This window comes from Fistularia commersonii, chromosome 35, assembly GCF_037954325.1.
Source record: "Fistularia commersonii isolate RoL2024-O1a breed Wild chromosome 35, RoL_Fcom_v1.0, whole genome shotgun sequence".
In the NCBI taxonomy this organism is placed as follows: Eukaryota; Metazoa; Chordata; class Actinopteri; order Syngnathiformes; family Fistulariidae; genus Fistularia; species Fistularia commersonii.
In genome coordinates this window covers 2,190,371-2,325,787 of record NC_141318.1, presented here as the reverse complement: position 1 = coordinate 2,325,787, position 135,417 = coordinate 2,190,371, and the positions used below count along the sequence as shown (strand labels likewise).

At 47.6% G+C, this 135,417-nt stretch overlaps 13 protein-coding genes and 2 long non-coding RNA genes across 32 annotated transcripts in view; 9 read left to right on the top strand and 6 right to left on the bottom strand.

The window, feature by feature from the left end:
- The window catches only part of LOC147213762 (neuroligin-3-like), a 22,769-nt gene extending 20,705 nt beyond the window's left edge, over window positions 1–2,064 (top strand). For all 4 annotated transcript variants that reach the window (XM_086142499.1, XM_086142498.1, XM_086142501.1 and 1 more), the window contains one exon: window positions 1–2,064. This exon is cut by the window's left edge and continues 44 nt beyond it. In XM_086142499.1, coding sequence (XP_085998625.1) covers window positions 1–755 — 755 coding nt within the window. In that variant the 3' untranslated portion in view covers window positions 756–2,064.
- Window positions 2,065–9,439: 7,375 nt separating this feature from the next.
- plp1b (proteolipid protein 1b) lies at window positions 9,440–16,796 on the top strand. Of its 2 annotated transcripts, none has more exons than XM_086142511.1 (7): window positions 9,440–9,625; window positions 11,744–11,930; window positions 12,008–12,164; window positions 13,660–13,837; window positions 13,970–14,043; window positions 14,124–14,189; window positions 15,824–16,796. In XM_086142511.1, the coding sequence occupies exons 1-7, from the start codon at window positions 9,622–9,624 to the stop codon at window positions 15,893–15,895; spliced, it is 738 nt and encodes a 245-aa protein (XP_085998637.1). In that variant the 5' UTR covers window positions 9,440–9,621; the 3' UTR covers window positions 15,896–16,796. The 2 variants fall into 2 exon arrangements, with proteins under 2 accessions (XP_085998637.1, XP_085998636.1); XM_086142510.1 differs by lacking the exon at window positions 9,440–9,625 and adding an exon at window positions 11,460–11,606.
- A 3-nt stretch (window positions 16,797–16,799) lies between these two features.
- LOC147213759 (uncharacterized) lies at window positions 16,800–27,361 on the bottom strand. The gene is made up of 7 exons (XM_086142503.1): window positions 27,068–27,361; window positions 26,888–26,978; window positions 26,131–26,223; window positions 19,500–20,387; window positions 19,367–19,420; window positions 17,290–17,392; window positions 16,800–17,196 (listed from the first exon to the last, which is right to left on the bottom strand). The coding sequence occupies exons 1-7, from the start codon at window positions 27,075–27,077 to the stop codon at window positions 17,092–17,094; spliced, it is 1,344 nt and encodes a 447-aa protein (XP_085998629.1). The 5' UTR covers window positions 27,078–27,361; the 3' UTR covers window positions 16,800–17,091.
- LOC147213760 (uncharacterized) lies at window positions 21,121–25,486 on the top strand. Of its 2 annotated transcripts, XM_086142505.1 has the most exons (3): window positions 21,121–21,261; window positions 21,421–21,456; window positions 22,097–25,486. In XM_086142505.1, exon 3 carries the CDS (start codon window positions 22,104–22,106, stop codon window positions 23,376–23,378), a length of 1,275 nt encoding a protein of 424 aa, XP_085998631.1. In that variant the 5' UTR covers window positions 21,121–21,261; window positions 21,421–21,456; window positions 22,097–22,103; the 3' UTR covers window positions 23,379–25,486. The 2 variants fall into 2 exon arrangements, with proteins under 2 accessions (XP_085998631.1, XP_085998630.1); XM_086142504.1 differs by lacking the exon at window positions 21,121–21,261 and having other exon boundaries at window positions 21,317–21,456.
- A 6,277-nt stretch (window positions 27,362–33,638) lies between the features above and the next one.
- On the top strand, window positions 33,639–36,610 carry cwc15 (CWC15 spliceosome associated protein). Of its 2 annotated transcripts, none has more exons than XM_086142555.1 (7): window positions 33,639–33,669; window positions 34,283–34,424; window positions 34,533–34,645; window positions 34,873–34,973; window positions 35,052–35,162; window positions 35,246–35,388; window positions 36,286–36,610. In XM_086142555.1, exons 2-7 carry the CDS (start codon window positions 34,294–34,296, stop codon window positions 36,413–36,415), a joined length of 729 nt encoding a protein of 242 aa, XP_085998681.1. In that variant the 5' UTR covers window positions 33,639–33,669; window positions 34,283–34,293; the 3' UTR covers window positions 36,416–36,610. The 2 variants fall into 2 exon arrangements, with proteins under 2 accessions (XP_085998681.1, XP_085998682.1); XM_086142556.1 differs by lacking the exon at window positions 33,639–33,669 and adding an exon at window positions 33,737–33,876.
- A 1,214-nt stretch (window positions 36,611–37,824) lies between these two features.
- mtmr2 (myotubularin related protein 2) lies at window positions 37,825–45,329 on the top strand. 2 transcript variants are annotated; one of them, XM_086142590.1, is made up of 16 exons: window positions 37,825–38,086; window positions 39,445–39,553; window positions 39,631–39,654; window positions 39,756–39,819; window positions 39,980–40,074; window positions 40,166–40,270; window positions 40,849–40,953; window positions 41,040–41,123; window positions 41,195–41,344; window positions 41,454–41,642; window positions 41,824–42,009; window positions 42,084–42,290; window positions 42,459–42,551; window positions 42,683–42,796; window positions 42,915–43,091; window positions 43,249–45,329. In XM_086142590.1, the coding sequence occupies exons 1-16, from the start codon at window positions 38,007–38,009 to the stop codon at window positions 43,411–43,413; spliced, it is 1,947 nt and encodes a 648-aa protein (XP_085998716.1). In that variant the 5' UTR covers window positions 37,825–38,006; the 3' UTR covers window positions 43,414–45,329. The 2 variants fall into 2 exon arrangements, with proteins under 2 accessions (XP_085998716.1, XP_085998717.1); XM_086142591.1 differs by having other exon boundaries at window positions 37,831–38,086; window positions 39,448–39,553.
- A 601-nt stretch (window positions 45,330–45,930) lies between these two features.
- dnah12 (dynein, axonemal, heavy chain 12) lies at window positions 45,931–67,844 on the bottom strand. Its single transcript, XM_086142188.1, has 71 exons — window positions 67,825–67,844; window positions 67,055–67,133; window positions 66,933–66,959; window positions 66,671–66,860; window positions 66,199–66,260; window positions 65,952–66,136; window positions 65,677–65,872; window positions 64,962–65,150; window positions 64,730–64,883; window positions 64,565–64,656; window positions 64,312–64,490; window positions 64,095–64,230; window positions 63,885–64,010; window positions 63,678–63,812; window positions 63,384–63,577; window positions 63,098–63,308; window positions 62,824–63,009; window positions 62,332–62,532; window positions 61,876–62,070; window positions 61,673–61,794; window positions 61,465–61,600; window positions 61,230–61,376; window positions 61,031–61,150; window positions 60,746–60,902; window positions 60,489–60,661; window positions 60,243–60,395; window positions 59,667–60,152; window positions 59,441–59,560; window positions 59,232–59,341; window positions 58,962–59,145; window positions 58,745–58,885; window positions 58,570–58,653; window positions 57,917–58,105; window positions 57,628–57,747; window positions 57,370–57,558; window positions 57,144–57,295; window positions 56,849–56,987; window positions 56,592–56,758; window positions 56,194–56,449; window positions 55,820–56,116; window positions 55,566–55,744; window positions 55,212–55,404; window positions 54,955–55,116; window positions 54,683–54,877; window positions 53,911–54,207; window positions 53,704–53,784; window positions 53,445–53,621; window positions 53,230–53,361; window positions 53,054–53,143; window positions 52,826–52,966; window positions 52,496–52,737; window positions 52,275–52,422; window positions 52,044–52,189; window positions 51,533–51,747; window positions 51,256–51,448; window positions 50,990–51,182; window positions 50,737–50,909; window positions 50,431–50,571; window positions 50,164–50,322; window positions 49,793–50,088; window positions 49,463–49,716; window positions 49,240–49,380; window positions 49,026–49,163; window positions 48,535–48,768; window positions 48,244–48,435; window positions 47,737–47,840; window positions 47,447–47,651; window positions 47,219–47,356; window positions 47,045–47,136; window positions 46,885–46,952; window positions 45,931–46,571 (listed from the first exon to the last, which is right to left on the bottom strand). The coding sequence occupies exons 1-71, from the start codon at window positions 67,842–67,844 to the stop codon at window positions 46,375–46,377; spliced, it is 11,715 nt and encodes a 3,904-aa protein (XP_085998314.1). The 3' UTR covers window positions 45,931–46,374.
- A 4,306-nt stretch (window positions 67,845–72,150) lies between these two features.
- On the top strand, window positions 72,151–77,580 carry fam76b (family with sequence similarity 76 member B). 3 transcript variants are annotated; one of them, XM_086142509.1, is made up of 10 exons: window positions 72,151–72,753; window positions 73,579–73,643; window positions 73,727–73,781; window positions 74,750–74,905; window positions 74,976–75,160; window positions 75,246–75,296; window positions 75,389–75,466; window positions 75,539–75,671; window positions 75,753–75,854; window positions 76,184–77,580. In XM_086142509.1, the coding sequence occupies exons 1-10, from the start codon at window positions 72,667–72,669 to the stop codon at window positions 76,271–76,273; spliced, it is 1,002 nt and encodes a 333-aa protein (XP_085998635.1). In that variant the 5' UTR covers window positions 72,151–72,666; the 3' UTR covers window positions 76,274–77,580. The 3 variants fall into 3 exon arrangements, with proteins under 3 accessions (XP_085998635.1, XP_085998634.1, XP_085998632.1); XM_086142508.1 differs by having other exon boundaries at window positions 72,152–72,753; window positions 75,536–75,671; XM_086142506.1 differs by having other exon boundaries at window positions 72,152–72,753; window positions 75,389–75,671; window positions 76,184–76,820.
- Window positions 77,581–79,129: 1,549 nt separating this feature from the next.
- Window positions 79,130–103,056, top strand: taf1 (TAF1 RNA polymerase II, TATA box binding protein (TBP)-associated factor). 9 transcript variants are annotated; one of them, XM_086142492.1, is made up of 41 exons: window positions 79,130–79,269; window positions 80,939–81,053; window positions 81,232–81,355; window positions 81,437–81,553; window positions 82,341–82,463; window positions 82,555–82,796; window positions 83,848–84,063; window positions 84,180–84,422; window positions 84,506–84,737; window positions 85,619–85,726; window positions 85,799–85,966; window positions 88,441–88,568; window positions 89,429–89,536; window positions 89,623–89,796; window positions 89,905–90,078; window positions 91,929–92,033; window positions 92,120–92,320; window positions 92,397–92,538; window positions 92,872–93,002; window positions 93,078–93,158; window positions 94,268–94,417; window positions 94,501–94,620; window positions 94,694–94,869; window positions 94,943–95,175; window positions 95,246–95,453; window positions 95,521–95,686; window positions 95,791–96,002; window positions 96,094–96,202; window positions 96,307–96,405; window positions 96,489–96,666; window positions 97,833–97,900; window positions 98,049–98,171; window positions 98,293–98,385; window positions 98,473–98,557; window positions 98,639–98,706; window positions 98,956–99,072; window positions 99,351–99,458; window positions 99,618–99,713; window positions 101,040–101,256; window positions 101,328–101,502; window positions 102,618–103,056. In XM_086142492.1, exons 2-41 carry the CDS (start codon window positions 80,940–80,942, stop codon window positions 102,835–102,837), a joined length of 5,952 nt encoding a protein of 1,983 aa, XP_085998618.1. In that variant the 5' UTR covers window positions 79,130–79,269; window position 80,939; the 3' UTR covers window positions 102,838–103,056. The 9 variants fall into 9 exon arrangements, with proteins under 9 accessions (XP_085998618.1, XP_085998617.1, XP_085998615.1 ...); XM_086142491.1 differs by having other exon boundaries at window positions 96,304–96,405; XM_086142489.1 differs by having other exon boundaries at window positions 95,521–95,692.
- An 867-nt stretch (window positions 103,057–103,923) lies between these two features.
- Window positions 103,924–108,167, bottom strand: LOC147213753 (uncharacterized). The gene is made up of 8 exons (XM_086142502.1): window positions 107,614–108,167; window positions 107,003–107,139; window positions 106,839–106,931; window positions 106,614–106,700; window positions 106,473–106,537; window positions 106,304–106,397; window positions 105,892–106,050; window positions 103,924–104,262 (listed from the first exon to the last, which is right to left on the bottom strand). The coding sequence occupies exons 1-8, from the start codon at window positions 108,141–108,143 to the stop codon at window positions 104,060–104,062; spliced, it is 1,368 nt and encodes a 455-aa protein (XP_085998628.1). The 5' UTR covers window positions 108,144–108,167; the 3' UTR covers window positions 103,924–104,059.
- A 1,254-nt stretch (window positions 108,168–109,421) lies between these two features.
- Window positions 109,422–119,505, top strand: slc6a7 (solute carrier family 6 member 7). The gene is made up of 14 exons (XM_086142733.1): window positions 109,422–109,503; window positions 111,452–111,677; window positions 112,182–112,313; window positions 113,894–114,104; window positions 114,682–114,820; window positions 114,903–115,037; window positions 115,132–115,235; window positions 115,309–115,433; window positions 115,517–115,629; window positions 115,701–115,838; window positions 115,941–116,040; window positions 116,480–116,598; window positions 117,937–118,110; window positions 118,191–119,505. The coding sequence occupies exons 1-14, from the start codon at window positions 109,438–109,440 to the stop codon at window positions 118,347–118,349; spliced, it is 1,941 nt and encodes a 646-aa protein (XP_085998859.1). The 5' UTR covers window positions 109,422–109,437; the 3' UTR covers window positions 118,350–119,505.
- On the bottom strand, window positions 112,652–114,062 carry LOC147213752 (uncharacterized). The gene is made up of 3 exons (XR_015104465.1): window positions 113,974–114,062; window positions 113,764–113,823; window positions 112,652–112,775 (listed from the first exon to the last, which is right to left on the bottom strand). It is a non-coding gene; the product is annotated as an uncharacterized LOC147213752 (long non-coding RNA).
- LOC147213751 (uncharacterized) lies at window positions 114,063–116,490 on the bottom strand. The gene is made up of 3 exons (XR_015104464.1): window positions 115,911–116,490; window positions 114,206–114,258; window positions 114,063–114,093 (listed from the first exon to the last, which is right to left on the bottom strand). It is a non-coding gene; the product is annotated as an uncharacterized LOC147213751 (long non-coding RNA).
- Window positions 119,506–120,381: 876 nt separating the features above from the next.
- rb1 (retinoblastoma 1) overlaps window positions 120,382–135,417 on the top strand; it is a 16,412-nt gene continuing 1,376 nt past the window's right edge. Inside the window, exons 1-23 of the mRNA XM_086142140.1 lie at window positions 120,382–120,664; window positions 120,928–121,036; window positions 123,012–123,112; window positions 123,244–123,378; window positions 123,453–123,491; window positions 123,580–123,629; window positions 123,721–123,831; window positions 123,910–124,055; window positions 124,790–124,864; window positions 124,979–125,094; window positions 125,167–125,247; window positions 125,328–125,415; window positions 125,533–125,649; window positions 125,733–125,789; window positions 127,865–127,896; window positions 127,971–128,047; window positions 128,121–128,338; window positions 134,051–134,166; window positions 134,292–134,452; window positions 134,591–134,736; window positions 134,817–134,921; window positions 134,999–135,112; window positions 135,192–135,340. Coding sequence (XP_085998266.1) covers window positions 120,561–120,664; window positions 120,928–121,036; window positions 123,012–123,112; window positions 123,244–123,378; window positions 123,453–123,491; window positions 123,580–123,629; window positions 123,721–123,831; window positions 123,910–124,055; window positions 124,790–124,864; window positions 124,979–125,094; window positions 125,167–125,247; window positions 125,328–125,415; window positions 125,533–125,649; window positions 125,733–125,789; window positions 127,865–127,896; window positions 127,971–128,047; window positions 128,121–128,338; window positions 134,051–134,166; window positions 134,292–134,452; window positions 134,591–134,736; window positions 134,817–134,921; window positions 134,999–135,112; window positions 135,192–135,340 — 2,447 coding nt within the window. The 5' untranslated portion in view covers window positions 120,382–120,560. The remainder of the gene's footprint in view (window positions 120,665–120,927; window positions 121,037–123,011; window positions 123,113–123,243; window positions 123,379–123,452; window positions 123,492–123,579; window positions 123,630–123,720; window positions 123,832–123,909; window positions 124,056–124,789; window positions 124,865–124,978; window positions 125,095–125,166; window positions 125,248–125,327; window positions 125,416–125,532; window positions 125,650–125,732; window positions 125,790–127,864; window positions 127,897–127,970; window positions 128,048–128,120; window positions 128,339–134,050; window positions 134,167–134,291; window positions 134,453–134,590; window positions 134,737–134,816; window positions 134,922–134,998; window positions 135,113–135,191; window positions 135,341–135,417) is intronic.
- On the bottom strand, window positions 130,684–132,066 carry LOC147213749 (lysophosphatidic acid receptor 6-like). The gene has a single exon (XM_086142141.1). The coding sequence runs from the start codon at window positions 131,947–131,949 to the stop codon at window positions 130,828–130,830; it is 1,122 nt and encodes a 373-aa protein (XP_085998267.1). The 5' UTR covers window positions 131,950–132,066; the 3' UTR covers window positions 130,684–130,827.

Below are 135,417 nucleotides of genomic sequence, written 5' to 3'. Positions count from 1 at the left end.
CCAAGGCCAACCGCTTCGAGGAGGTTGCCTGGTCCAAGTACGACCCTTACGATCAGCTCTACCTGCACATCGGCCTGAAGCCCCGTATCCGCGACCATTACCGCGCCACCAAGGTGGCCTTCTGGAAGCACCTGGTGCCTCACCTCTACAACCTCCACGACATGTTCCACTACTCCTCCACCACCACCAAGGTCACGCCGCTGGATCCGACCCAATCCAGCGGCAAGAGGTCGGGCAGCACCGGGCGGCCCCACGTCTCCACGGCCCACGGCGAGGGCGACGCCGGGAGGGAGATGGGTCCCCTAATCATGCCCAACCCGAGGGACTACTCCACGGAGCTCAGCGTCACCATCGCCGTGGGGGCTTCCCTGCTCTTCCTCAACGTGCTAGCCTTCGCCGCGCTGTACTACCGCAAGGACAAGCGTAGCCGCCAGGACACGTCGCAGCAGCCGAGCCCCCAGCGCGACGGCAAGGGCAACAACTCCGGCCACGCCGCCACCGTGGACGAAACCCTGTCGTCGCAGCAGAGGAACCAGTGCGAGGCCCTCCACAACCCGCTCCACGTCTCCCCGAGCTTGGACTACACGCTCAGCCAGCGCCGCTCCCCGGACGACATCCCCCTGATGACGCCCAACAACATCACCATGATCCCCAACTCCCTGATGGGGCTCTCCAACATGAGCCCTTACAGCACCTTCCCGGCAGGCTACAGCTCCGCCGGCCTGCCCAGCACCCACTCCACAACACGGGTATAGCTCGGTATGGAGGGGCAAAAGGGGTAAAAATAGTTGGGAGGGGCGTAAAATAATGTAAAGCTGTATTTAGGATGTGTAGGTTTAAAAAAAAAAAGTCCGTTCCGTCTTTTTTTTTTGGTTTTCCCCCCTGAAGGATGTTTTCCGGCATCCCGCCTTCGCTGTGGAACTCCCCCCCCCCCCCCTCCTCCAAAAGAGAAAAGTAAGCAGAGAAAAGAAAAAGATCGGTTTTTTTTTTGTTTTTTTTTTTTTTGGTTCGTTTTCTTTTTTTCGGAACTTTACCGAGCAAGAACTATAACGTTTCTACGGTCGGATTTGTATGGGCAGCCTTTTCTTACTCTGTGATATCTATTTTGAACCAGTGAGGAACAAAAAAAACAACAAAAAGAGCGAGTCGGGGAGGGGCGGAAACGCAGTACTACTATTACTACTATTAAGCTATTTTATACATATTTCTCATGGTACATTGCTTATTATGGAAATGTATTTTTACCGTAAGTACTTTTAAGACGCCTGGGACGTGCCGACGTCGCACGAGAAAAGCCGCCCCGGCGAGATGTAAATTAGGCGAGTTTACCTTTGAGTTTTTTCTTTGCATATGCAGTGTTGTGTAATTTATGGTAGTCTATTTGAGTATCCTCGCTCGGCCTGATGACTTTCTTTTGTCTCTCTCTTTTTTTATTTCGATTTCTTCGAGGGCGGCGGGGCGGGAGGGTTGGGATATTCACTCCCGCGTACTTAGAAGACCTTCGGCTCCGGATGTGTTTTTGTACTCCCCAACCGATCCGTTGGGTTTGTTTTTTTTTCTCCCCTCTGCTTGGCTTGTTTGTACAGAAATAAAACCTAGACCGACGTTACGCGCGACGACTGTAGTTGCTACCGTGATTGTGCGTTCGCCAACGCCGCCGAGTCAAGAGCGGTTTCTGGAAACCCGCTACTTGCCGACCCTCCGTTCGCTCGATGGACCCAACGGACTTCGAGATCGGGATTTTGTCGAGCGACTCCTGGGTGGGCGCGTTCCTCGCCCGGCAATAAACGGAGTCTCTCCGACGGACGGCGACGGGTCGGTCGGGGTTCAGCCGCTAAGCTTTCTGATTTTCTTTCCCGACGTTTACCGTTAAGTTCCTCCTCAACGCCCGCCATCTTTACCGGACGACCTCCACCGGACGCAGGCAGAAACTACAGAAACCACTGCTCTCAATAGGAGGCGGAGCTACAGGTACATGAAACATGTTGTATCTCATGCAGCCGATACGGCGTCCGTGCACTATCAAGATTGTTTTGCAATAAAAGCAACCGTTACTATTCATGACGAAGGCTCCCGCTGACTGTTCTTTGCTCGTAGCTCCTCGGATCTGGGTCGACGCCGCCCCTCCAAGTCCGGCTCCAGAGCCCGAAATACACCCCGGGACAGAATGATAGAGCGGGTGGCGACGCACCGTCGGCTGGGCGGAACGAGCGAAGCCATAAATAGCGTCCCCGCGGTCCACCTGGGAAATATCTAACGGGAGGGGGCGGCTTATTGCGGTGCCATAACAACATTATGCGGAGTTTGTCGCCGCGGAGAAACGGCGAGATCAGGGGTTGCAAACGTACGGCCCGCGGGCTGGTACCGGCCCGCCGGGGGGATCAGATGCGGCCCGTGACGAAAATCTACAATTTAAAAATTGTCTCCAAAAAAATTACATAAAAATCGTGACCGATTTTTTCGAAATAAAAATGCAGCTCTTATATCGTCTGCTAGGGGAGCGCCGTTTTGGTCGGTGTTAGCAACTCGGGTCTGTAAATAGCATTTTTACTTATTGTCGGAAATGTACCTAATTTTCCGTTGCCAGAGAGAAATGGACATGGAGTGCAGGGTTTTCCAAGACCCCTTCTTATTTGTTGGTTGAGGTTAATAAGAAACCTGTATGCTCGCCGTGGATGCGACAAATTTGGCAAAAAAATATAATAAAATACACGGTGAACTAAGGAGACGGAACGGAGGCACAGCGTCGGTGAAATTGCACTTACTTTTCTTAATCTCAGGTGGTTCGTTATGTATTTCTTAAAGGAACAGTTCATTACATGGAAAGAATTTTGTGATTTATTTGTTCTCCTTTACACTAAAACAAAGACAAAATTTGGACTTTGTGTTACTTCTAGGTAATTACTGGACTTGAATTTCTTCATTTTAAAGGTTTCAGCCGTCATCCGGGATGCATCTTCAATTCTAATGACCTGTGGGGAGTTTCACAATAAACCCGGTTGATCTGCAGAAACGAGGTGTAATGGGGTTGTTATGCTAATGCGGCTAATCTAAGTAATTCCAAAAAACCGCTCTTTCGTTCCAATAGACGACAACCCTCTCACGCTCATCTGCAGACTGATTATTTGTTAGCGACGCCCAATGAGCCATTTTCGATTGGCCTCTTTCAAGTGACAGTGGACCTCAGCTGCTGCAACCGTTTTAGCTCCAACAAAGTCCAAAATATTGAGCTCTTCTGGCCTGTTACGTCACAGGGGGGGTTCGGAGGGGTTGTGGGGAGGCTCCTGCCTCCAGAAGTTTAGTTCCCCAAAAGTAATCCCCAAAAATTACTCCTTTGTCCTTAGCAAACGACACCCCCATTAGCATCACAACCTTCTTCGACCTAGTTTCTGCCACCGCAGCCATGGCAGTTAACTCCCCACGGGTCAACTGAACCGAAGAAATTCAAGTCCAGTTGCCGCAACAAGCAGATTTCAACAGGAATCTTGCTATTTTTGGTGGTTTGTTTTGGCACCTAAGGTGCTTGTTGCACCAACCACGCTCTCTTCCCACCTATGCTAATGCAGAGCTAGCAACTTCCCCTGCTGCAGAAACAGTACACAAACTCCGGGGTTCTCCAAATTGAGTTCTTGAAGAGTCCTTTAAGCCACCTTGGGGAACTCTCCACAGGTCATTAGAGCTGAAGAGGCCTCTGGGTTTTGGGCTGAAACGTCTTGAAGTGAAGAAACTCAAGTCCAGTTGCCAAGACAAGAAGATCTTAACAAGAATCACCGTGACCCGGATGACCGAGAACCTCCACAGACATAGTCTAGATGTTCCTTCAAGGTGACAAATGTTGCATAACAGTATTGTTCTGCAAAGAGCCGGCATGCAGGTGTAATAACCAGGTCAAAGAGCGGTTGTTATGCTAATGGAGGCGTCGTTAGCTGGGGACAACGGAGCAACTTTTGGGGAACCAAACTTCTGGAGGTGGAAGCCTCCGTGAAGTGTTTCTATCTTCTACCTGCATTGCTTTGCCATGTGAAGAACCCCCGTCGTTAGCTAGATCAGCACTTATTTTGACCAAAGAAGACAAGAAGATTTCAACAACGACATCTGGACTAGTTTTGGTTAGCCAAAAAAAAAAATCTAAATCCTCCCAGGGCCATGTCTTGTACTTCCTTTTTTTTTTTTTTTTTTTTTTTTTTATTTCCACAGCTTTTTGCTGACTTGCTCAACGGATATGCATGACTTGCGAGTCATGCGAGTCAGCAGAAACTTGGAAAATGTGCAATAATTACAAATGAGCGTTCGGGCCGTAGGAAACGGATTAAAATAAAAAAAATATCGCAATGAAAACAATGATTAAAACAGCAATAATAATCAATAAATAATATCAATAAAGGATTTAACCCGTGCTTTTATGAGTCCAGCTTTCTCCCGAAAACACAGATGACAGTGAACGCCGCACGGGCCTGCAGCGCTTAGAAGCGTCCCGCCCCGAACCTCCCGGTGTTCCTCCACCGCCGTCAGCCATGATGTAATGCGGCGTTCTGTGCTCCCTCTGTCCTCGGGGCCTCCTGGGGCCGCCGCCAACCCCCCCATCCTCCCTCCGGCTCCTCGCCTGGCAAAATAATCACCGCTTAAACGCCGAGCATCAGACAAAAACACGTGGTAGCCGAAGGGATGCGGATCCTCTGCTCGACACAGGAGGCCGCTCCAACTCGCTTTCGTTTCATTTATTAATTTTTTTAATGCACATATCTATTTTTAAAATTTTATTGACGTATCTGTTTATATTTTTAAATTCAATATGTGTTTCATATATTTATCTAAAATTATTTTTTATATATGAGCCAACAGGAGGTGCAGAGAAGTATGTTAGACCGGTGCAGGACATGTATGCTCGCTGTGAGAAAGCGGTGCGGTGTGCTGTGGGAGTAACAGAGAAGTTCAAGGTGGAGGTGGGACTCCAGCAGAGATCAGCTTTGAGCTCCTTCTTGTTCACAGTGGAGATGGACAGGTTGACGGATGAGGTTAGACGGGAATCTCCATGGACCATGATGTTTGCAGATGACATTGTGATGTGTAGTGAGAGCAGAGAACAGGTTTCGGGGAAGTTTTGCTTGAAAGTATGGGAGTAAGTAAGAATGAGAGGAACTCGGGTGGAACGGTGAGGCTACAGGTAGCGCAGATCAAGAAGTTGGGAGATTTAAAGTTCTTAGGGTCAACAGTCCAGTGACCGTGCTGAAGCTAACGCCTCAAAAAACAAATAGTTTGGTACAACTCGTGCAACATCACACACACACACACTGCCATCCATGGTGCTTAACGCCATCAAATCATGCATTTCAGTCCAACTATGTCCCTTTTGGCCGAGCTCAGATGGCGCTTAAGGACAATCCGAAGCCTCCGTCCCCTTTGAATGAAGTTTCTTCAGAGTACGTTCCCTCCGTGTCACCGAGCGCCGCTCCTCTGATCATCATCGTTATTGCCTATTCATCCCGCGGCGCCGGCGGCCATTACACACACTCTCATACGGCGCTTCGGGTTAATTAACGCTCCTCATCTTCCTCGCCCGGCGTCTCTCCTTTTCGTCTTTGGAGATCTCAAAAGGCGTCATCCCTCTCCGATCCCTCGCCTCCGGCTCAACAATGCCGCCGCCGTTAATCCCTTCCAAAACAGCAATTACCTGATACGCCGTCGCTCAACAACAGCAACAACAACAACAACGGACTATGAATTCGTGAGTGGGCGAATTCACATCTCCAAACTGTCGCGTGCATTTATTTATTTCTCCGCTGTTTAATTCATTTGCAGCGCAATTGATTCCCGCGAGGATTCTTCATAGTGTAATGTAACGGTGTACTTTATTGCTAATTTGCACTCGATTATTATTATTTTGTTCGTTTCATGTCGACGTGGGATTGTGAGAAACGTCTCGTCCATGCGGAGAAATTGACGATAAGGCTGATTTTGATGCAAGTAGCATCGGGGAACTGCGCTCGAGGTACAAACTAGCGGTTGCGTTCACACGTAGCAAGAAAAAAAAAGAAGCTAGAGGTACGACTTTGAAATGCCGTTAAATATGTAAAAATGACCGTTCGGCTGGCGAGCTAACCTTCGGTGGAAGCGTCTCCCCGAAGAAGGCGCCCTCTCTTTGTTTGAGAACAGACCGAAAGCTGCTTTGAGAAGCTAATAGTTAGCGCTAGCCTATAGTAACGCAGCCCTAGGCTTTCTTCATCGATGCTAATAGTAACCTCGGACCTGCAAGCATCAACCATTACCGTCATTTCCAGATTATTGAGCTCATCAGAATATTAGCCGCATTGGCTACAAATAACAAAACGACATATATGTACATATAAAATACTGAAAATGTACTGGAAGTGAACAGTGGCTGTAGCACGGCTGATGAAAAAGATGAATAATAAATAACACAAGGAAAAGTCCATCCATTTTCTATCCCCGCTTTGTCCCACTCCAGCTGATCTCTATCTCGGCCGTCCTCCGGCGCGCTAAAACCGTTGATATCGTCTTTTTGGCGGGCGCAGAATTTCACGGTCATTTTGTCGATCCGATGTGAGCTTGTTAGCTCAAACTAGCCTCATCGTTGTTTAAGCCGCAGCGTTCAAACCATGTGGAAAAAGTAGCGGCTAATAGTCCGGGAATGACGGTATTTCCTCTATGAATATCATAGCTATTAGCGCATCATGTCAGCTATTAGCATGTAGCTGTTAGCGCTAGTGTTATTATCCTGTGTGTCCGCCCCTCCCATCTCAGTCTCAGTCCCGCTCGAGGCAGAAGGCCGCCCACGAGGTTGCTTCCTTGCCGAGCTTTCGCTCCCCGGGAAGGGACGTCGGGTCAAACGGTCAAATATTTCCGTCCGAAAAACGACGCGCTAAGCGCCAACGCATCGGGGATACCGCCGAGCACTTTGCGCCGGAGGTCCACCTCTGTTTGTCGGGAGCGAAGGTGCTGCCGCTGCTCCCACACTGGCTCCTTTGTCCCGGCCCCGGCTTTGACATCAACTGGGTCAACCGTCGGGAGGAGGAGGAGGAGAAGGAGCAGCTGGACCCGGACCTCAATGTCACCCTTGTTAGTCAATTTCATCCACGTCCGTCACTGCCAGGTCGATTTATATCAGCCTTTTCTCTGCACGTAGGTCGGTATCGGGGGGTTTATTTTTTAATGCCAGGGCGGCAGGCGCCGGCGCGGTGAAAGCTAATGAGACCCCCCGCGCTATCCGCGCTATCCGCCGCCGCCGCCGCCGCGCTCAAAAGACGGGTCAAATGAGCAGCGCGGCAACACGTTCGGAGGGAACGTTAATTGGTTTGAATGTAAAGGAGTGCGTTTTCCCAGCGAAGCCTTTCCCATGGAGCACCGGGCCAAGAGCTACATCAGCAATGGGGGGGATTGAGGTGGTCTTACCTGTGCACAGATGCTAATTAGCGCACCAGGAAGCGGGAAGACAGCGGCAATGCGGCACGGGGAGGGGTCCGGGCCAGGTCAAGGGCAGGGTGGAGGTTCTCCGAGGAACACGAGGTTTGTTCTGAGGGAGTCTAAATGCAGGAGGTCGGTTGACGAGCGATGGGGAACAGCTGAGCACCAGCACACCTGTGGTACCTTATTAGCACACCTGTGGTACCATTCCCTTCTTGCGTGGAGGCTCCAGGTTTTCTCCGTGGGGTTCCTCAGAGTTCTCCGTGTTCCTCACACAGTCCAAACACATGCAGGAGGTTCAATGGAGACCCTGAACTGCCCGCACTTGTGAATGAATGAGTGGATAGTTGTATGCCTCTACGGCACATGTGGCAAACTCGAGGCCCGCGGGCCAAATGTGGCCCGGCACCTCATTTTACGCGGCCCACGAGATTCATCGCAGTCGGCACCGACCTGGAAGGACGAGAAGAAGGTCAGATCCCGGGCTAAAGGTATTATCGCCGGTGTTAGCATGTAGCTGTTAGCGCAGACGGAAAACGTTTCTGTAGAGAGAGTGGTCCAGACCTTCATCGCCTTCTTTCTGGACCCGACAAGGGAGCTTATCAGCCGGGACGATATCAATATCACAGCTCCAAAAAACCTTCTTGATGTTATCTGTGAACACCTTTTCTTTCATTCTTTAGCTTCAACCGTTCACCCTCTCACACTCTCCTCCCCTTCTGCGTGACAAAATCAAGGCCCGCGGGCCAAATGTGGCCCGCCAAGTCATTTTATGCGAACCCGCGAGGGGAGTTAGCAACACTTTAACTGGCCAGGAGGAAATTAACAAAAGAATAAGAGAGTGGTATCAACACTAAATAACAATAAACTAAATAACAAATAACAATAAATAAACATTGAATGACATAGTGCCGTCATTTCCGGGCTATTGAGCACCTGAATGTGAGCCGCACCGGCTGCAAATAAAAGAAATAAATCAAAAATAATATAATAATAATACTAATAATACTAATAATACTACTACTACTACTACTACTACTACTACTAATAATAATAATAATAATAATGATAATAATAATAATAATAATAATAATAATAATAGTAATAATAATAACAATAATAATTGTACGAAAAAGAAGAAGAAGAAAAATGACAAAAATAAAAAAAAACAATAATTCATATAATAATAAATAATAAATAATAAAAATGATATAATATCATATAATATATATGCAGGTCGCACTCCTGAAGGAGGAGCACAGGAACCGATTTTATGTGTCCCATGAGAACTTAGTATTAATAAGTCAATACCATAGACTACAATTGGAAATGGAATTGAGGAACACAAATGATCCCTAAATGTCCAGGAAGAGAAAAGCTGATGCAGATGGGAGGCTGTTTCAAGAAAGATGGGAAGGTTGTTACATGTTTGTGCTTCAAGGAGAAAAGACGGTATGTCTTTTGTGAGTACAATCTACGTCCAAATATGTATGCTAAAGTTAGCCTTCCAGAAAAATAACAAATTGTCCAAGAATTAAAAGCCAAAATTGCTTATTACTGCGTATTCTCACAGCGAGCATACATGTCCTGCACCACTTACATTTAACATTTTGGATTTTTGGAGTTATCTGACAGTAAGGAGTAGTTATATTTATTTGACATTACATTTCGGTACATGTGGCCTTTTGAGGGCGACCATTATGCTGACTGTGAAAATGACTTTTGATCCACGAGAGAGTGAACGGTTGCGTTTTGACATGAATGAAAGGGTGAATGGACCAAATATTCCAGGTCAGACGAGGGCGGCCGGGAAAAAAACGACCTCGAATCGGGAACAAGAACAAAAAGATCAAGAAGCGACCTCAGAAAGCTTATGGAAAATCCCAAAATAACGATCTCATCCGCTAATCGGTTATTGGCTCCCGTCGCCGAGACAGGTAAACAAACCGGGAGGCCCGTCCCCCCTCCTCCGGCCGCTCTATAAATAATGACTGGCAGCTGAAATGGGACTTTGTGACTTTAAGATGCGACCCGGGCAGACGTGGTCTATCTATTGTTGATGAAACAAAAGCGCGAGTCAGATTCATATATAGGAGCGGCGGGGAATTACTTCTCATATCCTCATATCGGAGTCCCAAAGCCTGCCGGGCCGCCCGCCACCGCTCTCAGAACGCCAAAACCTGCGCCTCTTCTCCGGACATGGGTGAGCGCGCCGACTTTTCCAACAACTCTTATCCTCCATTATTGACGCGTTTTCGGAATTTCGATAAGCGAAGGACGCGAGGAATCGCCTTTTAGAGTGTATCGGGGAAAACAAAGATGGAGGGGAAGTTCGGAAAGCGCGACCACGGCGGAGGCGGGTCTGGGAAACGGCGAAAAATTGAAATGGATGCGGTAACGGACGGTTTTATCGCTCCATCGCCGCGAGCAGCTGAGGCGTGGGCGTCTGCAGGCGCTCGCTTTCGGGTCTCGCCGCGTCTTTTTCGCCCGCGACTATTTATACTCCAGCGGCGGGTTGTGTAACTCAGACGCCTCCCGCCAACACCGCCGCCGCCGCCAAACTCGCATTATCTGTCAAACTACCAAGCGGCTGAGGATCTTCACGTCTCTGCATTTTTAAGCGACGCGTCGGGTTCCTGCCCCCGCTTGACCTCCGACCTCCGCCCCTCCCGGAGGAACGTACCGTACGACGGCGAACGTTATGTGGCGTGAATGAGAGAGTGAATATCGTAAAGCGGGTGAACGGTTGTGTTTCTGCAGGATATGAATGAACGGATGAATGTTTTTATTTGTTGTTTGGACGAGAGGCGGAATATTTGCGTCATTATTTATGACGTATGAATGAGAAGATGAAACGACGAATGAATCGTACGTCGATTTTTAGAGTGAATGAAAGGGTGAACGGTCGTATCTCTCTTAAGGACATTGTCAGATGTTTCTATATGACGTAAATTAATATATGACGTTTTTTTGCATTTTTATCCGATATTTATTTTATATTTATTTTAACAAATAATTTTAATCAATATTAAATATAGATTTATTTATTTATTTGTTTATTTTCTTTTTTTTTTCGCCCGGTATATTTATGTTAACCAAACTATTTTCTTTAATATTTTAACAAATATTTTCAATCAATATTAAATATAGATTTTTTTTTTCAATTATTTTTTTTGTATCCTTTAAAATTTTTGTTCCTTTCTTTTTTTTTTTGCCTGGTACATTTATGTTCTCCAAACTATTTTCTTTAATATTTTAACAAATATTTCAAATCAATATTTAATATAGATTTTTTTTTTTTTATCCTTTAAATTTTTTTTCCTTTCTTTGTTTTTTTTTCACCTGGTACATTTATGTTATTCAAACTATTTTCTTTAATATTTTAACAAATATTTTCCATCAATATTAAATATAGGTTTTTTTGTTTTTTTTATCCTTTAAATTTTTTTTCCTTTCTTTTCTTTTCGCCTGGTACATTTATGTTATCCAAACTATTTTCTTTGATATTTTAACAAATATTTTCAATCAATATTAAATATAGTTTTTTTTTGTTTTTTTTTAATCCTTTAAATTTTTTTTGCCTTTCTTTTTTTTTCACCCTGTACATTTATATTATTATTAATGATTTTAAAATCAAAATAAAATGCCCCAAAAAATTTAAAATATTTACATTGCAATTTCAATTTTGTTCACCTCGTTGGCATAAAAAAATAAAATCAGATCGAGACGATCCGTGAATGAGAGGGCGACTGTTTGGCGGCGGGTCAGCCGGGGTAAAAGCGTGTGTGTGTGACCCCAAACCGGGCGCTGACCCCCGCGACCCCGCTCGCTGTGTGTGTGTTATTTGTTTACCGCCACCCCACCCCCCCACCCGCGCTGTAAACAAAGGATTCACTATCACAAAAAAAAAAAAAAAAAAAAAAACAAGCCGTCCCTTCAAGCCGCCCTCTGACGCCACGCATCCCGGCCCGCCCGACGGCGGCGGCGGCGGCGGCGGCGGCGGCTGGCACAGCGTCTCAGAGCTCCTCTCCCAGCAGCAGCAGCAGCAGAAACAGCAGCAGCAGAAACAGAAACAGCATCTTTTGCAAGCGGACCGCCGCTCCGTCAGCGCGAGGACGTTCAGGGGAGGGATCCGAGGCGGCAGATGTTCCCGGTCAAGCAGCCTTGGCTTTGCAAAGCCCTAGGTGCTTCCCTCGCTGCCGCAAAAGGACGCTTCTTTTTCCGTCTTTTTCTTTTTCCACCTCCTCATGGGCGTAGATGTGCTGTGTGGTTTTGTGCGCCCTGTGCGTGGCTTGTGTGTTGATCTATCGTGCCCCCGCAGGTTGCTATGATTGCTGCGTGCGGTGCATGGGGGCGGTGCCCTACGCCTCCCTGGTGGCCACCTTGCTGTGCTACGCCGGCGTGGCCTTGTTTTGCGGCTGCGGGCACGAAGCCCTGGCCCAGACCCAGGTCCTGGTGGAGACTTACTTCGCCCGCAACGCTCAGGACTTCGTGATCCTGGCCTCCTTGTGAGTGCGACCCCCCCCGCCGCCGCCGCCGCCGCCGACGTTTTACTTTCCGTTTGACCCCGGCTTCTCCGCCGCAGCGTCAAGTACTTCCAGTACGTGATCTACGGCCTGGCGTCCTTCTTCTTCCTCTACGGCATCCTGCTGCTGGCGGAGGGGTTCTACACCACCAGCGCCGTCAAGCAGACCTTCGGAGAGTTCAGGAGCACCCGATGCGGACGATGCCTCAGCCTGACGGTGAGACGCCCAGGAGATAAGATAAGATAAGATAAGATAAGATAAGATACGAAAAAAGATACAAAACGAAAAAAAGATACCATATGATACGGTAAGAAATAAAAAGATAAGATAAGATAAGATAAGATAAGATAAGATAAGATAAGATAAGATACGAAAAAAGATACAAAACAAAAAAAGATACCATATGATACGGTAAGAAATAAAAAGATAAGATAAGATAGGTTACGAAAAAAGATAAGATAAGATAAGATACGAAAAAAGATACAAAACGAAAAAAGATACCATATGATACAGTGAGAAATAAAAAGATAAGATAAGATAAGATAAGGTAAGATAAGATAAGATAAGATAAGATAAGATAAGATAAGATAAGATAAGATAAGATACGAAAAAAGATACAAAACGAAAAAAGATACCATATGATACGGTAAGAAATAAAAAGATAAGATAAGATAAGATAAGATAAGATAAGATAAGATAAGATAAGATAAGATAAAATAAGATAAGATAAGATAAGATAAGATAAGATAAGATAAAATAAGATAAGATAAGATAAGATAAGATAAGATAAGATAAGGAAAAAAAGATAAGATAAGATAAAATAAAATAAGGCACGGTACCATACCTTACCATACGATACAATACAATAAGATAAGATAAGACAAGATATTCATATTTATTTTATCTATTTCATTTTTGACATTATAACTGTGACGCGAAGGAATTTCAATAAAAATTGATCGTATCGTATCGTATCGTATCGTATCGTATCGTATCATAGCTTTTTTTGTATCTTACCTTATCTTATATTATTGTATCATATCATATTGTATCGTATCTTATCTTTTTTCGTATCATATCTTATCATATTGTATCTTATCTTATCTTATCATATCTTATCATATTGTATCTTATCTTATCTTGAATTCTTCTGTCCCAGCAGTGTAACAGTTCAAGTGTCAATAAACATGAATATAAATACACAGCTCAAAGAAATAAAGGGAACCCTTAAACAACACAATGTAACTCCAAGTCCATCACACTTGTGTGAAATCAAAGTTTCCGCTTGTTTTAAGGCTGTTACATCAACCTGTCGGGTGTTTTTCCACTTTCATTTTGGAATCCAGACCTCCGCGGGTTCATACATTTGATTTCCATTGATTATTTATACATTCAACTATGTAAAGAACAAAGTATTTAATAAAACATTCAGATCTAGGCTGCGTTACTTTAGCGTTCCCTTTATTTTTTTTGCGCGGCGTATCAATCGAGAGACATTTATAAGATAACAAAAGACATTCCACAAATAAATAAACAGCAGAGAGAACGATAAGAATGGACAACAGAATGAAAAACAAACAGAAAAAAAAAAAAAGGACAGTAAGGGTGAAAATAGCGACATAAAATAAATCAATAAAAATCACAAGTCGAGCTAGCGAGGTCGACTCGCCGCGCTTTTTTTTTTTTTTGTGTTTTTCTTCTTTTCTTCCAGTTCATCATCGTGACGTACGCGCTCGCCTTCGTGTGGCTGCTGGTGTTCGTCCTCAGCGCCGTCCCGGTTTTCTTCTTGTTCAACATGGAGCAAACCTGCCACAACGTCAACCTCCTGGCCGAAACCACCCCGAGCATTAATCAGCACAGTTGGATCTGCATGGACGCCCGGCAGTACGGTGCGTGTCTCGGGGCGACCGCACGACCCCCTGACCGGCATCACAATAACCGGGTCATGAATTATTAATCATGGCGGCGTCAAATAATCACCATGACTTCCCGCTCCTTCTCATTTACATTTCCTTCCGAAGGGCTGCTGCCGTGGAACGCCATGCCGGGGAAGGCCTGCGGGATGACCTTGGCGTCCATTTGCAAAGCCAGCGAAGTGAGTAGGCCGCCCCGTCTTCTTCTGGACACCAAATGTGCGGAAGCTAACTCGCGTCCGAACCCCTTTTTTCAACCCAGTTCTACGTCACCTACGACTTGTACATCGCCACCTTCGCGGGAGCCGGGGTCACCCTCTTAGCGCTGGTGAGGAGACGTCGTGCACCGTTCAATATAAAAAAGTCGGATTACCGTCATTTCCTGACCTGAATATAAGCCGAAGCGGCTAAAAATAACTAAATAAAGATATGCGTACATATAAAGGCCGCACTTGTTTATAAGCCGCAGGTGTCCAAACTGCGATATCGAAGTTTTCTTAGTGGTAAAATCATTAAAACATGTATTTACACAAAAAGGCCGGCCATTCTCTTGAAGTTTTGCCATTTTTACTTTCTCTGCAAACTGATCGAGCTCCAAAAAGAGTTGGTTGCCGTTTGAGCAAATAACCAAGGAATGATCGTCATTTCCTGACTATTGGGCGCGCCTGAATATAAGCCGCACCGGCTGAAAATAACTAAATAAATATATGTACATGTAAAGGCTACACTTGTCTATGTGATGTTAACTTTTGATAAATACATACCGCTAACATCCACAAATAGTCCTGCTCCATCATATCATCGCACCCATGTGACCAGGCTAAATGTTTTGGCCCCAAAAAATACATAAATTAGCCGTATCGTTGTTTAAGCCGCACTGTGAAAAAAGTAGCGGCTTATAGTCCGGAAATGACGGTAACTGTCAACTTCTCTGCACGTCCTGGATTGAACAAAATAATAATAATAATAATAGTTACATTGAACTATGAGGTATGAAGTATGAAGTGCATGCAGATATTTGACGGTAGCAGCAAATGTTTTTTTTGTTTTTGTACAGTTATACCAGAATAATCCTGATTTGGGTATGTCCAAAATACCCACCGCGTAGGCTAACGCTAACCGTGATACCGACCAATCATATTCAGAATGTGATGGGAGTCATTCCCGCTATTGGACTAGCATTAGCACGTTGCGCTAGCTCCAAGCTAGCTACAACTAGATTTTTCCCCTGTGTTTTCACCGGGTCTTTGCAGATCCTCCACCGTTTCACGCCATCCCTTTCCCTTGCCGTTCGCTCGTGATACGTCGGAGAGTCGACATCGTCCGAGTCGGGCTGTGAGGGGACCGAGTCGTGGATCGGGAAATTCAAACCGCCATTTTTTTTGGCGTACCTCCCCTCTCAAGTACTTTTACGTCATTTTCATACCGACACAAAAGCTACCAAAGCAGGCCTAGATTTTAATAAACCCAGCGACCCCTTGAGATACGAATCACTCGATGGATGATTTCTATTAAGATACGAAGCGCGATTCGAGCTAATTTTTGTGTCTGAAATAGCTATTTCATGCTATCGCTTTACATCCACTCTGCCTGATTGTTTGTCTACCAGGTTTCCTTTTTTTTCCAGTTCAGTCAGACAAATCGATCGGACGCCGATCGCGTTACATCACCGTCACGACCGAAAGACCGATAACACCGTAGATGTTTACGCGTCCGAAACGAGCTAAAACGTCTCAGATGAGCGCCTTAGCCTTAGCTTCTTCCCGGCTTTCGGTTTTAAACCTCAACATCGAGGCCCGGGAGCGTTTTGGCCGGCTATCAACCCGACTATTACGGTTATCAGGCGGAGCTGTCGGCGATATCGACGCGGAGGAGTCCGTTGATTGTCCGATCCGTCAAAGAGCGATAGAATCTGGGCCTCCGCCGTTCCCTGTTCATCTTCCCTCCATCTGTTTTTCGCAGATCCTCTATTTGGTCGCCACCACCTACAACTACGCCGTCTTGCGGTTCCTCGGCAGGAAGGGGATCCGCTAGGCGACCACGACGGAGCGGGAGGAGGGGGGAAGAAAATAAAAACCCGCACCTGGATTTTCCTGTCAAAGTTCCCCCTCCAGAGACGTGACCCGCTTTTTTTTTTTTTTGTTTTTTTTTTTTTGTTCTTTTTGTTTTGTTTTTTTTCTCCGTGTTGAAAAAAAAAAAAAAAATCCAGCATCTCCCGCTCGTCTCTCCGTCCGCGAGGCTTCGCCGCCGCCGCCGCTGTCAGATCGCAGCGTCGGGCGTCTCATACATAATGAAGCGCGACGACAGCTTCCTTCTGCCATTGTAACCGTGCACGCACACACACACACACACACACACACACACACACACATACGCGCGCATGCACGTAGTTGGGTGTTTACCCATGCATGTACGCGGTTGCGGCGAATGAGAACGCCGCCCACTTGTCGCCACGACCCAACGTTTCCGCTCACGTGCGCACGTACATGACCGTCTCAGAAAATTAGAATATTGTGATAAAGTTCTTTATCTTCTGTAATGCAATTACAAAAACAAAAATGTCATACATTCTGGATTCATTACAAATCAACTGAAATATTGCAAGAATTATTTTAATATTGCTTATTATGGATTACATCTTAAGAAAACTCAAATATCCTATTTCAAAATATTAGAATATCATGAAAAAGGAATTTTTTTTTTTTTTTTTTTTGCATTACAGAAGATAAAGAATTTTATCACAATATACTAATTTTGGCTAATTCGCCGCTTCCGGTTCGTAACCTTCTCCGCTAACCCTCGACGCCGGGCGTGCGCGCGGATGCTAGCTCATTTCAAAATAAAAACAAGAAGCTATTAACCCGTCGCACGTTAACGGGCCTGTTTGCAAATAAAATAAATTAAAATCAAAAAAAAAAAAAAAAAAAAAAAAAAACACTTTAACCATGTCTGGCTGATTTATTCGGCGTTTTTCGGAAAAACGGCAAAATAGGATGAATTATATATATATATATATATATATATGGGGAAAATAAATGGCATGAAACAAACAAGGGTGATTTTGTTTCCAGAGGCGAGGACGGGGATTCATTTTAACCACGTCTTACCCTGCCAAAACACTTCACATTAAAAAATTTGTTATTCCCGACAAGACGCGGCGGTCGTCCGAACGCATCCATCACCGGACGCCCGGAGACTTCCTCCGCGACGCGTCCGTCCCGGTCAGGCCTTCAGGTCCGAAGGGCTTCGGCGAAACATCCGTCACAGTTGATGCTGCGTCCGTGCAGGAACATGGTCGTCGTCAAGTCTCCCAGACCTTTATCGCACACGGCGCACTGGATAGGAACGAACGCAAAAATGTATTATTTTTAAATAAAAACGCGTTATTACCGTGAACCGGGTGGGGGTTTTTCTGGGACGGCACCGACCCTCAGACAGTCGGGGTGGCAGATCACGGCGGGTTCGCTGATTCTTATCTTGACATTTCCATCAATCGCTCGCTGGCAGAACGAGCAGACGGACCCGCCGTCCCTGAAGGAGGAGAAAATGGGTTTAAAAGATCACCGTTTGTCTGTGAACTTTAGGTGCAAACAATAGTTATAATAGATAGTGTTGTGCCGCTATTGATTTTTCTTTTTTTTTTTGTTTTCCAGGGTGGGGAGGGTTTAGCGGAGAGAATATTGCAAGTTGGAGTCGCCGCAGGAAGGGGGAGGTGTTATAAAAATACACTTTTTTTATTCGGGTTTTTTTTTTTTTTTTTTTTTTTTTGTTAAGCCCTGAATTTGTGTTCTCCGCTCGGAAAAGAAAAAAAGGCTTTTAAACAGGATTCGTACGGCACCGCCCGAAACACCATCTTTGTTCTGTACACGTCGGACATTACGTCGTAATTCTTTCATTCGTTTCTTTATTGCACCAGAGACGAGGTGCAACCTGGACCACATACAATATTCGCTCTCTCATTCAAATGTTAAATAGAAAAACAAATATGAGAGCGAGCAGCTTTCGGACGTCACGGAGATGAGGTGGAAAAAGCGCCCCCTAGAGGCACACGGCGGTACTGCACCCTTAAGAACCGTCATAATAAGTCATCGTCATCAAATATTACAATTTCATTAAATACATCATTGGCAGATATAGTTTTATTTTATTATGTGTAAGAAAGGGTTTGTGGGACATATAGTATTTTTAACGTATAATAAATTAAATATGTCTTGCTTTTAATGCGGCCTCTGGTGCCACATGGATTTGCTGGAAGCGCCGCTTTATATTTGACCGTTTCATCGATGCGATTTTATCATTGCGTATTAGACGTACCGCAGATCTAAATGCGAATTCCTCTGTCCACGCAGCCCAGAATACGCGGAAATCATCGTCTTTTTTTTCTTTTTTTTCTTTTCTTTTCTTTTGGCAATCTGATAAAATTAATTTCTTCATCTTTACAACGACCCGGACACATCGGAAGCCGTTGGTTCCCGACCCGACCGACGGGTGACCCGTGAAATTTATCTTCAAAACTAATTTCTGTTTACTTTAAAATGACACAGTATGATGAAGAAATATCACAAGTATTTTAAAATCAGTTCCAAACTGATTTTTTTCTTTTTCAACTCAAAAGTGTCTGGGAGCCATACGCCGCCATCGGAAGAGCCATAAATGGCTCGCGAGCCATAGGTTCCTGACCGTTGTCTTCGAGGTTTTGGAGAGAAGGTCAGAGACGGTTGGATCATGTACAGAGGAGGGAGGATATGAAGTTAGTTGGTGTGAGAGAGGAGGATACAGAGAATAGGGTTAGATGGAGAAGGTCGATTTCCTCCGGCAACCCCTGAAGGGAAAAGCCCAAAGGAATAGAAGACTTTGTCACAGGGGTGCAGGACATGTATGACCAAGACAAAGTGATGACTGACACAGTTTGGAGATGAACACTACTCTGTTCAAGTCCAAACCATATTGAAGATCTGGGTAGAAGGTTGCTAAAGGTGGAGTTGCCAGGCAGGAGGTCTGGAGAAAGACCAAAGAGAAGATGTATGGATGTAGTGAGAGAAGATACAATGTTAGTTGGTGTGAGAGAGAAGCATACAGAGAATAGGGTTAGATGGAGATGGTTGATTCCCTGTAGAAACCCCTGAAGGGAAAAGCCCAAAGGAGAAGAAGAAGAAGAGTTTGAACATTATATGAAGTACCATATAGAGACATACAAGTAGGTTTGGACTGTGTGAAGAACCCTAAGGAACCCCATTAAGACCTCAAACAGCAGAGCTCCCCATCAGCCGAAATTGAACCGCGGACCTTCTTGCTGCAATGCGGAAACACTCGCCGCTGCCCCCTCCATCATCCACCACCTCCATACATCATCCCGGCACCCAGAAGAAGAAACCCAGGCGGTTTCAGAGAATAATTCGGGGGATTTAATGAAAGCTTTCCCAGCGTTTGCTTTTAAGAAGAAACAATTCCGACATAAAGCCTCCTTCCTCTTTGCTCCTGTAAGGTGAGAAGAGTCAAACCCACCTGGTCGCAGGCGGAGCTGCTGCGGTGCCTGCAGGCTCCCGAAGGATCGCGCCGCTACAAATAGAAGCGTAAACTTTAATGAGGAGTCGCTGTGCGGTGAAAGCGGAAGATGATTTTTGACGATTTCGCTCACCTGCTCGTATCTTCTCCTGTATGTATCTCCTCTTTCGGATCCGCTTCCGCTTCGGCGGCGACGTCCTTCACGTCCGTCGCTTCTGTTGCCGCTTCTGCCGAACTCTCCTCGATAGCCTCGACCACCGAGGCTTCCTCGGGCTCCGGGGCGTCTTCGACATCTGGCTCAGCCGCCTGGTCCTCTACAGTTTCCAGCGCTGCCTCGACGTCGTTCTCCGAGGCCTCACACTCAGGTTCCTCTTCAAGTGCGGAGTCGAGAACCAGCTCGGGAGCCTCGGACGAGACTTCAGACTCCGCGGGCTGGACATCGACCTCAACGTCGGCCGGCAGATCAAGAACGGCTTCTTGGGTATTTTCCAGAGCTTCCTCCTCTGCGGGAGCTTCAGGCGAGGACTGGACCGCAGACTGAGCTGCCGCCTGCTCCGGAGGACCTTCCTCCGTTGGATCTGCAGCCGGTTCCACCTCTGAATTCACCACGTCGGTCACACCCTCCAACTCTGGCTCAGACAACTGTTCAACTTCAGATGTCGATGGAACCGTTATCTCCGAAGGTACAACTTCTGCACCTGTAGTCTCCTCTGTCTTCACTTCAGCTAAGGTACCCTCTTCGGGCTGAGGATCTGCAATGGCCCCTTCGCTCACCTCCACAAGTGACTGCTCAGCTGTCACGCCGCCGTGCTCTTCTTGCTCTTCCGCCGGTATGTTTGTTTGCTCAGTTGCCTCTTGGGTTTCTTCTGGGACCAGTAGTTGTATGCTTTCCGTCGCAGCAACCGCAGAAGCCTCTTCACGGTCTTCCACAGCTTCATCCACATTTTCAGCCTTGTTCTCTGCAGGCTCAGATGGTTCTAGCTGGGTCTTAACACTCACGACGTCTGAGGGAAGTTGAGATCTGCGATACAAGAAGCTCATTATGCCCAACAATTCAAGAAGTTTGAAAGTACACAGATACGAATGCATCTACATGTTACGCGATGCATAATTTCACTTTTCTTATCCAGACGTGGATCCTTGTTTTCGAAAAAGACGGGGATTCCAGTCGGTTTGTCATCTCTTTTAGATCTCGTCACTTTCGCTTGTCTTCGCTTAGTCATGGGAAAATGCCGTGAGCGAACAGGCGATGAGCGACTTTTAAATGTCAGTGAAACATTACTTGGAAAAAAAAAAAAAAAACAACAAATGGATACATCTAAAAATAATTATCTGAGAATAACTTTTCCCCCCAGCCTTTTTTAGCCCCCCCAGCCTAAAACCAACAAGAAAGAAAAACCAAAACTCTGCATAAACAAGAAATCAGGAAATCACGAGGTTCTTGACACTAAGTAAAGAATGTGCAATGAGTGCCTTGAAAATGCACCAAAATAAGATAAAAAGGTTTCATTGAAAGCTAAGTTTCTAATAGATATGTATTTACATCCTTCTCTGATTTTTGTGTTGTTTTATCCTATTTTATTTTTTAGAAATAAACCGGAAGTAGAAAGCTTTTATACTGAAAGGGTTTGACTCGACTTCCGGGTTACTTAGACACTTAGCATTGTCATGCTAGGATGCTACCGAGCGCTAGTTTCAACTTTCCGTGTCCGACCGGCGCTCAATGCCCTCCGCCACAAAAACGAATGACATTTGGTGTCTTTTCCGAGCATAAATTACATCGTAAAATATATATTCGCGACATTTTGAAAGCGTATACGGCGTCAACTTTCCAACATTTTAGGAGTTTGTTTTCCTCCTGTCTTTCTCCGGACTCCCGACAGAGCAGTACTACTGTAAGTCCGTTGAATGTAACTGTAACTCTTATGCTAAAAATCAATTCACATGACTAGCTTGCAAAAAGTGTGACGCATTTTTAATTAAAAACGTTAAACTGAACTAAATGAAGATTTTAAATGAAGACGAAAACTTATTTGTCTTCTTTCCGAATCAAGTGGGACGGTGAAGTAATCCTGGACAAGGTCAACACAGTAAGTCTATATATTTCTCTATGTTTGTCTCTCTTTCCTTAATATATTGAATATAAGGATAATAGACGCAATATCTAAGTGAATTTAAAACAATAAATAAGCGTAATATGCATTTAAAGAACGGTTTTGGCACTGCTGAAGATAAAGCAGCTAAATAGCTACTGTGTTATTTAAAGTGAAAAATCACTTTTAAGACTTTCAAAGAGACCAAATAATGATCTGAAATCACCCAGTCGTCCTATATATATGTTTTTTTTTTTGTTTAATTTCCACCTGTGAATATCCTATTCTTTTCCATTGGGCTGTTTCCTTCAGAGGTTGCCACGGTGAATATCTGCATTTAAAAAGCAGCCAGACTCTCACTTATTTTTTTAGCGTGACTATAAAATAAGTAAAACAAAAAACAAGGCGTCTCGATGACGTGTGCTAGCAGGTCGTCAGGCGATAAAAGAGTATCTGCACGAAATAAAAGGTCAGGTGTAGGAGATGGCATAGAGTCGAGGGACGTCTGGTTGAGGAGCTGAGGAAGGTAGATGGTTGGAGAGAAGACCTCTGACCCCTGAAGGAAATGTCCGGGAAGAAAAGAGGGATGCGATAATGATGAAACAAATCCTTTAGCTTCGTTCTGTTGCCGTTTTAGAAGAAACATGCCGTCGAGAAATCATCTTGACAAAATAGGGAGGAAGAAGAAGAAGAAATGGACGGAGGAGGCCATGGAACGCGCCCTGGTGGAGGTGAAGTCCGGGAGGTGTACGGTGCGACAGGCCGCCAAGGAGTTCGGGGTCCCCAAGTCGTCTCTGGGGGACCGGGTGAGCGGACGGGTGACGCCGGGGAGCCGCAGCGGGCCGGCGCAGCTCATCACGTCCGCCGACGAGGAGCTGCTGGTGGAATTCTCCTCCTACATGTCCAAGCACGGGTTCCCGCTCACCAAGCAGCAGCTGGTGTCCTTCGCCTCCTCCATCTACAAGCGGCAGCACCGGAGGGTGGCGTTCTCCAAACTGGGCCAGACGTGGTGGCTCAACTTCAGGAAGCGGCAGGAAAAGAACATCAGCATCCAGCCGGCGGACGGCGTTGTCCGCGGGAGGACGATATGCGTGCGGCAGGAGGCGGTGGATCAGTTCTTCCTCCTGCTGAGCTCCGTCATGGACGCGCACGGCTTGAGGGACAAGCCTCGGCAGATCCTAAACTGCAACGAGACGGCCTTCCACCTTGGAAGGAAGCGGGTGATCGGACCCAAATCCGCCGCTCCCGGCTGCAAGGCCACGAGCTTCAAGGACAACATCTCCGTCCTGGTTTGTTTCAGCGCGGCCGGAGAGGACGTCCCCCCGTTTATCATCTACTCCAAAGCCTATCCGGGGGGGGTTTGCTACAAGACTCGAGGGCCCGCCGACGCCCTCTACGGATGGTCGGACTCCGGCTTCCTCACCGCGGACCTCTTCAAGAAGTGGTTCCTCAGACACTTCCTGGTGTACGCGCCCAAAGAGCGTCCGCTGCTGCTGATTTTTGACGGACACAAGTCTCCAGTCAACCTGGAGGTGGTGGAAGCGGCTCGCAAGCAGGACGTCGTTCTGCTTTGCCTGCCGCCACACTGCTCGCAAATCCTGCAGCCGCTCAACATGGGTCTCTTCGCGCTCCTGAAGCAGCGTTTTGCGGCGCTGGTTGGCGACGGCCGCGCCAACGACGCCGCTCACTTCGCCGTCAGTAAGAAGGAGTTTTCGGGTGCGTTTAAAAGGACGTATCAGGCGGCCAAGGAGGAAGAAGGCGTGGGGATCGTCAAGGAGAGTTTCAGGAAATGCGGCATCTTCCCCCTCAACCGCTGCGCCGTCAACGGGACCCATTTGATGCCGTCGCGGAACGTGGATCCGGCATCCGGACCCGCCGGGCCCACGTCAGACCCCTCGGACGCAGGACCCTCGTCCTGACTCCTAATCTCACGTCTCTGAGACGTTATTGAGCGAATATCTGGAAAAGGACATCTAACGTTGAAATTGCCACGGACTAATTCCAGCCAACACTCAAATGCTGATGTTGTTTGTTTTTTGCTAATTTCTTTTTTGTACCTCATTAAATTAATTTGATTATCACGACTATTGACAACCAGTCACCTTTTAAGATTACCCCAAAAGTCCTAATGACTCTGCGTAAAAATTAAAAAAAAAAAGGATATTAGCCCAACTCTGGTAAGAAACATAATCATTCTGCGTTAAAATAGCAAAAAGGAAAAAAGAAATAATCAGAAAGTAACTGAAGGCCAGCCATTGCAAGACTAACCTAATAATAGCTTTACATTTGGGGAGAAATCACTGGAAAATATACCGTAAGTCGCCTTTAGAATCAGCAAAAAAGCCCAAAAATTCACAGAAATCAGACAAATCTTGGATTGGAGACGGGGAAAAAAAAAAAATGCCTTTACTTTATGTATCCGAAAATCTTGATTTATGGATGAGAAGTTAAAATATGGCGTTACTTCCTGTATCGGTATTTGTACAGCCTCCGGCGTTAGCATGCTATTCGGACGTCTGATGGAAAGCACACCAGCTCAACAAAACAGTCTGCGTCATTTGAAAGCGAGTGTTGTTTTGGTTGTTGATGTTTTGCGCGGCGCTCCTCCTCCTCCTCCTCCTCCCTCGCCGCCCCTCCGCTTGTCAGCTTGCCGCGAGAAGGTGGCGTTTGACGTTAATAACTTGCCAACATCGCGCCGGGAAGTTAGCGAGGATTTACAGTCCCGGGTCTGAATACCGCCGCAGCTTGTTTGTTTACCGGCCCGCAGGAGTCCCGACCATAAATCTTACGGGGTCAAGGAAAGGGGGGGGGGATTCTCGGTTTAGTCACTGATTGTTGCGCTTTTCTTCTTAAATCACAGGAAAAATGCAACTAAATGCCTCTTTTGTCTTCAACGGCCGCGAGGAACGTCTGAATATCAAAAGGCCTTTCTGAATTATTGATGTGTCCTGTGTCGGAGTGTTTGCTCCGGGCTTGAAAACCACGCGTAAGATGCTACGCCGCCACCAGGAACGGCCGCGGCGTGTTTGCGGATTCGTCGTCGTCTTCAAGATTTACTGATTGTCGGACGTTTTCCACCTTTTCCAACGCCAGCTATCTACAAATACGGCATTTACGCGTTTTGCCCGAACGACCTCCAGCAACCTTGACTATCTAGTTGGTAAAAGTGTGATTGTTTTTTTTCTTTTTATTATTTCTTTGTAAGGAACACAGAACCATCTGGAGACAACGCAAAACCTCCAGGTTTCCACGGCGACGTGATTCAAAACTATGGCAAACTATTAAAACAGCCGGTGAGGAGCGATTGTTTACATAACATATCAAAATATCGGTACGTTCCAAGATGGACGCTCATGCAGAGGAAATCCCACGGCACCAGCGGTTTTCCAAAATGAAGGCTCCACGCGACGTGTTTCCAAAACCTCGGCAAACTATTAAAAACGCTAGTGAGGGGCGGTTGTTTACATACCAAGTCCAGAAAATGGTACTTTCCAAGATGGCCGCTCATGCAGAGGAAATCCCACAGCAGTTTTCTCAGAATGAACGCATTTCCCTGACAACCGTGTGATTTATTTGTTTTCCTTTTTTTTTTTAAAGGAAACAAAATATACCCGCCTGGAAGCATTCTAGTCAAACGCCGTGGAAGCGGCGTGGTTTCCACGGCGACGTCATCACAAGGGACGACCAGTATGGAGAGTTGGTACGTTCCAAGATGGCCGCCCACACAAGCGGTGGGAAATCACGTGTCAAGACACGCGATTCAAGTCGTTAGCGAGGTTTAAATAAACAACCCCCGGCGTTACGCTAAGAATTAAAAACGCTCAAATATTTTTGTTCCAAATGTGTGTGTGTGTGTGTGTGTGACAGTGTCTTTTCCAGGAAAGAGCAGTGACTTCGGCAGTGAAATAGACGCCCTCTAATCGCAGCCGATTGATTTTCTGTTTATGTGAAGGACCTCGTTTGAGGAGGAGGACGAGCGGCGGGTCGTCCGTCCGGCCTACGCCTGTCGGAGAGCCGAAAAAAAAAAAAAAAACCTCTTTCGGGTTTGTTTTCGCTTATTTTCACAGCACCGGCGTGTCCCTTAAAGACCCCTCTAAAGGATCCGTTGTTGTCATCTTCCTCCTCCTTGTTTCTTTTTTTCTTGTTTTTTTTTTTCCCTCCCTCTGAAGCGAGGTGATGTAACGCCGAAGCAAGACGGCACAGCAGGCGGGAAACGCCGCCGTATAATTATAATACCTGTATAAACCGTCGCTGAATATTTCAGCGGGTACCTCCGGTGTGTTTACGACACGCCGCCGAATGCGTTTAATCATTGAACGCCGCACTCTACATCTGCCCCCACCCTCCCCTCCGAACGCAGCCTGGTGAAATATTTAAAGGACTCAAATTGGCTTTTTGAACAATATTTTAACTGAGGCCGCGCGAGAGAACCCCGGGCCTCGTGGGGAACGCATGCAGATGTTGACGGACCGCCTCCACCTGTCCGCGGGGGAAGTCCTCGTTAGCGAATGATTACGTATGCTAATGTCACAGATGGCGATTTGCGCCTTAAGCCCACCCATACACTTATATATTTTTTTTTTTTTACTTTTATGTCAAGCAACGACATCCCATTTTTGAACTTCCTGTTTTGTTTTGTTTTTTTGGCTAAATATTTCAGGAGTTACTTACTCGAACTGCTTGGCGGCGGCGAGGACGTAGGAGGTCCGTCGGGCGGGGGCGGCCTCCGTTTTGGTCTCTGGCGATGCTGACGACGCATCCTGGCTGCGGGGACGGGAAGCATAACGTGGATCGGTCACAGGGGACGTCGCGGAAAGAACAAGAGCGACGGGTTGTCGCTTTTTGAACGGGGGACGAAACGATTTCACCGATAGTTTGAGGGAAACGCGACGAGTTAGCTTAGGGCGCTAACAGAACCGAAGCTTGGAGGAAGATGGGAGAGTGACAAAAACGGCGTGACAGAAACGACCAAAAGTCTCAAAAGTACAAGCTAGACCAAAAAAAAAAAACATGGTGTGTTTATTGTAAAATAGAGTTAGCATTAGCATTAGCATTAGCACGACACGTTTTTATTCGTCCCTTCAAGTGATTACGAAAACTAGCAAATAGCCGCGGCTCTATTTAGCACTGTAGCATTTAAATCGACCCATAGCGGCTTCCCGTTTGCACCTGACACAACGGACCAACCCTGCGCCAGGCCGACCATGTGACAACAAGGTGTACTTTCCAAGCTACGTCGTCGACCCGTCAACTGTAAACCCCCGGATTCCTCCCGCTTTTTCTCAAAACGACCTCTGCGGCATTGAATCGCGGCCTTTAAGGGGCTCCAATCAAATTGGCCGTTTCAAAGAAGGCTAATGAACGCTAATGGTTTTTTTTTTGAGTATGTTTGGTTGTTTTGGTTTTTTTTTTTAGCGAGTAGCCTCACCTCTCCTCCGTCACTCTGCGGATCCAGCTAACGTCGTCCTTCAGCAGGGTTCGGACCTTGGTGGACCGGAACACGCTGTCTCGGTTGGCTTCTTCACACACACACACACACACACACACACAGTCAGGTGACTGATGAGAGCAGCTAACGGCCCGCAGCTTAGCGCGCCGGCTGACTCACGTGAGGACATGACGCCGCCGCTCCTTCGGGTTTCTGGCAAACGGACGAGTTTCCAAAAGCCACGGCTGCGTCAGCTGCAATCAGAGCTCTCCTCACCTGTGCGGCCGAGGTGAGAGAGGAGCTTTTAAAAACCCCACACACACACCCCTTTTCCCCCCCCCCACCAACGCCGCCGCCGCCGCCCGTCAGGTCAGATTCCACCCCCTGCTCCTCGGAGACGTCGCGCCGGGTCGCTGGGGGCGACGAGTTTTTTTTCACAGGATGTGCAAAAAAAAAAAAAAAAAAAAAAAAAACCTCAGAGGGGTCATCGTTCGTCAATACCACGGTGTGTTTTAATTATTTTATATAAATATGTGATTAAAAAAGTCAAGTTGCAGGTTGAGAATAGAGCAGCAGCGTGCTGAGGTACTCCATTGAAGATGAAAGTAATGTGATTACAGGAATGCATTACTGTGTAATCTGTTCCAACCAAATGAATGCACACACACACACACACACACACACACGCATTTGTACATACTGTACAAAATGTGAGAAGACAATAGAAATGAAATATATGTCATATATATATATATATATCTAGTTCCCCTGGATATGTGATTAGAAAAGCTGCTGCCTACAGTGTTTTCTTATAAAAAGTAAAAGGAAAAATATATAAAGTATGGGAAAATACACAAAAAGATGATTAATATAAGTTTGCCAAAAAAAATTACATTTATTTGTATAAATGATTTATATTTATACAGTATATGTGATTAGAAACATACGCTGCCTACAGTGTTTTTCAGATAAAGTAAAAAAAAAAGAAAGAAAATATGTAAAGAGTGTGAATAGACACAAAAATATAATTTGATTTAATTTTCAAAATTAATTTATATATATGGATATATTTCTGCAGTATATATATTGGATTAGAAATGCATGCTGCCTCCAGTGTTTTCTTATATAAAGTAAAAAAGAAAACTTGTTAAGGAATGTGAAAATACACAAAAAATATAATTTAATATAATATTGCCAAAATTAATTTATATATTTATATAGTATATGTGCTAAGTGATGCTTGCTGCCTACAGTGCTTTTCAGATAAAGTAAGAAAATATGTAAAGAGTGTGAAAAAGAAAAAATATAATTTGATTTAATTTTCAAAATTCATTTACATATATATATTTATGAAGTATATATATATATATATATATATATATATATATATATGTGTGTGTGTGATTAGAAACACATGCTGCCGGCAGTGTTTTCTAATATCATTTAAAAAGGAAATTATAAAATTATCTAAAAAATACACAAAAAATATAATTCAATATAATTTTGTCAAAATTAACTTATATATTTATGCAATGTATGTAATTAGAAAAGTATGCTGCCTACAGTGTTTTTCAGATCAAAGAAGAAATATATAAAGAATATGAAGAGACACAAAAACATGATTAAATATTGAACCTAACAATTACTTTATAGTTACATACATGCTCTATATTTATATATATATTTGGTTACAATAGCATGCTGCTTACAGTGTTTCATATATAAAGTAAAAAAGAAGAAATATATAAAGAATATGAAGAGACACAAAAACATGATTAAATGTTGAACCTAATAATTAATTTATATTTACATACATGCTCTATATTTATATATATGGTAAGAAAAGCATGCTGCTTACAGTGTTTCATATATAAAGTAAAAAGAGAAAACTATATAAAGAACGTGAAGAGGGATAAACTTATGTTTTAATATTCAACCAAACATCCCTCCATTGCCATGTTATTTGTCACTGCCAATGTAAACACGCACACACACACATACACACACACACACACACACACTTTTGAGTAAACTCAAAGGGGGGGCGAAGGTGGAAGAATGCAAGAAACAATAAAACAAACACAATCGACACTCGACTTAAAATTCCTTAAAGGCGAATCACACTCGGGCTGGATATCGCGTGTGTGTACGCACGTGTGTGTGTGTGTGTGTGTGTGTGTGTGCATACATTGGACAACAGCGCTTCTCGTGAGTGTGTGTGACACTATTAAAAGTAAGACTGCGGCGTGTGAACCAACATGATTGTTTTATTAGGCTGTAAATGTTGCCCCATGACACCAGGCGTGTTTGACCCGTCGGTGTTGTTTCCATCCGAAGCTTCTCTTCCTGCGACGGCGGACGCCACGCCGCCACGCCGACACGCAGGTTTTTGGAATTTTATCTGTTTGCGTAATCTCTGCCTTCGGATTGAGGCTGTTGGGATTTTTTTTTGTTTTGTTTTGTTGTGTCAAGTCGAAGCGAAATTGGAACTCACTTTGGTAAATGAGTAAAGTGGAGGCGACGTTTGGATGCTCAGAGAACATTAACCCCCGTGACCCCACACACACACACACACACACACACACACACTGTGAGACTCCTGTTTTTTTTTTTTTTACTGCAGAACGTTCCCCGTTTGCGCGACGACGGCCTGCCGGCGTGTTTACCTGCTTGCAGCGCCTTCAAAATTGCTTTGGTTCTCCGCCAGAGCCGCCTCTCGGGCCAATTTGCGCTGAATTATCGGTGAAACGGCCGCCCGGTCTCAGGTGGCTCGGTCGTGACCTCCTGTTTTGCAGCCAAGACTGTAAAAAAAATTTTTATGTAAATATGCATTGATCAGTGTTAAGGGTTTATTTGCCGGCATTTAATAGCAGGGCCGTAAAAAGAACATAATAATAATAATAACAATAATAAATAAACACTGTGTAGCACGTGCTAATTCTGCAGTGTCAGCATGCTGCAGACCCTGAGCCCCCATTTCCAGGACCTTTTTATTGTTTTGGTTTTTTTTTTGCACAACACGCAGCGATTCCTGCAGCCGAAACCCGACCCATAAATGAAGGGCCTCCGTAATCGACTTTGGAACGCGATGTACCGCTCAGCCGGAGGAACATTTGTACCTGACAAAGATAAACATGAAGGAACATCTACTCCCCCGATGCAATATCAGAATGTCGTCTGGAATCCGGCCGCTCCTGTTCGGCCCCCCCCTTTCGTCCCTTCCGAGTACGAATTCCTGCCATTGTTCGGCGCGGCGAAGCCTCGAGTGACATGTTCTCGTCCGACTGTTCCTCATTCAGTTATGTCTATAAAAGAAAAACAAAGATGGACTTGTTTTGGAAATGTTATCTGTGCTTTTGGAACGTCGCAGGTTGTCCTTTCGTGTCTGCCAAGCGTTTGTGCAACTCGTGTTCCAGCGTTTTCTCAGGTTCCCCCTGCCAAAAGATTTTATAAATACGAGATTAATTACATAAATGTGTCTAAATGAAATACACCTGATACTTTGTTTGTTGTTGTTTCATTAAAAAAATATTTTTTTCTCAATATTTTTTTCTATCTTGCAGGTAAACTATTATTATCATTTTTATCACTATTTTTATTATTACTATTTGTAGTAGTAGTTTCAGCATTTTTATTATCATTATTATTGTAAGAAATAATAATAGTGGTATTATATTTGTTGATTATATTGTTTTTATCATGATTGTTGTTATCGTATTTATTATTATTAGAATTATCATCATCAGTAGTAGAAGTAGTAGTTTTTCTCATCATCACTTATTATTGTTATGATTATTATTACTACATTATGATGACGATTATTATTATTTTTCTAAGTAGACGTTGTAGTAGTATCATCATCATTGTTGATATAATTGTTATTCTAAGTGGCAGTAATTGTGTTAGTATCATTTTTATTTTTATTATCAACATATCATAATAATGATGATCATTATTATTCAAAGTAGAATTTGTAGTATCATCTTTGTTTTTTAGATTATAATTGTATTATATTATTGTATTGTATTATATTATAATTGTTATTATTAGTAGTAGTATTCTCATCACCATTGTTATTATTATTATGACCATTAATACATGATGATGATTCTAAGAAATAGTTGTAGCAGTATCATCACCATTTTCTGTTTTTATTATTGCTATGGTAAGTAGTAGTTGTTGTGCATCATTTCTATTATTATTATTAATACATTTTGATGATGATGATGATGATTATTGTTGTTGTTGTTATTGTTTCTAGTAATAGTTACTGATCAGGTCTTGCTGCAGGTAGAAATGGTCATTCTGCAGGGACACAAGTAAAATATCACGTGGGCGTCCGTTTTCAGCGATTTGTGAATGACACAAGGACACAAAATGAAGAAAAATCTGCTCATGCTAACATCGTAGCATGTGCAGCGCCTCCGGGTTGACAGTCCTGCAGGAATGGCGGGGCCGCTGTTGTGTCACCCCCTTGAGAAAAGAAGCCGTCGCCCCGAGCTGTATCGGTCCAACCTCCCTGCAAGTTGGAGGTTGGTTTTATCCGTGCACGCCGTGAGGTGTTACAATGTTTTGTTTTAGCGTGCATTTTAAATATGGCCACTAGGGGGCGCCGGTGAGCGGTCGGCCTCGACGTAAACGGCCCGATCGTGATAACGCGCCAGCGAACCGTGGTGAAAAAAGCAGCTCACCGGGGGAAAACAGTCGCAGATTAACATCGATCGCCCTTCTTGGTGCAGGAATCAGACACGCCTGAACCAAAGTCCCGTCTCCGGGCGTTACGTCTCCATTTTCGAAACCGAGCTGTTTCAAACAGAGATAAATCCTTAACTGATTCCGCGGTCTCTTTTAGCTCCTATAAACAGAGCAGAGGGACTAATCTTTTTGGGTTATTTTTAACCTTCCTTTATTTTGCGATGAACTTTCATCGGCAAGCGGCGGCTGCTTATGAATCGGTTTTCCTCCCCAGATACGGGAGTCTCCGTCGGGGAGGTGCTTCCATATCCCGCGGCGCGCAGATGGAGTACATTTGAATCGAGGCACAACAACCTTGTTTACCTTCTTAATGGATTGACTTCGTCTGGAGCAAACAAACACGCTTCCTTTTTTTTTTTTTTCTTTCTAATCTCCGACGCCGATTGTCACGCTGTGCAGATTCCGCCGCGCAATGCAGATGTCTCCGTTTAGCTTAAAGCTAAAAAAACAAACGCTCACGTGGAGAACGCGCGCAGCGGGAAGAACGTCGTTTCTGGCAGGTGACTGAATCGGAGACGTCGGCCTACGAGATCAAACGAGAGATTTAGTCTTGCCGGCTCAGCGGTAGAGACGGCGGACCCTGTTCAGTCCCCGGCCCTTCAAACTGTCAGATCAGACACCGATTTTTAATTAAGCTGCAGCTCCGGCTGATTGCTAGATGTTAAAAAAAAAAAAAAAAAAAAAAAAAGGAAGGGAAGGGGGATTATATTAATCTGAACTGTTACGTGTTTATTTTTTTTTTCTGGAATACCTGTGAAATGGGTTAATGGAAGTTCACCAGAGGAGATTTAAAAAAAAAAAAAATTAAATACAAGAGGATGGATGGAAAATGTCCGACAGCGACGCTCTTTGAACGACTTGTTGCCGCTCGCCTCAAAAGCGTTCAATTTACTACGTGAGCGGCGATGGAGCCTCTCCTCGGCTTTTTAACACATGAAAGCAAAAAGTACCGCGGCATCAAACGGCCGCGTTGCTCCCAGCATTTTCCGCTAACCTCACACACACACACACACACACACACGCCAAATATCTTCCCCTTCATGCGAGAGGTTTTTGGCCACTTTTCCGTCACATTCAACCAACGTTGAAAACTCACACTCGCGGGAGGTCAAAGGCTTCTCTGCAGCGACGTCACAACATAGTGAATTTTGTTTTTAACCTTTGGCAATGAGATTGTTGGTAAATCAAGGATGGATCGAGGATTGGTCGATCATTTTCATCGGCAGGCTGAACCGCACCTGAATACTTTCCTTTATGAAGTGCATCATAAATTCACAGCTTGAACTTGTTTCTCTTTTCAGGACAGTAGCAGAACAACCTGAAACTGCGTGGGGTGAAAAGAAAAGTGAAGGTGGGTGGTGAATATACTGTGGAGGAGGTTGAAAAAAAAGAGTTTGGGGTTCATTTTTCATACCCCTTATGCTCTTTTATGTTAAATTTATTAGGCGATGTTTCTATCCACCTACCCGCTGTTCCATCTTATTTAGTCGCATCCCGCTGTACATATTACATGCTCCATGCCATTCACCAATGGTGTTTTCAGACTGCTTTATGGTCAAACACTATTCTATTTTCACGGCTTTTTTTGCATAAATAGATTAATAAACACATGCAAACATACGAATAAAGATGTATAAATAAAGACAGAGCACTTTTGGTGCATCACCTGCCTCCTATGGTCCAAACTGCAATACTACATCCTGGTGAAGCCTCTTCACTTGCCAATCTCCATAGTTGGATAACGAAACTTCTGCTCTGCATCCAGCCTCCAATTTCTCTATCACTCTCTTTTTCAGAAACTTTTGATAGTAAAGCTACACTATTTACGTTTATCGCTTCCTTCGCCACACATAGGCTCAATAAAGTATCAAATTGTCCGTGTATTCGCGATAAACGTTTAGCCGCGGCGGTGCTAGTTGTCTACATTCCGACGGTCAGCGAATGCATCTTCCCCCTGTGGGTGATTTAGCGGAAGTGACGTCACAAACCCGGGCAGGTCTTCCGGTCTGTTGTGTGGGAGCCGCTCCGTAAGTGTTATTATTCCCTCGTCATGTGCTTAGATGTCAATGTTTAAATGCTCTCAGCCGTACATTTAGCGTCACAATCTTTTGTGATTTATTTTTTATTTCATATTATAGGTCAAACGGTCGTATTACATTCTAAAACTTCGCTGGCTGATATCGTAATTTTCCAAGCAACTTAGTAGCGCTAACAGCTAGCAGTTGCCAAAGAAGGTAGTGTCCACTTTCGCATTGTTTTAATTTGCAATTAACTTTTACAAATCTCTCTGAAAGTATAATATAACAGTGCTTTTGTGTGTGCTACATTTTCTTATTGTAGACTACCACTAGATGGGAGGTTTTAGCGTCACATTATATGACGCAAGGAAGAAACCCAGTCAATAGCATTAATGTAACTGCCAAGAAAATATTGTTTTTAATTTGTAGGTTTGATAAATATAATAGCTTTGCTATACGGTTCCGATGCGTTCTTTCTTTATCAAATACAGACTACATTTCTGTGTGTTTCTGTATATATTTTTCACATTTGTAATTTTACATCGTTGCTAATGTGTGCTATTTGTCGGTGTTTGAGGTACAATTTAATGCTGTGTCTCCTCTTTCATGTTTGAAAAACCAGAGCCGCCCAAGATGACCACAGCTGCAAGACCCACGTTTGAGCCGGCCCGGGGAGGCCGTGGGAAAGGAGAGGGGGATCTGAGCGCGCTGTCAAAGCAGTATTCAAGTCGGGATCTTCCCGGACACACAAAGATCAAATATAGGTCAGAAGATGTGTAGGAGCCGGGATTTGGGCTTATGTGGAATACGTAGTGTTATTTTCTGCAGTTTGATGTTTATAATCTCTCTCTTTTTTTATTAATCGTTCTCAGACAGCCAACCCAGGATGCCCCCGAGGAGGTGCGTGCCCGTGACTTCCGCAGGGAGCTGGAGGAGAGGGAACGTGTAGCTGCACGTGAAAAGACAAGAGAGAGGGGGCCGAGAGGTTTGTCTATGCAGAGATTAAACTTCACGTTGACAAAATTAAACTGAAATCAGAGCTGCCTTTTGTTTATATACTCAACTGCGCATCAGGTAACTTCACTCTTTCAAACATTAAGTACACTTTAATGCTGTGCTTAGCTGGATAATATTAAAATAAGAAATATTACAGTCAGTTTACCCCCACGCATTGGTTATGTCTCCACCAATAGAATATATTTGACTTTCCAGACCACACCACATCATCCTCCTCCTCTTCATCCTCCTCAAAGAGGCCCAGACTGGATCAGATCCCAGCAGCCAACCTGGATGCAGACGATCCTCTCACGGATGTAAGTGCCCTCGCCACGAGACTTCCAGAAGTGTTTCCTCGAGCTCCGTCACGAGCCGAGTCTGTTGAATGTGACCAGGATGACGAGGATGAGGACTCTGAGGAGGAGAGCGATGACGACGACACCGCGGCTCTCCTGGCCGAGCTGGAGAAGATCAAGAAGGAGCGGGCCGAAGAGCAAGAACGCAAAGTAAACCGTCGCTACTGCCTGCGCCTTCTGTTTGTAAGCGTAAAGGAAAGACGTTAACGCCTCTGCTTCTTCTCCCGTCTCAGGAGCGCGAGCAGAAAGCAGAGGAGGAGAGGATCCGCATGGAGAATATCCTGAGCGGCAATCCATTGATTAATTTGGCAGGACAGCAGCAGCAGCAGCAGCAGCAGGCGATCCAGAACCAGGCTACGTTCAGGGTCAAGAGAAGGTACCTGAAATCCTTCCACAAACACACACACACACTAACCCTGTTGTTGAACAGTATATCGATGTATATGTCTTCAAACTCTGATATTGTAGTTTTATTAGTCTTAAAAATCATGAAACATGTATTTACACACAAAGGCCAGCCATCCTTGCTGTGTTTCAACTTTCTACATTCGAACTATGTTCTTGGCACTAACAAATAACCAAGTAATATCTGACTATTGAGCGAGCCTGAATATAAGCCACAACAGCTAAAAATAGCTAAATAAATTTATGTTTACATAAAAAGGCCGTACTTGTCTTTAAGCCGCAGGTGTCCACGTGAGATATTTACACACTGACTTTATTTTTAAACTATTAATTACATACATTAACCATTTTTTTCTTTGTTTTTTTTTTGTTTTGTTTTTTTTACTGTTTTTACAATTTTCTACTATTATTTATTATTGTTATGTTTTACTTGTAACTCTGGCACAACAATTTCCTTCAGGATAAATAAAGTTGTTCTTATTCTTAACATCCACAAATACGTACCGGACAGGCTTTTTTTTCCCGAACACAGCTGATAAAAAAGATTAATAATAAATAACACAAAGAAAAGTCCATCCATCCATCCAATTTCTATCTACTTCTCCAGCTGATCACTATCTTGGTCTTCCTCCTGCTCACTAAAACCAGTAGTCGTCTTCTTCGGTGTCGGAATTGAACGGCCTCAGAATTTCACTGTCATTTCATCGGTCCCATGTGACCAGGCTAAATGTTTTGGCAACGCAAAGCTTGTCAGCCCCCCAAAAATCCATATATTAGCCGCATCATTATTTAAGCCGCAGTGCTCAAAGCGTAGAGAAAAAAAGTAGAGGCTTTGCTGACCATCATCCCCGTGTCTCCACCTCCCCAGGTGGGACGATGACGTGGTGTTCAAGAACTGCGCAAAAGGAGTGGACAAAGCTCGCAAGGAGAAACTCTTCGTCAACGATACGCTGCGCTCCGAGTTCCACAAGAAATTCATGGAAAAGTATGTCAAGTAGATTCAGTGTCCGCACATTTATTTTATTTGAATCTTTAAGTTTCCTGATCTGCTGCCATCGGTGTCCGGTCCTTTCCATGAATTACTTTTTTTTTTTAACGAGAATCAGTTTTCAACCGCGTCTTTGTTTGTTGTATATAAGCGTCATCTTTTGAATAGACCTCATGAGAAGTTGAATAAAAGTGTGAAAACTCGTCTTTCTGTTTGACTTGTCGACTCAAAAAAAAAAAAGTTTGATAGAAACAGAGGCTGCCTTTCTTTCTGTGTGGGTTTCCTCCGGGTTCTCCGATTTTCTCTCACAGTCTAAAAACATGCAGCAGGTTCATGGAGACTCTTAATTTCAAAACGTATGAATGAGGAAGGCAATGCTTGTATGTCCCTGCAGAACGTGAATGGTTCTCAAACATTATCACTAAGAAATATCATATAAAGAAGTGTTAAAAAAATGAGCAGGACTTGTTTGGGATGTATTTGTATGTCAAGGTTTTGAAAGTACATCATTACCTTCATAAATTCTTTTTTTTTTCGGCTGCTCCCTTCAGGGGTCTAGTCCACCTTCCTGGCTGATATTCTTCGGTGCTTAAAATCCTCCACCTTCTTTTTCTCATTTTTCTACTCGGATTCCTCTCATCCACACAAATATATTCTGTCACAAGCCCTTTCTTACACATCATTACATTACATTACATTGCATTTGGCAGACGCTTTTATCCAAAGCGACTTACAATAGAGGACATAGGGACTGCAAATACACGATGCACAGGAAATATACAGAACAGTAAGCTTGGGTTAGTGAGGGTTTTTTTTTTTTTCCACAGAGACACACAAACGTACACACACACACACTGCATAGCCTAACTTGCTGCCAACCTGATCTGGGGCATCAGCGCAGTAGAAAGTCCTGAAAGAGAAACGTTTTTACCTGTTTCTTGAAGGTTGAGAGAGATGATGCTAGTCTTGTTGCTTCTGGGAGTTTGTTCCACCACTGAGGTAGTAGAACTGAGAACAGTTTTGCCTGAGATCGCCTAGAGCGAGCAAAAGGTACTGCTAATAGGTTTGAATTAGAGGAATCCTCATTTAATAAACCTATGTGTGCCAATGATATCTTAAGAATAAGAACAACTTTATTCATCCCGAAGGAAATTGTTGTGCCAGAGTTTCAAGAAAAGCATAACAATAATAAATAATAGTAGGAAATTGTATTAACAGTATAAAAAAGGGGGGAGAATAAGAAATACAAATAAAACTATAAATTGTCAAAGTACTGGAATTAAATGGTATGAGTTTATTGTTTTTTTTAATTATTATTACTAAAAGTGGTATTATTAAAGTAATATTACTAAAGATGCAATACACATACTGGCCGATAGGGGGCGCTGGTTCTACAATTCGCTTCCCAGTGCCCGTGACGGGGCATCGGAAGGCTGCTCGGGAAAGATGGCAGCTTCCTTTTGTTTGTGTGGATCCACCGAACTCCGAGGGGTTATTTAAAAGACACTCCGCCCGGGGTGGTCAGGGGGGTTAACTGAACCTCCGCAGGCCACCGGGGCCTTCATAACGTCGGTTGAAGTCGCACTCCGGGGCGGAGAAACATGGAGAAAACCGGGAGCGTCGACAGTTTGGGCTCGAAACGCTCCTCTTCCCGGCAGCCAAGTGTTGATTCATTATCCAGGTAACTGTTAGCTTGGCCGAGTAAGCTAGCTAAAAGTTTCCGAGACGAGACAGTTTTTCATTTTAAATTGTACAAATAACTGGAAGTATTATACCAGGTGTTACATTTTCAAGTAATGACTGATAAACCACCGAATTTTCGCGTTTGTGGCTCATTTTCAGGTAATTTTTCCTCTCCGACCTTTAGCTTATTCCTAGTTAATTTTCAAGCTAATTTCTCAGTGACGTCAGATTTATCGGTGATTTTTTTTTTTAACCTATCCATATATTTAGAAATTATTCTAAAATCTTTCCAACAACCTTTCAAATGAGATGTAGCTAAGGTTATTCATTTTGCAGATTTTTTTAAAGTCAAAGGGGATAAACACCCATCTGTTTTCATGATTTCAAGTGGATTATTAACCGATAAGGGAGATTGGATAACTGGAATTATAGCATCCCTAAAGAATTAATAAACAAACATACTAAAGAGATGCTTTATTAAAATCAACACATTTTGACTGTTATTTGGTAATTTTCTTAAATAAATCTAGTTCATGGTTGTCTTTATGTAGTGTCTTCCAGATTCATCAACTAAACAAGAGAGAATTAGTAGTTTAGAGCGGCATGGTATAGGGTTTGGTGTCCCTGTAAAAGAACATGATTTATTGCTGCGGTCTGAAATTACACAAACAGAAGATAATAAAGGATGGTATTTCACTAAACAATGACATTATATGAATCATACAACAAACAAATCCCTCACAAGGGCCTCGTGGACAGCATGCCGTCTACTTATTAGCTAAACAACAGTAGAATTAGTATCAGCTCATGCATGGATAAGTGATACAAATTAATATAATGTTAGCATTCAACTTTGACATTAAACGTAATTAAACTCATCGTCCGTCATTCACACTCAGAAAAAAACAGGTGACCATGAAGAAAGGTGAACAATCCATTTGAAAGGGGAAAAAAATGGTTTCCAACGCATCCCACACAGGTGTGATAAGTTGGAATAACCGGTGCATTTAGGAGTTCAAGATCTATGAGAAGTTACCGATAAACACCAAACGAACGGTATCATCTCAATAACAGTTAAATACACAGAAATAAGGTGAACTTTCTAATATCATCAGTCTGATATTGACAATTGTTAACATAATAAGCACCTGACCAAGTTGTTGTTGCACACACGTCATTCTACATGCTATTTATTTAATCAAACAATGATAAAATGCCATCTTACAGATTATGTTTAATCAGAAAATGGTTTCAAAATAACTGCTGTGGTCAAAAATGGAGAGAAATCGAAAACAAGACAAATTGTAGAACCGCAACCTAATGGATTTCCTTTCATTGTGTCACGTTATCTCCCAGCAGCACATCCACTTCTCGTTCTGACCGGTCTGCTCAGGCCAAGCCTCCCTCCGCCATGTCCTCCGACTCTCTGACCGCCGCCACCAATGACTTTTCCCCGGAGCTCAGGGTTCGTAGCCCGCCGTAGTTCGCCGTGGTGTCTCATGCATCCTCACTCTGGACTGAAATCTCTTCTCCTCCTTTTAGGTCAAGCCCAAATCTCAAGCTAAGGTAACTTCCAGCCGACAGCCCAACACATTCTCATTAGTTTTTCCTCGTGGGTGTTTGATGCATCCGCCCTTAGGTCTGATAATCTCTGGTTTTCCCGTCAGGCGCTGAGAGATGCAGACAAAGGGGAACCGCAGTTACTTCCAAATGAAACTATGCAGGACTCAGGTAGGTTGGAAATCAGAACTGCATTCAAAAACTAATAAATAACTTCAAATGTTGTTGTTTTTTTTTTAACTGATGAAAACCATACCAAATAGCCTGGTATAAAATATGCTTCTCTTGGCAGGTGAATCAATAAATCATTTAACGTTTATTTATTAAATAGCTCAAGACATCACCTACTTCTGTCCTTTCACTGGAGCTCTGAGGGGATCAGTGACTGTCACCAACTACAGACTTTTCTTCAAATGCATCGACAGGGTACGCCAAAATACCTTCTTTTTTTTTTTTTTAATTTTTATTTAAAGGATAACTTAGTCCTTTTTTTTTTTAATCTTTTGTTGATTTTTAGGAGCCTGCATTTGTGCTGGATGTGCCTCTCGGGGTGGTGAGTCGCGTGGAGAAGATCGGCAGCGCGTCAAACCGCGGCGACGTATCCTACGGCCTCGTTTGCAAGGTGACAAAGACGCTCTCCAATGTTCCGACGTAGAAGATCCACTGCTTTGAAAAAAGAACAGCTTTTCTAAAAACACACATTGTGGACAAACAGAAATTGATATTAGCCTGTAATCCTGCTGTATCAGATAGAAATCATGTGATCCTAATCTGACCTGAGTCCAGATTTTCATTTTGGACTAAAATCTTAAAGGCCCTGATAATCTGATCTTCGGTGACTGCATTGCACTTTTTGTACGTCGCTTTGGATAAAACCATCTGCCAAATGACTAATATAATAATCTAGCTCTGTTTACTAGCTGTCAACAATTAAGCAAGAAGTTACCAAAGAATTTGACAGGAGTTATTTATATCGTACTTTTTGTCACATATGTTGAAGTGAGAATCTTCCCACATTTAATTTACTGAAGTTGATACTTGAAGAATGTTTTCTAATCCTGTGCGTCTTTTTCGGTGTTGTTGGTGAACGTGGTGAATGCATAGATGTTTGTGTGAACCTGTTCATTTCTCCAGAATAGCAGTGTATAAACAAACACCAGACTGGGAGCTAGATCCTGACCCGTGGCTCTGCCTCCACAGGATATGAGAAATCTGCGATTTGCACACAAGCTAATGGACGACACACTCAGGAAGTCCATTTTTGAGGTGGTGATGAAATTTGCGTTTCCTGTCTCCAACGGATTGGTGAGTGATGACATTTTTGTTTTCCCCGTTCTCATGGTCTTCGTTCTGGACACCAGCTCAAACTCTCCCCCCTCCTGTTCTCACAGCAAATCTTTGCCTTCGAATACGGACAAGTCTTCCCCGAGAATGGATGGAAAGTGTATGACGCGGTCTCTGAATGCAAGAGACAGGTATTTAGCCGTGACACCGCGCCACCGCTGAGCTAAACTAGCATGATAACAATTTGTGTGTTTCTTGTAAGGGTATTCCCAACGAAAGCTGGCGAATTACGAAAGTGAACGACCACTACGAGCTGTGTGACACCTACCCGTCGACGCTGGCAGTGCCGGTCAACATCCCCGATGAAGAGCTGAAGAGAGTTTCTGCCTTCCGGGCCAAGGGAAGGATACCAGTCAGTAGCCATTCCCTTCCCTGCCTGTGCAGTTGTTGTTTTGACACCACTTTTTCCCCATACTTACAGTACATGTGTGTTTTGTTTGTGTGTGTGTGTGTGTGTCCAGGTGCTGTCGTGGATCCACCCAGAGAGCCAGGCCACGGTGACGCGCTGCAGTCAGCCCATGGTCGGGGTGAACGGGAAGCGTAGCAAAGAGGACGAGAAGTATCTCCAAGCTATTATGGATGCTAACGCCCAGTCCCATAAACTCTTCATTTTTGATGCCCGGCCCAGTGTCAACGCCGCAGCCAACAAGGTACCTGTCACTGTTTACACTGATTTCATTCCTAAACATTTTTTTAGTCAAGTGTCGGTCAGCTAGTTCGAAATCGCCCTCGGTGATTCTTGGTTTCGAGACGTCGGTGCTTGCTAACTGATGCTAACAGATGCTAACGGCGTCAGCTGTCTTTCTAACCGCCCGGCCGTGACCCCTTCAGATGAAAGGAGGTGGTTTCGAAAGCGAGGACGCTTATCAGAACGCGGAGCTGGTGTTCTTGGACATTCACAACATCCACGTGATGAGGGAGTCGCTCCGCAAGCTGAAGGAAATCGTGTATCCCAACATCGAGGACTCCCGCTGGCTCTCCCACCTGGAGTCCACCCACTGGCTTGAGCACATCAAGGTGAGCCCGGCCGCATTGAGGTGCTCGGGTGATGAAGACCAAGCCAGTTTGACACTTTTTGACCGCCCGCACAGCTGATCCTGGCCGGGGCGCTGCGGATCGCAGACAAGGTGGAGTCGGGGAAGACGTCGGTGGTGGTTCACTGCAGCGACGGCTGGGACCGCACGGCGCAGCTCACCTCCCTCGCCATGCTCATGCTGGACAGCCACTACCGCACCATCCGCGGCTTCGAGGTGCTGCTGGAAAAAGAGTGGCTGAGCTTCGGCCACCGCTTCCAGCTGGTAAAAGCGCTTGTCTTCCATTTTCAATTCTGACCTTGATATTTTATCAATTTTCTCACTGGCCAGTTCTGTTACTGGGATGTCCTTTTATGAAGGTTTCCATAATTATCTAGCAATTTCAACTCACGTGACTTTTGTCTTATTTTTCTGTTCCATCCACCTCTCCAGCGTATCGGCCACGGCGATAAAAACCACACCGACGCCGACCGCTCGCCCGTTTTCATTCAATTTATCGACTGCGTCTGGCAGTTGACTCGCCAGGTAGGCAAGACGAATGACAGGCATATTCCCCAGATAGTGAGCTCAGCATGGATTGAAACATCTCACAATTTCAGTATCAAGTGTTAGAAGAAATATACACAGATGCTAACAAAAATGTCTTCCCTCCTCAGTTTCCTGCAGCCTTCGAGTTTAACGAGTACTTCCTGGTCACCATCCTGGACCACCTGTACAGCTGCCTGTTCGGGACCTTTTTGTGTAACAGCGAACAGCAGAGGTTGAAGGAGGTAAATAAGAACCAGGGTGAATGTGAGTCCACCTCAGGTGGGGGAGGACGACGGAGGAGAACCCTAAGAGGAAGGTTCTCATGTGCAACAAGTTATCGTGTCTTCATCTGTCCGACAGGAGATCCCAAAGAGGACGGTGTCCCTGTGGTCTTACATAAACAGCCAGCTGGAGGAGTTCACCAATCCCTTGTACGTCAACTTCCCCAATCACGTGCTCTTCCCCGTGGTCAGCTTACGCCACCTGGAGCTTTGGGTCGGTTACTACATACGCTGGAACCCTCGTATGAGACCCCAGGTGAGTCTGTCACTCGAATCCGAGTATGTAAGGAGAGTCCATAGCACCGCCCAACTCAGGGTGTCTCCACATTGGATCGGTTGCCGAAGAGTCTTCTATGTTGTCGGATTTTTTTTTTCCTCTTTTATTTACGTCTATTTATTCTCTTTCTTGTCAGGAACCCGTTCACCAGCGATACAAGGAACTGTTGGCGAAGCGAGCGGAGCTGCAGAAACGAGTGGACGACCTGCAGCGCGAGGTGACAAACCGCTCCGCCTCCTCTTCCTCGGAGCGAGCAGGTTCCCCGACGCGCTCCATCACCCCCGTGCAGACCTTCGTTTGACCCCCGCAGCGGGCGCTCCCTGTAGAGAGTTGCCGAGTCATCAGTTGGACGCCGCGCGCCATCAGGGTCTTTACTGCCTCGTCAGGTGACACTGCAGTTGAGAGGAAAAAGGAAACCGTAGAAGATGCGGCGTCACAGATCACACGACTACAGCCATATTATATTACCAGGTTTGGGAGGTTTCATAACCAGATTAGCAAGCACTGTTTAGCATTTAGCAGTTAACCTGAAAATGTTAAGAGTTTTGTCGACTGATGCCTTACACACTTATCCTGAGAAGAGAAATACACTCCCGCTGTGTGGCGCACCGATGAAGATGCACTGTTAAAAAAAGCTGTCACTTCAAGGTCACGACTGAAGGTGGCCAAGGACCTTTTGGTATGGAATCCGAAGATTGTCGAGCTGAAGGTGCAGGTCGCCCCTGAAACAGAAAGCATTTTTCCATCGTTCTCCTCCGGGTTTCTAAAAAATCCAAAGATGATGTTGTGAAGGGTTTTATCAATGTGGCTTGGAATGCAGTGGATTTACTTTTGTCCACCAAACACCTCACCTCACCTCCATTGTACAAACATCTGGCACAAATAGGGTTTTTTCCAGAAAAACGAATGTGCAATCTAAAAGCCCCTCCGATTCAAATTGACAAAAATGATAAATCTAAGATCTGGGAACTTCAGCGAGTCCAAGACTTGAACCATCCAGCTGAGATCCCCTCGGGCCCGACGGAATATTCGCTTTTGAATTTGGGGTGAATCGTCCCTTTCAGCTTCTTGTAACACTAACAAAGTCCTCATTGAGGTCGTCGGCGCTTTGAACATGGCTGCGACCAAACACATGACGTGTGATTCCTCCCTTTGAGTGGAGTCTGATCACGTTCGCTCATTTATTTATTCTCTTTTTAGGCCAGGCTTGGGTTTGCAAGTCTCACGCAGTCTGTCATGAGAACAACAGGACGAGGTGGGGTTGTTTCCAAATTGGTCAACATCGGTTTCTGTCAGTTAACTTTAATAGGAAGTTCTTTCCTGTTCAGTTGATCAGCATGAAAGACGGAGACGCAGTAAAGAGAGGTTTCCAGTACCGTTTACCTCCGCTAACATTCTTTTAAGGACTGGGGGAGCGCTGTCTGCAAAAAGCACCCACACAAATATTCACCGTGCGCAAAGTTCTCAGCAGTGTTTAATCGATTTAAGATATTTGCGATTGTACCGATATTCATGCGGTTTACCAGCTTAGCATTAACATATATTGTAGCACACCTCTCCACTACTTTAGATTTAAAATGTGGATGTGGGATTTCCAAATCGCCCGACCGGTCCCGTTGCGTGATTTTAAAAATAGGCAGATGGATGCATCAGTCGGGCTGCGGTGGAGAGACGCCCCCGTTCCGTGTGTGAGGAAGACGAGGGAGTCGTGTTGCCCGGGGCGACCACATTAGCCTCCGGTCCTCCTCCGGCGTTGGACCGCGACACATCCACGTGGTAGCGAAAAGCATTAATAATCTTAGATTATGACGCCGCCGTGCTATAATAGTGCCTTTTAATAGAAGCGAGTGAATCTAACAGCTGTTTTCTTAATCCGCAGTGCGACAGTGTCACAGAAACTGTATTTCTCAGAGTAGATTTGCAAATCTGTTTTATTCACGTGAGCGTAGGATTAAAACACGGCGAGGCGTCTGACGCGCAGTGACGGCCTTCCTTCCTTCCTTCCCGAGTCACTGTCCTCACTGACTGTCACTAAAGATTCATTTACTGATGCCTTCGATTGTTAAAGCTCTTTAGATTTTTAAATTCCAAGAGGGGGCGGGGAAAATCATCTGCAAAGCTGTAAGCACTTCATTGCAATCAGTGTCCTGCAGGCGACAGCCCTGTCAATCCCTCATATGTATTAGAATTATTAATAAAAACGCTGATACTGTGTAGTCAATGTTTTTAGACATAATGTTGCTTTTATATTCTATAAAATTGACACCCTAGGGTATCTTGTCTTATCTATAACTGCCTTTTTGTTTGTTTGTTTTTATTTCTCCATGAAGGCTTCTCTCTGTTTAAGTCTTTCAAAGTGTCAGAATGCAAAACGTTGATGCGGAATGCAAAAAAAATAGGGGTTGCAACGGAGCCTCTGCAGACTCTCCGGAATTACTTAATCGATATGCCTCTTGATTTCCTTGCGAGAAATATATTTAGCTTTTCAAAATAACGTACAATAGTAGAAGCCATTCAATGTTGCTGTAGTAAAGAGGCAACTGATCTGGCGGCTTGTCCTGGCCCGAGGGGCTATTGAGTATTATTCGCTGTGTAGTTAGTTCATTCATTTATTATCTGCATTGCTTATTCCGCACTCAGGGTTCGCAGGCGGCTGGAGCCTATCCCGCCAATCGCTTGGCAAGAGACTGGGTTCACCCTGGACCGGTCACCAGGGGTAATGAACAAAACAAAAGAAAACACATGATCGCAGTTTATTTAAGTCAAAATGTGATTTATCAAGTAAGCAGGATTTATCCACACGTTATTTATACCGCCGTAGTACTGTTTGGTTTCTGCAGTGCAGCAGGAAAACAGCCTAGAACGTTAAATATCCTGGGGCGGATATGAACACATGATGAGCGACAAGGACGAGCAGGTCACAAAAGTTAGAAAATAAAGAGTGAAAAGTAAAACTGCATTTTAGCTGTTTGCCTTTGACATCTGTGCAAAGTCCTTGGTGACCCTAATTGTCTTTTCTGGCAAGGTCATAGTGACCTTGACCCCTGGGAGTTGGACCAACCTGAGGTCACTGGAACCGTCCAGCTCACTGTGCACTGAAGCTACTCCATCTACGCGTCCAACTTCGACCTTTGACCCCGTTGAGCTCCGTACTCGTAAGAACGGCTCAGCCTTTCTGTCGCCACGGTCTAATATCTTCTTCTCTTCTTCTGAGGGTGGACCAGCCTGGCGGCTACCTGCCGCCGCGCTGAGCCGCCCCCGCTCAGTCGTCCAGCTGGCAGAGCAAGGCCACGCCACGCTTGATCCAGTGGGCGGGCGAGTCCTTGCCGGGGAGGAGCGTCATCGCAATGATGAAGTTGGTGGAGTGGCCCGTGGTGGACAGGGTGCCCCTGCGCTCGCTGGTCTTGTAGAGCGGGCAGATGTACATCTTCTGAGGTTGACTTGAACCGTCTTTTTGAGCTGGGGGAGGGAGAACATAGGAGATGCATTTGTTTAAATGTTTGGATATAGTTGCATTACTACTGTACAGAAATAATTGTTTCCCATGAGACACGCCTTGCTCCGTCTGCGCAGTTAAGAAACCTCATACATGATAGTTAGCTTAGCTTGGTTTATCACAAGCTCCATCTGTAGCCGTTGATAACACAAACCCGCAAAGTACCAGTCTTTGTGCTAAGCTAACTAGCAGTAAATGGGTGTAACAGACCCTGCTGGGGTTTTTCATTTTTCTTTCTGATTCAAAGTTGCCTTGTTCTGTTGAAGGGACGCTTACTGGGTGTAATCCAGATGATGGGCATCTGGTCAAACAGGACTTTGGGCTGCTGCTCCCCCAGAGTTCCACTGACGACGAGAGACGAAGGATGAGGTCGATCAATCGTTCATCATCAGATTATTCCACTAGTTTCAAAATAAGATCCGTATTACAGCAGTACCTCTCTCTGTCCCATCGAGCCCCATCGACAAACAGCCCGTTGATGTAAACACCGTCTTCGGGCGAAGTATCAGACTCATCGAAAGGAAGAACCTGGAAGGCAACAAACACATCTTCGGTCAGCGAAGCTGTCGGACGCGAAGGAGGAGAGATTTGCAAAGAAAAGATAGACCACCTCAAAACTGAAGCCCAGCAGGTCGATCGGGATGCGGTATTTCCTGGCGTAGTTCTGCGTTGCCCCGGTGAGGAAGGCCTGCGGGAAGAAGAACCCGGACAGCCAAAAGACGTTGGGCTTGTTGGTTTCGTACCAAACCTGCAGGGGTCGAAGGGGAAACAGGAGATGAGTATCAGCACAGCAACGCTCCTGGTGTCATATCCAGCCAAGAATAATAGCTTGTCTCACCTGCAAGAACTTGAGCCTGGAGAGCAGGTCAGTAACGTAGCTTCCCAGGGGTTTGAGGCTGGGGTAGGAACGCTTTGCCCATTTTTCCGGGACCTTGCCCACACTCAGGCTGCCCGCGATGGCCTCCAACTCGGCGTCCATCACCACCAGACCCTTGATGGCCTTCAGCAGGTTCTGCAGACTCACACGGAGGGTCGCAGACAGCCTGCCAGAGGAGAAGAAGGAGCTGAGCGCAAGAGAAGACAGCTGTTGGTGTGCGTCATTTGCACCGAGCTTGTTCTGCTCCATACGTGTTGTAGCGCTCCATCTCTTGGACGAGCACGGTGTTCATGCTCTCCTCGTAGCGTACCGGGAACTTCAAGAGAGCCGCCTCTGTGTCGAAGCTGGGCGGAAGCTGGAGATGTGAGCAGGCCACAGAGGTAAACTGTCACTCTCTCAGGGCGTCAGCTTGGTTATGCAACCAAGAGCATTGAAAACATGGTGTGCCAAAAGGGTTTGGCTACCCATGGGTACTAGCTGCTAGAATACATGTCCAGAGCTCTGCAGAGCATTAGCTCTTGAGTACCATATTTCTCTTTGACCAAAGTTACTTCCTTTCAAAAAATGCGTATACCCAAACTGCATATACTCATACCACGCCCCTAGTAATCACAGACGAAGACTCCTACATTGGCTATCAAGGGTAGTCTTATGTACAAGTACCTCATTCCCTTTCAGATCACTCATGACAACTGTTCCTCCAGGCAAATGTATCTCTTTCAGCCTTAAACCCAACGGGATGAAGAATGCGAACGCACCTTGGTCAGGATGTCGTTGGCAATGTCATACAGGGTGTTGTCACTCCCGGAGCTGGCCCCTCCCTTGCCGCCACCGCCGCCTTGGGTGAGCAACAGTGAATCGAACAGCAGCTTGGTCTGCTGCAGGTCCTTAGAGATGTCGACGTTTTCGTGCATGCCGAATACCTCCGGATGCTGCCGCAAAGGAAGCGCCTGCGGCAAAGAAAAGGCATGGAGGTCGGCTTCAGAGGGAACCGCTTCCCCGGAGTAGAGAAACACCTGCCGGTGATTATGTTTCTCAATCAGCTTCACCTTGATGAATTCAATGTAGTCATCATAGGTGGACTTTGGAGGGGCGTAGTAGTCGCCACTTGGGGAGAAGGGGAAGCGGTACTTCTCAATAACGTCCTTGTTGTAGAAGTCAGCCAACATGGTCAACAGGAGCCGCCTGTCCCAGTCGTCCGTCACGCGCCCGCCGTAGTTGCACTCACCGGTCAGGTAAGTTATGGTCTCGAAGGGCACCTGGGCGTAGTTGTTCACAAATATCTGCAGGCGGGCAAGAAGACCCAAGCAACATCTTAGCGGAGCAGGTACTCGGAAACACCACCTATCCTTGTTTAAATCAAGGGAGGCAGTTAGGGGGCAGCATCCGGCACTGCTGGGGATCATGTCAATGGATGTTAGCATCTCTACCTAGCTGCATTTGCTACAACTGTAAAGTATTCGGAAAGTGGACGGGCTTAATTGCAGGCTACATTTGGGGTCAAGTGTAGGCGCAAGTATGCCCCTGGTTGAACGAGTACCTGTAGCTGCCTCATGCTTATTCGCAGGTCAGATTCGTTGAAGCCATAGGGAATATTCCAGCCCAGTGGGCCGTACCGCTTCCTCTCCTGAACCAGAGCGTGGAAGAAGCACAAGCCGTACAGGAGCTTCTCCCAGATCTGATGGGGAAATCCGGGAATCAGTCTGATCTCAAATGAACACAGTGTTCGATCAACCCCGGCCCCCTCGACTAACCAGCTCCTTCTTCGGGCAGTTATTGAAGAACTCCGCCTCGGAAATAGGATCCGTCTGGTAAGACTGCAGGACGTTGAGTCGAAGTCCCGTCGGAGGCTCGTTTGTCATTTTCACCCCGTTTTGCAATATCGACACTGGAAACTGAAATCATAGATGGGTGACAGGTCTGCGTCTTTACACAGGAGGGAAGGGGTGGCCTATAATCGAAGGGGGCGCGCTTTACCTCGGGCGAGGGGTAGCTGGTGAGCCAGAGGCGAAAGTCCGTGTGACACGTGGCGGGGGTGAAGTCCTCGCAGGTTTTCTCTAGCGTGGGCATCCAGGAAATAGCCAGGTGACAGTTCTGCAAACACACCCATGTCCCCTCCGCCATAGCCGCCGATATCATTCTGGCTGCGATGGGCCCCTGGCCCTGCCCCAGGGAGATGGACTGGAACTTGGGACCACCCATTTCCTTGTCGTTAGCAAACTTCAGCAAGCCTGAGGAGGGATATAGTTTTTAGCGGCTTCTAGGGATTTGCTAGCAACGTTTCCGACGGTGAACGCCACCACTCACTGGCCATGGGGTCGGCCCCCGGAGACAACACGAACACCAGCGGGACGGTGGAGTTGGAGTCTAGGTAGCTCTTGCTCAAGTCGAACGGCGGGGGCTGCACGAATTTCTTCCCCAGCTGACTGGTTACGTACTGAGTGATCGCCGGCACCATCTTGTCGGGCCTGAGGCAGCGGACGATGATCATCTTCTGCAGTTCGTTAAGCTTGTCGCACCAGGGAGCGGGAAGGGGAACGGTGGACGGCTCTTTGCTGTCGTAAATGGGTTTGAAGTCTCCCGGTGTCTCCATGAAGGCCTCTCTGCGAATGTTTGAATGCCCGACAGAGTAAATTTAAAGAAAACGGAGGTCAGCTTGAGGCGGCGATGCTGCTTACTTTATCCCCTGTAAGCCCTGCAGCTCGCTGGCTCGACAGATCTCATCCCAGCTCTTCTCCTGCAGCCAGCTGGGATCAGGGTTAGCCAGGGTGTTCTGCAAGCCCACTCCGCCCGTCAGCAAGAAGATGAAGTCCGAGTATGTAATATCCCCTTTTGCCCTGAAAGGGGAAAAGGAACGGTAGACTAAATGCCGCAAGATTCTGGCCTACCAAAGGTAGCTGAAACCCGATCCTTTCAACGTTGTTCGGCAAATCAAATCAACTTACAAGAGCAGATTGCAGCAGAGGAGGAAGGAGAAGAGGAGCTTGTCCTTCTCAAACAGGGAGCGGCAGACGTTGCTGTACAGGTTGTAGGTGAAGTGATCGATCAGGTAGCGCAGCCGCCTCTCCAGGATCTTGGACTTGTTACTGAATGGAAGCGTGGATACGAGAGTGCGGGGTTATTTCTCCCATGATGGATTTCATTAGCGTCAATGTGTAGTTGGCCGCCCCTGCAGAAGTTTCAGTCCCTGTCTTCCTATTTAAGTCATGTTTTCCCATTGGGATTGGTCGCCGGTCAAGCGCTTGGCTCACCTGTCTTGGATGGAATTCAGGTAGATGTTGACGAACCAGCTGAGGGAGTACTGGTACATCGGGTCGATGTTAGTAAGGTCGGCGATGCTGAAGAACAGGACGGAGGAGTGTTTGGCGATGGCTCGGTAGCCCTCTCTGGACTCCGCTATCTTGATCTCCGTCTTCTCTGCGATCTGCATCACACGGAGGATCCAGAACTCACACCCTTTTCTCGTTTCTGGCTCACGCGTCCGGTACTTCGCTCGTGGTCTACCTGCTGCTTTTGGGTGATCTCGTTGGACATGATCTTTGCCGAGTCCAGGATCTGAATGGCGCTCTCATCCTCAAGGATATTCCCCTCCGACGACTGCAGCGTCTCCAGGATTTTGTCTTCGATTTCCTTCAGCTGCCTCTTATTTGCGGCCGACTGCAAGATCAGCGCGTTCCTCTCCTCTTCCAGCTCCGGCCTACGCGGCAGATGAAGCAAACGCGAGATGATGATTTCAGAGGAGTACCTTCAACCACTTTTGGGACTTCTACCTCTCCTTGGCGACCACAATCCCCAGCAGCTGGTCCTCCAAGCCCTCCGGGGTGATCATAAAGTTGAGCAAGGACACTTTGGTGGACAGTTCTGGCAGATAATGAGGGTTCCTCAGCTTAGTGGTGATGTAGAAACGGAAATTGGACGAGTACTCAATCACGCTCTCGCCCAACCGGATGCATTCCATGCCACCTGGACAAAACAGACATGCCCGACTTTAGCATCTCCACGGGTTCAGGGATCAAACGTTGACCGAAGCCTCCAATTTTTCAGCACCCTGTTTGAAGGTCTGTTGGAGCAGCAGTGGCTCCAGTGATGGGTCCAGCTCTTCTCCCACGTTCTCCAGCAGTAAGGGCGTCCCAAACTGAATGCAGTTTTCCAAGGTTCTGATGTAGTCGCTATCGGTGAGCTTAATGATGTTCAAGTTGTTGTCTTTCTCTAAATTTTTCACCCACTTGTTGGCCTGACCCTGGGGGTCGATCATCAATGGCCTGAAAGGGCAGACGCAGACAGGAAGTGCAGGGTTTTCAGACCGCTAACGCAAACATCTCAATTCATAGATGTGACATAACAAAATGAAAAGCGTTAAGCAGTTCCTTAAGCAGTTCTCTGTTGAGCCACATCAACAGAGAAACCTAAGCTAAGGCCAAAGATTCATTTTGCGAGCGATAGCTAAGCTAAAGTCAACACCGCTGTGGAAATATGAAGAATCCTGCAACCCGCCTTACAGTCCAGTAACCTTGAAACAAGCGTCGCGGCTTCACCGAGCTCAGCATCGCAGACGTACCATCTGCGCGAATTACTGACGATGACCCCGTTGTCGATGGAGTACGAGTCGCTGGGGAGGCCGGCGATGTTCCAGGCTCTGATCAGAATGGGATCTCCCAGGGTCTTGCTGAGAGAGAAGTCGTCCGATGACGGGATGTTCTTGGACTGGATATCAGGGACGATGAAGCGGCGATTGGTTTCCGGTACATGGCGTGCTTGAATTTCCAATTTGGTGTTTAAGGGCTGTTACCTGGCATAGTTTGGTCCATGACTTGGTACAGTCCTGTCTGAAACCGGCGGTGAAAGCCCCCAGGTAGGCGATGACGCCCGCGGACATGAGAACATCCCCGGTCAGATTGTCGTAGGTGTTCTGCAGGTCATCAGCTGCCTTCAGCCACCTGGGAAGGATTCACCTCAGCCAGTCGAACCTTGGCGTTTTTAATTTGAGAGAAACGCGGTGACGCTCCTCACCTGCTCTTCTCTCCGCCCAGACCCCCGATGAGCTTCTCGGCCCTCTCCAGCTTCCTGGCGCAGAGTTCCACCTGGTCCTCCAGCTGGGCTTTCTCTTCCGTCTTCTCCTTAAAGGTTCTCTGAAGGTCCGCTAACCGGTCCTCCACCTCCTTCAGCTCCGATCTCTTCTGGTCCAACAGGGCCATGGTGGCAGCCAGCGACGCCTCGGCCTCTGCCAGGCTGGCCTTTTTGGGAGCCACAATCTGATGGCGCGGAATTTAAAAGTACACCGTGAGGCAAACGTGCACATATACCGGCGGGTCATCTGAGGAGAAAGTGTCGGACGCGCACCTTCGCCACCCTGTCGTACACCTCCATGGCCTTGATCCACTTGCACAGGCCCTCTGCTGCAGACGAGGCCTTGGCCACCACACTGGGATTAAAATCCGGGTTCGTCATGTAGTCGCTGTGGATTTTTTGCATCACGTGAACCTGAAATCAAGACGGAGGAGAAAAGATGAGTTGTCTTTGAGCTTCAAATTCAATAAGGTTGTCTCTCCGCCTTTGTTTTGCGCCCACCGGAATGTTGTCCTTGTCGTATTCTCTGATGTCTTTCAAAAAGTTCTTATCGCCCAGAAGTTTCTTGCTCGGGCCCCAGTAGTCAAGAACCTGTGGATCACAAAGCAGTTGCTGTTAAAAAAAAAAAAACAGGAAATCTCGTTCGATCGCTGGATTGTTTCTCTCCTCAGACCGACCTTTTGTCCGGTACCGGCAGGATTGGCCACCTTGTCTGGCTTTATGTCCATCATGACGCACACAGCCGCCATGACCAGCTTCACCCCCGACGGCGGGTTTTTCATCGACTTCACAACGGAGATATCGGCCGCCTTGAAACAAAGACGGAACGGACAGGTTCAAGAGATGATCGGCGACAAGGATGTCCGAGAGGGATCTTCCAGATATCTCTCACATTCAAAGTGTCCAAAGCTGAATTGGCCGCCGCCAGGATGGTGGTAGCTTCGTCCAGGTCCTTCTGACAGTCGTTCTTCAGAACCTGAGCCTCGCCGGCTTTAACGGTGGCCGCCTCCTCATCTACTCGCACTATTTTACTTTTGGCCTCCACCTCCACCGACTCCACCTCGATGATCTGAGAGTTGAAACAAGGTACCGTTGCGTTCAGCACACATTCCCGCAAGGCAATTGTTCATTGCCTTACAGAATGTACCAACCTTCATAATGTTGGTGTTTTCTATTTTTGCCTGCTCCAATTTGGGCTGCAAGTCCTCCAGCTCCTGCTTCATCTCGCTAACCTGCAGACGCGACGTCGGAAAGACTCCAAGCTTCATTCATTGAACTGGTCACTTGTCCTGAACTGGTCACTTGTCACAATTTAGAGTCTTCAGTCAATCTTCTGACCGAACCTGGCGAGGACGTACCTGGGACTCGGCGAAGGCGAGTTTGTCCAGACCGTTGGTGTACCTCTGCTTGGCCTTCATGACGGTGTCTCTCTTCTGAGTGAGCAGCAGACGGAACGCCGCGATCAGCTCCAGGTACGACGTGGGTGTGACGTAGTTGTGCCGGCCGAGTTCGTTGAGGAACCTGTGTGAGAGCTGTTGGGCGGAGGTGTGGAACGTCTTGCAGATGGGTATCACCTCCTGCCTCTCGTTTTCGTTCATGTCCACCGTCTCCAAGAGGGACTGGGCCACCCGCTCCAGAGCCTCCTCCGGCCAAGGCTGTCAAGACCGAGGGAAGACGACAGCTCGCGGCCAACAGTGTTGAAGATACAGTCCTTAAACCATCTCAGTGACGAGCCAAAAGACTACCCGCCAGAACTTTTCGTTCCATGGGCTTCGATTCAAGGAACTAAAAGTGTCCTTGGATGAACTTTTGTTGTTTCAGCATTGCCAAACTCTCTCAAAGCCTGGTGACGTCTAACTGCAAGCAACTTGCTACTGAGAAGGCGTCAAAGGCCATGGAGACTTTTGCTGAAGTTCTTGTCTCATTGTTAAATTCAAGGGTATCTTATGGCCAAACTCTTTTGGATTATATTTGATGTAATACATGTTGCGTAACGACCTAAACATTCAACAGGGATTGAAATGTGATTAACTCAAAATCGAGGTTCCTCGTAGTTTGATGGTGTTTTGGGTGCAACTTTACATTTCTCCAAAAGACAGAATACAAAGGGATTTTTGCCCCTTCCGGTACCTGGAACCAGTCAATGGTGCAGCAGTTGATAAGGGATGGAAACTGGCGGAGGCGATTTCGAAAGGCGTCACCGATGGGACTGAAGGCCACAACGATGTGCAGGTTCTGCCTGCAGCGAGCCACGAAGACGGCGAACAGTGCCAGCGGACTCAGCTCCACGCTGCTGTCTTTAGCCTGGGCTACAGGGCGTACTCCCTGAACAGGGGCGAGCCGACTTGGATTAAGAATCCCACAGATGGATATAAGCCTCACACAAATTTAAATAAACGGACCTCCAGGATCTGTTGCTTCTCCTCCACACTGAACAGGTTGGGCACTTCTCCGGTGTTCAAAACGCTGTCCACGTCCTCCAGGAACGCCTCGTCTTTTATCTGCGTGTCGGTGAGCAGGAATACCGTTTTTTGGCCCTTCATTCCTGCATTTTTCAGTAGCATCTGCAGGAAAGCAAGCGAGGAGGGAGGGGACCGTGACCCAACCGAAAACAGAGGCGGGGAGCAAGGCGGTGTCACGATTCTTAGCCGAGACTCACCCTCAGGTCATCTCTCCACTCAGTCAAGCCGTAGCTCTTCGAGATTTCGGGCTGGAAAAGAGTCATGTGCGCCATGGACGTAGCCAAGCGCGTGATGGACTGGCGCCCGCTGCCTCCGACGCCAACCAGCAAGGCGTTCCCTCCGGGCTGCTTTAGCACGCGGCTGATGCGAGACAGGTGCTCCAAGAGGTAGCTGCACGATGTTTACATTCATTTGAAATATTTGAAGCTAGAAGTAGCCCACTGAGTCCGAGGTTATTCGAGTCCAAAGACAACTTTGCTTAGCTTGGCTTTCTATCTTATCAACAGTTGTTTTGAGACTTAATATTTCTCCCGCCGCGCAGATTCTCTTACCGGAAGATGACAAGATTCATGCGACTCTTGTGCATCTGGTTGTACTCCTCCAGGCACGACTCCACCACCTGCGCAAATTCCTCCATCGAGGGCACCTCGGCGTACAGGCGCTCGTCGTCCTCCAGCTCGGGGTCCATGTAGTCCCCGAACATCAGGTTGCACATGTCCTCCTCCACCAACTGACAACACGAAAGGTACCGTCTTTGGACGCGGAGCGAGAAAGTCGGGATGATAAGGCAAAATTGCGCGCTAACCTTCCTGCCTTGTTTCAGGTGATCAAACACTTGGTCAAAGGACTCCTTGAAGTGCTCCTTGACGATGTTGTTCATCAGCTGGTAGAGCCAGGCCCGGTCTTTGTCGTCCACTAGCCGGTCGTAGTAGACCCGGAAGACCTCATGGACGAACAAGCGCACCATGGTGTTCTTGTTATCCAGAGATTCCTTCTTCAGCAGCAGACACCCTAGGATGACGCGGGAGAAGTCCCGAAGGTTGAAGGTGTAGTGTGATTTGGCTGGTGTGGGAAGCAGGTTCTCCATGGCTTTCTTGTAAACCTTTCGTGGAAAACAAAGTGGGAGATGGTCACGACCGACATCGGCATCGGACATGTTCTACCACTCTGAGGACTCACCTCCATCGTAGCGGTCACAATCTGGGTGCCAACAGTGAAACACTGAGGCGGGAATTCGTTATTTTTCAGGTAGAACGACACCACGTTCGAGAAGATGCCGATCATGGTCTCGTCGCTGAAGGCGTTGATGCTGAATATGTTGAAGTGCCGCAGGAAGCGAGACGTCACAGCGTTCCTGCCGCCACCGGGGGGACCCATAGCCGTGATGAGCTGCAGGTCGACCAAGGCGAGGCGAGACGTATCCTTCAGGTCGTACCTGTCGGAACGCAACAGAGGGCGATTCACTCACGGTACTTTCACGGTACACTTTTCTTGTATGTTAGTAGTTTGCTGCGATCAAAGTATACAGGTCAGGACCAAATGTCCGGCGGTGAGCAGCATCGAAGCGGCGTCTATACCAGTTTCCGTGATCTATGTACTGCCGGAGAAGCTCCACAGGGGGCTGCGCCCCGAACGTTTCCAGCGCTGGCATGTTCATGTCATCCACAAATATGATGCACTTCTTCCCCATGGGAGGGCCAAAAATCCCCTTCCTCCTCTTGTCCAGCTTGGACATGATAATATTCTGGAGGATGCAGACAAACATAAGAGAAGACACTGTCGGCATCACATGATTCGACACATGATTCGCCGACTGTCCTGCGCCCGGGCTGACCTGTGTCTGGTTTGCAGTGGTCCGAGCGGAGAAGTTGATGAAAAGGGGCAGAAAGCAATCTTTGTCCACGTTGTTCAGCAGGTGCTCCTTCACGTACACCGACTTCCCGGTACCGGTGGGGCCGACGAGTAGCATGGGCCTGAGCAGAGAGGTGTCAAACAAATTACCCCCAAATAATTCCTTAATATCGTCAGACATTCGTTTGGAGTTACAAGAAGAAGAGCATGAGAAGATCCAAAAATGGTCGGATTCAAACTTGTTTTGAGTGCCGCTTTGACCCATCGCGAGTACTAACACTGCGCTGCTGATGCACAGCTCCATCAGGTAGGTGTAGCGGACGGTGTCTATGGTGGGAACAATGATCTCCTGCACTTTGGTGTTTTTGTCCCCGAGGTTGATGTTCCTGATGGAGTCGTTCCAGGGAATCCATTTGCCTTTTCCGTTGAACTACACGAGAGACAGGAACGTGACTTCGCCGGTCCAAACACCAGAGGTCGCGCCGCACAACAAAACACCATCACCTCGTAGTGATAGTCGTACACCAGGCCCTTCTCGTCTATTGGACACTCCCACTTCCCCACGGAGGCCGGGAGGGGTAAGTCCTGAGACTTCCCGGACAAGGCGGTCCGGACGAACTGGCTGAACTTCTCCCTGCTGTTGGTATCACAGCTGCCACCCACGGACCACACCAGGGAGAAGGCAAAGGATGCCTGCAGGGGGGCGACGTAGCAAAATATTAGCGCAGATCAGGATGCAGTGCAATTGAAAAGTAGTCTTACCATGATCCAGGTGCGGAGGTTCTTGTCCCCGGGGTCCGTCTTCAAGGGTTCACTGAGGAGCATCTCAAAGAGTCGGCACAAGGACACCACCACGTTACAGTTGCTGGTGGCAACCACTTCCTGTGCAACAAAAGAAGACAAATTCTCAATGTATGACTACAAGAGGAACAAGTACCCCTCAGGTGATTCTGAAGTGGAGTCTGACCAGATTGGTTCAAATACTTAGGAATGAAAAGTTCTGCTAATGGCGGGCTCTAATTTGAGTCCACAGTATTTTGGGAGGATTTACTCTGCAGCTCTTGCGTAGCATTTTGATGGCAGGAGGCAGCAGCCAGTGGAAGAGCTCCAGCAGGAGGGCGCTACTGTCGGGTGCTTGGAGAATCTCTGGAAGCTTCTCCATCCAGGAGATGACGATGGGCTCCCAGCCCAGCTCTGACGGGTCCATGTAGATCATTCCACAACGACTGACGGTGGCCGGCTGCGGGGCGACAAAACACACCTCCGCAGTCAGATTACCTGCATCCAGAGCCGGATCCAAAGGAAGGAACTCACCCCGACTCCTCCTCCAACGGCAGGTACAAGTACTTGAATTACAATGTCAAAATGTTTCTCATCATATAGAAAGTGAGATGTGACCAGCGACGCCTTGCTGGGATTTAAGTTATGTTAGCGGTTTATGATGCTAATTTTCAGGCTAGGCTACGTTGTCTGTGAACATCTGTTTAAGCCTCTTCCTGTAAATTTATAAGAGAGGATATGACTAACGCAGTCAGGGTCTGGCCCTTGTCTTATTTACTTGGCTCTTCAGACCAGAGGGTCCGCTGGTCGTTCCCCCCTTCATGTAAGGACCTCGAATCCCTCAACAACAATACGATGTGTACTTCATTTCAGTCATCCAATCATCAGCTTTTCAATCAATAACTCCCGACCTTGAACACTTACGGAGGCCTGCGATAAATCCATTGCCTCAAAAATGAGACTCATCTGGGGGGACATCTGAATGATCTCGCCACTCATGAGACACAGCTATGAAGATACAAACAGGACACAGCCTCTCTCAGGATACCGGCGGAAGTCGTTTGTCTTACAAAACTCTGGAGTACGGGCTACGAGGTACCTTCTTGTTGTCATCCAGTACCGTGTTCATGCTTTCAATCCACAACGTGTCGATGGGACCGTCAAACACCACCCACTTACGGTCAGGGGTGTCAGCCGACGCAAACTCTCGAAAGGTGTTGGCCACGATCCCGTCCGTCCACTGGCGACATTCAAAACAGACCATCTTAAGTCTACTTTTCTGGAATTCACGGCGGAATAGTTGCATCGCATCTTACCTCATGGGAAACCAGATCAAACTGTCCAAAGAGTTGCCCCATGGTGATGGATTTTGGATTCAGTGTTCTGTAGATGATCTTCTCCTCCTCACCGAACCCCCTCTCATTCAAAGCCGTAAGTGTGTCGGCGAGAACGTGGAGCACTTTGGTCTTCCCCGCGAAGGGTTCCCCCACCAACATGAACCTGAATCACCAGGGGTAGTTTGGTATTGTTGTGCACATGCGTCATGATCCAGCTAGTTGAGTACAGAAGTTCTTAAAGTAACTTACCCGTGCCTGACAATCATCATCTCATAGGTCTGGATCATCTTCTGTAGGAAGACCTCTGTCGACTGCACGTTGTGATGTTTGCAATACTCTGAGGCCACTTCCAGGAACACCTAGGCAACGGAGCAGATTTCAGCACGGTGCTGTACCTTAGAGCGAGTTCCCTGAACTCCCTGCACAGTACCGTGCTGAAATTTTGGGATGTGTCCGACCTGATAGTCAGCCACGGGGAGGGAGATACCGGGGAACAAATCGCTGGTGATTCCGTCAAAAAGCGGGATGTCATGCGGGAGAAACTTGGGCTCGTTGACGTCTTTTATGGACCTCAGTAGCTAGACGTCAACAAGAAATTTGGGGAAAAAAATGAAAGCTTCCAATCGCAACGTCCGATTATATCTCTCTGTGTCGAGAAGCGGCCACCTTGTGAGTTTAACTTACCAGTATGTCCTCGTTCTCATCGGGAAACTTGAGCTTGAGGTTCCCCGCGGCCACCAGCACAGCCTTGACAGCCCTCATGCCGTAATCATAGTGGAACTGGGAGGAGAGCTGCTCCGAACACAGGCGGTACGTCATTACGATCTTCACCGACAGAGGCTTGGCGTTGAGGAATCCGTAGGAGTACAGCGAGATCTCCGCAATGAGGGCGTAGTTTGGAACCATCATGGCTACGGGCCGGAACAACACCTTCAGGTTGTCGGGGAGCTCCGAGCGTCCGGCGTAGCCCGGGTTCATTGTGATGGACACAAAACAGTTGGGGTTGAGCTTGAGCATGGTCCCCTCGAAGTCGAAGTACTCCAGGTCGAGCTCGATGGCCTTCTGGATGCACAGTATCTGCTGGGCTACCACCGACAGCACCTCCAGCTCGATACGGTTGAACTCATCAAAGCAGGCCCAGGCGCCGGATGAGGCCAGCCCCTTGAAAAACTAAAATGTCGCACCAAAACGGTTTTGAGATTTCACGAGAGGGTTGAATGTAAAGTTTACGTTAAAATTGCTTTTCCGCGATGGTGTTACTTTGCCCATGGCGAGGTAGTCCAGCCCGTCCGAGCAGTTGAAGACCACGCACTGCACAGCCAGGGCTTTGGCCAAATCCTTGGTGGTTTCGGTCTTTCCCGTACCAGCCGGTCCCTCTGGGGCACCACCCAAATTCAGGTAGAAAGCCCCGATCTGTAACACAGGGTTGGGATTCTATCTCAGAACGTCCGATCCACATCGCAGGCTCTTGAGATTTGCCCGCCCGTTTTTGTATTTTTTTTTTACCAGGGTTCTGTAGCATCTGTCGGTCAGTGGCGTGATGACCAAACGCGGCGAGTTCCCCAGGTACTCGTAGGCGTACATGACATCAGAGTTGATCATGCAGACGTGAACGTCGTCGTTGCTCCAGTAGTACCGAAGCTGCGCCAGCCACTGGAAGTCCGTTTCGTTGGATACGCCTGTTAGAAGTGGAAGTGTATCTCTTCATTTCACCGACTTACCTTCGGCGACTTGTTTGTTTTAGACCGTTAGGTGTTTCCAACCTTTCTCAATGAGCTCCATGACCACGTCCCTGGCGTGCACATCGATCGTTACCAGGGCACCTAAAGTGGTCCGTGTCTGTTTGGGCAGATTTCCTCTGACGAGTTCCACAATGTCGTTCAGCTGGTTCTGGAGCGTCTGATAGTAGTTCTTCAAACCCTGCAGGGGTCATCGCTAAGGTGATAAGCTTGACAGGAAGTATGTCGTTTCCTTAAAATATTGTCAATTTTTGTTGAATACTGGACAATAATGTCAAGCGGTGAAATCACGAGAACACAAAAACTCACGTCGGGTCCTGATCTGATGGCTTCATGCACCTCCAGGGTCCAGAACATCTGGGAGGTGCAGAGGACCACCTGACCCGGCCACTCCCTGACCCACTGGCTCCTCGGGCTCTCGGCGTAGGCCTGTAAACACAAACCCCAGCTCTCACCTGCCGCCCAAATAGTCTATGGATCATCCAGACACCGCAGGTGTTGGCCTCACCATCCTGGAGCGGTCCACGACATCTCGGATACTGCGAAGCATCAGCGTCTCCACCTGCAGCAGCCACTTCTCCACAGCTCCCTTGGCCTCGGAGGTGGAGATGAGCTGGATGAGCTGAACGCGCTCCCCCTCGCTGCTGTACATGGCCTGAGCCCCAAGAAGCAGCGGATCAGCGATGAGATCTTACCACCTCGCCTTCTTCTGAGTCTTTGACAGCTGGCCGGGAGTGTCCTACCTGGATGTCAAGGTTGGGAAGGAAATCCAACTTGGAAATTCCCTCAAAGCACTTCTTCAGGTGGGGTTGCACTTGCAGCGGATCTTTGGTCTCAGACAGAATCTCCAGCATCTCATCGTTGGACAAAAAGAAGAACCTGGCGACAACGTTGATATCTGTGATAATGTTGACAGACGCAGATGGCCGGGGGATTAGCAGTTTCATTTACCTCGGAAAATAGAGCCGCTTCTTCTCCAGGTAGGCATTCAGTCCTTTCATGATAGTGTCCAAGAGGATGTTGGACTCCTGCAGCTTCTCCAGCAGACCAGGCAGAGAGGTGGCTGGAAGGACCTAGAGGTGCAACATCCACTTTGGATCCACAAAAACACTTTCAACAATCGGCCAGGGGCCACGACACGTGCTCCAAACTACCTTGGGGTCCTTGACGCACTGCCTCATGATCTCCCTGAAGTGTTTGTCCACAATCTGGAAGAGCCGGCCCTCCTCAGGAATCTGCTGCATGATGTCCTGGGAGGAGAAGATGGGCTCCAGGTAGAGCCACTGAGCCTGCACCTTCAGCCACTCGTCGGTGGTTTCCTGGATGAGGAGCAGGCGCTCCTCCCATTGCTGGACGACCGGACAGATGGATAAATCCTTTGGTCCGACCAAACTCTCTCGCAAATCATGACTGTTCGTTTTGAAACGTCCACAATCTGTCGGGTGACCTCTGCAAGTGCTTCGGTATCGTTCAACTCCAAATTTTGAGGAGTACTATCACTGGATCTGTGCTCTAATTTGTGACGCTAACTTCCTGTGTTTTTTCGCCCAATGACGTTGGCATACGCCGCCCAGAAGTCTGCAGCACAAAGGAACTAACTTGAAACTGACCTTGATCTCCTTCTCAAGGGGTTTGATGAAGGGCGAGCCCCTCATCGTCTGGGTCTTCACGATCTGATCGTCCAGCATTATCTGGATCTCATCCAGGGACATCAGGATGGACACTCCCGTCTCCCTGTACGCTTGGACGTGGAAAGACACCTCGTCCCAGGCGTCAACCATGTTCTGCATGGCCTTCTGCAAGGAGAACTCCTGGAGGGACACATAGCAGGCACAGGTATTCAGCTATTTCTTCGTTATCTATACCGCTTATCCTTCACTCAGGGTCGCAAGGGGTCTGGATTCTATCACAGCTATCATCGGGTGACTTCATCCTGGATCCATCACGAGGCCACATGTAGAGGCAGACAACTGTTCACGCTCTCATTCCCACATCTGGGCAATTCAGGGTCTCCAATGAACACCACGCATGTTTTTGGGCCGTCCGAGGAAACCTTGAACGAGGGACCAAACCTTGTACACTAAAAGATCTCAGCCACTCACTTTATTGGCAGCGACGCTGATGGACTCGAACTCCTCCAGGTAGGGCACCAGGTTCTGCCTGAGAACCTTGCGCAGCGTGGTGCCCGAGTCGGGCGTGAGGTCGTACCCCACGATCTCCGACATCTGCCCCCAGTGGTGAGCTCGGATGCCGGGGTTGCACAAGACGGACACCAGGGGGATGTTGTCCTGTAGACCCAGACGCACACCAGGGCATGACTTACCGGCAGGGAGCGTGGAGAGCTTTCACCTACGGTGGAAAAAAGGCTGGGAGTACCTTGAACTCTTTGACCTGCTCTATCACTGTGGAGCACAGTTGCACCGTGGGGCTCCCCAGCTTGCTCGGTTCTTCGCCCGGTTTGGGCCTGGCCTCGGCCTTGTGCTTCTGGTTGAAGGACTTGAACATCTTGTAGATCTCCCGGTAGAACTCGTCCACTTTCACCTCCATGCTCTCGCTGTCCAGGTCCTGGAAGGAGCCGTCCATCCACCTGCGCACAGCAAGAACGGACCGTTAGATGCTGTGTTTGAACGGCGGTAACAAGAAAACGGGGTCGGAACCGGACCTCCTCTCCGTGCGCTGCCAGGAGGACACCAGTCCGAACAGCCTCTGGTACGGCTCGATGTTTTCTCTGATGGCGTCGGCTTCGGGGTAGCTCGTCTTGTCCACCTCAAAGAAGGCCTCCTCGTTGTTAATGTCCACGATCGCCTCCTCCACCTCCTGGAGGAGCTTCTGGACCGTGCGGACATCCCCCACGTACTAACAGAAGAGCAGTTACGCCGCATCATTTCAGCTGTGAGCTTCAAGGTTTTAAAGGATTTCTCCAAGTGGTTCACCTGTTTTTCAAAGGAACTCATACCTGCTGCATCATGTCGAGCTCAGAGCAGTGTCGGAACTCCTCGCTCCTGCGTCCCAGCTTCTCCAGCTGCACCATCAGCTTCTCCCTCTTAGCGGGCAGCTCCTTTAGCCCCTTCTGCTTGGCGTTCTCCATAATCTGGGGAAAAAAAATTACATTCACCTCAAGTCCACGGCAACACTGAGGTGAGAAACCTGCTTGGGGCGTTACCTCGTCACTTAGCACGAACACGTGGAGGATCTTCTGGGACCAGAGGATGACCGTAGAGTTGAGCTCCAGGTCCTCTGGCTGAAAGATGTGGACGTCCAGCAGGTAGGTGAGCCTGCGGAGGGCCTCCTGTGCGCGGCGGCAAAAGTAGCATTGAGTTAAAATGGAACGAACCGACTCGCAGGTTGGAGACTCAAAAGGGAAAAGGCTCACCATGATTTTTTCGTAAAGCTCGGCGATCGTCTTGGTCTTGGTCAACTCTATGTACTTCAGCATGTTGGCCATCTCCTCCGTGCTCTCCGGAGTATTCAGGGCCCTCTCGCGGATGTTCTCGTACTCGGCGCAGATCCTATCGGCGCGCACCAAGAGCAACGCTTTAACGGCGAGCCGTTCGTGGCAGTGGACAGGTCTTGTTAAAAGTGGAACTCACTGCATGTTCTCCTCGCGGTGGTTGGTCACCATCCTTCTCAGCAACAAAGCGGCGTACTGCCTGGCTTTGTTCGCCAGACCCTGCTTCAGCTCCTCGCAGTCCAGGTGGACCATGGTGAAGAGGGCCTTTCCCGGGAGGTCCCTAATCTTCTTGGACAGCAAATGGAACTCCTCCACGTGCTTTTAAACAAAAGAAACACGGGGCTGATTGGTCAGCGGTCAACCCAAGGAAGGCGTGAGGCCCGCTCTCTTACCTCAGTGTACTCGTCGAACGTATGCTCCTCCGCCATGAAGTCTTCCACCTGCGCCAGAGCGGCGCCGTTGACCAGCCAATCATAGTTCTCAACTGTAAGATACACAAAAGAAGTCAGCGACAAGGCAGATTTGACCGCACAGGAGGGGTCCCCTGGGGTCATCACCGTAGCTCCTGAAATGTTGGTTGGGTTCCTCCAGGTAGCCCCGCACGGCGTCCTTGAGAGTGACCCGGGCCCAGGCCAAGTTGTGATCCGGGACTTCTGCGTGAACAAACTCGGATATGTCTGGCGTCAGCCACGAGCGTACCGTCTGGACGCCCTGCGGATCAGTAACGCTGGTATCAGTCCGTCCCTGCCGACTTCACGTCCGTCAAATGTCAACCTTCGCCCCGCCCACCTGCAGCGTGTTTGTGAGGATGGTGAGAATGTCGAGGACGGCTTCCTCCAGATCGCTCAGGGAGGGGTAGATTTCCATCTTTTCGTCATCAAAAGTCAGCGCCATTTTAAAGAGCGGCATGCGCAGCTGGCTGCTGGTCTGGAAGAGGTTGACAAACTCCTCCACGCTGCTCTGGAGCAGGGACTTCAGCTGGGAGGAGGACAAGGACAAGTACCTCTAAGGCAGAGTGTGATGGGGAGGAGGCGAACAGACCTCTCTTTCTGCATTTCCTTCACCTGAACAAGGAAAGTTCATTTGGTCTTCCATATACAAAGGCATATAGTGCTTTCACCCATTCTCACCACGATGGCAGCTCTGCATTCAAGGTGCTAACGCTAGAAGCTACCTCAGCACACCGACAGCAGGAGCTGGGAATCGAACCATCAACCTTCTGATCGGAGGGTTGGCCCGCTCTACCAACTGAGCCACGGCAATGTTGGGCGATGCTAAGGAAATACGGTACCATTCCAAGTGAAAACCAACAGCCCTGCGATCGATCGGCGACCGACTGTCGCCCAATGATTGCGCAGAGCGACCATGAGTGTAGCATTAGCCACATATTATGAATGCTAACAGCAACTTCAGGGGCTAAACAATGAACCGCTACTACAGATGCTCTCATGCTGCTAGCATCACGGGACGAGGTTAGCGTCCTGTTTGACGAGCACAGCCTCACCTGATTGGACATGAGGGTGGATGCGCAGTTGTAGAAAGACTCCAGTTTCTCCTTCCTGACGCCGTCCAGCGCTTCCTTCCTCGTCAGCAGGTGGATCACCCGGGGAAACCAGGTGTTCATGATCCGCTCTTCCGTCCGCTTACATTCCCCGGCTAATTTGTCGTGCAGGGTCTTGCAGTCGATGGGTCCCGCCGCCCTGCGCCGAAGGGACGCCGGGAATCATCTCAGGAGGCGGCTCCCCTGGATGGAACGCCCGGCGGCGTGAACATGCTTACCTGTATCCCGACGTGTCCAGAAGCTTCAGCGGAGAGAAGGTCGTGTAGCCAAATTCAAGGATGTTCTGCATCACCGGACGGAGGATGTGTAGATTCGTCCTGATCATCTTGCGGCTCCTCGCGAAGCGGTCGCGCCACGACAGGGCACAATCCAGGAACCTGCCATGGGAAACGGGAAGGTAAGTGTTCCTCATTCACATCCAACTCTCGGCCATCGGGAGGAAACTGTGGGTACCGAATACCTAATTTGGCCGGTCGTTTCTTGTGAATCACGTTGCGCGGTTTGTGGATTCCTCAGAATCGAGTCCACTGGGAGGGGGGAGGATGCCAGGGAAAGATGGGACAAGGTAAGACGTGATCCAAGAGTTTGTTTTTTTTTTTTTATTCAAAACAGCACAGGCGCAATTTGAACTCGTGGTTTCGAGGCGCAGAATAAACGAAACCCCTCGACATTTTCAATTTGTCGTTATCGGATATTTCACGCATTCCAGATCTATGCCGCTTCTCCTGCATTCAGGGTCGCGGACCTGCTGGAGTCGGTCAGACGAATGCCGGAGTTCACCAGGGACCTTCTTACAGTGAGACGGAAGTCATCTGAGATTTTTACTTCTCATTTTCCTTCGTTTAAGTGAACTTTTCATTTCATCCGGCTCGTTTTGGTGCCTGGAACCAGTGCAAACTGCGCCTGCGCCGGTGTTGACGCTGCCAGCCGGCGGTACCTGTGTGCTTGACAATCACCGTGTGGAAGTTGTCGCTGACCTCCACGCAGAGATCTCGGAGAACCTCGTTTTTCTCGGGGTCTCCTCTGAGGTGCGGCGGGATCCTGGCCATGATGGAGTCCAGCCACTGCTGCTGGATGGGCGGGAAGGGCCCGTTTTCCACGCACTGCTTCAGCGCCGAGTAGTTCAACTGAAAACAAAGCGGCGGTAACGTGAGGAAAAGGCCTCCCTTTGCACGGAGCGGGGCCGACGTGCTACTCACCATTCGCTTCCGCTGCTCGCTCACCATCTGGAAAGCAAGCATGGAAACACAGGGGCGTTAAGATGCCGCGTCACCGCTGCAGGTCGACTCAAAACAAAAACGTGCACAGATGGAGGTCGTACCGTGGATGGAAACTCAGGCTCCGGCAACAGGCTGGTGACGGCGCTCATCCTCTCGTAAGCCCTCTTCGCTCGAGACACCCTGGAAGAATTCAGCATAAAAAGGTTTCATTTCATTATGATAAATGTTTTCTAAAACGGACCGGGTGTCTCAGCTCCGGCTATTAAAAATCTCCTTTGTCATTTTTCTTATTATTCCCACTGTTATTTCAACCATCCGTTTTAACGGTAACTTCCATGATCGTCGCTCATTGACATCTTGCTAATGCTCAAACACTTGTTCTGTGTGTGTTTGTGTGTGTGTGAGTGTGTTCAAGGGCATATTAGGGATGCAAAGATATGGTTACTCGACTCTGAATTTTAAGTACAATGACAGTAGAATGACAGGAATAAATAGAAATGTATGATGTTTAAAAGCCAGATTGGATGGATGGATGGATGGATGGATGGATGGATGGAAGGAATAACTGTATTTATCCCGAAGGAAATCGTTGTGTCGGAGTTTCAAGCAAAACAATAACAATAATAAAACATGGGAGGAAATTGTACAAACAGTAAAAAAAGGGGGGAGAATAAGAAATACATCAATAGCCTGATGGTTTATATGTTTTTAATTTAAATGTTTGAGAAGCTGCACTGATCTCCTCTTTCTACCTGAATGTTTTCCCAAACGTTTAATAGTTTCACGATCATTTTCTTTGACTAATCGACTACAAGCCGATATTTGGCATTTTGAAACTGAAGCCAAACCCAACTGCGCCTGCGCGACAGACCGGAAGTCCCGGGGGCCCATTTCCGGGCCCCGCCTCGGTACCTACAGGATGCTGGTGTGTTGCTGCCGCTTCACCCTGCCCATTCTGTACGTCAGCAGCTTCCGGAGAACAGCGTCGTCCTCCGCCCATCCTCCGGCGACCGGAGCCGGAGCCGGGCCCGGGCTGTCCGGCATCACTTTCTCCATGGAGGATTCTCTTTTTTTAAAAAAACAAAAAGATAAACCAAGTCAAGATTTTACCACACAGCCGGTGTTCGTTTAACAAGTGCGAAGAATTCAACAGCCGTATCCCTCTGCGTTAGCAAGGTGATAATCGATGATGACTAGCTGCGTTCCCGTTTCGACACTTTTTGTTTTGACGGAGGCGGTACGGTAAGTTAACACACACACACACACACACACACACACACATATAGATATATACACGCACACACGCCATATTCCGATGTGTGTTTTAACTCATAAATGTAAATAAAAAGCTAATACAGACATGCTAGGTCATGAAGGTGCATTGAATGTAATTACCTCGGTTCCGTCACCTGTTCTTTCAACCTTGTTTTTGTTTTTACCAACCAAATACTCGTGTATTTACTTAAATATCTATATATATATGAAATTAAAACTAGGATAATCAATAAACAGGCTCTCCTCAGGTATTAATAACTCACCTGTGGGTCAGCGCTGTATCCGGTGCCCCCCGGCTAATGTTAGCATCACAATTTAATCTCAAACGCCGAGTTTTTTTCTTTCGGGATGCAGAAGTCGAGTAAAGTTTAGAGCGTCGTTTCCATGGGAACGGTGACGTCACAGGCCAAGAGGCGGAACGGTACGATTTTTTTTTTTATTATTAATGTATTTATTCTAAAGCAATTCTTCCATTTTTGTTTATTATATTGTCTGTTTTCATTTCGTATGATTTTTCTTAAATCAACAGCAATGGCTCCGCTAATTGAATCAATTTTAATGCTACATGCTAAAATATATGTCATATCTTTTTTGCACAAATGGGTGTTTTTTATTTTTAACAAATCTTAAATCCGCTGATATTTGGCATGAAATACCTCAATTTGCTTATTTTGATGATATAGGGGTTTCACCTTGTGGTGTCCGCAGTTTGTAATTCACACGTCAGACCACTAGAGGGCAGGTTTGTCCTCAGACAGACAATTCATTCTCATTACTAACAAAACAATGTCATCCATCCACCCATCGATGAACAGTTTGTAATAATTGGGGGATGAGCAAAATCAGAATAATCATTTTTATCCCGTCTATAGGAGAAATGACACAAATATATAAAAAAAGTCAAATAAAAGAATGTTATTCCGATTCTGTACTCTCCATAGTTTTGACTTGAAGTCTCATTCCGTGAATCAGATGAAAGATGTGGTTTTACATATTTTTATCATTTGACCCCTTGTGTGTTTTTTGAGGTTTCACTGGCATTTCTATAACTCGCGACAGAAGGATAAAGATGGATCTTGTCTTGAGTAGACTGTCAATAGCTACTCTCCCAGTTTATCTCTTACTTTTACCTGTGTCGTTTCAGCTCCTTAAAATTACATCCTTTTGTTTTTACCTTCAGATTGGGTCGAAATGAATTTCATTTCAACGTACGCTATCGTTCAGAAAGTCGATCGACATAGCATACGTTTGTCAGAAAAGCTGAGAGAGTGCAGAAAAAAGAGAATTTACATCCACGTCAATGTTTTAAATGCAGTAAAATCACTCACACGTACTTTCACAGCGTCCTCCTTGTTTGTCTGGTCCAATTTCAGCGTGACATTGTGAAGCTTTTGAGCCGGAGTCGGCGTGACATCACAGTTTCCGCCACTCCATGCGGCTTCCCCCTTTCACAGCGCTCCCGCCGCCGCGCCCCGCCCTCCACGCTGCGACGTCACAAAGGAGGAAGGGGGACGCTGTGATCCGACTTGCGATGAGTTGCCGAAGCCCAACCGGGTCCCGCTGGACGACAGGGGACGGCCGTGACCTCACAGGTCGACCGAATCGCTGTGAATATCAATAGAATCGACACGCAGGTCGTCCGGGGGGGGGGGGGGGGGGGGGGGGGAGGGAAGCTGTGACGGACCCGTGTCGAAATTTTTAAAGGCCTATTTTCTAACCGCGCCGAGGAGGGGAAAGCGGTCGGGGGGAGCGTAGCTTACGTGTCCTGAGAGAAATAAGCAACTGGATGGGGGATGACCCGAAAGCAATGACGCGGTGGCGGTTCTTCAGAATGGGGAGAGCAAACCGACGAAATGACCGCAAGAGCAAATCTCAAGAAGGTAAGTCATTATAAGACACATGAATAAAAATATTTTCTCCATTAAGGTCGTGCAAATTTCATGCGAATAACCTCAACGCTGTGCCCTTTGACCTCTGTAGCAAGAAGCCTCTATCAGTGATAGTTCTTGAAGATCCAGTGGTGAAACATTTCTTGCAAACTCACACCTTCTGAAGACAGAACAGAAAAAAATGGTTAATTACTTTATTAATGCCTTTGCGGGGAATCGTTCTTGCCATTTAATCCATCATGGATGTGATGGGGGAAAAAAAAAAAGCTTATTGCACGTGGCATCCCATCCATTCATTAACCAGGCTGTGCTGCAGACTCTAAATGATGACTTCATACTATAATATTGCCTTGCTAGCTTTAAGAAAGACTCATTCATGAGCTTCACGACTCATAAATGAGTTGAAACTGAAATATTTCTTAAAGCTCTGGAGTGTGTTTTATACTCACCATGACAAAAATGCTCAGCTCAATATTCATTGTGTGTATCGAACTTACTTTAAAAAATGGGTATTCTTCTAATTTATTTTCAGTAAAGCGGTTTCCCTTTTATAATTTACATATATAAATCACCTCGAATTGCTGTTGTGTAAGTGATCTTGCACGGCTGCTCATGAGTCAGTCAGCTATACATTTTTATATGGTGCACCTCATGGACCAATACTGGGACCCTTAGTGTTTTTATTTATATTTGCAAACTATAACATATGGATGCACATACCTTGGACTGCTAAGATATCACCTCATCCTGCATGACAGCAAACCGAGATTGTTGTTACTTCATTTCATTACTTTCATATCATTTAAAGCTGTTTTAATATAAGTAGCCCAATGGTGTCCGCTACTACCACGACCCATAACAACAATGACATTTTATTCACTGAAAAAAAAGCTCAGGTGATATCAGTGCAACCATTAAAACACACATAATGAAGAATAAAAGTGTTATTGGCTAGTTTTTGGGTATTTTTGATCAACTCCTCAAAGAAGCAGGTTAACTTGTTCGGTTACTGGATATAACAGAATATTCATTCATTTGTTCTCTATACTGCTTATCGTGCACGTGATGCATACAACCATTCACACTCACACACCTGGAAAATTTCGGATCTTCACATCTAAACCCGCAAGGGGAAAGAGGAGAAGCACTTAATGAATCCTATTTAACATACTAAATTATTGGACAGGCAAGTAATTTTCTACCTTATCTAGAAAATATTACTGCAAAAAAAAGTAAACTTTATTGATCCCCATAGGGGAAATTCCTTTGTCACAGCAGCGTAACGGTTATAATATTAAAATATATAAATATGAATCAGAAGGCAGGAGACGGGACATAGCAAGATAAAAAGAAAAGAAAAAAATCCATGAATAAAGAGACGGCAGATAAGTAGACGACACCAAAATCAGGGATGACAATGGGCAACATCAAGGAATAGCGAGGATGAAAAAACCCACTAGAACAAAAAACAATATAAATAGCTAAAAGATGAAAATTAAATTAAAAGTTAGCAAAAAAAATCAATAATAGACAGTAGAGTGATCAACAACAAAGAGAAGAACAGAAATAGTGACAATAACAATGAAAAAAATAAACATGACACAAATAGAGTGACACCAACAAGGATAAATATATATATATTCAGCGTGAATAACTATTATTGTGGACAATTTCCTTTTACAATTTTTTTAAAATGTTTACATATATTTCAGTAATTTCCTCTGCTTTTCATCTTTCGGGTGTGGTTGTCTCACATCCTGCCTGTGCTTTGAACCCTCCCCTTCTCTCCAATAGACACACTTTCAGTCATCGCATGTTTAATAGTTTATTGAAACAGTTTATTGACAAATAAACCATCGATGACTCTATCATTAAATGTCTTTTTGCGTAAAAGTATGCACAGGATATGTGTTCGACACAATTAGTAAGTTTGTAAGGGGGAGTTGAGGCGTGGCATCTGATTGGCTCCGAGCATTTCAAAACTGAAATCCCGCGGGAGGAACGACGTGTCGCGATAGGTTATCCTTTCTTCTCGGGCAGCCGCCGACCACTTCCGGTGACACAGAGACGACGACGACGGCGGCGTCGATACAAAAAAAAAAGAAAAACGAAGAGGAGGAAAACAGGAAAATACATTTCTCGGGGGCGAGAACGGCGGAAAGTCAACACGGAACGCGGGATTCTGGACGGACGGATCCCCGCCGCCGGGACCTAACCAACCGGCCGTGTGGCGAGCGAAGCGGAGGGAGATCCAAGCTAGCCGGAGTGTATTGTTCCCCGCCGAGCCGCTCCGCTCCCTCCAGCCTCCGAAGCTATCCCTGCGCCGCCTAGCCTAAGCTAGCCGGCTAGCTAGCTAGCTAGCTGGCTGGCTAGCCAGCGCTAAGCTAACAGCGGATGCCAACACATCGTGCGGGAGAGTTCGCCGTTCCCGACTAGCCTGCGCCCGGCGGTGGTGGGAGGGGAGCAGCGGGAGGAGGAGGAGGAGGAGGAAGGAGGGGAAGCGGCGCCGTTAATCCGGACTCGGTGTTCCTCCTTCTGGCGCGGCGAGAATGGCAACGTCGGCTCTGTACGCCTGTACGAAGTGCAACCAGCGGTACCCGTTCGAGGAGCTGTCGCAGGGCCAGCAGCTGTGCAAGGTGTGTGTGTGTGTTTGTGTGTGTGTGTTTGTGTGTTTGTGTGTTTGTGTGTTTGTGTGTGTGTGTGTGTGTGGACCCCCGAGTTTAAACAACTCCGGGAGGGATGTGGGTGTATTTGTTTTCGTGGCACGGCGCAGATTATATAACAGCCCGTCCGAACTGGAAACGCCGGCGGGGACGAGTGGGAGCTTTCTGGTTCCCACTCCCCCCCCACACACACACAAACACCCACGGAGCCACGCAAAGAGCGGGGACATTCCCGTAATGGACTTGGAGTCCCGTTATCACGCCTGTGTGCGGGGATCTGCTGACCACTTCACGGACAATCGGATATTCCTAAACGACCCTTTTGTTTTCTTTCTTCATTCACCCACAAGTATAAACTAGAAACCCGTCTTTATCCCACATGGCTAAAAAAAACAAACTATTCCGTCAGCGAGCAGAACCGCACATCTGTGCACCAAACTTTTTGTTTGTTTTGCTGCAAATTTATCTTTCACCTAATCAAAAACACGTAGGGTGAGGGGTGGGAGCTTTTTGTTTTTCGCTTGTTTATTTCAGTGTTTGTTTTCGTGCATGATTCAAAACAAAAATGTAAACATGTACTTACAGCAGAGCTTTTATTCTGTGTTAACACTCTTGGGCTGTATGCACAAAAATGCACTTATACAAGTCGCTTGCGTGATACGCCCTGGCTGTCAGGGGCCAAGAGTTGCAGCACAAGTTTTGTTGCGGTGTGAGACAACAAGACACTGTGTTACTGCCATGTTTTTGCTCGAAGGAACCCATAACGACATCTGATTATTTTGGTTTTGTTTTCTGCAGGAGTGTCGGATCGCGCACCCGATAGTGAAGTGCACGTACTGCCGTTCCGAGTTCCAGCAGGAAAGGTGGGTCGCATTCAGCCGAGAGACGTATATTTCCCTGAACCCCCGACGTGACCCTCCGCTTTCCTTCTCTCTCCTCCTCGCAGCAAAACCAACACCATCTGCAAGAAATGCGCCCAGAACGTCAAACAGTTTGGAACGGTGAGTCCCCGAGCCTCGCCCAGCAGCCGACGGGTTTACCCAAACCTTTTGCGCGGATAAGATAAGGCTTCGTTGAGATCCCAGCAAGGAACGGAACAGGGGGAAATCGGACAATAATACAAATAATACTTGGAAACCTTTTTTAATTTTAATCAGAATGTCCGTTTCGGTGTGGAGAATCACATCTGCGACACGCCGCTAATCCAGTGATTGGCACGTCCGGCTCACAGCAAGAATATACCGGGGTTCTGGTTCGATTCTTGGCCTCCAGGTTCTCCCCGTATCTGCGTGGGGTTCCTCCCACGGTCCAAAACTCGTCTGAACGCCGCTGGCAGAGCACCCTCCTGCTGTGATGACCTTGACATCATTCCCACTGTCCAAATTTCAAGTAGTTATAATGATGATGAATATTGGTGCGCGTCACGAATGTTGGGGTTCATGTTGATGCTTGTTTTCCGTGTGATTTTAGGGGTTGCTGGGAAGTTGTGGTTTGGGGAACAAGGAATTCTGTTTTTTTTTTTTACCTGGAATTGAGCAGGAACACTTAGTTGTATTGCAGCCTGCAGTACAGCTATTGCTTATTAAATGGACGTTTTACCGTCCACCGGGAGTTTTCCCCGACTAAAACGCTACAATATATTTATAAAGCAAAGTTGGGATATTTTTACTCATTATTTACATTCTTGGTGATTCTCTGGGGATTTTTTTTGTGAGTTTCCCGGTTGATTTTAAACCACAGCGGGCTGACAGAGTTAGCGGTAGCGTCATTAAGATTATTTACGGCGATTTTGAAATCCCAAGTTCTGCGTGTGCCAACAGTGCCGTTTGTTTGGGTCCGGGCCGCGAAAATAGAGGTTTCATTTTACACGTTCTGCACATGGTGTGTATCCAAGGGCCAAACACACATTTTGCACATTGGTTTCTGTCCTTAGCTGTGTTAACGGTGAACCATCGCTTTGTCTTCTCAGCCCAAACCCTGTCAGTACTGTAACATCATCGCCGCGTTTATCGGGACAAAGTGTCAGCGCTGCACCAACTCAGAGAAGAAGTATGGACCTCCACAGACCTGCGAGCAGTGCAAGCAGCAGTGCGCCTTCGACCGGAAGGAGGAGGGCAGGAGAAAGGTAGGACTTCTTCTCGCTCGCGGCGCGCGGGATCCGGCGCCGAGCCTCACGAGCTGCTCTCGTCCGGCAGGTGGACGGGAAGCTGCTGTGCTGGCTCTGCACGCTCTCCTACCGCCGCGTCCTGCAGAAGACCAAGGAGCAGCGCAAGGGCTTCGGCTCCTCCAACTCCTCCTCGCTGAACGAGAAAGACCACCACTCCCGGTCGCACCACCACCACCACCATCACCAGCACAGACACAGCAGCTCCCACCACAAGTACGTCCTCGGGCCGCGCCGACCCGGGAGTTGCGCTTTTTTCGTCGATTTAAATTCAAACCCCAGAAAACGGTTCTTTTGGCAGGCTGAGCGGGAGCTTGAGTCCCGAGCAGGAGCAGGGACTGTGGAAGCAGAGGTAACGGCCTCACGCCTCCGACCCAAGTCTCCGTCGCCACCTTGTCACCCTCCGTCCTTTTTTTTTTTTTTAAATCCCTTCCCCTTTTACAGCCATAAGTCATCTTCGATCCAGAAGGAGACGCCAAAGAAGAAACCAAAACTGGAGATGAAGCCATCCAACGGTGACAGGTGGGTGATCCCGGCGTACGAAAGCTTCCCGGCGGCGCCTCCGCGACTTGACGACCGCTCTCCCATCAGCAGTTCCATCACCCAGTCCATGGATTCGGGCGGCACCGACAACTTCATCCTCATCAGCCAGCTGAAGGAGGAGGTGATGTCGTTGAAGAGACTGCTGCAGCAGCGGGACCAGACCATCCTGGAGAAGGACCGCAAGGTTAGAAGGGGCGGGGCTTACAAACATAGGGAAAACGATGCCGCTTGTCCCTGACGCCCGCCGACCTCCTTGTCCGTCCAGCTCACGGAGCTGAAAGCCGACTTCCAGTACCAGGAGTCCAACATGAGAGTCAAGATGAACCAAATGGAGAAAGCGCACAAAGAGTCCATGGAACAACAGCAGGTAGAGAAGTTCACACCTCATTTGTTGGTTTTCGAGGTCGGAGAGACTTAATGTCAAGGCCGCCTCAGCGAGACCTGTGCACGATACACGTCTCGCCGTCCCGCCCTTGGAAATAAAAAGGTCAAACGCGTGCGAACTTTGCAGCTGAAAATGACCTCGATTTTATATGTCAGTTTAGGGGAGCGGTTTGTTTCCTGCGCGCCAAAAGCGACGGGCTAAGCTACGAAACGCAGGTTCCTGTTTCGGGAAAATGCGAATACAAATAAAAAAAAAAAATTAAAAAAAACACAAGAAAGCTCAATGCGTTTTCTTTTATTTGACACCCGCAGGCCAAAAACCGAGAGCTGATGAAACAAGTGGCGGCCCTCTCGAAAGGAAAGAAGTTCGACCGGACGGGGAGCTCACTGCTGCTGCCCTAGCAATTTGCCGAAACAGCGGGGTGACCACACACACACACACACACACACACACACACACACACACACACACAGAGCGGCTTCATCGTTGTAACACTGTGAAAGCTCCTCCACCCGCCCTCAAACCCCAACCTCCACCCCCACGTCTGTGCTCCCCCAGCGTCATCAGCATCAATCACTGCTTAGCCAGAGACGACGTCCTCCACGGAAATCTGTCGTCAAAACTCTCTCTCTCTTTAAAGTGTAAACATTTTAGATATTTTTTTATTTTTTTGGTGTTTTTTTTTTTTTTTTTTTTTTTCCTCCTCCCCTACTGGATACCCGAACGGTTTCGTTCGAACAGAGAGCGGAGCCCACTTTTTTTCTTTTTTTTTTTTCTTTTCTTTTTTTTTTTTTTAAACACTGCCGGGCCGAGAGAAAAGAGATAGTGTGCATATGTTGGATAGAATTCTGTCGGCTCAGTGAATCCCACCGGATTTTTATGGATGTCATGCAACTTATTTATTCAACTGTATTTCTTAGCTTTTTTTTTTTTTTTTTTTTTTAAAAGCATCATCAAAATGTACTTAGAGAATCATCCCGCATTTCAGGGGGGTGTTTTTCTTCAATAGCAATTTAGTTATATTTTTCTAAACGGACGCGATTGTGGAAAACGAGTTCTCCTGTCATGGAGAACCATCACCACCACCCTCCTTCTTCTTCTCCTTCTCCTCCCCGCCGTTCGACTTTTAAAATGTATGCAAATCATGGGAACTCTCAGAAACAATCCACACACCAACCAACCAACCAATGATTCTTTTTTTTTTTTTGTTTTGTTTTTTTAAAAGGCTGCCGAATAGAGAGAGACACCTCTCGGCCGCCGTCTTTCTCACTGTGTGACAGCTGTAGTGCTTTTGCTGTTTCTCTTTAGTGGAACGATTGTAATACTGCATGACTTTACTGCCAGATACCGGTTGGCATTGTGGTCGGACTTCTTTGACCCCACCTTCCCCGCGCCCACGCCTCCCTTCCCCCCCCCTCCTCTTTTAATTAGTTTTATAAGAGTCAACTTTAAATGTATTACCGGGGTCAGCCATTGTATTTAAACTCTTGCTTGTATCTGTTTTAGTGAGTACAGTATGTGTATGGTGAGGCCAGTTCAAGTTAACATGTCTGTAGAGGATGCTTTTTCAAGGAACCTTTCACCTGTCATTACCGGGCTGGTTTCATACGGTGGCGTCAAAAAAAAAAAAAAAAATCACTTTTTGTACTTTTTTTCCAAACCAAGGGTTTTAAAGAAAAAAAAACTTATTAAAACTGGCTTAACTGTTGTGGCTCCGTTTTTATTAACATTTTAGTTTTTTCCCCCCACTTTGGATGATTGTTGACATTCCATAGAGTGCTGCTTTTCCACCACCGGAGAATGATCGAAATGAGCTTGTCTCGTGTAGTTTTGCGCCGAAAGACGATCGGCCGCGAAGCGTCCGACATTTAATAATAAAACCGCATGAAAATGCGACGGTCTGTTCACCAGTGCTAGAAGGCGTTCACTTTCAGGGAGGTAGGAGCACGTATCTGATCTTCAGGATTTCTGCGCAGTCTACCGATGCTATGCCTTTTTTTTGAGAATCCTCAAGGATGCACACGTGGATCCTTGTCTTTTTTTTAAGAAAACAAACCACAATCCTCAGTGTTTGATAGTCGACGTTCCCTCTCTGACCTGACCTCCACGTTAACCCCCTAATTGCACTGAAAAGTAATGCCACCCATTGAGGGGTGTTACCTAGCAACACTAGGGTTACCTGAAAATGTATGTGTGGGGTTGGGGGTTTTAATTCAGACTAAAATAATGTGTAAAAATACCAGCAGCACAATAACATCCAGGAAATATTCCCAGGACATTACTGTCCTTTCTCTCTCAGGATCTGCAGCTACTTGCTACCTATGCCTGGGATCATGTCTTCTTGTTTTGGGAGAGGGTGGGGGTATCCGATGCAGACCTCTTTGTTTCTCATGTCTTAAGCTGATGTTTTGTTGTTTTAACGACTAACGGCCCTACTGGGGATGTAACCGAGGTTCACTCCAGGTTAAATCCGTTCATGGTCTGAACATTTAGGTTTGATTCCCTGCGTGCATGTGTGTGTGGGACATTCACCACAAGGATGGACGTGGTCCGACCAGCCACTCCCACTGATCATACACAATTCTTTTGGAAGTTTTGCTATCAGAACCGCATCGAAACTTCTCGATTTGTACTTTGTACAGTTTGTCACTGTACTGTTCAGTGTAAATAAAGTTGCTGGAAAACAAATTTGCAGATGTGGTCCAGTGAGGTCATGTGTTTGGTGATTTCAGAAATGCACGGGGAAAAAAAATACATCAACAACCTGCCAAAACAGTGTTTTTAAAAAAGGGAACGATAACATTTTTAAGTGGAAGGACAGAGGAAATGTAATTTGTCTGCATTGCTTATGACAGCGAGCGTTTTGTGCCAAATTTAGAGACAAAAATGAAAATGATATATCTTTTTAAATAGATTTCACATCCTCAAAACGTAAATTTAGAATGTAAAAAAGAAATACAGGTGGTTGTTTCTGCAGCCCTAAAGTCAAGGCTGAGACCAATCTTGTTTACCACGTCTCTCCGACCCGGAAGTGACGCAGTTCAATGTACATCCGGGTCACGCGTGCGGAGGCAGGCCAGCTTCGCGGCGGTCTCGCCGAGTCACTAAATAAAAATAAAACGTCTTTGTGTTACCACCTTCTAAATTTTCGCGAAGGATGTAAAATTAATGATTTTGAATAATTTTTCTCTCGACGTCTTTTAAAACCGGCCACGAAGACCGGACATTATGTTTAGCGTTACATAGCTTTTAGTCGGTTTGCTGCAAACACTGCAGCCCGCTCGATATTAGCTAGCATTAAGTGCTTTGCCAAGCAAAGCGGAGCTATTTTTTTAATTTAAAACACCATCGGTATAGTTATAAAAGATTAATAAATTTGTCTGAGAACCCCCTCAAGGTAAGAGCACAAGTTATATTACAGTAATGTGTGGTTACTTGTTTTTATCGGATGGCTAACATGCTAACACTAGCTAAAGTTAATTTGTTCCCTATTGGGCTGTCTGTAGGGGGATCTGCGTCTTTGTGCAAGTGTATCACAAAAACATCGGACAAACGGTGCAAAATAAAGATTAAATTACAATAATTCCGAGAAAGAGAATGGTTGAATGGATGCAGCAGCGCATTATGAAGTTAGAACTCCAGAGGCGTGTGTGCAAAGAGCTAGAGGTGAAAATTACATTGCAATTCATCTTAACTCAGAATGAACTATTATTTTCTGTCTTTAAGTAAACATCAAGATTATGTTGAATGTGCAATAACATTTTAAATGATTAATCTAAGCCCCGGACAAAGCCGTATTAGATCGGTAGACTTTATTGAGCCTAGATGGAGGTAAGCTTTTCATAGCCAGAAATAAGAAGTAGCATATGCTAAAATGAACATTGCTATTAGCATCATAGTAAGAATGAGATGAATGTTAAATGACAGCTTGTTACTAGAAGTTTATAATGTCAGAAGCAGGTTTTTTGAAGCATATTTATAACATATAGGACCTCAAAAACGGCCAAAGTAATTATCCGTCAAAGACATTGAAATATGTAAACAATGCAAAAGATGTCTCTCCATGTTATGACGGCCCTGTGAGTTTTACATATTTTCCTCACGCGTGACCTTCTGCATGAACCTTTCAATGCGGTCATCTTTTCCCTTCGACTGCGAGGACCCGTCCTTCCCATGTTCGATTATGGAGATGTCGTTCACACATAGACGTGTTATGGCTCTCCAAAAACTAAAAGATTGAGCCTGTGGGGGAGAGCTGTTCACCTGACAGGAGACCTAACTTCAGCTAAGCTTAAGTTAACTAAGCTAACCCGGCTTAAAATCCTGCCGAGCTCAGGAACACACACCCCGACACCAGTGAACACCCAGGGGACGGACATTGAGAGAGCGGTTTCTTACAAGCGCCTGAACAATAAATGGGACTGGTCTCAGAACATCGACCGTGGCTGACAGGAAGAAGGACAAACTGCCGAGGAAGGCTCGGAGGGTGGTAGTTAAGCTATGATTTCTGATGAACAACGTCGCCCTCCCTCATGCAGAACATCATGGCAGCACTGAGCAGCTCCTTTAGCAACACACTCCTTCACAAGTTTCTCCATAGGTGTCACCACAGCAGTATTGCTGTTCTTCATTGCTAATTGCTAGTCACTGCTAGTTGCAGTTGCAACACTAAAATAACACATCCTAGATCTGAATGAATGAAATATTCTCATGTAATACTTTGTTCTTTACATCGCGTACATGCGCTGACAGCAAATTCACACAAAAACGATCAATGGAAATCAAATGTATGAACCCATGGAAGTCTGGATTTGGAGTCACACTCCGAATGAAAGTGCAAAAACACACTACAGGCTGATGTAATGTCCTTAAAACAAGTCAAAATGAATCCTGTTGCTTCCTAAGTGGACAGTTTGAATGCACACAAGTGTAAGTGACATTGTGTTGTTTAAGTGTTCCCTTTATTTTTTTGACCATTGTTAATCTACCCGTTTGTATACATTGTTAGCATGGTAAATTGCTTATTCTTAGTTCTTCTATTTCTGATGACCTCTTCTATCTTTCAGGATGTCGGACTCAGACAGCGACGAGGACCAAGATCGCCCCTTCTCGATAACGGGCTTCCTCTTCGGGAACATAAACGAAGACGGGCAGCTGGAGGATGACAGCGTCCTCGATAATGCGAGTTTTTTTTTATTCTCTCTATTTTGAATTAGCTTGTAGAGGCTATAAATCAATGCTTAGCATTGGTATCAGGAACTCTCCGCTAGCAAAGCCCATCAAATACAAAATACCGCTCTCTTATTCTTGTTCGAATCTCGCTGTAACGGACTTCCTGTTTTCTCTAAACTCCTTCCAGGAGTCCAAGAAGCACCTGGCCGGGCTGGGCAATCTGGGCCTGGGGTCGCTCATCACGGAGATCACGGCCAACGAGGACGAGGATCACGAGGGAGCCAAAGATTCCAGCGTGGTGGACGCGGAGGGTGAGTGCGTCGGCGCAGCGCCGCTTCGGGTCGAAACCGAGGGGGGGAAGTGACGTTTCCCCGCGCTCGGCTTCCCCCCAGGTTGGGTGAAGAGCACCGATGACGCCGTGGATTATTCCGACATCAGCGAGGTCGCGGAGGACGAGACCAGGAAGTACCGCCAGGCCATGGGGACCTTGCAGCCCAGCAGGAAAACAGGTGATCATCTAACGCAGGGGGGCTCAATGCGTCGATCGCAAAGGTAATACTGGTAGATTGTATGACATAAAAAAAAAAATAGACGCCAGCCAATCATCCGTCCCGTCACTCGATTGATGCACGGGGCGGCCAATCAGATGACATCTGATTTTTTTTCCGACACTGAGGCCACTGCACGCACACAATAACGGCGCGAATTGCAACAAAACTAAAGTTACCTCCAATTTTTAGCTCTCGTTTTTTTTTTTTTTTTTTTTTTCCTCTTCAACTTAAGAAAGGGTATAAAATGTAAGAAGACACAAACGTATCACTTTCATACGGAATTGGAGGAGGGCTTTCTTTTTTCACAACGACATTTTCGAAGTGCGTTCGCCCCATCTGCCGGTCTAACATCGCAATACCAAAGACGGGTTAACGTGGAGCGGCATTTTCGGACGGTTCGTTGGAAACACGACACGGACGTCCCGCCGAAAAGCCAGCTGAGAAAGAATAAGGTGAGGGAACTAAAATCCCCAGTTGTCCCGACAGCAGTTACTTTTGACACAACATAATTCAAAAGCGAAAGTCGCGTCCGAAGCACCATTACAGGTAATTGTTAATAATTTTGTTTTGTGCAATATTGGCTCATCGGTTATGCAAGGAACATCAACATACCTTGTACATATAAAGAAACTTCAGCATTTTTGTTGTGGGTAGATCATTTTGACCTGGTCATCGTATAAGTGGCACCCCTGATCGCACCCGGGACGGGTCGGGTTCGCCGCTGACACGCTGTTTCCGCCCTTAGATGACGAAGATGACTACGACGCAGACTGCGAGGACATCGATTCCAAGCTCATGCCTCCTCCGCCGCCTCCGAGCCTTCCCACGGCGACCAAGAAGGAGGAGCCGTCCTCTCAGGGCGCCAACGGTGAGAGCGACGCCTCCAGTCGTTTACAAATCCCCGTCGTGAGACGCACACGCCAGTATTTGTCTTGTGGTCTGTCTCCGCTCGTGGACAGTCGGGGAGGAGGGCGACGGCATCATCCTCCCCTCCATCATCGCCCCGTCTTCCACCGCCGATAAGGTCGACTTCAGCAGCTCCTCGGACTCGGAGTCGGAGATGGACCGCCCGTGCGCGGGCTCCGGCGCCGGAGGGCCTCCGGACAGCCTCAACCTCCCGCTGGCGGGGATCATGCAGAAGGACGCGGCCAAAGCGCTGCCCAGCGTCACCCAGCTCTTCCCGGAGTTCAGACCCGGAAGGGTAAAATGTCTTTTCAGGGTTTTTTTCCCCCATTCGGGACCACAAATCCGTCTACCGTATTTTCACGACTATAAAAGGCTTAGATTTTCTTCAAAATGTGCGGCGCCCTATAGTGCAGTGCGCCCTGTGTGCGTAGCAGAGAACACCATGAGAACGTTAAAGGGGGAAGCGTGGGCGTCGATTGTATATTAAAGAACGGGTATGTGCGTTATGCAGAACATCGTTGTTTTGACAACCCTGAAAACATCGCCGACAAACACATCCAGCCACGTCGCCAACATGGACGAGGTGCCGCTCACTTTCAACATCCCGGTGAGTCACTGTGGAGAAGAAGTGGACCAGCACGGTAGCGAGACGCACAACGGGGTACGAAAAGTCTTCTTGGAGACCACGGTTTCACTAAGAGTGGAAGGCAGCGCCGGGCGAGTTACACCACAATTTGCGGATGGATTGTAGATGCCTAGGCTAACGTGTTGGAAAGTGACTCTGACATGTTGGATGGAGATTTAGCGCAGCCGTTCAAATCAGAAACAGATGAGGACTTCCATGGGTTCGATTGATGGCGATTAGCGGTAAAAAAGTGTGAATACCAAACACAGTTTAGCTCCCGCTCTATTTTTAAATAGGCACACTTGTATGCTTGTGTGTTGTTGTTGTTGTTGTTGTTGTAAGGCGGACGTGGTAGAGGACACCATGAGAACGTTAAAGGGGGAAGTGTGGGCGTGGATTGTATATAAAACCCGCGCCTTATAATCAGGTGCGCCTTATATGTGTGTTAAATACAGTAATGGCACACCGAACTGAGACTGCGCCTTTTAGTACGGTGCGCCTTATGGTCGTGAAAATACGGTATCTATTTTGCCCAAATCATGACATTTTCCAGAACCTATGAAGGTACCTCTGGTTTTACTGCGGTCCTGAAATCTTTGCAATCTAACAGTTGCAACTCAGGACGGTCCAATGAGAGCAGGCGATGTTAGCTTTGCTAACAGAAGGGAAAGGGCGCACCGGATCTTCAGCTGACGCCCTCCGCTCGCCGTTTTCCTCCCAGGTGCTCAGGTTCCTGCGGCTGTTCGGACCCGGGAAGAACATGCCGTCGGTGTGGAGGAGCGCCCGCCGGAAGAAAAAAAGGAAACACCGGGACGCTCTGCCCGGGACGCCTCCTCCAGAAGGAGAACCCGTGGAGGACACCCAGGAGAAGAAGTCCGGATGGGTGTACGAGTACGCGAATCCTCCGCCGCCGGAGCAGTGTCTCTCGGACGATGAGGTAAAAATCACGATTGAGCTCTCGGAAGTGACCTCGGCTTTCCTTGGTTGGGCTGAATTGTCAGAGGCCACAAGTGTCTTTCCACCCTTTCATTTTTCCATCTTCCCACCTCCTAGATAACCATGATGGCCCCAGTCGAATCCAAGTTCTCTCAGACGTGCGGTGACGGCGACAAGGAGGCGGAATCGCGGCCCAAAGTTGCCGAGTGGCGATACGGGCCGGCCCAGCTGTGGTACGACATGCTGGGGGTCCCCGAGGACGGAAGCCATTTCACCTACGGGTTCAAGCTGAAAGAGGCGGACTCCGGCGAACCGCCGAAGCAGGACTCGCCCGGAGAAGCCGCAGATGCCGCTCCGGAGGTTTGCGAACCGCTAACCCGTAGCCGAAAGGTCGTAAGAGCTCACGCTCCCGTCGCTAGCGTTCTCGTTCGGTCGGTTCTTAGGAGGAGAGGTGGAACGGAGACGGCGACGGTCCAGAGGACGCCGAACCGAAGCGGAGGTCGCCCCTGGAGAACGAGCTCTTCCTCATGGTCACGCAGCTGCAGTGGGAGGACGATATCATCTGGAACGGCGAGGACGTGAAGCACAAGGGCACCAAGACGCAGCGGGCCAGCCTGGCGGGCTGGTTGCCCTCCAGCATGACCCGCAACGCCAACGCTTATAACGCGCAGCAAGGTAGGAACCTCCTTTACCTGTAACTCTGGCGGTACCGGTGTAGCTCTAGTGCAAGTCAAAGTCACGTCAGTGTAAACGTAAGATGGGAATCACTTCGTAAAAAATATATCGGAATTCGAAAATCCGCTCGGTACGCGTCAAGCGAGCTCCCGCAACTCGAATTCGCTCCATGACGCCGCCGCATCTTCTGAATTAGCGCCGCTCGCCTTGCGGCTTCCGGCATCCCTCGGCCACTTCGTCCGGGGTAGTTAGTTCATTTAATATACGAAAAAAATCAACATAAAAACCCACTTCTGGAAAGAATTGAGTTCGTATCTTAAGGGACCATTTTTATAGAAATAAAGCGTTGCACATTGATATATGTCTGTTTCCTACCTCGTTAAATCATTGTTGCTAATGATTTTGATCGTCATTAACAGGATTTATCTTTACACATATCCGTAATTATTTTTTTAAAAACATGTAATTAAAAGTAAATTGAGCAAATGAGTTATTTCAGAAGTGTGCATCAAACTAGTCGCCCCTCGGAATAATTGTACCCAAAAAGTAGCTCTCTGCGCCCCTCGCCCTGGTGTTAGCTTCAGGCTAATAACAAATAAAAGTGGACCCGATAGAGAAGCCTGTTATGAACGGTGCACCCAAGATCTGTCCTCAGCTCGATTTTAATTACTTTTCAACAATCTCGGCCAAATCGTTCATTTATGATTAACATCAACAGTTTTTGTAGCACGCCTCTGTCACGAAAGACTTGTCAGAATTCGCAGTTTGCAAGATTTTTTTGCCGATACGTGCATATTATCGTCTCAGACTCGCACTCGCTGGTCCAGATAATAGTTTCACATAGTAAAGCTCGACTTTTGGATATATTTCCAACCCCTCAGGTCTGACGAGGAGTAACTCCCAGCTGGTGCCGCCGACTCCCCCTCCCATGCCCAAGTCGTCGTCCATGTCCGGTTCAAAGCGGGAAAAGAACGCTCACGATCACATGGGTAGGTTTTGAAATGGAGGCAAATTTTTCGGGCAAACCCCGCCGTCAACGGCCGCGTTCCTCTCGTCCGCAGCCTCACACGAGGAAGACGCCTCCTGGTTCTCGATCTTCCCCATCGACAACGAGGAGCTGGTGTACGGACGCTGGGAGGACAACATCATCTGGGACGACCAGGAGATGGAGCACATGCTCATGCCGCCCGTTCTCACCTTGGACCCCAACGATGAGAACATCATACTCGGTAAATCCAGACGCTCTATCTTGACAGGCTTTTTTTTTTTTTTAAATTAAATTTAGAAGCATACCGAACACGGGAATCCATGCCGTTAATACAGCAAGTGCCCGTGCATTTTCGCCTCACCCAGATGACTACCGTATTTTCCGCACTATAAGGCGCACTGGATTATAAGGCGCACCGTCGATGAATGGCCAATTCTTAAAAAAAATGTCGTATACAGGACTGTCTCAGAAGATTGGAGTATTGTGATAAAGTTCTTTATCTTCTGTAATGCAATTACAAAATCAAAAAGGTCATACATTCTGGATTCATGACAAATCAACTGAAATATTGCAGGCCTTTATTATGCGGGCTTACATCTTAAGAAAACTCCAAAATCCTATCTCAAAATATAAGAATATCATGAAAAAGTAATTTTTAAAAAAAATTTTTTTATTGCATTACAGAAAATAAAGAACTTTATCACAATATTCCAATTTTCTGAGACAGTCCTGTATAAGGCGCGCTGCATTATAAGGCGCATGGAATAGAAGCAACAGTAGCGGCTTGGGTTGCGCCAAGGTGAATGTCAACAAAACAGTCAGATAAGTCAGTCAAACTTTATTTATAGAATACAAACCAAGGTTCTCACAACTCCGTTCACTCCCAAAACAAGTTAGTGCATTCACAATAGGTTACCGTACGTACCGGTAGCTCTTACAGGTATTTGCGCCGCTTCTAAATGAATTTAGAGACGGTCTAAATGCGCTAGCTAGCGCTGTTGCCTTTATTGGAACAGTGACTGTAGAGACACTTCTACTTGCTGCTCTCTGTTCAACAACCCAAAAGTTTGTCCTCTAACTGTAGCCGTCTCACTTTGTTTCCTCGGAAAATCTTTTTAGTCTTCTTTACTCGGCGCAGGTCATCTTGTGCACGCTTTGCGCAATCATAAATCCCAGCATGTACCGCGTGCTACTTCTTCAACGGGAGAAAATGGAGTCGGCGGCTGCGTCCCGCAGTTGCAAGACCTGTTGCTGCTCAATATTGATCCATATATAAGGCGCACTGGATTATAAGGCGCGCTGTCGGTTTTTGGGAAGATCAAACAGTTTTAGGTGCGCCTTATAGTGCGGAAAATACAGTACCTTCATTTCCGGACTTTTGGGCGCACCAGGTGTCCATGTTGTAACATGAGATATTTACACAAACAATTTTTTCAGCTTTTAATGAAATACGCACATTTTTTTGGTCAGATGTGACCAGGCTAAATGTTTTGGTGGCTCGTTGGCCCCCCCCCAAAAAAATCCATAAATTAGCCGCAGTGTTCAAAGCGTGGGAAAAAGGAGGTGCTTATCATTCGGAAGTTACGGTACTTCTACGACACGTGCGTCTCCGTACACAAACGGAAACGGTGATTATTCAAAATGGCCTCTGTGAATAACAAAAAAATGTATAAAAAATAATGATACAGCGATCCCTCGCTATAATGCGGTTTACTTTTCAAGGTTTCGCTACTTCATGGATTTGCATGGTGCATTGTGTTCTGCATTCTGATTGGCTAAAAAGTCACCCCGCTTCTTCTCTACCTGTGCGTCAATAATGTTGCAGTTTAATATGTACACGTAAGTAAAACAGCTTGACAAATTTACATTACGGACGTGCAAATTCTCTCGCAATTTCGAGTTTCTCTAAAACCCATAATGTTGACAAAACGCTCTGGAGCGACAAAAGAGCCCAAAAGGCAGCGGAAGATGCTATCTATCGCAGATAAAGTTAAACTTCTGGACATGCTAAGGAAAGCTAAAAGCTATGCGGCTGTAGGTCGACATTACGGAAATAATCAATCTTCCGTTCGTTCCATAAAGAAGGAAGAAAAAAACATAAGGATGACAGCAGCAATGTATAATAGAGTATTTAATGGTATAATAATTGTAAAAAAAAAATAAAGGTTTCTACTTCACGGATTTTGCCTATCACGGGTTCTTTTTGGAACGTAACCCCCGCAAAAAACAAGGGTATACTGTACTTCATAAAGGGAATATAAAGAGTGGCTTTTTCATTTAATGCTTAAATGTAACGTGCAAATTTTGCCGCACTTAATGTCTAAACTTCATTTGGCGATGGAGTGAAGCCGCTCCTCTTGTTAAAACCATCAAACCGCCTCGGCGACGCCTCGTCCGTCGCGCCAAATCCCCGTAAATTCTCCATCTGGCCAACCTGGCTCATGTTATTCCATGATCTTCTCCGGGCGACCGACTGTTTTTAAACACCGCTTCCCTCTCGCTCTTAACTCGGATCCCGACTCGGCCGCGAAGCAAAAAAATCCACTCGGATCTAGAAAAAGTCACGAGTCGATGCGCTCGTAAGTCGAGTACGTCCACTAGAGGGCGATGCGGAGATCCGTTTCAGACCAGAACAAACATGGCGGCGGTGATAATCTACATCCTGAACAGGAGGCACAGCAGTAAATGGCGCCGACTTTTATTTACTTCCCGCAGAGATCCCGGACGAGAAGGAGGAGACGACCTCCCACTCGCCGTCGAAAGAAAACAAGAAGGAGACGGCGATCAAGAAGAGCCGCATCCTGCTGGGGAAGACGGGGGTGATAAAGGACGAGCCGCAGCAGGTACCTCGGCCCACCTGGGCAACGAAGGCGGACGCGAAGGTGCGGCGGAACAGAATTTAGAAAGTGGCGGCCTGCTTCCCGCTCGTATGTTCTGAAAGAACCGATGAAAAGCAGGAGTACTCTTTGTGCTAACCGCGCTAATGCTTAGCCGCTAAAATGCCTCCTTGCAAAGGGTACTTTTTGGAGATCTAGTCCATTTCTTGGTGCATCGGGATGGCGGAGGGACCTTCTGCGCTCGTCAGGGAAAGCAGAGGATTTCTCCAGTTCCATGGGAACTGCATTACCCGATACTTCTTGCAGACCATTCGCAGTTTTGGTCACCGGTCAGCTGTTTTCTTGAAACAAAATGAACAAAACCGGTGAGAAGTGGGCCTTCTGGAGTTAGCTAACGGGCTTCTTCGCAGCGCAGGGGGAAGTTAAAAACATTTCAACAGAGGTTTATGGCTAGTGAGGCACCCACTTCATCAATATCAGATTTACAAACATATGAACACTAAAGAGTGGCTTATACATTATATTATTGGAAGCAGTTAATGGGTTTAAAATCTCATCTCAGCTTTCTGTAGCACTCAAAAAATCACTTGAAATGTAAAAAAAAAAAGTTATTTTGGTCCTTGTCGTCCTTCAGTTAAAAAAATACCTTTTAGTGAAAACCACTGATCCATATAATGTCATTCTGTTTTTTTTTTATTTCCCATTTTTTGCTTTCCAAGATTGGCAGGTGAGGCACGGCCTCTCCTGCCTCCCCTGACGGCGCCATCACTGATAGTTATGATCCATTCCGTGTTCCTCTTCGACGGTTCGTTTTGGAGCGCGGAGCGCTGCCGGATGACGTTTCTCCGGATCTGCTTTCCCCTCAGAACATGTCCCAGCCGGAGGTGAAGGACCCCTGGAACCTCTCCAACGACGAGTTCTACTACCCCAAACAGCAGGGCCTGAGGGGGACGTTCGGCGGCAACATCATCCAGGTAGAAAGACGGAACCGGAACCCGTGGTCGCGCGGCGGCGTGCAGGCGTGTCCTTGAACGCGCGGCGTGTTTTTTGGTAACCGCAGCACTCCATCCCGGCGCTGGAGCTCAGGCAGCCCTTCTTCCCCACCCACATGGGACCCATGAAGCTCCGCCAGTTCCATCGCTCCACGCTGAAGAAGTACTCCTTCGGCGCTCTGGCTCAGCCGGGGCCCCACGCCGTCCAGGCTCTGCTCAAACACATCAAGAAGAAAGCCAAGGTACGCGGCGGCGCTCGCCGTTTCCTCCGACGACCCCCCCCCCCCTTTTTTTTTTTTTTTTTTTTTCTTCGCCCGTTTCGTTCGAACGAAATTCGTTTTTTCCGGTAGATGCGGGAGCAGGAGCGGCAGGCGTCGGGCGGCGGCGACATGTTCTTCATGAGGACGCCGCAGGACCTGACGGGGAAGGACGGCGACCTGATCCTGGCCGAGTACAGCGAGGAGTACCCGCCGCTCATCATGCAAGTCGGCATGGCGACCAAGATCAAAAACTACTACAAAAGGGTGAGACGGGCGTCGAGCCTGAAATGTCTTAAGCCGCAAGGAATCTTCAAATCTTTGTACTTAAGACCTTAAAACACTTGATAGCCTTAACCTTGACAATTTATATTTTAATGTATTTCTTATTCTCCCTCCTTCCTACTATTATCTATTATTGTTACGTTTTTGCTTGAAACTCTGGCACAAGAATTTCCTCCAGGATAAATAAAGTTGTTCTTATCTTATTTTAAAAAGTGTTGGTTAGTTATCCCTGAGTTAAGATGATGATGACGATGATTATTATTATATAATTATACTTATACATTACATTACATTACAGTCATTTAGCAGATGCTTTTAGCCTAAGGAACTTATAACATTTTAATATAAAATATTGATAATAGTAATAATAGTTATTATTATTATTTAATGATAATAAATATCACAATAATAATGATAATAATTATTATTATTTAATGCTAATAATAAATATCACAATAATAATAATTCTTGTTATTCTTTAACAAAAAATAAAGAAATGTTTTTATTATCATTATGATTTAATTACAAGTCATAATGATCATATTAGCATAACACTTATATTCATGAATATGGAAAATATACATTAAGTATAAGTACATACAATATACTGAGCATTATTATTATTATTTTGATACTTTATTAATCCTCATGGAGAAATGCATTCTCTGCCATTAACCCATCATGGACGGGTTACCGTAATTTCCGGACTATTGAGCGCACCTCAATATTAGCCGCACCGGCTAGCCGGTCGCTATCTCGGGCTTCCTCCCGCGCACTAAAACCGTCAAAGTCGTCTTCTTCGGTGTCGGAGTCGAACGGACTCAGAATTTCTCGGTCATTTCATCGGTCCGATGTGACGAGGATAAACGTTTTAGCGGCGTGAAGCTCGTTAGCGCCCCCCAAAAAAGTCCATATATTAGCGTTGTTTATGTGAAAAAAGTCGCGGCTTATCTTCCTGGAAATTACGGCAATTGCTTTTTTTTCTAACTATATATATATATATATATATATATAGATAGATATAATTATCATTTCTTTTTAATTATTATAATTATCTACTACAAAAGGGTGAGCCAGGCGTTGTGCCGAGCTCAGACTGCATCCTGAAATGTCTTAAAAAGTGTTGGTTAGTTATCCCCGAGTTAAGATGATGATGATGATCAATATTATATAATTATACTTATACATTACATTACATTACATTACAGTCATTTAGCAGGCGCTCAAGTTATTTAATATAAAATATTGATAGTGATAATAATAATAATAATTATTATTATTATTATTATGATTTATTAACAAGTCATAATAATTATATTGTTACTGAGACCATCAGACTTTTTAATTCCTCTTCCTTCAGTCGAAGAGAATATTCAAATCTCTGTACTTTTTAAGACCTTAAAACACTTGATAGCCTTAACTTTGACACTTTATACTTTATTGTATTTCTTATTCTCCCTCCTACCTACTATTATCTATTATTGTTATGTTTTACCTGAAACTCTGGCACAACAATTTCCTTCGGGATAAATAAAGTTGTTCTCATCTTATCTTCTCTTATTAGCATAATACTTATATTCATGAATATGGAAAATATACAGCATCATAACTATAAGTATATACAATATGCTTAAAATTATCATTATTATCATTATAATTTTGATACTTTATTAATCCCTCATGGGGATATGTGTTCTCTGCAATTAACTAATTGTTAATAATTTTTCTAATTATATACTATTATTATATATTATATCTAATTATATAATTTTCTAATTATATAAAATTTATTATTATTATTTTTTTTTATTATAATTATCTTTGCTCTGAAGAAACCCGGGAAGGACCCCGGAGCGCCGGACTGCAAATACGGGGAGACGGTTTACTGCCACACGTCCCCCTTCCTGGGCTCCCTGCATCCCGGGCAGCTCCTGCAGGTCAGCAGCGCCACCCTTCGCCCGGAAAACCCACCCCGGCGCCGTCGCGCAAAAAAAAAACCCGCCTCTCCCCCCCTTCTTCCCAGGCGTTTGAAAACAACCTCTTCCGCGCGCCCATCTACCTGCACAAGATGCCGGAGACCGACTTCCTGGTCCTCAGGACGCGTCACGGCTACTACATCAGGGAGATCGTAGACATCATGCTGGTCGGGCAGGAGTGCCCCCTCTTCGAGGTCCCGGGGCCCAACTCCAAGCGCGCAAACACCCACATCCGAGACTTCCTGCAGGTGCGTACCGACGGCGTCCGCGGCGGCGCGGGGAAAAAGCGCTTACATTCTACCCCTCCTCCTTGTTTCCCCGCAGGTGTTCATTTACCGGCTGTTCTGGAAGAGCAAGGACCGACCCCGCAGGATCCGCATGGAGGACATCAAGAAGGCCTTCCCGTCGCACTCGGAGAGCAGCATCCGGAAGCGGCTGAAGCTCTGCGCCGACTTCAAGCGCACAGGTGGAGCGTGTCCCCCCTCCCCCCCCGCATGTTCTCGTTTTGAATGGATTGGGTTTTTTTTTTTTTTAACCCCGCTTCAGTCGCATCAGGGCTAATGTTCAGGGAAATGAGAGGTTTCTGTGCAGCGTTGGAGATGTGAGCTCAGCAGTGTGTGTGCACTTTGAATTGACAGAGAGGAATCTGAGCAGGGAAAGCGCTTATTATGCCTACTATGGATTTTACCCCGCAGGTAAGACTCGGCGTGAGGACGGCAGGGCGCGCAGGGGGACGACGTTCGCGGTCGCGTCAGCGAATCGTTTCCAAAATAACGTCTAAACGCATTCCTCGCGGCAGGGATGGACTCCAACTGGTGGGTGCTGAAGCCGGACTTCAGGCTCCCCACGGAGGAGGAGATCCGAGCCATGGTGTCTCCGGAGCAGTGTTGCGCCTACTACAGCATGCTGGTGGCCGAGCAGAGGCTCAAGGTAACGCCGCCGCCGCCGCCGTTAACCGTCGGGCGACAAAAACCGACCTGAGCGGCGGATGCTTTTCCCCTCCAGGACGCCGGATACGGTGAGAAGTCATTCTTCGCCCCAGAGGAGGAGAACGAAGAGGACTTTCAGATGAAGATCGACGACGAGGTACGGAAACACCCCGAGTTACGAGTCGAAACGCTTTGGTTTCGTGTTTTTAAATCGATGTATAAAAAAAAAGATAAAACAGCCGGTTTCATTAAGTGTGTTTACCTTGAGGGACGGACAAAGGTCGCTAGCTTTCAGAGCTTCCTCGCTCGTCTCGGTGGTTTTCTTCAACATCGCCGCCTGTTTTCTCAGTAACGTGCACACTTTGCTTCACTTTTAACTAAATTCAATTAGCGAAAGAGCGAAAAGTTAAAAGTCGGTTTTAAGTCTTAAAGTTAAAACCGTCAAACAACCAGCTTTCCATCACCGTATCTCGCCGACAATAAGTATTATGCTAATATGATTATTATGACTTGTAATTAAATCATAATGATAATAAAAACATTTCTTTATTTTTTGTTAAATGATAATAATTATTATTATTGTGATATTTATTATCAGCATTAAATAATAATAATAATAATTATTATTATTGTGATATTTATTATTAGCATTAAATAATAATAATAATAGGAAGAACTATTATTATTATTACTATCAATATCTTATATTAAGTACCTCAAGTGACATGTTGTAGGTCGCTTAGGCTAAAAGCGTCTGCTAAATGACTAATGTAATGTAATGTATAAGTATAATTTTATAATAATAATCATCATCATCATCATCGTAACTCAGGGATAAATAACCAACACTTTTTAAGGTAAGATAAGAACAACTTTATTTATCCCGAAGGAAATTGTCGTGCCAGAGTTTCAAGTAAAACATAACAATAATAAATAATAGTAGGAAATTGTATAAAAAGTAAAAAAAAAAAAAAGAGGGGGAATATGAAATACAAATAAAACTATAAAGTGTCAAAGTGAAGGCTATAAAGTAACGTCTAACCTCGATCGTGCTTTTCCGTCGTTTTCTCCGGGCTCGCTAGCTAGCTAGCTAGCTAGCAGCGGGCGGCGTGTCCTGCTGCTTCCCATCGCAGCTTCAAGTCGGCGCCAAACACTCTCAACTCCTAATCCGGGCTCGAATCACAAAGCAAAAACCCACTCGGACCGGCGAACCCAGGAAAACGGGCGCCCGGTTTTGCGCGTCTGATGCTAACTGTGCTGCGGCAGGTGCGGACGGCTCCCTGGAACACCACCAGGGCCTTCATATCCGCCATGAAGGGGAAGTGCCTGCTGGAGGTGACGGGCGTGGCCGACCCCACGGGCTGCGGCGAGGGCTTCTCCTACGTCAAAGTGCCCAACAAGCCCACCCAGCAAAAGGTTTGCTCACACACACACACACACACACACACACACACACACTCCACGCGCAGCCACGTTCACACCCTGTCCGCGTCCGCCAGGACGACAAGGAGCCGCAGCCCGTGAAGAAGACGGTGACGGGGACGGACGCCGACTTGAGGAGGCTCTCGCTGAAGAACGCCAAGCAGCTCCTGCGCAAGTTCGGCGTCCCGGAGGAGGAGGTGAGGCCGCGGACGCCGGGTCTTTCACGCCGCCCGGGGTTCTTCACGAGCGCGCGGTCTTTTTTGGTGGTAGATCAAGAAGCTCTCGCGCTGGGAGGTGATCGACGTGGTGAGGACCATGTCCACCGAGCAGGCGCGCTCCGGAGAAGGACCCATGAGCAAGTTCGCCAGGGGCTCGCGGTTCTCGGTGGCCGAGCACCAGGAGCGCTACAAGGAGGAGTGCCAGAGGATCTTTGACCTGCAGAACAAGTAAGACCTCCGTCCGGGTCGTGTTCTCCCGCCTCCCCAGGAGGAACCCTCCTGAGGTCCTCCTTCTCCGCAGGGTGCTGGAGTCCACCGAGGTTCTCTCCACGGACACGGACAGCAGCTCGGCCGAGGACAGCGACTTCGAGGAGATGGGCAAGAACATCGAGAACATGCTGCAGAACAAGAAGACCAGCTCGCAGCTGTCGCGCGAGCGGGAGGAGCAGGAGAGGAAGGAGCTGCAGAGGATGCTGATGGGCGAGGAGAGCGACCGCGACAACAAGGGGCGCAAGGAGCGCCGCAAGGGCTTGTGTGAGTGGGGACGGTCGCCGGGGGCGACGGCGGCGGCGGCACCCGATCACCCGTCTTCTCGTCCCCGCAGCCAGCTCCCTGTCCACCGGCTCCCACAAGGACGACGACGCCTCCTCCGTCACCAGCCTGAACTCGTCGGCCACCGGGCGGCGCCTCAAGATCTACCGCACCTTCAGGGACGAGGACGGCAAGGAGTACGTGCGCTGCGAGACGGTGCGCAAGGCCGCCGTCATCGACGCCTACACCAGGATCAGGAACACCAAGGACGACGAGTTCATGTAACGCCGACGCCGACGCCCGTTTGCGTTTTTTTCTTTTTCGTCCGACTCCCTTTCGATCCCGCAGACGGAAGTTCGCCTTGTTCGACGAGCAGCACAGGGAGGAGATGAGGAAGGAGCGGCGCCGCATCCAGGAGCAGCTCCGGCGTCTGAAGAGGAACCAGGAGAAGGACAAGATCAAGGGGCCGCCCGAGAAGAAAGCCAAGAAGATCAAGGAGAGACCAGACCTCAAGGTAAAAGTAAGCTTGCTGATTCAGTACTTTGCCCCTTCGGACCCGCCGGTGGTTTTTCTCCTCCGCCGTCGCCGTGTTCCTTAACGCCTGCCTCTCCTCCCTAGCTAAAGTGCGGCGCCTGCGGAGCCATCGGCCACATGCGGACCAACAAGTTCTGCCCGCTGTACTACCAAACCAACGCGCCGCCGTCCAACCCCGTCGCCATGACGGAGGAGCAGGAGGAGGAGCTGGAGAAGACGGTCATCCACAACGACAACGAGGAGCTGATCAAGGTGGAGGGGACCAAGATCGTGCTGGGCAAGCAGCTCATCGAGAGGTAGGGCGCCGCCGGGTCGGGGTTGAAACGCCGCCGCCGCCGCCGCTCCCTCCCTTCCGTCCTGACCGGTCCCGTCTTTCTCCGACGTCAGCGCCGACGAGGTGCGCAGGAAGTCGTTGGTCCTCAAGTTCCCCAAGCAGCAGCTCCCGCCCAAGAAGAAGAGGCGCCTGGGCAGCACCGTGCACTGCGATTACCTCAACGTAAGCGCCGCCGCCTCCGGTCCGCCCGCCCGCCCGCCCGCCCGCCGCCACCCGACCCGCCGTCCGTGATGGGGCGCTGTGTTTTCTTTTTTGACGCCCAGCAGAAACCACACAAGGCCATCCACCGCCGCCGCACCGACCCCATGGTGACGCTGTCCTCCGTGCTGGAGAGCATCATCAACGACATGCGCGACCACCCCAACGTGAGGAGCTCACGACAGGACGCCGCCCGTCCAGATATCCCTCCGCCGCTCACGCCGGGCTCTATCTTTCCCCCGCCGTGCAGACGTACCCCTTCCACACGCCGGTGAACGCCAAGGTGGTGAAGGACTACTACAAGATCATCACCCGGCCCATGGACCTGCAGACGCTGCGGGAGAACGTGCGCAAGCGCATGTACCCGTCCAGGGAGGAGTTCCGCGAGGCGGTGGAGCTCATCGTTAAGAACAGCGCCACCTACAACGGTGAGACGCCGGCGGGGAAAGCGACCGGTTTGGTTTTGTCTTTTCGGACGGCGGTTGTTGTCATGCCGACGGGAGCCAGACACCCGATCACACGAGGAGAAGGGAGCTTCAAGTAAATATGATAAAATTGATCGGAGAGGGAACCGGAGTTTGTGTTGGTTTCTTTTTGTTTTGGGGTTGGTTTTTTTTTGGATGATGGTTGTCATGCCGACAGGAGGCAAACACCCAATCACATGAGGAGAAGAGAACAATAGTAAATATGCTAAAATTGATCTGAGGGAACCAGATATTCCATAAAAGGGCGTAAATATATATTTTTTTTAGATAATTTCCCGCAAAAATGTTTTCAGGACTCAGTTTGCGTTTTTTTGTTTGTTTGTTTTTTTGATGGTTGTTGCCATGCCGACAGGAGGCGATCGCCCAGCTCATAAGAAGAAAGGAACTTAGAGTAAATATGCTAAAATTGATCTGAGAGCGAACCAGAGATTCCATAATAGGGCGTAAATTTATTTTTTAATGATTTCCTCAAAAATGTTTTCAGGACTCAGTTTCCACTTTTTTTATTTATTTTTTTTTGGTTGGTTTTTTTTTGATGGTTGTCATGCCGACAGGAGGTGATCGCCCAATCACATGAGGAGAAGAGAACAATAGTAAATATGCTAAAATTGATCTTAGAGGAAACCAGAGATCCCATAAAAGGGCGTTCATATATTTTTTAGATCATTTTCTTGAAAATGTTTTCAGGAGTCAGCTTGCGCGTTTTTTTTTTTTTTTGTTTGTTTGTTTGTTTGTTTTCATGGTTGTTGCCATGCCGACAGGAGGCGATCGCCCAGCTCATAAGAAGAAGGGAACTCAGAGTAAATATGCTAAAATTGATCTGAGAGGGAACCAGAGACTCCGTAAAAGGCCATTAATATATTTTTTAATGATTTCCTCAAAAATGTTTTCAGGACTCAGTTTGCGTTTTTTTTTTTTTTTTTTTTTAATATTTATTTTTTCATGGTTGTTTTCATGCTAACAGAGGGCAATCACACGAGGAGACGAAAAATTCCCATAAATATGCTTACGTTGACCTAAGCCTGTTTTATTCCTAAAATTTGAGTTTTCGGTTGTTTTTTTTTTTTTTTTTTTTTTTTATATTGACGACTGTGTTGCCATGCCGACAGGAGCCAAACATCCGATCACACAAGTGGCCCAGTCCATGCTGGACCTGTGCGACCTGAAGCTGAAAGAGGTGAGCAGGGGATGTCCTCTCACATACACACACACACACACACACACACCGGGGATCGCATCCCACGGTAACCGCGGATCCTTCGCTTATGTACGTGTGTGTGTGCGCGCATGTGTGTGTATGTGTGTGTGTGCGCGCGTGGGCTCAGAAGGAGGACAGGCTGGTCCGACTGGAAAAAGCCATCAATCCTTTGCTGGACGACGACGACCAGGTGGCGTTTTCCTTCATCCTGGACAACATCGTCACCCAGAAGATGATGGCCGTCCCCGACGTGAGTGGAGGATCTTCTCTCCCTCTCTCTTTCTCCTGGACAAAAAATTGTTTTGTTTTTTTTTTTGAATCCAAACGTTGGTCAGAAGAAGATTGAAATGTCGGATTGTGGTTTCCTCCAGTCGTGGCCGTTCCACCACCCCGTCAACAAGAAGTTCGTGCCCGATTACTACAAGGTGATCGTTAATCCCATGGATCTGGAGTCCATCAGGAAGGTGAGGGCCAACACACACACACACACACACACACACACACACACAGAATCGCACACTTACCTCTGCGCGTCTGCTGCCCCCCGACAGAACATCTCCAAACACAAGTACCAGAACCGCATCGTCTTCCTCTCCGACGTCGGCCTCATTCACAACAACAGCATCAAGTACAACGGTAAGCGTGTCGCCGCGGCAACCACCCCCCCCCCTCCTGCAACCCGTTCGGAGTCAGGACTGTTCCCTGTCCCCCCCCCAGGCTCGGACAGCCCGTACACCAAGACGGCGCTGGAGATCGTCAACGTGTGCAAGCAGACCTTGGCGGAGGTACTGTCGGTATTCGTCAACGCCGTATCCATGGATACGCGGGTGTCACCTCAGTCGGGACGTTCTCATCGGAATTGGCCAGGAAACTCAAGTCGGACGTTTTTCCGATAGCGGGCGTCGCGTTTGAAGATCGGCGCCGTTTCTTTGGACGCGGCGTGCTGGGAAAGCTTTAGCGCACCGCGGTCAAAGAAACGGCGAGCTAACCTCGCGCCCGCCAGCGGATCTGAAGGCGTCGCTCTCTTCCTCCAGTACGACGAGCACCTGACGCAGCTGGAGAAGGACATCTCCACGGCTAAAGAAGCCGCCCTGGACGCCGCCGACTTCGAAGGCCTGGACCCCATGACCCCCGGGCCGTACACGCCGCAGGTTAGCGCCGCCGCCGCGCAGGCGTCTCGCGCTTCCTGCTCGTAGCCCCGCCCCCTTTCCCGCCTCCTCCTCCACCCCCTCTCAATATCTGCACTAACTCTTCACCCGAAAACACACAACTTCTGCTTTCTTCTGCCGCAGTTTCTCCACTCCGGTGTTCTCCTTTCTCCCAACTGGTGTTCTTCTCCCTCACTCCCGCTGTCTTGTCCCATCTCCGTGTGTGTGTGTGTGTGTGTGTGTGTGTGTGTGTGTGTGTGTGCGCGTGCGGCGGCGTCCAGCCTGCTGATCTGTTTGACAGCGGCGCTCCGGGGAGTCTGCCCAGAGAGCCCAGCAGCCTTTTCTCTGAAGGACCTCTAGTGGTTGCTCCAGAGAAGAGAGGGGGGCAGGTACCTCCTCCACCCTCCTCAGCCCCGCAGATCTCAGATACTTCCACGCTTTCCTCGCTAGCACTCGCGTAGACGTTTTGTTTTTTTTCGCGTCGCCGGAGCCGCCCCCCCCTCCTGGTGTCCGGAGATGTGACGGCCCTTCTGTCTCTGCCCCCGCAGGGACGCCACGGCAGGAGACCCGGGGAGGAGGAGTCGGACGTGGACATCGAAGGCTTCGAGGAGGACGATGACAGCAAACCCAAGACCCCGGCGCCCGTGAGAACCCGTTCGCATTCAGATATACCCTATTTTTCAGACTATACGTCGCACTGGAGTATAAGTCGCACCAGCCAAAAATGCATAATAAAGAAGGAAAAAAAGCATATAAGTAGCACTGGAGTATAAGTCGCATTTTTCGGGAGAAATTTATTTGGTAAAATCCAACACCAAGAATAGACGTTTCATCTGGAAAGGCAATTTGAAATGAAAATAGAATAGAGAACAACAGGCTGAATAAGTAGAGCCTATATGACGCATAAACAACGAGTTGAGAAGGTGCTTGCTAGGCTATGCTAACGTAACATTACGGGAAGAGTCATTCAAATTGCTATAGCATATAGCACATGCTACAACCAAACGATCCGTGTCACTCTTAATCACTAAATCCAACGAAATCTTCTTCGGTGTCACTTCAAAACAACTCCGCCAACTCCGAAGGTAAACAACGCGCCGCTTCCTCTTCTAGCGGTACGTCGCTACGTCAGAGTCGTCGTTACTTGCAGTTCCAATTATTCCAGCCTTTCTGGATCCCGGCAGGACGGCGTCCTTGCTCTGATAGAGAGGCGATTGCGTTGCATGAAGCGGTAACACCAGGAAGCTCCTCCCGCAAACTCATTTATATTCATCTCCTTGGCAACCACCTGGTGTGAAGACGCAACCGTCCTGTTGACGAGCCTCTCCATGTGTGAACTGGTTCCTCTAGCCGTGGCCAGCTAGCTTTTAGCCCACGATTAGCTTTTTTAGCTTTCTTCATTCCAGTAAGAGTAACCTCCGCTTTTCGCCAGTCCCTTACAAGTTTCTTAATAACTTCAAACTTTCTTTCTGCTGCTCAATCGCCGTTTTCAACTCCATATTTCACTCCTTCCGGCTTGTAACCTGCAGAATATGATTTTCTTTTCGGTGCCATTTTTGTTCAGCCCTTCTCAGCTGTTTTTAGAAGTTAGCGCGAATGTTGAAATGATCAATTTTCATCGGTACAGAGGTAGCATGTAGCTTCTTTTTTCACAACGCACTTCTGCCATGACCCGCCCCCGCTGAATTTTGATTGGTTGGCGTGTGTGTGTGTGTGTGTGTGTGTGTGACGATCGCTCTTATATTCAAGACACACACACACATCAGAGCAAGAGAGCTCAATAATTTCACACATAAGTCGCACCCCCGGCCAAACTACGATTAAAAACCGCGACTTATAGTCCGAAAAATACATTGTTTTTTTTCCGCAATTGAACGCATGGTAGCTGTCAGTGTGTTGGTGGACCCGTCCGTCACAGTGTCGTGTGTGTGTGTGTGTGTGTGTGTGTGTGTGTGTGTGTGTGCGTGCAGGCGGAGGACGCCGACGGAGACCTGGAGGACGACGACGACGACGAGGAGATGCTGCTGCCGCCGCGCAGGCGGCTGCACGAGCACGACGACGACGACGAAGACGAGGACGAGCGGCGTCCGAGCCGGCCGGCGCAGGCCAGCGTGCTCTACCAGGACCTGCTCATGTCCGACGGCGAGGACGACGCCAGCGAGGAGGAAGGCGACAATCCCTTCTCCTGTGAGTCCCCGCCGGTAGAAACGGGCGCCGTTTTGACCGCCGCCGCGTCCTAACGGCTTCCCCCCCCGCAGCCATCCACCTGTCGGAGAGCGGCAGCGACTCGGACCGGGAGGTGGACGTGCGGCCGGCGCCGCCCCGCAGGGCGCAGGACACGGCCCGCATGGGCATGGAGCAGGACGAGAGCATGATGTCCTACGACGGCGACGGGCCCGACGACGGACCGAACATGGAGGACAGCAACGTCAGGTACGCTCGCCACACGCACCGGAAATAACGGCGACCGGCAGGAAGTCCCGGAGGATCTTGTGTCAGGGTTCGGTCTGAAACGTCACCGCTAATCTCATACCTAATGGCAAATCGGTGACGCTAATCTGTCCCAAGCAATAACCAGCTGCAGCTAATCCGACCCAAACGCTGAACCAACGGCACTAATCTGGCTCAAACAGTAAACGCAAATCCGACACAAGTTGGAAACCAAGACGGCTAATCTGACCCCAAACAATAAACCGTGGATGCTAATCTGACCCCAAACAATAAACCGTGGATGCTAATCTGACCCCAAACAATAAACCATGGATGCTAATCTGACCCCAAACAATAAACCATGGATGCTAATCTGACCCCTGACAATAAACGTCTGGAGTTTATCTGACCCCAAACAGTAAACCAAGGCTACTAATCTGACCCCAAATAACAACCCATGGATGCTAATCTGACCCCAGACAATAACCCAACTCTGCTAATCTGACCCCAAACAGTACACCAAGGCTACTAATCTGACCCCAAATAATAACCCATGGATGCTAATCTGACCCCACACTGTAAACAGCTGCAGCTAATGTCACCCAAAACAATGAACCAACAGCAGTAATCTGGCTCAAACAGTAATCTGTGTCCGCAAATCTGACACAAGCAATAAACCAAGACTGCTAATCTGACGCCCAAAAAATAAACTAACTCCTCTAATCTGACCCCAAACGACAAACCAATGCAGCTAATCTGATCCCAAACAATAAACTACTGACGCTTATCTGATCCCATACAATAAACCAACTCCGCTAATCTGACCCCAAACGACAAACCAATTCAGCTCATCTGACCCTAAAAAATAAACCACCGCTGCTAATCTGAGCCAAATAACAAACCAGCGCCGCAAATCTCCCCCAAACAACGAACCAACTCCGCTAATCTGACCCACGCCATGATACAACGCCGCTAATCCGACCCAAACGACAAACCCAACGCCGCTAATCTGACCTCAAACCACATATCTGACCCCGAACACCGAAACAACCGCGCTAATCCGTCCCGAAACAACAAACCAGCGGCGCCGATCTGACGCCCTCTTCCCGCTCTGCCAGTTACGGCAGCTACGAGGAGACGGAGAGCCGCAGCCACATGCAGTCGTCCAGCGTGGGGAACGGCGAGGATTACGGCATCAGCGAGGAGGAAGAGGACGACGAGGAAGACGAGGCGCGGCGCCGAGGCCCCGCCGTGCTCTCCCAGGTCCAGCTGAGCGAGGACGAGGAGAGCGAGGAGTTCCGGTCCATCGGAGGCGACAGCGACATGGACTCGGACTAGAACGAGTCTCAGATTACCGCGCCGTAATCCAGATTACCAAACCGGGGGGGGGGGGACACGTGGGCTTCCCTCGATACTGTACAGTTTTTAAGCCTTGTAAATGTCATCCACCCGTCCACGTTGTACAGCTCGCCCCTCCTCCACACACACACACACACACACACACACACACACACACACACACACAGCAGGTAATAAACGGACAAGAGTCAAAACGCCTCAATCTGTGTTGTCGAGATGTTTCTCCTCTCGTCTTCCATCTTTCCAGGGAGCAGATCGCCGGACTTCTTGAGCCCCAGAGGATTAGCAACACACACACACACACACACACACACACACACACACACACAGAGCGTCCTATTTCATTTAGTACTGTGTTCCTGTGTGATTGACGCCTCGTTGCCATGGCAACCTCCCGGAGACGACCCGCGGCTGTCAGTCAAAACAAAACTGCTAGCGTTCAAAGGGAGTAATCAGACACATACGCGAGTAAAAGTACTTAGTTACTCTGCCTCTGTGTTTAGAGCGGGTGCACACTTCCTGTTGCATCGGCCTGAATAAACACCACTTCCTCCCGCCCTCACCCTGGTAGTCGTCATGGCGACGAGCAGTAGAACCAACACAATGCAGTAGACTGCAGATACACATATATTCATGTATTTATACACACAAAGACAAATAATACATACATTACTGTCATGTATGGAGGTTTCTATATACTGCTCAAAAAAATAAAGGGAACACTTGAACAACACAATGTAACTCCAAGTCAATCCCACTTGTGTGAAATCATAGTGTCCACTCAGGAAGCAACACAGATTCATTTGGACTTGTTTTAAGGACATTACATCAAAGTTGGATCAGCCTGGAGTTTGTTTTTACACTTTAATTTGGAGTGTGATTCCTAATCCAGACCTCCATGGGTTGATACAATTGTTTTCCATGGATCATTTTTGTGTGATTTTGTTGTCAGCACATTCAACTGTGTAAAGAGCAAAGTATTTCATAAGAATATTTCATTCATTTAGATCTAGGATGTGTTTTTTAAGTGTTCCCTTTATTTTTTTGAGCAGTGTATATATTTATAAATATCTATATTTCCCAAAAAAAAAGCCCTCTTACTTAAGATGCTACATTTTACTTTCTTCAAGTACCTCAAACTACCACTGTTCCTCTGGATTCAGGCAACAGGTCGTCAGCAGGAAGAACTACATGTGAGTTTTCAGGCCGCCAGTCTGTGTCCGGGCGCCACCCGTCTGCCCCAGGCGGCGGCGGCCGGCCGCTCTGGCGAGGCGTAGACGCGCCCGTGGACCGACAGGTGCGTTTTGGCGGCGGCGGGGATCCTGGCCGGGCTGAGGGAATGCGACCTCTGCAGCCTCTTCATGGCCGGGGAGGCGGCGGGGGATGAAGACGAGCAGGAACCACCTGGAAGAGGTCAGCGACCTGGAGTGAGCGCAGATGGCGGGGAAACGCGCACATTTTTATTTTTCCGCTTCTTTTTTGAAGTTTTCTCAAGCCTTTTCGTGGGGAAATAACGTTACGAGAATAACTGCTGGATAACGGGGAGTGCACGTGTGCCATATTGTCGCGAGTATCACCGGTATCTTGTTTTCCCGCTACATCGAAGCATTAGAGGGATGTGGCACGCAGCAAATTTCCACATTTTTCATTTCATGAAGAGAAAACTCCAAAAGGGATCGTGTTTACAGAAAAATTGCTTGCTGTGTTTGTACTATTATAACTGATCGAAGAAAAGAGGGGAGTGTTTGTGGAAATTCTCTGTAATTCTACTGATCTGTGAGAAATGAATAAGAATAAGAACAACTTTATTTTTCCCGAAGGACATTGTTGTGCCAGAGTTTCAAGTAAAACATAATAATAATAATAAATAACAGTAGGAAATTGTATAAACAGTTAAAAAAAGGGGGGTGGGAGAATAAGAAATACAAATAAAGCTATAAAGTGTCAAAGTCAAGGCTATAAAGTGTTTAAGGTCTCAAGTGCAAAGATTTGAAGATTCCCTGCAGCTGAATTACTGTTGTTTGGCAAATTTTTAACTAAATTGTTACGAAAGCAAGAAGAAGTAAATAGAATAAAAAAAAAGTGGAAAATTTAGGGAAAAGAGACACTGAGGTGAGGAGAAACTCTGGCAAATGATATTTATTAGCGAAACCAGGGGTGTCAAACGTACGGCCCGCGGGCCGGTACTGGCCCGCCAGGGGCTGCAATCCGGCCCATGGGATAAATCGTACGTAAAAATCATGAACTGCTTTTTCGAAATAAAAACGCAGTTTCTATATTGTCTGCTAGGGGTGCTCTGATTCAGTCGGTGTCAGCAAGACGGCGGGATACGATGTGGCTTAGAACTCACAGCAGACGGCAGCAATGCGGATCCCGGGTCTGCAAAAGGCATTTTTACTTATTGTTAGAAATTGACCCGCTTTTCCGTCGGACCCGACACCTTCACCGGTGAGATGTAGTCAACAAAAAAGAGAAAAATGCACGTGGAGTGGAGGGTTTCCAAGAAAAATGGACCACTTCTTATTTGCTGGTTGGAGTTAATAAGAAACTTGTGTGTTTTTGTTGTGGATGCGGCAGGTTTCGGTGCCACCGTGAGACTCGCCAAAAATACAAAAAAACGCACAGAGAACCGAGAAGACAGAACTGAGGCATAGTGTTGTTGAAATTGCACTTACTTTTCTTTCTCCTTTTTTTTTCGTAAAAGATTTAAGATTTAAATAAAAGATTTTTATTATTTACTTAAGTAATTATGCTATGGTTTTACAGCTCCGGGCCGCAAGACATCAAATTAGACCAAAATGCGTTTGTACCTTTTGAGCCCTAAAATGAAACATCCAAAGGCCATTCTGAGCATTCTTTGTTATTCCCCGACTTTCAAAAAACTCGAAAAACCACCTTCCATCGCTCATTTAAAGCCAACAACGTTAGTAAAAGCACGGTTACATGCAATACTCGGTATGTCGGCGTCACCATAGAAACGACGCGACTAAAAGCCGCTGCCCGTCGGAGGATGGTTGAGCTCTGAGATCTCACCTGGCGGAGGTCGGAGGGGTCGGAGAGGCAGGGGGAGGCCGCCGCCGCCGCCGCCGCCGCCGCCGCCAGCCGGCTGCCAGTCGTCAACATCCAGACTCCGGCTGTTCCTGACGGCCTGCAGGGAGCGAAGGCTGGTCTGCAGGGGCGACCTGGTCCTCACTGCAGAACACACACACACACACACACACACAGACATTCCGATACTCTTGTTTTGAAAGTTTTGCCTTAAAGTGTGTGAAAGTGCAAAAACAACTAGCTTTAGAGAAAGTCACATATTTTCTACTATAACGCAGTGCTTGTACTGCAAATCCACCCGCCGTACATGAAAGTGGCTACAATAACGTGATACGGAAACTATTTTGTGTTGTTTTACAGGTTGCCGTGGCGACCGGGCGGCCATGCGAGGCGTCACCTTGGTCCTGGGCCAGCTTGAGCAGCTTGAACCGGGTCACCTGCTGGTGGAGCCTGGACAGCTGGGGACTTTGGCGGCCAGATTTCACCGCCGTCTGGAGGAGACGTGGAGGCCGTGAAGAAGGAGAAGAAAAGGATGCTCCGGTTCGAACCCGTGGAGAACATCTCACCTGGGTCTCCGTGGTTCTTCTGGGCGAAGAGCTGACGGGCGCGGAAACGTAATCCTGACGTAAACCTGGAAGACACGAGACGACCCGCCCGGTTCGGAACTGGCTCGGAGCTTCTGGCGTGACGACGGTGCCGGTACTCACTGTCCTCCTGGATTCGGGCCATGACGTGAACGTCGGTGATGTCCTTCAGCCTGAAGCCGGAGTCGTCCGAGATGCTCGGCTCGTGACCTGGAATTTATTTAAACCGTAAAAGTCGCACTCACAGGTGGACTCACTACACGCACCTGGAGGTCCAGACCGAAACGCAGGTTTCTTGGAAAGTCGAAATGAATGTTTCTCGAGTAAAAAGGGTTGCCGTGGTCTCACCTGAGCTCCTCCGGCAGGCGGGAAAAGCCGGGTTCCTGAAGACGTCCTGGCGCCGCCCGGCCGAGGCCCTGAAGTCGCAGCCTCCTCGGGATCCTGCCGGCAAAGAAGACGCCCATCGCTAACACCGTCCAACACCGCGATAGTTTCAACAACGGATCCCTTACTCTGATCCAGCTTGTTTATGAGCAGGCGACACGCCGCCTCCGTCTGCGGGCTGGGGTTATCCAGGACCCGCCGGCACCAGCGGAGCGCCGGTTCCGGGTCCGCCGGCTCCCGCTTCTTCTTCGGAGACTCGTACAACCTGAGCGAGATAACGGCAGCTCGCGTTTGCTTTTTGTTGGACTTAAATCTTTTGATTTTCCCGCTGGGCTGTTAGTGATTGCAATACCCAAATTGGCCACCAGGGGGCCCGGAGCTCAACTAGCCGGGTTATGAAGTCAGACTCATCCGTCTGTTTCACAACAGTGACGGATGAACGAACGAAAGGCAGGGTGAGACCCCAGCAGACAGACAGATACTATCAAGGGTTTTACCTAAGGCAGTCATAGAGATTGCAGAATAACCTAATTGTAAATATAGCTTAAAAAAACTTCTTCTGAATGGGCTCCGCGACCGACCCTACTCTTCGTCGTGACTTCAACCCGAGGAAGTCGGCCTCTTCCTCTGGACGCCCTCTGTTGTAACACGAGATCACGGCGAGATGATCAGAAACAGGAAGTCCTGTTTCTTCAAATCCCAGCCCGCAAGAAAACGCAAGTCCAGACGCGTCGCCTACCACCGCTCTTCGTCCCCGCCGCCGTCGTCCTGCACCTCCAGCACCTCCACCAAGTCCAGAACGGATGCCTCCTGCGTCTCCCTGTCCTGGGCTTGATTTTGGCAGCCCATCTTGAGCGCGGGTGCGTCCACGTTACACCCGGACTTCAAATAATCCAGCCTCATCCTGGCGTCCCTCGCGAACGACTGAGAGCTGCAGGTCTTGACCCCGGGCTGTTCTTGTCCGGTCCGGATGAACGGACCCGGACCGCCCTGCGATTCCAGGGAGCCGCGGGTCAACTCCCTGCAAAGCCGACGTAGGTTTGCGCTCGCGTCGGTCTCCAGGAGAGGACGGCTGCAAAAATACTGGCTGAAATCGCTCGTAACCTGGTCCTGGAGCGCCATTTCCGGGGTTCGAGCGGTCGAAGCGTCGGGGGCGATGTAGACGTGATGTAAACGCCGCAGTCTTACTCTCGAATAGAATGCATTCCCGTTATTTGGAGGTTCATCCTGCAAACACACGGCAGAGCGGCCGCTCCGCACAAAACGCATTGACCCAGATTTCTGGAGATGGGACGTTAATTATAGGCACTCAACAGATTGGATGGATTTAGGGAGGCATCATGAGCTTATGTGGATTAAGGCGTTTGTTAGCCACTGTTGGGAAAGACTTCACGCCACCGGGGGCTAATAAAACAGCGGGGTAAACTGGGGTGTTGCAAATACACTCGCGACAGCGGCGAGCCATGGGAAGCAAAGATGAGGCGGGGCGGACGAGGATAGCCACATGTAGCGTTTTATCCTTCAGGTGTCACAAACGACGGGAATCGTAAACCCCGCCATTCCAAAATGAAGCTTTGAAAGGAACGGTTGATAAAGAGTTTCCTTTTTTTAAATTTTTTTTATGATATTCATTTATTTACATGGCTAGAACTCCTTGTTTGTCGTTAGCCCAATCCACTGAGCTAACGCTAACCAAGCTAATGTCAGCATCTCAGCTAGCTCTCTGCAAGGAACAAATGAAGTTCTCAAACTACAATAAAAGAATGAACTTTGGACCAGTTAGCGCTTTAACCACCCTTAACTACACACACTCACACACACACACACCATTTAGGTGGGTTTGGAGTTGGTAAAGTGATGGGTTGGTGGTTCAATTCCCCGTTTGTGCCCTTGAGCAAGGCACGCCGATCCCCCAGTGTTCTGGTTAGCGGCCTGCATAAAATGACGTGCTACTGCGTGTTTCTTTGAATTCTAAATCCACCGTCATGCTTAGAAATTGAAAAAGAGACCATTTATTTACCACCTGTGTCCGATTGTGTGCCACCACTTGCTAGGTCCCGCAACCGGAAGTGGCTCCTCCAAAGTAAAAGCGGTATCGTCCACACGGAGAGGAAAACCGGAAGTAGCTTTTCGTGTGAAAAATAAAAATCTTCTCCAATAATTAAGAAGAAATAATAATATTCCAAATCTGACTGTGTTCAAGTGATTGGTAGAAATAATTCGTGTGTAGTTGTTTAGAATTGAAAAAAAAAATCAGGATTAAAAACAGCCAACTTCCGTTAGAAGTTAATTCGTCTATAAAAGTAGTTCCTCCCCCCGCTATTCAACCAGAGAGGAGGTGTTCCTCCGCCGCACCTGTACCCTCCTCCCCTTCTTCTTCCACCGCAGCGCCCTTCGCGGTTACCGAAACTCCTCCGACTGTCTTTTATTTATAAACTTTTTTCTTCCATCACCACGACGAAGCGAGTCGAAGTTTCGCCGGTTGTAGCGGGATGATCACCGGCCAGTGAAGCGGCACCTGCTTCGCGGAGGGCGGAGGGCGGAGGGGAGGAGGGGGGGTGAAATGCGGCGACAAGGCGGCAAAGCAGCGCCCGGTAGCCCCGCCGCGAACGGTGAAGCCGGCGCCCAGGTAGGAACCGAGCTTCCGTCCTCCGTATCCCTTTAAAATCATTAAAAAATTGGGGTTTTTGAGTTCGTCCGGGTGTCGGAGTGACGCTTTACCGTAACGGGAAAGACCGTCGAACCCTCCGCCCGGGTCGGTCCACCCGGCGGAGGCCGCATCACTCCCTCCCCATAGCGGATGCTATTCAAGCTAGGTCTGCTAGCGCGCCACACACACACACACACACACACACACACACACACACACACACACACACACACACACACACACACACACACAAAGGTGAGTGTGTATTCAAAGTTTAAAAAGTTCATTAAAAAGTTAGGAATTTGCTCAGGATAGTGTCAAATACAGGTGTGTGTGTGTTTGTTTGTGTGTGTGTGTGTGTGTGTGTGTGTGTGTGTGTGTGTGTGTGTGTGTGTGTGTGTGTGTATGTATGTATGTATGTATGTATGTATGTATATATATATGTGTGTGTGTGTTCCCTGTGCAAATTCAACCATTAGAATTAACTTTAAACTTTCTGAATACGTTTTAAAAAGTCCAACCAAACTCCAGCTTAAACGTAAACAAACTCCAAGTGTTTGTTTTGTTGATGATATAAACAAGGGGCCTCGCCTTGTGTGTTTGCTCTCATTGTATTCCACTGTTTGGTTTTCACTTTAAATTAAATGCTTAACTTATTTCTGAAGCTTTATTTCCCCCAGGAGCTATTCCTGTGAGGTGTCACCGGTTAAATCAAGATTGATCTTGCAAACACGAACGCACACACAAACACACACACTCCAGTGGTTGATACGACGGGATTAAAAGCTTGTCTAACCAGCATGCAGGAATTAGTTATGTGACACAACCGGTATTTCAGAGGCCAGTCCCAGATACGATTATTTGGCCGAGATGCACAGAGATCAAACCCATGTGAGCCACTAGCTCTGGAGTCACAAACACTGAGAATAGACGGGAAAAGAACCAGACGTGGTGTTCAACCGTGCAATTCCAATGTTCTTCACGCATCATGTCGAGACAAACGGTCATTCACGGACGTACAACCATTCACGCTTTCATTCACACGTCTTGGCAGTTTAGGGTCTCCGATGAAGCCCCTGCGTGCTGTGGGATATAATATTTACACTTCGTTTGGTTAAGTACTTCATCGTCGCTGATAAAAAAAGATAGATTAGTCCATTGACAATGTTGATAAAGGAAATATTTACAAGTTGGCACACCCTTATCAGCCAAATGTTTTCTTTTCAAATGCTTGTAAGGGACCCGAATGTTGTCATGGCCATGTTTTAAAAAGCTGTCATGGTTTTTGGAGATGAAGTATTCCGGTAAGGTGACAATTTGATTTTTGATATATAATCTCCAAAACTGGTGGTTGTTTGTGGGATAAATGTCCCTCTTTTGTCAGCCAGCAGTGATCTTGAGCCCATAGAACATCAACGTTCTTCCTCTTCGCTAGGTGGAGATCCTGCGGAGAGGAAGAGGAAGTGGCCGCTACGCTTCCTGACTTCTAGATACCCGCAACAAAACATTCTGATGATTTATTTTAAGCTTAAACGCATCCCTTTTCATCTGTGTGATCTTTCATCCTGTTGGGTTCCTTTTACTCCGCATAAAAGTGGCGTGTGTGGTTCCTTTCAGCAGCTTATGTCGCCGTGAATATGTGGCTGTAATCTAGGCAGAGAATGCTCCGCTGAAACGTCTTATTTGTGCATTTCATACTAGTTTGCACGCTAAAAGCAGAGAGTAAGGCATTTTGAAAAGAAAAAATATCTGGCAAGGAGTGAGAAATAACCTGCACGATGGCAAGAAGGGTGGGAGGATCCATGAACCTCCCAGACAGCAGCAGCAGCGACAACACGGAGCCTCCGCCGAGATCAGATCAGACGACATTTTCTTTATGTCATACGATCTCACGTTTATCTCTTTTTATGGATTTATTTCCCCTCAGCAGAATGCAGTAAATGTAAACGGGCACGCACAAAATGGCCACATCGCCGCAGCGCCGCCCGAAGCACCGGAATCCCAGCCGTCGAGTCCCAAACCCGGCCCGTCTGCGCCGGTCCAGAGGGAGCAGTGGGGCGGGAAGTACGAGTTCCTGCTGTCCTGCATCGGGTACTGCGTGGGACTGGGGAACGTGTGGCGCTTCCCCTACCTCTGCTACCGCAACGGAGGGGGTGAGCCGGCGCCGGTCCGCCCTGCGAGGCCTCCGACACCCGCGCGTGTGTGTGTGTGTGTGTGTGTGTGTGCGCTGTCATTGTTACACATCTCTGAGCAGGCTCTCTTTGGCCTATGCATTTGTTTGTGTTTGTGTGTGTGTTAGTGTGCTCCTTCTCTTAATCTGTCAGATTAGCATGCACGCTCGCCCTGGAGGCATCTGTAGGCACCCTGGGACTCCCATCTCTGATGTGATGGACAGGATGTGTGTGTGTGTGTGTGTGTTAGTTCCTCGATTCTTCTGCGTGTCTGGGAGTCTTCGGGTGCAGCCCAGCTCACCCCTGTGTAAGCTAGCTGCAGACAGGTTTGATGTTTCTGGAGGTCAACCCCGACTCCGCAGGCAGATAGAATATGTGTGTGTGTGTGTGTGTGTGTGTGTGTGTGTGTGTGTGTGTGTGTGTGTGTGTGTGTGTGTGTGTCCAGCGCCACCCTTCCTCACACTGACCCATTTCTAACCCCCGCAGGCGTGTTCCTCATCCCATACTTCATTATGCTCTTTGTTACGGGTGTTCCACTTTTCCTGATGGAGCTGAGCTTGGGCCAGTATGGAGCCGCCGGCCCCATCACTGTGTGGAAGTGCTGCCCTCTGCTCAAAGGTGAGGCCCCAGCACACACACACACACACAGACACACACACACTGATTAAATAACTGTTGAAATAACTCTGTCAGCGCGGCAACCGCTCCCATTGTGTGGCTCTTTTAAATATCCCCTTTCCCTCACTGCCGCTGACATACTCCGTACAATATAACTTTATTTTCCTTTTTCTTTATTAGAAATTCCAGCCAGACGTGTGTCCGATATTTTTATTTTATTCCAATGAGGTGGTAGAGCAGACTGGAAGACATGGAGACGGACAGTGCTTGTTCGATGTTGCGGAGATAAAACCAGACTATGGGGTTTGGAGGTGTGCAGAGGAGGGATGGTGAAGATCTGGGTGGAAGGATGCTGAGGTTAGGCTGGAGGTACTGGAGACCTGGAGATGAGGTTTATGGATGGGGAAGTGAGTTGGTGTGAGAGAAGATTAGATGGAGGCAGGCGATTGGCTGTGGTGACTCCTGGAGGAAGCAGCACAACAGAAAAGAAGAAGTTGTACGAATAACAACCATAGTCACAAAAAAAAAAAAAACTTTTCATTCCCGGTGCTATTCAGTAAATCCTGCACACTTTTTTTTCTTGCTATTTTGGTCGTTCGCTAGGTTCTCATGCAGTTTATCGTGTTCAATCGAAAGCGAAAAACTCCTCTGACCCACCCCCTTATTTTTTCTTTCTAATTGGGTTTATCTACAGTTTGCTCAGCGAGGCGTCAGAAACTCAGGATTAGCCGCGTGCATGAAGCAGGGCGAGGCTCTCAGCTAACCGCTAACATATCTCTGCGGTACACACCTTGAGCTCAGGTCTATTCCTGGTACGAGTTGCGCCACTTGGATGACGCGACAAAATATTTGACTTTGGCAAGACAATAAAAGGCATTCCGTTTAAGGAGAGTGTATGATCACAATCATCATTGTTTATTTTCTGGTGGTTGTGTTTTTCAAAGCCGCAGACTTCTGAGAAACAGTAACGATACCAGCACTTCACGCAAGACCGGTAATACTGACATTTTTTTAATTTTTTTTTTATAGGATCATCACTGGTATTTAGAATTACCTTTAAAAAAAAATTTCCATATGAAAATGCTGGCTTGGATGTGCTTTTGAAAAAAAAATTTCCATCTGAAAATGCTGGCTTGGATGTGCTTTTGAAAAAAGAAAATTGACAGTTTGACAAAAAATTATGAAACAGGAAACAGGTTCATTTTTTTTTTTTTTTTTTTACACAAATCTCACAGTTCAAATGTCATTTATGGCCTCAAAATAATCTACATCATTCTAGAGCAGGGCCGAATCACAATATATCATCTTTTCTAATGTTTTATTCATGATTTATTTCTCTGTTGTTTTTTTAACCAAAGAAAATGCAATCATAACAGCGCTAACAGCTACATGCTAATAGCTGACATGATACATTAGTAGCTTTAAGATCAAGCCACGTCGCTGAGGTTACCAGGAATGTGCATCATGGGATGTCCATCAACAGCGTCAGACCGTGGCATCTTTAAGCTTTCTGAAAAACAGGAAGGTGTGTTTTCAGTAGAAGTGTGTGTGTGTGTGTGTGTGTGTGTGTGGTCCTGCAGGTATTGGCATAGGCATGCTGTGCGTGTCCTCCCTGGTGTCCCTCTACTACAACGTCATCATCGCCTGGACGTTCTACTACCTGGGCAGCTCCCTCCAGAGCCCGCTGCCCTGGTCCTGCCAGGCCGCCGCCAACGCCGTCCTCTGCGGGGCCAACGCCTCCGCCAACGCCTCCGGGGGGAGACTCCTCAGCCCCACCGAACTATTTTGGAAGTAAGAGCTTGTGTTTAACCCATCTTTTCCACATTCATCAAAAGCATGATAAACCTGATGAAATACAATCCTAGACTCATTTATCTGACACGGCCACCCACCTAAGGAATCAAATCCTTTCTCTTGTCTTCTTGTGTCTTTTTTGCTTCTATTGCTGAAAGTAAACAGCCGGAATGTGTTTTTTTTTTTTTTTCCATAAATAATTAAACAGTAGTTAAAGAAAGTGTGTGTGTTACACACTGCTGGTTCGTGCTCGCGATTCTTCCAGGTATAATAGATAACGCTGAAGTTGAGATTGAGATTGTTTTTAAAGGATGTGTGTGTGTGTGTTTGCGATGAGCCCCGACTCACACGCTGAGAAACGCGACGCTGCTTCCCGACACCCATTCCAGCTCCGCGTTTGAAAGTCGTCGCGCCGGAGCGGCGAGTCCAGACTTGAACGCCAGAGCCGCGCTGGAATGCGTGTCGGAATTACAAAGGAGCTCCGCTACCGTTTCCATCCGCTTCCATTCACTGTGCTAAGCTAAGTAGCGTAGCAGCCTGTGTGCGTTCATTGCTCGCACGTCTGGTCTTCCAGCGAGCGCGTGCTGGGCGTGGTGCACAGCGAGGGCCTTCACGACCCCGGCCCCGTCCGCTGGCAGCTGGCCCTCTGCCTCCTAGCCGCCTGGTTCATCATCTTCCTCTGCATGCTGAAGGGCATCCGCAGCTCCGGAAAGGTGATTCTCAGATCTCACACACATTCTCTCTCACACACACACACACAGGGAGCTGATTGCGAGCGTGTCCGCTGTGTTGCAGGTGGTGTACGTAACGGCCACCTTCCCCTACTTGGTGCTGATCGTGCTGGTCATCAGAGGTGCCACGCTGGAGGGGTCTCTCCAGGGCATCGCCTTCTACCTCACCCCCGACTGGGGCCGGCTGTCCAACGCTCAGGTGGGGCGTCGCTGACACATTTATCCGGCAAAGTTTGATTTTTATTTTATTTTTTTTCCCCCCTGTTCATTTACCGCTCTCTCAACACGTCCAGGTTTGGAACGACGCCGCCTCCCAGATCTTCTACTCGCTGGGCATCGGCGTCGGCGGCCTGCTGTCCATGGCCTCTTACAATAAGTTCGATAACAACGTCATCAGGTGAGGGCGGAGTCCGACGCCGGCGTCCGGCCGGGGAACGTCCCGCCGCTAACCGTCTCTCTCCACCTCCCAGGGACACGCTGATCATCACCACGGGAAACTGCGGCACCAGCTTTTTCGCCGGGTTCGCCATCTTCTCCATCCTGGGCCACATGGCGTGGAGGAAGGGCGTGCCGGTCGGGAAGGTGGCGGACACAGGTGACGGGGCGGGCCGCGTCTTTGTCGATAACAGTCGATATTAATGATCAGCGGCGCGTCTGAGCCTCTTCTCCTCGCCGCAGGTCCCGGCCTGGCCTTCGTCGCCTACCCGGAAGCCCTCGCTCTGCTGCCGGGTTCGGTGTTCTGGTCCATCCTGTTCTTCCTCATGCTCTTCATGCTGGGTGTGGACACCTTGGTGAGGACGCCCAGAAGACACACATCTGAATGTAAGCGCATCAGGCTTATGTGTGTGTGTGTGTGTCACAGTTCGGCAACATGGAGGGCATCACCACCGCCGTGCTGGATGAGTTCCCCCAGCTGCGAGCCAAGCCGCTGCACAAGTACCTGTTCCTGGGCGGCCTCTGCTTCTGTTTCTACCTAATGGGGCTGCTTCTGGTGACCGACGTGAGTGTGTTTTCACGCGACTGTCGGAAAATCGGCACGTGTGTCGGACCCCCCCCCCACACACACACACACCTCTGCCAACGCTGTCCGTGTCTCTCACAGGGAGGGATTTACTGGTTCACCCTCATTGACTCCTTCAGCACTAGCTTTGGCCTCATCATCATCACCTTCTTCATGTGCATTGGCATCTCCTTCTTCTACGGTAGATCTTGACCTCCGCGCCGCCTCATCCCGCCGTCAGCCTGCGTCCCGTCACCCCTTCCTCAGGACGCACATTCAAGATTCTCCTAGACCCCAAAACTTGGCAAAACTATAAAAACTCAAAACTGGGTTCCAGGGAATGAAGGTCTATTTATTCGTGTCATTTTTCTGGTGATTTAAGTATTGCTTTTTGGGAATTTCCCTGATTTTGGATCACTTACTCAAATTATTTCCCCATGATCTGGAAACAAATCCCCTCGACGCGTTTGAATAACTTAAAATTTAAACCGATCAACAGTAAATCGGTTAATCCCGGCTGAACTTTAAAAACGACTTACACAAATATCAAGAGTCCTGGGTTTTGTTTTCTCAGCTCCTTTTAGAAACTTGCTCAGTTTTCCCAGCGCGTCTTAACTGGTTTCTCTCCGACAACCCCAAAGGCGTCAACCAGTTCTGCCAGGACATCGTGGACATGATCTGCCACTGCCCTCCCTGGTGCACCAAGATGCTGCTCTACTTCAAGGCCTGCTGGGTTTTCTTCACGCCGTTCCTGATGCTGGTGAGTTCGACCGCCCGTCGCTGCCCTCCTTTACCAGCCACGATGTGTGTGTGTGTGTGTCGTCCGGCAGAGCGACCTCCGAAACAAGGGCGACCGGTGTCGCTTGGTCATGCGACACCACCTCCGCCGCCGCGCTGCATCGTTGTGCTCGGAGGCGCCGGGTAATTTGATGCTTCGGCGTCCTGCAGACTTGCAGATGAAGTGAAATAAGCCGCTCTGTTTTCCAACCACTTCTAATACGGTATCGGCTAACTTTCGAACGCCGCATCAGGAAATACGTCTTTTTCCGCCATCTTCCTGCGTCTGTTTCCCTGCCTCTCCTTTGAGACTCCACAGCGAGCGGGAGGAGCGCTCGATGCCGATGTGGGCGCCGCTGTCCGTTAAAAACAATCAGAAGCGCCACCTACCGCTGGGTAAATCATGGAGAAGCACGAGCGAGGTGTGTGTTGAGGTGTATCGTGTCCACGAAGAGACAGAGAAGTTGTTGTCGGCGAGATACGTTGACCGAGAGCATCATCTGTGAGGAAGCAGGAGGCATTTATGGAGATTTGGTGCGGCGGACGGCTGGAATGTCGACGAACGAGGTGTCAGAAGAGTCATTCGGAGTCGATCGGGGACGGTTTAATGGTTTTAAAAAGAGGAGCGATGTTTCCTCCATCGATATATAAAGTTTAGCCATAAAGTTTAGCAACACATCGTCCCCAGTTAGGGAAGGATGGAGCATCTTCATATAAATACACTCAATGAACCAGCTTACATTCTCTTTTATTATGTATATTATAATACATTATTAGTTATTTATAAAGTACATTTTTCTTATTTACCCACGATTTTATCCCTTATGATGATGACGTTGTGGATTACTTTTTGTGGATGTCTTTCGACCTTCTGTCCCTCTGTTTATATTTATATTCATATTTATTTTACTTTTTCTTTTTTTTTTTTTTTGACATAAATGTTACGCTACTGTGACAAAGGAATTTCCCGTATGGCGATCAATAAAATGTGTCGTATCTTATTTCCCGTGGCACAGTGGTTAGTGCTTCGGCCTCACAGCGCGAAAGACCCTTCTTCGATTCTGCCAAGGGGACCTTTTTGCGAGTGTTCATGTTCTCCGGTTCTACCGCAGTCCAAAAACATGCAGCAGGTTAATTAAAAAAAATTGGGAAAAATTGCTTCGAGCGAGCTAATGGGTGGATTTTTCTTATTTAAAAACAACTAACCGAATTTGACGTTGGAGAAAAACGGCGTCCCGAGCTCGGTCGCATTAAACCCAATTAAACCCAAGGTGTTGCCGTACTGGTTTATCTACTTTCCCGTCTGGTTTTCCGCCCGCAGTTCATCCTGACCTACATCTTCATCGAGATGTACAGCACGCCTCTCCGCTACGGCTCCTACGTGTATCCTCGCTGGGGCAAGGCGCTTGGCGTGTGCATCGGCGCCGCCTGCTGCATGCAGATCCTCATCTGGGCGGCGGTGGCCATCTGCAGGGAGACGGGCACGCTGAGAGACGTCAGTAACCCCCGTCCGCCCCAGACCGCCATTTCCACGATTGAAAATCGTAGGTGACCGGTTTCTCCTGTCCGCCGCAGCGCTTCCAGAAGTCCATCCGACCCCTGAACACGTGGCGGGTGAACAACGCGAGCGGCGCGGCGAGGGCGGCGCCGCGGCTGGAGTCCGAGCAGGTGGAGGCCCCCTTCACCGTCACGCTCACGGATATGGACTTTACAGCCATGACATGGGAGGCGTGACAGCGGCGGCGGCAAACCGTCGGACGACGGAGAAGGCGCCGAACGCGTCCCGCAAGGCAGAGTGGACCGCTGGCTGGATTTCTACTCCTACGCCGCTTCAATCATGTCTCACAATCTGCAGTTAGCGCTTCCGCCTCACAGCAAGAAGGTTGGATTCCCTCTCTGTGCGGAGCCTTCATGTTCTCCCCCGTGTCTACAAAAACATTGTGTGAATGAGAGGGTGAATGGTTGCACGTCTCTATACGTGGCCCCGTCCGGTCCGGGTTGAACCCCCGAGATCTGTTGGAAGACGATGAATGAATGAATGAATCCGCCCAAGGCGCCATCTTTTTATTGCATTTCACGTTTTTACACTCCTCAAGACAGGCGGATCGGTGCGGCGTCAGCAGTGAGACGGACTCCGCCCAGGTCTGTTGTGAAGAAGAAGGAGCTGAGTCAGAAGGGGAATCGACATTGCTGTCATGACCTAAGGTCATGAGCTGTGGGTGGGGACCGAAAGAACAGGATCACGGATCTGAGTCGCTCCGTTGGGACTCTTCGGACTCTTCCCTCAGAGAGACGGCGAGGAGCCGGGCTAGAGATGGAGGCTGGGCCTCCCTGCTTTTATGGGACTTTGGAAAAAAATGAGGATCTGAAAAGCAACGTGGCAAGCGTGGAATCATGATCCTCCCGTTGAAGCTTTGTGAGGACTCTGTGTGAACGTTGTGCCCCCTACTGGCATGGCAGATATCTGACCTCTCCTTTCACTCAGCTTTGAGGGACGGCTCTCCCTCTGGCGTGCCTCATCAGCTTATTTATTTTCGCTGTGCAATACGTTTTCCTAACGACCCGTTGGGAAGAGAGCGACGTGCACCGCAGAGCCGACTCACTGGTTGCTCCGAGTAAATAATAATAACTTGTAAGTTGTAAAAGATTTGACTTCCTTCCCAACGGTACCGTGGATTAAGCCGGTACCGGATTGAGTGCGTGCTCGAAACCCCTCGGTTTTGTAAAGAATTTGCCAAGCGAACCCCTGGGTGCACGTGCTGTCCATGTGTCAAGAACAACGGGCATTTCCAATCATCACGTGGGAAAACACATCACTGAACATGCATTTCTTTCATTCTGCTTATACTAGCTGTAAATACTGCAATAAAGTTAACGTCTCACTCTCAGACACACTTTCAGATGCACTTATATATCCTTACAACCTTCAGAAAACTTTTATTTAATTTTTTTTTCCTGTGTTGCTCACTTGAGCCCCCGAACATTTAAAATGATGCTACGGAGAATACGTTGAAGGCATTTATTCATCACCGTGAACAAGAATGTGGCGCGTGAAATCGATTTGGCATTTATCAATGAGTGAATTACCTGCATATCAGCAAAAGTGTAACTTTGAAATGAGGAAAAGTTACTTGGCAAAGATAATAACAAATCCACCTTTTCAAATCAGGTGTTTCTTTTACATAAATTATTTAAAGTAGCTCATGTTTTGCATCGGGATTGAACACATTTTTCAGATTTAGTTAATCATAGCTTCACAAGTTGTGAATTTATGTTAAATGTGCATCATATGACCACCAGGAGTCAGTGATGTATCAAAACATGTGTGCAAAGGACTTTATCATCAATGTAAATAAACACCTCCATGCGTGACAATATGACTTCAGGAGGGAATGAGGTCACTTTATAAACAAGTAAAGTGTATTAGCACTGAGGGAAATTCATTCACCGTCGCTTTAGGTTCGGAATAACAGCAGAAATACTTAAAAGTAAACGATAAATATATCTTGGCGTCCAATAACACACTGGTCGACGGGCCCTTTGTGACCCGGCCGGCCGGCGGGAGATATGCAAATGAGCGGATGTTACGTAGAGATTTTCCCGCGTTTTTGTCGCCAGAGCAGGGGTTTGCTCGATTTCTTCACCGGGAGGCCGCGGTGTTGGACGTTAGCGGGGGCAGAGGCGACACGGGGCGGGGCTTGTAGCCGCCCCGCCCCTTCGGCGTACACCGGTAATGTACAACAAGCACTCCCCCGCCGCCGCTTTCAGGAAGTCAGCCACCGGAATCAGTTGTGTTGTCGGGTCGCCTCTGAATTCGTGCTGTGGGACTTAAACCCCGTCAACACCGGTTGGTTCCGATACATATCCCCCCACCTTTTTTTTTGTTTTTTTTTAAATAATTAGCATTATCACGCTGAGGCGCTCGGTCGGACGCCGGACACGGAGATGCCGCCCAAAAGACGCAGCGCCGGGACGTCACAGAGTAAGGAGGCGAAAGCGAGCGCCGAAAGGTCGGAGAAGAGAGAAAGTCCGCAGTTATCTGTGAAGAAGTAAGTGAAAGATGTGACGGGTTGGGGTAAGGGATTTGTGGAGAACGGGGGAGGGGGGGCGCCGGCGCCATTAGCCGTTGAGGCGTAGTAGCTAGTCCGTTAGCCGCGGTTAGCTAGTCGCCGTTATCCCCTCAGCTGATAGCGGCGGCTGCGCCTGCGCCGTGGGGTTCATGTTTGCTGTCCGATATTGGAACCCCCCGTGGCCCACGCCCCGCCATCTGATTTCTTCCATCCCACGCTTCTTTCTTGTCCTCCCACGCAAGACACAGAGACAAAGACGCCGAGTTCGTGGGTCTGTGCAAGAGCCTGGGCGTAACGGACGCGGTGTGCGACGGAGCGTGGACGCTCTGCAAGGCCGTGGAGGAGGCCGCGGTGAGTCGGGATGGAGGGGGGTCGCCACCGTCCACGGGAGGTCGCCCACTCGGGACGGGACTGTCACGGCTGCACGAAGTTTCTATGCAAAGTTGTCCCCGTGGAAACCCCCACGGAGAGCTGCGTTGACATTAGGGGTCAGAGATCAACCAGCCTGAAAATCGATAATAGAATCAGAATTGCTTTTATTCGTAATTTTGCAACGATAAGAATTTGTTTTGGTTTCCGGTGCTAAACAGAAAACATGTAACAGGCAGTAAATAAAAGAGATCAGGGCGATCGGGTTGGTAATCAATAAATCAATAAGTCCAAGGAATGATCTGCAAAGGCAGGGAATGTGTTTTAATTTTCAATGAAATGTGCAGTCAGTCAACGATCCCCAAGGGGAAATTGCTTTTTGTTGCAGAAGCAACTCCTCTCCGCCACGGCTCTAAAAAGTATAACTTGTCTATAAAATTGTTCTATGTGCACCTCTACTTAGAGTTGTATCCTTATTAAGAAAGAAAAGAAAACAGAAAGAAATATAGATCCACTTGCAACAAAGAATAACTTTATGAACATTGCTTTTTAGTCTGTAACAGAAAAGTAAGTGGATCGATTTGCCTGAAATTTAAAAAAATTAAAACCTTATTCAAACTATAAAAATGTTTTGACCGACCGAACCATTTGATACTGAAAAATAAAATTAAATAAAAATAATAATAAACCCAAATTGATCAACAATTTTAATCAGGACACTTTTTTAGTCACAGTAAAAACACCGGAACTTTCCTAATCACAGTGGAGCCATTAATTTCACTTAAAAATCATTCATGATCATATTAATGTACCGATAATGTACATTATTTTTTAAGTAATCATCCATCCAAAATGAAACAAAAGGGAGGAAAAAGAGGAGTTTCTAAATTCAGTATTGACTGAAAATACTTGTGATGGGATGGTGATTACAAAGAAGTAATTACCGGTAATTCTTTTCGTTGGATTTATTGTCTAAGTCTGAAGAATCTTTATTTTTAAAAACTACCGGATTTTCTCGGTTACATCTCTTTCACTTTAGCGCCAAAATTTTAACCTACAAGCTAGCAAAATGAATATGAAGCGACCAGAGAGGCAATGAAGCCTTCAATATACTCATGTCATATTGTTGGCGCAAGGAAGCTGCTTATAAAGTTGCATACGAGTACACAGTGGATTCATGTTTATTATCATACAGGACCGTCTCAGAAAATTAGAATATTGTGATAAAGTTCTCTATCTTCTGTAATGCAATTACAAAAACAAAAATGTCGTACATTCTGGATTCATTAAAGATCAACTGAAATATTGCAAGCCTTTTATTGTTTTAATATTGCTGATTATGGCTTACATGTTAAGAAAACTCAAAAATCCTATCTCAAAATATTAGAATATCATGAAAGAGTAATTTTTTTTAATTGCATTACAGAAGATAAAGAACTTTATCACAATATTCTAATTTTCCGAGACAGTTCTGTATTTGCAATATAAACAATCTACGTGGTAAAGACAGATAGGAATGCATTTGTCACATTTTGGATTTGACGTAGCTTAAAAGTTAACCTACTGTCGGTGGAAAGTTACAAGTTAGCCTAGTCTAATGTTGACAATAGAGTTGGTGTTATTGCTTTAGATCTTTTATACCTTTATCTTCCATTTCAAAGTGTTATATCTTTTCATTTCTTCTCCTGCTCCCTCGACAATGTTATCCACTGCTACCAAAACGTAAACAATCAGATTTTTCCCTTTAGACACACAACCTAGTCTTATCGCACACAGCTAGTTATGGGCGCACTTACACACTTGATACATGTACATCGACGTTGCAACTTCGAGATATTTTCGTTAAATGATTATTGGTGACCGTTGTAAGTCTGAGTTGCGGTTAAGCGAGGAGTGACTATTTCTCTTGTGGCCGAGGTTTGACCCCTGACCCCTGACCCCCGACTGTGTGTTGCAGGACCAGCATGGGCTTTGGGCCGCCTGTCTGTTCATGACCGTCACCGACATGGACGCCGCCTGTTTCACCGTCACTCAGGTTCTCAAAGCGGTCGGCATGAAGTGAGTGGGAGTGAAGCCACCTGAGAAACGCTTCCCTTCTCCGTCCCCTCGGGTTCTCCTCCTCCTCCTCGCCGCCGCCGTCCGGTGGCGTTCATGATCTGAAAATGGCGTCGCTTCCTGTTCCTCGGCAGCGTCAAGCAGTTCGTGGCCCTGGTGAGGAAGCTGGACGTCAACCTGGACCTGATCAGCACCAAGGTCAACTCGGCGCTGGAGCGGCTGGAGAAGAAATACGACGTGTTGCTGGCGCTCTACCGGCGCTTCGAGAAGTACGCGCCGCTCCCTCCTGTCGGTTGGTCCCAAAGATCCTGACGCTGATTTATTAACCTATCCATTTCTCCAGGATGTGCAAGAGCATCTTTACGGAGGCGGCCGACGGCAAGTAAGTTGAGATTTCGACCAGAAGAAGGAGTTAAGTGTGTGTGTGTGTCCGGTGTGAAGCTAACCATCTGGAGTGTGTGTTCCTCCAGGGGCAGGGAGGCGATGCGGAGCTGCTGGACCATGTTCCTCCTGGCTAAAGGTAACACCGGCGTCTCTGAGGACACACACCGGAGGCGTCTGAGGACACATACCGGAGGCGGTTCTCCTCTAACGTGTTGCCCCCCCTGCAGGGAAGGCCTTGCAGATGGAGGGCGACCTGGTGATTTCTTTCCAGCTGCTTCTCTGCACGCTGGGCTTCTTCATCAAGCGCTGCCCGCCAGACCTCCTGCAGCCCCTCTACCGTGAGCAGCGCCATCTTCTCCTCGATCCAGTAGATTTTATTTTTTTTTATTATTTTTTACCTTGGCTCTCCGTCTCAGAGTCGGCGGTCACCAGGGTCCAGAGTCCGGCCACGCGCACGTCCCGCCGCAGCCAGAGCAGCGCCAGGTCCAGGCCACCAGAACCTGAGATGGACACGCAGCTCCTGGAGACGCTGTGCAAGGAGAACGACTGCAACGCCGACGAGGTCAGCTCACCTCTGTGTGTGTGTGTGTGTGAGAGAGTGCAAGTGTGTTTGTGTGCAAGAGTGAGTGTGTGAGAGAGTGAGTTTGTCTGAGAGAGAGAAAGTGTGTGTGATAGAGAGAGAATGAGTGTGTGTGTTTGTGTGCAAGAGTGAGAGTGAGTGAGTGAGTGTTTGAGAGAATGAGTGTATGTCAGTGCGTGTGTGTGTGTGTGTGTGTCAGAGTGAGTGTGTGAGTGAGTGAGTGGGTGGGTGTGTGTGTTTGTGTGTGTGAGAGAGAGAGTGCAAGTGTGTTTGTGTGCAAGAGTGAGAGTGAGTGTGTGAGAGAGTGAGTTTGTCTGTGAGAGAGAAAGTGTGTGATAGAGAGAGAATGAGTGTGTATGTCAGTGCGTGTGTGTGTGTGTCAGAGTGAGTGAGTGAGTGGGTGTGTGTTTGTGTGCGTGTGTGAGAGAGAGAGTGTATGTATGAGAGAGAGAGCAAGTGTGTGTGTGTGTGTGTGCGTGTGTGTGAGAGAGAGTGGGTGTGTGTGTTTGACAGTGAGTGTGTGGGTGTGTCTGTGAGAGAGGGTGAGTGTGTATGTCACTGCATGTGTGTGTAGGTGTGTGAGAGAGTGAGTAGGTGGGTGTGTGAGTGAATGAGTGAGTGTGAGAGAGAGCAAGTGTGTGTGTGTGTGTGTGTGTGTGTGTGTGTGTGTGTGTGTGTGTGTGAGACCTGACCTGTCTCCACCTCCCCATTTGCAGGTGAAGAACATTTATCAGACGGGTTTCTCCTTCCTGGACTCCCTGGACCTCACCAGATCTCCTGGACCTCCTCAGGTTGGACTCCGCCGTTCCTCCCGCCGTCGCTTTTCAGATGCGTCAGACGTCCCGTTCTCGGCGAGAGCTCTAGAGACGACCTCGAGATCAACCCGTGCCTGTGGTGTCCCTCAGGTGAGCGTCCTCAACCAGCAGTATGAAAAACACTACCTCCAGAGCCGAGACATCGACGGACGCATGTTTTTCGACGGCGACGAGACTCTCCTCGCGCCGCCGCCGGCGGCGGAAACGTGAGGCTCAATTTCCGCCCCTTTCTCCTCGCCGCCGGTCGACGAATCCCTCACCTTCTGCTCTGTTTTCAGAGCGCAGGCGGAGAGGACGCCCAAGAAGAACCCGCCAGAAGAAGACGGCGCCCCCGCCATCCCCCCGCAGACCCCGGTCAGGTGAGCGCCGCCGATGGCCGTCCGTCGATCCGCCGATCCGTCGATCGATGTGGCTCACGGACGTTTTCCCGCCTCCTCAGAGCCGCCATGACCTCCATCCAGCAGCTGAGGGGGGACCTGACCTCCAGCGAGGACCAGCCGTCCACCAACCTGGCCAGATATTTCAATGTGGGTCTCCAGAGGGTTCCTTGAAACACCTTCGCCTGAAAACTTCACTGACGTATATTTGTGTGTATATACATATATATATATATATGTGTGTGTGTGTGTGTGTGTCGCGCCCAGGACTGCACTGTGAACCCCACTCAGGACATGCTGAAGCGGCTGGGGAGTCTCGGCGAGGTGTTCACCGTGAGGTTCGGCCAGGCGGTCGGTCCGGGCTGCCTGCTGCTCGGCAAGCAGGTCAGAACCCACGGCGTGCGGCGGAACGTGCGGCGCTCGCGGCTAGCTGAGCTCACTCTTTTTTTATTTTTCTGTTCTTTCAGAGATTCAACCTCGGGGTCAGACTCTACTACAAGGTCATGGAGGCGATGCTGCAGTCGGTGCGGTTCTCTTGATGATCTTTTCATTGCTGCTGTTGTATTGCCGATGTTTAAAATCTAAAGATTTTAAAAAGACTTGAAGAAGTTTTAGCAGTCTTACCATGCTAAGATTTTAAAAAGACTCGTGGAAACATATCAGCTAGCATCTTAAGACCAGCTTTTAGAGTCTTAAGTCTTAGCATAGTCTTACCACACTACAATTTTAAAAAGACTTGTTGAAAACTATCAGCTAGCGTCTAAAGAGCAGTTTTTAGGGTCTTAAGTCTTAGCATAGTCTTATCACACTAAGATTTTAAAAGACTAAGAAGTTTTAGCAGTCTTACCACACTAAGATTTTAAAAAGACTTGTGGAAACATATCAGCTAGCATTTTAAGACTCGCTTATGGAGTCTTAAGTCTTAGCATAGTCTTATTACACTATGATTTTAGAAAGACCTGTGGAAACATATCAGCTAACATCTCAAGACTAGCTTTTAGAGTCTTAAGTCTTAGCATAGGTTTACCACACTAAGATTTTAAAAAGACTTGAAGAAGTTTTAGCAGTCTTACCATGCTAAGATTTTAAAAGACTCGTGGAAACATATCAGCTAGCATCTTAAGACCAGCTTTTAGAGTCTTAAGTCTTAGCATAGTCTTACCACACTAAGATTTTGAAGACTTTAAGAAGTTTCAGCAGTCTTACCATACTTAAGATTTTAAAAAGACTTGTGGAAACATATCAGCTAGCATCTTAAGACCAGTTTGTAGGGTCGTAAGTCTCAGCATAGTCTTACTACACTATGATTTCAAAAAGACCTGTGGAAAACTATCAGCTAACATCTCAAGACTAGCTTTTAGAGTCTTAAGTCTTAGCATAGGTTTACCACACTAAGATTTTAAAAAGACTTGAAGAAGTTTTAGCAGTCTTACCATGCTAAGATTTTGATAAGACACTTGGAAAACTTTCAGCTAACATCTTAAGACATGCTTTTAAAGTCTTAGGTCTTAGCATAGTCTTACCACGCTAAGATTTCGAAAAGACTCATGGAAAACCACAACAACAGCGCGCCCCCCAAGATACGAAGCACCTTCTATGTGAATTTTTCAAGGTGCGAGGCACGATTCCTGCAAATTTAACCATGAAATACAAAAAAAACTCACGCTAGAATACGAGAGCGAGAAAATCAAAATTCCAAATTGCGCCAAGCGAGCTCCCGCAACTCGACTCCGCTCCATGACGCCGCTGCAGCTTCTGAATTGTCGCCGCTCTCACCTCTATCTCTACTGTAGCATCATTTTATATCTGTGTTCTCGATGATTTCTATGAAAATTAAGCACAAAATAACAGCGGAGCACGAATGTGGCGTACGTGTGACCGATATCGCACTTGAATAGAACTCGATATGTACTGTTTTGGGGGGGGTTGGCACAAATTAATTTGTTGTCTGTTATTTTAAATGGGGAAAATTAAAAAAAAAATCAACAGATGACCCTACTTCTGGATCAAATTGAGTTTGTGTCTTAAGGGATCACAGTGTCTGCAGAGTCTCTGCTAATTCTATCTAACATTTTACCCACAATCCAACCGCTCTTCTCTCTGGACGCTCCTTCAACCTTCCATTTTATCCATTCCACAAAAAAAAATAATCAGTTTTTCACCACCAATAGCACTCTGGTACCAGGTTTCCTGTTTGCTTTTTTGTTGAAGCTCATCTATTGGTGATGTAACGCTAAGACTTGTGATAATATCGATCACGCTAATTGTCGCTAACGCTAGGTAAAGACTTAGGTTTAAGAGCGCCAGCTTCACGATCGAGGTGACGGGAAGATTTCCGTCCCACTTCCGGTTCCAGGTCTGCAACTGTGGAATTTTAAGGCGTTAGCGGTACACACACACACACACACACACACACGCGTAAACAGACGGCAGGCTAACATTATCAATTTGCTAAAAACAACTTTAACGACGGTTCTGTCGGCGAATGTTTACTTTAAACCCGATGTTAGCGATGTAGCGGGAGGTCAGGCGGTGTATGTGTGTGTGCGTGTGTGTGTGTGTGTTTTCTGACACATGACTCTCCGCCTTCCCCTTGCAGGAGGAGAAGCGTCTCTCCGTGCAGAACTTCAGGTGAGGGTTTGCGTTTTCCGCCGATGAATCCTAAACCCTCCCGACCCTCTTCTCAACCGACTCTCTCGTTCCAGCAAGCTCCTCAACGACTCCACCTTCCACACGTCGCTTTTGGCCTGCGCCCTGGAGGTCGTCATAGCGACGTACAGAGGTGTGTGATTATGGGATAGTGATGTGTGACGCCGGCGTCACCGGGCTTCGCTATAACGGGGTTTTTTTTGTAGCCCGACCAGAGAGCGGCTTCAAGTCGGAAGGCGAGGGCGACGCGGCCGAAGAGGACATGGGCTTCCCGTGGATCCTGGACGTCCTGAACCTCACCGCCTTCGACTTCTTCAAGGTCATCGAGAGCTTCATCAAGGCCGACCCCACGCTGAGCAAGGACATCGTCAAGCATCTGGAGACCTGCGAGAACCTCATCTTGGAGAGGATCGCCTGGCGGACGGTCAGTCCAGTCACTCGTCACCTCGTCGTCCAGAAGTTATAACACGTCTATTCAATCAACTTTGGAGTTTTCTGCCATCTGAGTCGCCGCCCGTAGCGTTTTTTTGCTTCGTGATCCGAGCCGAGATCTTAGTTAGGAGCGAGTTGGATGAGTGTTTGACGCCTACGCGGCCACCGCTGTCGGGGAGGTGGCATTTTAAAACAGTCAGAAGCGCCACCCCCGCTGCTAGCTGTGAGCGAGGTGTGTGTGTGTGTGTGTGTGTGTGTGTTGTCCATGAAGATATTGGAGAAGTTGTTTTCGGTGTTGGAGTGCATCGTCTGTGAGGAGAGAAAGTTGACGGATGAGGCGCTTGAAGAGTTGTTTAAATCCGGCCGGTGACGGTTTGATCATTTTGAAAAGAGGAGCGGCTTCACTCGTGGCGAAATGAAGTTTAGCCATAAAGTGTGCAACTTATTTTAACAACACATTAAAGCATTGAATGAGTATCCAGTAAGTCAAGCAACAGAGCAGAAAATTAAAAATTCCCCACTTTTCCTTTGGGCTTTCCCCTTCACCACAGCGAATCCACCTCCTCCATCTAACCCTGTTCTCTGTATCCTCCTCTCTCACACCAACTACCTTCATATCCTCTCTCACTACGTCCATACATCTTCTCTTTGGTCTTCCTCTGGACCTCCTGCCTGGCAGCTCCACCTTCAGTTACCTTCTACCCAGATCTTCACCACGGTTCGGACATGAACAGATCAGTTTTTATATCCAAACCGTCTCAGTCGTCACTTTGTCTCGGTCATACATGTCCTGCACCCCTGTGACAAAGTGTTCTTTTCCTTTTGGCTGATCCCTTCCTCTCTCACACCAACTAACTTCATATCCTCACTCACTACGTCCATAAATCTTCTCTCTGGTCCAATTCCAGCATCCGTCTACCAATATATTCACTCTCCCTGCTCTGTCCATGACCCAACCATCTCAGTCTGACCTTCTCTCCAAAACATCTAACATGTTTTGTCCCTCTGATGGACTCATTCCTGATCCTATCCATCGTGTTCACACCCAAAGAGAACCTCAGCATCTTCAGCTCTGCCTCCACCTTCTTTTCGAAAAACTCCCCCCAATCTCCAATAATAAATAACACACTTGGCGGCGGCGGCGGCGGCGAAGCACGCTTAGCACTCTGCAGTAGCTGTCGAGGAGCGTCAACCGTGTTTTATGGGATGTAAACAGGAAGATTGTTTTCGCTCCCTAACGCTAACAAGCCCCGGAAAAATACACAGTAATATCGCGCCCTCGGGTTGGGCTCGGTTTCTGCGACCGACAATGGATTTCCTCATCCGGACGTCATCGGTAGCGGCTGCGGGCGGAATCGGCGTCTTCCCTCCCAGTGAGTCACCATGACGATGCCCGGACCTGCCACGCTCACAGTTTCCGAGCGTCACCTCTGACTTACCCATCGCTCACACACACACACCTGGCGAGATCCATCAGCACTCGCTGATACTTTACGTCGAGACAAAACGAAGCCCGTCATTCCCCGTCCGCCGCCGTCGCCTTTACTGCCGCGCTTTACAAATCACTCTGTTAATCTTTAGCCGGAGAAAAGGAAATTGAAGTGTTGGAGTTGCGCCCTGAAAACACACAACGCGTCCGTTTGGGCGATTAATATTCTGATTATCACCATTTTATTCTAGTTAACACAGTCACAGCAAACCACGTGACGTCACGTTCGACTAAACCGTGAAACGCGCATTTCCCCCAATCAGGAAGTCCTCGTCCTTAAATCTGCAAACCCTCCCACCTCCAAACAATTCGCCGCGATTGCAGCAACCGCCGCGTGCGTCCGTCTGTCCGGCGTGTCATTGCTTGCACGCTTGGCGTTTCACAATTCCTTCCCGCCAGTCACAGGCCGACGATGCGTCCGCCTTCGTCAGTTCCGCCTCGGGGGCTGAAGCTCCTCTGCAGGAATGCAGATGCTTTTGCAAGAGAGGGCAAATGTTTTACAGGATTGTCGAGAAAAAGGGGGCCGCTGGGAGTTTCGTTATCCCAGAACGGGAACGTTATTTTGATGATGTTTCGTTTTCACCCGTTCATTGGGTCGCCGTCCATTCGCTCAGGACGTACATCCACACGTTTTGGCAATTCAGGGTCACCGTTGAACATACGAAGCGTCCAAAACGGCCAAAAGTTGGAATTTAAGGACGTTCAATCGTTCATTTTGTCGCCATATTTCTTACCAAACGCGTTTGCGCCTGCTAGCGACAGTCGACATAAAGCGAACACGGTATATTTTTTTATTAGTTTTCAGAATAAGTAAAGACCCTTCCCTAAAGTGCTCAGGGGCCCGAACGGCGCCGCCAATACTGAAAGGATGCCGGCCGGGCCGGAGCTAGAGCGCACGCCGTCGGTATGCTCGCGCCGTCCCCCCTGCTAAAACATCGTGTTCGTCGCCGGAGCCCGGTTAGTGTTCGGGTTCTAGCAGACGTCCGTTCATCTCAGACACCGGACTCGTCGGCGCCGCCGTCGGACCGCAGCGGCTGCAGCGGCAGCCTCCGCGGCGTGGAGCTGGGGCTGTTCTGCGAGCTGTCGCCCTGGAGCCTCTCCAAGAACTTGACGCCATTGTGCCAGGCCACGGACTTGTGCCTGATGGAGCTCTGGATGGTCTCCGAGGTGAAGTAGTAGATGACGGGGTCGAAGCAGCAGTTGGTGACGGCGATGCAGAGCGCGATGGGGTAGATGGTCCGCACCACGTGCTCGGCCTCGCACCCCTTCAGCACGTTGGACCGCACCAGGGCGTAGAACATGAGGTTGACGTTGTAGGGGATGAAGCAGAAGCAGAAGATGAGCAGGTGGACGACGATCATCCGCAGGACTTTGGCTTTGTTGACGCTCCCGCCGCGGGAGACGGTCCGAGGTCTCCTCAGCGTCCGCAACACCATCGCCGAGCAGAAGACGTTGACCAGCAGCGGGATGAAGAAGCCCACCGTCTCGATGAAGACCACCACCTTGGACAGCTCCGACTTCCACTGCTTCTTGGAGTAGTTCTCGAAGCAGAAGTTGGACGACGAGTTGGCGTTCTTGGGCGAGGTGGTATCCAGGAGGAAGCCGGTGGGGATGCTTCCGGACAGAACCAGCACCCACACCGTCAGGCACGCCAGCTTGGCGTTCCTCCTGGTGCGGATCCCCTGCGAGCGGAACGGGTGCACGATGGCCAGGAAGCGGTCCACGCTGATGCAGGTGAGGAACAGGATGCTACCGTACATGTTGGTGTAGAAGAGCGCCACCGAGACCTTGCAGAGGACGCTGCCGAACATCCAATCCCGCTTGACGAAGTAGACGATCCGAAAGGGCAGGCTGAGGACGAACAGCGAGTCCGACACCACCAGGTTGATCATGTAGGTGGTCGTCTCGTTCCTCATCTTCAGCGTGCAGCCGAAGATGTAAACGGCCGCCGTGTTGAAGAGAAGCCCCACGGCGAAGACCAGGCTGAACACGCCGCTGTAGAGGTGGTACTTGAAGTCGTCGCTCTTGTTGCACCTGAAGTGGCCCAGCGAGACGCCGTGCGCGTTGGCGTCCGCCGCCAGGGAGGTGGCGTTATACATCTTCTCCTGGAACATCTAGCGCCTTCGGAAAACTCCCATTAGCGCCGGTTTCCTCGAACCGTCCTGGTTTAACTCCCTGCTCGTCGCTCCGCAGCGAGGCCCGCGCGCCGCTTCCACCAAACAACTGACTCTGCTGATAAAGGGCGGCGGGGAGGCAGCAGGGGGCGGAGCCTCCGCCGGTGAGGCAAAGTCCTCCCGCTGTGTTTTTACAGCTACCTGAAATGTGAATCCGCCGTCCTGCCCGAGGCTCGGGTTCCTCCCGCCTCCAGAAACACCGACGACGGAAAATGAAGTCTGCGCTCGTGTGTGTGTGTGTGTGTCCGAATTTGGCGGCGTCTCGATGGTTCGGCGGGGTCGAGCGGGCGCCGGCGGGCTCCCGGGTGCGGTTGCGAAAGGGGCGGCGCTGGAGGCCGGCGTTTAGACGCCGCTGTAAAGAATGCGCAGACACGTACGTGCCTGCCGCTGCCGGGTAGGAGACCACGCCCACACACACACACACACACACACAGGTGACCTCATCTGTGTGTGTGTGTGCACTGGTTATTCCACGTCATGGCCTTGAGGTGTTTTTCAGTTTAGCTTTTAACGTGATTTGTATTTGTTCAGCTCCATGAAACACCTGGTGTGATCACAACACTTCACTATATTTTTTAATGTCCTGTTTCGTTTATCAAAACTATCGCGTAAATATATATATTTTTTTTATTTGGTTTAAACTTTCGCTTTCACTTATATTTTTCTTTTTTATTTCAATAGTTTAAATAGGTTTTGTCTTTTTTTGACCTTTTTATTTAAAGTTTAAATAAAAATGTTTTAGTTTGAATTTTAAATTAGCACATATTTATTTTCCTCTTAACTTATTTAGAGTTTTGCTTCAATCATTTTTTCCTTGTTTATTGTCCTTTCTTTTTTTATTTAAACTTTTGCTTAATTTTTTTTATGCCTTTTTTTATTGTCCATTTAAATTATTACATGCATATTTTTGGTCTTTTTAGTCATCCTTTTTTATTTTATTTAAACTTTTGCTTACATTCATTTTTGTCATTTATCATTGTCCTGAAACTATTGATTACATATTTTTGGCTTATTGTCCTATTTATTGTCTATTTCTTTTCAACTTTAGCATAAATATTTCTTCTTCTAGTCCTTTTTATTTTATTTAAAGTTTCTTTTAAATATTTTTTTCTTTTTTTTATTGTTATTTGTGCGGCGCTCAAAAACACCACACACACACCTGGTGTGATCACAACGCTGGTCACACATATTATATTATTGTCAGATTTATTGAATGTAAACTTCACTTAAATATTTTCTCTTTTTATTTCATGTAAAGAATCACTTAAATATTTTTTTTCTTAATTTAACTTTCCTTTTTATTTGATTTGAACTATCATTTAAATATTTCCCTTTTTTATTCTACTGATTTTATAAAAACTGTAGCATAAATATTTTTGTTTTTTATTGTCCTTTTCATTTTATTTAAACTTTTACTTAAATACTTTGTCTTTTTTTAGCCTTTTTTAAATTGAAACTATCATATGGATATTTATTTTGTCTTTTTGTAATGATCCTTTTTTGTTTTATTCAACCTTTGGCTTAAGTAATATTTCTTTGTTAGCATATCCTTTATTTAAAATATCGCTCAAATCTGTTTTTTTTTTTTTATTGTCCTTTTGTCTAACTTTGGCTTAAATATTTTGTCTTTTTTTTTAATGTCCATTTTATTTTATTTGACATTTCTTTTAATTTTTTTTTCCTTTTTTATTGTCCTGTCATTGAAACCTTCCCTTAATTATTGATTGTCTATTTTCATTCAGTTTCACTTTTTTTTCGTCTTTTTTTATCATATTTAAATTTTCACTTAAATATTCCTTAATTTATTTTCTTTTAATAAAAAAAAAAATCTCGCGAGTCGACATTTAGTGTTAAATTCCCATTTTCTATTTCACTGTAATATTTATAATAATAATGATAATTAGAATCTTAACATTTAATAGTGAGTGACACGAGAGAAATAGAAAATAGTGGGAGTTCTGAGAGGATGAAGGTGGATTTGGTTAAACTGTGTGTGTGTGTGTGTGTGTGTGTGTGTGTGTGTGTGTGTGTGTGTCCTCAGGGATCCCCCCTGTTGGAGCTGCTGAGGCAGGTGGACAAGGGCGGCGCCGCCGAGCAACCGGAGGCCATGGACAGCTACAGCCAACCGCTGCAGCACAACCACACGGCGGCCGACCTGTGAGTCACACACACACACACACACACACACACACACACAGCGATACACTCTTTCATGCTCCTGTTGCACCTCAAACCCTTCACCGATGACGACATGTGGCGTCTCCGCCCGTCTTTCCTGACAGCTACCTGTCGCCGGTGCATCCGGGGCTCCGCCTCCTGCGTCCTGACTCCGCCCCTTCCTCTCAGGCGGCCGCCGCCGGCGCCGCCACCACCCAGCCCGCCGGACAGACGCCGCGTCCGCCTCTGCCCAAATCCAACTCCCTCAGCCTCTTCTACAAGAAACGTAGGTGTCGTTTTGCATCCTCGCTCCAGGTCCCAGCGCAGAAGGTCGCCGCGGTTCTGGATCTGGATCTGGATCTGGATCTGGATCTGGATCTGCTCCGTCCGTCCGGGTCTCAGTATCTGTTCTTCTGCGCTCCAGTTTACCGCCTGGCCTACATCCGGCTGAATAAGCTCTGCTCCTACCTGCTCTCCTCGCACAAGGAGCTGGAGCCCGTCATCTGGACGCTCTTCCAGCACACCCTGCAGCACGAGTACGAGCTGATGCAGGACCGCCACCTGGACCAGGTCGCACGGCGTCCCCCGCGCGTCTCGCCGTCGCTTTAGCCCCGCCCCCCCTCTCACGTCCGCGTCTCTCCTCCGTGCAGCTGATGATGTCGGCCATGTACGCCATCTGCAAGGTGAAGACGGTGGACCTGCGCTTCAAGACCATCGTCATGGCCTACAAGGGTCTGTCCAACACCAGCCAGGAGGTGACGCCGCGCGCCGCGTCTTCACATTTCCGGACGCCGTGGCGCCCGCTAACGTCTCCGTGCATGTGTGCGTCCAGACCTTCAAGCACGTGTTGATCTCCGACTCCCACTACGACTCCATCATCATCTTCTACAACCAGGTCTTCATGCAGAAGCTGAAAACCAACATCCTGCAGTACGCTTCATCCCGGGTGAGACGCCGCCGCCGCCGCCATCTTCTCGCGCTCTCCTCCCTGAAGACCTCCTGATCTTCTCCCGGTGGTCCCGCAGCCCCCTCCCCTCTCCCCGATCCCTCAGATCCCCTCCAGCCCCTACAAGTTCCCCAACTCGCCGCTCCGCGTGCCGGGAAGCAACAACGTCTACATCTCGCCCATGAAGAGCCCCCGCATGTCCCCGGGCATCATGACGCCGCGGTCCAAGTGAGATCTTTCTCCTCCTCTGGTTCCTCCCGCCGCTGGAGAACCTCCGTGGACTGACCCTTCTTCTTTGCTCTCCT

Excerpts from the sequence above, each read along its gene's own strand:
- dnah12 (XM_086142188.1), bottom strand. The coding sequence starts at position 67,844 with ATGGGCCCCCGGGACTTCCG. Across the intron at positions 66,261-66,670 it reads GGTGATTGTCAAGCACACAG|TGGACTCGATTCTGAGGAAT; the intron begins GTACCGCCGGCT and ends CCCCCCTCCCAG. Across the intron at positions 53,622-53,703 it reads AAAACACCAACATTATGAAG|ATCATCGAGGTGGAGTCGGT; the intron begins GTTGGTACATTC and ends TTCAACTCTCAG.
- mtmr2 (XM_086142590.1), top strand. The coding sequence starts at position 38,007 with ATGGAGAAAACCGGGAGCGTCGACAGTTTGGGCTCGAAACGCTCCTCT. Across the intron at positions 39,554-39,630 it reads ACTTTTCCCCGGAGCTCAGG|GTCAAGCCCAAATCTCAAGC; the intron begins GTTCGTAGCCCG and ends TCCTCCTTTTAG. Across the intron at positions 41,124-41,194 it reads TCTCTGAATGCAAGAGACAG|GGTATTCCCAACGAAAGCTG; the intron begins GTATTTAGCCGT and ends GTTTCTTGTAAG.
- slc6a7 (XM_086142733.1), top strand. The coding sequence starts at position 109,438 with ATGCGGCGACAAGGCGGCAAAGCAGCGCCCGGTAGCCCCGCCGCGAAC. Across the intron at positions 114,105-114,681 it reads CCCACCGAACTATTTTGGAA|CGAGCGCGTGCTGGGCGTGG; the intron begins GTAAGAGCTTGT and ends CTGGTCTTCCAG. Across the intron at positions 116,041-116,479 it reads TGGCATCTCCTTCTTCTACG|GCGTCAACCAGTTCTGCCAG; the intron begins GTAGATCTTGAC and ends ACAACCCCAAAG.
- cwc15 (XM_086142555.1), top strand. The coding sequence starts at position 34,294 with ATGACCACAGCTGCAAGACCCACGTTTGAGCCGGCCCGGGGAGGCCGT. Across the intron at positions 34,425-34,532 it reads CACACAAAGATCAAATATAG|ACAGCCAACCCAGGATGCCC; the intron begins GTCAGAAGATGT and ends AATCGTTCTCAG. Across the intron at positions 34,646-34,872 it reads AAGAGAGAGGGGGCCGAGAG|ACCACACCACATCATCCTCC; the intron begins GTTTGTCTATGC and ends TTGACTTTCCAG.
- fam76b (XM_086142506.1), top strand. The coding sequence starts at position 72,667 with ATGGCAACGTCGGCTCTGTACGCCTGTACGAAGTGCAACCAGCGGTAC. Across the intron at positions 72,754-73,578 it reads AGGGCCAGCAGCTGTGCAAG|GAGTGTCGGATCGCGCACCC; the intron begins GTGTGTGTGTGT and ends TGTTTTCTGCAG. Across the intron at positions 75,672-75,752 it reads TCCTGGAGAAGGACCGCAAG|CTCACGGAGCTGAAAGCCGA; the intron begins GTTAGAAGGGGC and ends TTGTCCGTCCAG.
- taf1 (XM_086142488.1), top strand. The coding sequence starts at position 80,940 with ATGTCGGACTCAGACAGCGACGAGGACCAAGATCGCCCCTTCTCGATA. Across the intron at positions 92,034-92,119 it reads ATCCCGGGCAGCTCCTGCAG|GCGTTTGAAAACAACCTCTT; the intron begins GTCAGCAGCGCC and ends CCTTCTTCCCAG. Across the intron at positions 101,503-102,617 it reads ATGGAGGACAGCAACGTCAG|TTACGGCAGCTACGAGGAGA; the intron begins GTACGCTCGCCA and ends CCGCTCTGCCAG.
- LOC147213749 (XM_086142141.1), bottom strand. The coding sequence starts at position 131,949 with ATGTTCCAGGAGAAGATGTATAACGCCACCTCCCTGGCGGCGGACGCC.
- plp1b (XM_086142510.1), top strand. The coding sequence starts at position 11,567 with ATGTTCCCGGTCAAGCAGCCTTGGCTTTGCAAAGCCCTAG. Across the intron at positions 11,607-11,743 it reads TTGGCTTTGCAAAGCCCTAG|GTTGCTATGATTGCTGCGTG; the intron begins GTGCTTCCCTCG and ends GTGCCCCCGCAG. Across the intron at positions 12,165-13,659 it reads GACGATGCCTCAGCCTGACG|TTCATCATCGTGACGTACGC; the intron begins GTGAGACGCCCA and ends CTTTTCTTCCAG.
- LOC147213753 (XM_086142502.1), bottom strand. The coding sequence starts at position 108,143 with ATGCGTTTTGTGCGGAGCGGCCGCTCTGCCGTGTGTTTGCAGGATGAA. Across the intron at positions 107,140-107,613 it reads GGCGGGGACGAAGAGCGGTG|GTTGTACGAGTCTCCGAAGA; the intron begins GTAGGCGACGCG and ends TATCTCGCTCAG. Across the intron at positions 106,701-106,838 it reads CGCCTGCCGGAGGAGCTCAG|GTCACGAGCCGAGCATCTCG; the intron begins GTGAGACCACGG and ends AATAAATTCCAG.
- LOC147213760 (XM_086142505.1), top strand. The coding sequence starts at position 22,104 with ATGCCGTCGAGAAATCATCTTGACAAAATAGGGAGGAAGAAGAAGAAG.
- LOC147213759 (XM_086142503.1), bottom strand. Across the intron at positions 26,224-26,887 it reads CGCAGAGTGACGGAGGAGAG|CCAGGATGCGTCGTCAGCAT; the intron begins GTGAGGCTACTC and ends CCGTCCCCGCAG. Across the intron at positions 17,393-19,366 it reads GCAGCTCCGCCTGCGACCAG|GGACGGCGGGTCCGTCTGCT; the intron begins GTGGGTTTGACT and ends CTCCTCCTTCAG.